Source organism: Pezoporus flaviventris, unplaced genomic scaffold (assembly GCF_033815535.1).
Source record: "Pezoporus flaviventris isolate CSIRO_AGI_PZ_B2104156 unplaced genomic scaffold, CSIRO_AGI_Pfla_v1 ptg000005l, whole genome shotgun sequence".
Lineage (NCBI taxonomy): Eukaryota > Metazoa > Chordata > Aves > Psittaciformes > Psittacidae > Pezoporus > Pezoporus flaviventris.
In genome coordinates this window covers 6,926,600-7,045,872 of record NW_026892553.1, presented here as the reverse complement: position 1 = coordinate 7,045,872, position 119,273 = coordinate 6,926,600, and the positions used below count along the sequence as shown (strand labels likewise).

At 45.1% G+C, this 119,273-nt stretch overlaps 8 protein-coding genes across 29 annotated transcripts; 4 read left to right on the top strand and 4 right to left on the bottom strand.

Annotated features, from left to right (window-relative positions):
* The first annotated feature begins 5,506 nt into the window (after positions 1 to 5,506).
* On the top strand, positions 5,507 to 14,202 carry FUNDC2 (FUN14 domain containing 2). Of its 3 annotated transcripts, XR_009741950.1 has the most exons (6): positions 5,507 to 5,658; positions 6,053 to 6,200; positions 7,454 to 7,529; positions 8,691 to 8,825; positions 13,363 to 13,569; positions 13,605 to 14,202. XR_009741950.1 is itself a non-coding variant. In XM_061445880.1 (5 exons), exons 1-5 carry the CDS (start codon positions 5,640 to 5,642, stop codon positions 13,381 to 13,383), a joined length of 399 nt encoding a protein of 132 aa, XP_061301864.1. In that variant the 5' UTR covers positions 5,507 to 5,639; the 3' UTR covers positions 13,384 to 14,202. The 3 variants fall into 3 exon arrangements, 2 of the variants coding, with proteins under 2 accessions (XP_061301864.1, XP_061301862.1); XM_061445880.1 differs by having other exon boundaries at positions 13,363 to 14,202; XM_061445878.1 differs by lacking the exons at positions 13,363 to 13,569; positions 13,605 to 14,202 and adding an exon at positions 10,120 to 10,304.
* Positions 14,203 to 22,805, bottom strand: CMC4 (C-X9-C motif containing 4). Of its 4 annotated transcripts, XM_061445884.1 has the most exons (4): positions 22,730 to 22,803; positions 22,314 to 22,365; positions 17,239 to 17,306; positions 14,203 to 15,690 (listed from the first exon to the last, which is right to left on the bottom strand). In XM_061445884.1, exons 3-4 carry the CDS (start codon positions 17,294 to 17,296, stop codon positions 15,521 to 15,523), a joined length of 228 nt encoding a protein of 75 aa, XP_061301868.1. In that variant the 5' UTR covers positions 17,297 to 17,306; positions 22,314 to 22,365; positions 22,730 to 22,803; the 3' UTR covers positions 14,203 to 15,520. The 4 variants fall into 4 exon arrangements, with proteins under 4 accessions (XP_061301868.1, XP_061301867.1, XP_061301869.1 ...); XM_061445883.1 differs by lacking the exon at positions 22,314 to 22,365 and having other exon boundaries at positions 22,730 to 22,805; XM_061445885.1 differs by lacking the exon at positions 22,730 to 22,803 and having other exon boundaries at positions 22,194 to 22,333.
* Positions 18,213 to 19,044, bottom strand: MTCP1 (mature T cell proliferation 1). Its single transcript, XM_061445881.1, has 4 exons — positions 18,912 to 19,044; positions 18,640 to 18,810; positions 18,435 to 18,486; positions 18,213 to 18,352 (listed from the first exon to the last, which is right to left on the bottom strand). The coding sequence occupies exons 1-3, from the start codon at positions 19,026 to 19,028 to the stop codon at positions 18,439 to 18,441; spliced, it is 336 nt and encodes a 111-aa protein (XP_061301865.1). The 5' UTR covers positions 19,029 to 19,044; the 3' UTR covers positions 18,213 to 18,352; positions 18,435 to 18,438.
* Positions 22,806 to 23,161: 356 nt separating the features above from the next.
* BRCC3 (BRCA1/BRCA2-containing complex subunit 3) lies at positions 23,162 to 28,679 on the top strand. Its single transcript, XM_061445877.1, has 8 exons — positions 23,162 to 23,294; positions 23,552 to 23,671; positions 24,261 to 24,348; positions 24,972 to 25,060; positions 25,697 to 25,752; positions 26,284 to 26,415; positions 26,983 to 27,026; positions 27,942 to 28,679. The coding sequence occupies exons 1-8, from the start codon at positions 23,190 to 23,192 to the stop codon at positions 28,091 to 28,093; spliced, it is 786 nt and encodes a 261-aa protein (XP_061301861.1). The 5' UTR covers positions 23,162 to 23,189; the 3' UTR covers positions 28,094 to 28,679.
* Positions 28,680 to 36,203: 7,524 nt separating this feature from the next.
* On the bottom strand, positions 36,204 to 45,543 carry ZC4H2 (zinc finger C4H2-type containing). Its single transcript, XM_061445876.1, has 5 exons — positions 45,349 to 45,543; positions 40,935 to 41,106; positions 39,534 to 39,706; positions 38,683 to 38,845; positions 36,204 to 37,590 (listed from the first exon to the last, which is right to left on the bottom strand). Exons 1-5 carry the CDS (start codon positions 45,399 to 45,401, stop codon positions 37,477 to 37,479), a joined length of 675 nt encoding a protein of 224 aa, XP_061301860.1. The 5' UTR covers positions 45,402 to 45,543; the 3' UTR covers positions 36,204 to 37,476.
* Positions 45,544 to 48,507: 2,964 nt separating this feature from the next.
* ZC3H12B (zinc finger CCCH-type containing 12B) lies at positions 48,508 to 78,129 on the top strand. 8 transcript variants are annotated; one of them, XM_061445875.1, is made up of 7 exons: positions 48,508 to 48,865; positions 67,855 to 68,627; positions 70,883 to 71,022; positions 71,741 to 71,975; positions 72,066 to 72,172; positions 72,743 to 72,809; positions 73,472 to 73,672. In XM_061445875.1, the coding sequence occupies exons 2-7, from the start codon at positions 68,017 to 68,019 to the stop codon at positions 73,551 to 73,553; spliced, it is 1,242 nt and encodes a 413-aa protein (XP_061301859.1). In that variant the 5' UTR covers positions 48,508 to 48,865; positions 67,855 to 68,016; the 3' UTR covers positions 73,554 to 73,672. The 8 variants fall into 8 exon arrangements, with proteins under 8 accessions (XP_061301859.1, XP_061301858.1, XP_061301851.1 ...); XM_061445874.1 differs by having other exon boundaries at positions 73,469 to 73,672; XM_061445867.1 differs by having other exon boundaries at positions 72,743 to 78,129.
* Positions 78,130 to 81,301: 3,172 nt separating this feature from the next.
* On the bottom strand, positions 81,302 to 103,919 carry LAS1L (LAS1 like ribosome biogenesis factor). 2 transcript variants are annotated; one of them, XM_061445908.1, is made up of 13 exons: positions 103,702 to 103,919; positions 103,048 to 103,173; positions 102,811 to 102,880; positions 101,645 to 101,726; positions 100,573 to 100,761; positions 98,746 to 98,792; positions 97,019 to 97,128; positions 95,147 to 95,232; positions 94,089 to 94,304; positions 93,355 to 93,490; positions 92,403 to 92,779; positions 90,363 to 90,504; positions 81,302 to 81,710 (listed from the first exon to the last, which is right to left on the bottom strand). In XM_061445908.1, exons 1-13 carry the CDS (start codon positions 103,902 to 103,904, stop codon positions 81,620 to 81,622), a joined length of 1,875 nt encoding a protein of 624 aa, XP_061301892.1. In that variant the 5' UTR covers positions 103,905 to 103,919; the 3' UTR covers positions 81,302 to 81,619. The 2 variants fall into 2 exon arrangements, with proteins under 2 accessions (XP_061301892.1, XP_061301893.1); XM_061445909.1 differs by having other exon boundaries at positions 103,779 to 103,885.
* Positions 103,920 to 106,547: 2,628 nt separating this feature from the next.
* Positions 106,548 to 112,384, top strand: LOC133265392 (potassium voltage-gated channel subfamily C member 3-like). Of its 9 annotated transcripts, none has more exons than XM_061445866.1 (4): positions 106,548 to 106,627; positions 107,617 to 107,663; positions 109,498 to 109,744; positions 110,355 to 112,384. In XM_061445866.1, the coding sequence occupies exons 1-4, from the start codon at positions 106,619 to 106,621 to the stop codon at positions 111,156 to 111,158; spliced, it is 1,107 nt and encodes a 368-aa protein (XP_061301850.1). In that variant the 5' UTR covers positions 106,548 to 106,618; the 3' UTR covers positions 111,159 to 112,384. The 9 variants fall into 9 exon arrangements, with proteins under 9 accessions (XP_061301850.1, XP_061301848.1, XP_061301849.1 ...); XM_061445864.1 differs by lacking the exon at positions 106,548 to 106,627 and adding an exon at positions 108,625 to 108,774 and having other exon boundaries at positions 107,242 to 107,663; XM_061445865.1 differs by lacking the exon at positions 106,548 to 106,627 and adding an exon at positions 108,582 to 108,774 and having other exon boundaries at positions 107,242 to 107,663.
* The last annotated feature ends 6,889 nt before the right edge of the window (positions 112,385 to 119,273 follow it).

The following is a 119,273-nucleotide window of genomic DNA, read 5'->3' as shown; positions in this document are numbered from 1 at the left end:
CACCTCACTGAGGACACCCCCTCTCTTTCCACCCCTCTCCTTACTGCAGCCCCAGGCCCAAGGGAGAAAACCATCCCAGGCAGCTGGGTCTGGCCACGGCACAGCAAGGAGCACGCAGCGGGACTTCCCCTCAGTCCTTGTAAAACCCCAGCCCACTGAGGGGCTGCCCACTCCTTCCTGCAGTCACCGAGGGGCTGACACAGCAGGAACCGGGGCAAAAAGTGCTTCCCCCCCCCCCAGGAGAGGCAAAGAGCCAGTGAGAAACACATTTCCTCCTGCTTGTACCCTGGCTGCTGGCTCTGTGACCAGCCTGGGGCTCCCTTTCTGTGTGAGGAAGATGAGCAACAACCTGTCCTTCATGTTCCAGTAATTATTTTGGGGCAAAACAAGCAGTAGGTCACACGTGGGGGGGATGCCCTGCCTGCTCTGCATCACTTTGTCCTGGTGAGGTGAAGTGAAAGGATATTGTTGAGGGCTGGAGGGGAAAGGTTGTCCGGAGGTCTGGGAGACACATGGGAGATCAGGGATGGGCTTCTGGCACCAGTGTCCTCTGCAGTATGGACGTGACTTTATTCCAGTCATGGTGCCTGGGAATCTCCCTGTGCTGTGAGACCGTGCTCACCCGGAAAGGCTGGAAAAGGTGTCTCTTCCAGAAAGGAGCACATGGGGAAAACGTGGCCAAGCAAACAGTGTGACCATGAAGGGAGCAGTGCGGGGGATGGCAGTTCAGGATGGCCTTGTGGGAGGGTTGGCGTTGGTTGTCAGGAAGGGTGCTCCAGGTCTGGGTGCAGCACAGAGGCTTCTTGCCTGTAACGGTGGCAGGGATGCTCCAGGCACTATGCGGTAACAACATCCGGGGTCACGGAGGGCAGTCAGGCATTCCATTGGGGGCTGCAGTGACAGAAGCCTGGGCACAGTCACAGCTGATGGCTGTGATACTGGTAGGTGCTCGGTTGCTGGGTTTGACCATTTTCAGGTACTGGGAGGCAGCTCCCGGCTCCTAACCCAGAGACATAAGAGATGGGACCCTAATGAGCAGAACCCCCCATATTATTAAGATACTCAAGGCTGTGGGAAGGGAAATTCAATGTGAAACAGAACACTTGGAGGTAACTTGGGCAGGGGGCTCGGCTCTCATCTCTTGCTGCGCACAGTGGGGAGCTTTGTGCAGGCACACGAGAGCCAGGGCAGAGAGAAGCGTGCTGAGAACAACCAGGAATCTGCATGGAGCCCGCTCCCAGCCGGCAGAGCCTGCTAAACTGGAGCCCACGTTCCCAGAGGGATGACACTGCCAGCGCTGGCACTTCCTGGGCTCTGCAAACCCCTGCGGGTGCCACTGCAAAGCATGAGCATCGCCCCACAGAAAGCTGAGCTGTGCCTTTGCGAGACCTATGGAGAGGCACCGGCGTTCCAGCCCTGCCCGCAGCGAGGCGCAGCCTGAGCACACCTGCCTGCTCCCAAACCTCCCCTTGAGACAGCGCCAGGGCACCGTCCTCCCGTGCAAACACGGTGGGGAAGCCGGCACGCACTCCTGCCCCCGACAGCCCCAGAGAACCCTGCTTGGCCAGAGCCAAGGCCCCACGTGCACGCCGACAGCACTGGCTGTTTCCCAGAACTCAGTACGGTGATGGGGCAGATAAAGATGACTCAGAGCAAAGCGAGCCATGTTTAATCTTCTGGGACTTTTTCTGTGTGTATGTGAGAGCAAGTGACTCATGGCAGCTTCTCCGGAATGCAGAGTATCTCAGAAGCAGCAGCCACCCATAGAATCATAGAATCATGAATGGTTTGGATTGGAAAGGACCTTAAGATCATCCAGTTCCAACCCCTGCCATGGGCAGGGACACCTCACACTAAACCATGTCGCCCAAGGCTCTGTCCAACCTGGCCTTGAACACTGCCAGGGATGGAACATATATCACTTCTTTGGGCAACCCACACCAGTGCCTCACCACCCTCACAGTAAAGATCTTCTTGCTTATACCTGAACCTGAACTTCCCCTGGTTCAGTTTAAACCCACCACCCCTTGTCCTGTCACTACAATCCCTGATGAAGAGTCCTTCTCCAGCCTCTTCCCAGCACTTGCATGGGCAGAGAGCACCAAAACTGCCCGTGCTGTGTGGCACTGGCAATCCAAGGGAAACGACCAAGAGCCCATCCCTGCTCTTCCACAGACATGCCCTGGGTAAGTCCCCTCCTCATGGGCTTGCCACGCTTCATCCCTATGCCGCTGGGCACAAACTGCCGGCTGGCTCTGCCCAGGCTGCCAGCCATTCCCACCTGGATGATGCCACGTTCACTCATTGCACCAAATGCCACAGGAAATCCCTGGCACCTCTTAAGCACCTCCCTGCACATGCAAGAGTTGAACAAGAAAATTATGGAGCATCCAGGAATTGTTAATCACTTTCTATATAGCTTTTTTATTTATTCACTTTTATTTATATTCACTTTTTTATACAGGGGAAACTGCTGCAGGGAGCAGCAGGACTTGCCCATGGCCACCTGCAAGGCAGCAGCAAGCCAGGAAGAGAGAATCTGTATGGTCTGAGTAGCCACTAAGTATCACTTCCCATGCTCCAGACTGGCTGCATCCATTCGTGGTTCAAAATCAGTGCTTCACGGCAGGAGGGATGGCTCGAGGGGCAGCCAGGGGCTTACTCCTGCTCTAAGCACAGCGCTGTGGCTGCTCAGCCTGCCTCTTGTTCCCTTAGCCCAGCCGGTAGGAATCCCAGCTGCTGGCAGGAGGGAGCAGAAAGCCCCTTCCTTTGTGGTGGGGGAGAGCTGGCCTGCGCTAAAAGGTCCCTATAGCATCCGGGGGGGAGCGAAGGAGAAGGGCTGTCACCCGCACCCATAGCGGCACGAAGGGCTGGAGCCCGAGTTTGTTTCATTTCCAGAACATGAGAAAAGATTGAGAGAGACAGCAGCAGGGAGAGAAACCCCGCTAAAAATCCCTGTGCTCCTGCTTTGACAGGGCTGAGCTGCACATCATTTCCTTCCTGCAAGCTGCAGCGTGCCCCCAGCCAGCAGCCAGCCGGGGCTGTCCCTGCGTGGCTGCGTGACACCAGCGCAGATGTCCCAGCACGGGAAGGGGAATTCAGACTCTGCTTCTTGCTGTACTAAAAGCAGTGACACGGTGGTGGCCCCAGCAGAGCACAGGGCCACGAGGCTGGCAGCATCGGAGCCGCATCACGCTGATAGCAGCTTGGGAGCATCAGGACGCTGCAGCCTTCCAGGTCCCTGCGCACCCGGGACACATTTCCTATCTGGTGGAGATGGACAGGTATGGTGCCTCTCTGAGGTGCACAGAGGGGCATCGTGGGTCCATTTACAGAGCATTTTGGGGGAGGTCTACAAGCAGGTACTGGCCAGGGGGTATGGTTTTGGTGACTGCGTTATTGCCCAGTACTGCTTGCCCCTGACCACAGGCTGGGAGGCAGTGGTGGTGCCAGGAGGGAGGGGAACCCTTTGAGATGGGGAGTGGCTGCTCTTGCTTGTGTCTCCTGAGCTGAACAGGGCTGCTGGCCAGGAAGGTGCCTTGCAAGAAGCCCCAGTGGTTGTGGGGTGCTGAGGTGGATTGCTGGGCCCCACTGCCGTGCCCACCAGCCCCTGTGCCACCCTATAAAGGCAGAGGCAAGCTGGCCCTGACCCTGCTGCACAGGAGCCCCCAGACCTGCAGCTTTACATCAGCCCAGCTCCTCTCCCACCATGAGAGGAAGCTGCCCTGGGTGATGGCACACGTGTGCTGGCAAAGATGGGACCATATTGCAGATGCTCAGGCCAGCGGATGCCTTTGGGACCATGTGTGTAGGGAACACCCCAGCTAGCACCAAGGAGAAGGCATGAGAGGAGCCCTGCCTGGCCCCAGGGCATGCGGGCAGCCTTTTGCCTGGAGGAAGGAGACAACTTGGGAACATGTGCTGCATGGAGATGGGAACCCACCACATAACGGACATGCAGGAGACCCCAGTGCCACCTGACATTGGTGTTCAATGGGATATTCGAAACAAAACATTGCCACAGGCACCCACTTGCCCCCAGCCACCCCTCCCCATCAGCCATCCCCTCCCCTGCCCCATATCTTCTCTTTACAGGGGAAGCTGCTCTGCTCACTGCCAGCCCTGCCTACAGCCGAGGTGGAGACCTGGCAGAGACATGGTGCTCTTGGCTGCTCAGTAGTCGGTGTAGGATCTGTCTGTCGGTCTCACTAACAGCTACATCTGATTACTGGGTCACCAAAGGGTGACCACACTGCACCTGCAGGAGATGCCCTCTGATCCGCTGGGTATGGGACAACTGGGGCTTTCTGGGAGTGTGGTGGGAGCAGAGGGGAGCCCTGATCTTGAGCAATGCCACGGGGCTTTGGCTGCCCAGGAGAGCAAATGCAAGAGCTTTCCAGTCACCAGAGAGTAAATAAACCCTTGTGGAGTGCAGTCCCCTTCTCCAGGTGGTTATGAGAGCGAAAGCCCTCTGGAGCATCCTGTCTACAGGGTCCCTGGCTCTCAAGGGCTGGATACCTGGATTCTCTCTCCTGCATCCCCATGGTGTCCAGCTGTACCTTGCTGTGCCCTCTGCACCTTAGACCGCCTAGTCCCAAGGCCCAAACTTGCTGTGGGGCAGCAGCCCCCAGGGGATGACTGCGTGCAAGACAGCACGACTCAGCCACTGAGCAATCGCTGCCCCCGTCTCCCCACTTTCCTTTGGGTGCGCACACACTGCTCCAGCCAGCTCCCCTCAGCAGGGCAGCGCAGGAAACACGTGTGATGCTGCCGCAGCTCCGCATCTGTCCCCGCCGGCCTGAGGGGGGTAAGAGGGTGCTGTTGGCAACCAGGATGTTGCAGCCACGCAGGCTGAATGCTGCCGCTGGTTCCCAGAACGCTGTTCCCCCACCTGCGCTCCGGCTCCCACTCGTGCACTGGTTCCCGTTCACCCCACAGGGGGGTCAAGCCAGCTCCTCCTTTGCTTACAACATCCCCAGGAGGATCTCTGCGCTTTTTGCCTGTTGTGTGTCAGGTTTCCGGGCTTTGCTACTCCCTGGGCAGCTGCGTCCCCAAGTGGGAGGAAGGTGCGTTCGGTTCTGCAGGAGCTCGAGTGAGGAGCGGCTCAGACGCGGGAGGGATCGTTGTTCAGGGCAGACAACCGGATGTGTTACTGCCCGGCTGCCCGCATCACCGCCGGGGGTGGCCGGGGCACATCAGGGCAGGGCTCCGTGTCACGTCCAACGTGCCTGAGCCCCCAGCCGCACCACACACGTGCCCCGCTCCTCTGGGTGACCAACACGGGAAAACGAGCCCCGTGTCCGGGGGAGCAAAGCGCCGTGGCAGCTTTTAAGATGCCCTTGGAGCCCGCTCTGTCCCTCCGCTGGGTACCATCGGCTCCCCCGTGCGGCACCAGCACCGTGTAACCCGAACCGGTTCCCTTAGGACCCACGCAGGGCCCCGGGGACCCCCGTGGGCACCCCCGTGGGCAGGCGGTGCCGCTGCGGTAGCGGAGGGGATGGCGCGGCGGGGTTGAATCGAACCGGCGGGCCCCGGTACCGTCCGCGCCGCCGCCGCTACGTCACAGCGGCCTTCCCCCGGTGAACGCGCTTACGCCGCCGTGTGGGGTTACTTGGCCGCGGCGGGCCGTTGGCGGAGGAATGGCGGCGCGGGGCGGAGGTGGGATGGGGATGGGGATGGGGATTGGGATGGGAATGGCGGGGTCCTTCCGTTCCTCTCCCTGTGGCGGTGGGGGTCCCGGCTTCTTCCCCTCCCCGTGCGTGCGGCCGTTTCCGTTGGCTACGCGCGGCGGCCGGTAGCGGGGCCTGGCCGGGGAGCGTCCCGCGGCGGGACAGCGCTCTTCAGCCCGTTCCGCACGGGAATGAACGGGAAGCACAGAGACAGCACGGGGCCAGAGGGGCTCCGGAGCCCTCGGTGGAGGGCGTGGGGCGTCCCAGGGGGATGCCAGACCCTGCGGGGCTATGGGGCTGGGTGTGGGTCCCGTGTCCCGGGGGAGCTGGCGGGGGGCTGTGGGGCTGCAGTGCCGGCACTGAGCCTGTCCGTGTGCCCGCAGGTGCGGAGGACTCCTTCAACGTCCTGGACCTGGCGGAGTACACCAAGAAGCAGCCTTGGTGGCGCAAGATCTTCGCCCCCAGCTCGGGGTCGAGCGCTGAGAAGTACAACGTGGCCACGCAGCTGCTGATCGGAGGGGTGACGGGATGGTGAGAGGTGCTGGGGGCTGCTGTCGCTGCTTGTAGCAGGGCAGGATGCTGGGCTTTTGGGAAGGCGCTGGCAGCTGCAGGGGGTGCATCTGGCAGCCTTTCAGAGAAGACAGGTGTCCAGCATGCTCAGCCCAATGTGCCCTGGCATGGTCTTAAAAGCTGTCTCTAACACGGAGCTGAAGAACTGAGACTATCTCCTAGGGGAGAAAATGGCATCAGGCTTTAATTTTTGAGGTGAGAGAATTCTCTTTAACTCCTGCCATAAAGTGGTGGTGTTAAACTCAGGTAAATATGAGGCTCTTGGAACAAGGATACCTTCTTCCCTGGAGATGGATGTGTTTCAGACATGTGCACTAAACCTCCTGTGGAGGTGGCTTATTATATCTATAGGCATGGTTGATGGGGTTTGTGCCACTTGGAGCAAGTGCTTGTGGCTTGTGGCTCTGTTCACAGCTTCATTCCCACAGCAGCACTATTTGAGTTGCAAACTTGGTGTAATCACAATGCTGTGCTGCTTCTCCTGGCATGGGGCGAGTTTACAAGCGTAGGACAGATCTCTCCCTTGTATCTTCACTAAATGTATGTATTCAGAAATGGGTGAGAGAAGGTTGCTGTATTGTTTTGCAGTGTTGGTAAGGAAACTGTGGTCAAAGTCTGCTTTCAGTGATACAATACATTAGCCCTTTGCTAATGGGGTGTCGCTTGCTTGAGTTCTGGTGGCTTCAGTGATGTCTTTCATGTTGAGAATGTGTAGCCTTGGAGACCAGTACAGCTTTAGACCACTGCCGTCTGCTTGCTTCGGCAGTTTTCTCCTCTGAAAAATGAAAAGCAAGTAGTTGTTTGGGCAACAATCAGCTCACCTTGCAGTCTGCTTCCCATGCTCTGTCGTGGAGCAGCAGCAGATATGCTGCCTGGTTTCCCTTCAGAGATGATGCCAGTTAAAAAAGACAAAGCTAAAATCACCTCTGCCTCTGGTGAAAGCGTGTGTTTCCAATGACTCCTTTGGGGAGTTGACATTGAAGAGAGAAGACTCAAAACTGTAAAAGGCTGAAATGTGACAGTGAGCAGCGAAAAGCTGTAAAGCTGGGTGCAGATCCTTACTCTCTGATTGCACCTGCATTTCTTGTGCTATTCATCAGCTGTCTCTGAGTCCTGGGTAACCACTGCCAAAGGCAGCCTTGCCTGCGGGCAGCGTGCTGGGGAGGGTGTGTTTGTCATCTCATTCTCCTGACTGGAACGTGGTTGATTTGTAGGTGTACTGGATTCGTCTTCCAGAAAGTTGGAAAGCTGGCAGCGACAGCGGTGGGAGGTGGCTTCTTCCTACTTCAGGTGTGTATGAACAGCGAGCCAGGCTTTCTGAGAGCTCTCTGGTGGGGACCAGAGCTCTGCTGTGGGCTGTCTGGTGATCATTACCTGCTGGGACATGTGGGTCCAGTTCCCTGCTCTTCCAGGGGCTCCATGTGGAGCTCTGTGTGACCGTGGATTTCAGGGGTGAGTGTTCCCTGGGGTAGATGCAGCGGCAAAGCAGGATCAGTGTGTGTAAACCTGAGCATTCCCAAAAGGTGCTGTTTGGTTTAGGGGCTGCTGACAAAGGCCAGGCCAAAGGCACACTGGGGCTATTACTGCAGGGGCATCTGAGTGAAGCAGGGAGCAGGTGAACCATGCTGCTGCTGTACTTAGTCCTGTAGTTGGTCTCATGGAGGTAAGAGAAACAGCCCTAGATGTCAAGAGGGGTTTGTCCATATCTGTGATGTGCTCCCTGTCAAACTGGCTACTTGAGTCAGGCCAGCACAAATGGGGCTCTTTGTGAAGCACTAGGGAAGAGAAACAGAGATCTTTCTCTGTCCTCAGTCGTTTCTCCAGGTTTCCAAGAGCCTTTGGCACTGAGGGGAGCTGCTCGATGTGCATATGTAGCTTGTACATGCTGCAGGAGCAGAGCAGCTCTCAGGCCTTGCTCAACAACCTTACTTGTTTGCTTCTCAGGAGCTGTCTCGTGTTGTGACTTGTTCTCCCCGCTCTTCTGGCTCTGCTTGTTCTGTTGGAAGCCAAAAGCTTGCTCTGAGCATGGAGAGTTTCACTGCTGAATCATCCTGCCGAAATAAAATAGAGAGGAGCAGGCTATTAATAGCTGTGTCCACCCACAGAAGCAGGAGAGCTACAGAGAGTCCCGACAATATCCATAGCAGTTGTGAAAGGCAGATGCCAGCATTGCATTAAAGAATAGAGGCTGAAACAGGCTTAACTGCAACGTGTGTCCTGCTGGTAGGGGATTCCTGTGAGCACAGATGTTGCAGGAGAGTCAATACAGCTGCAGGGGTGGGTCCTTTGTCAAGTTTTTAAGCTCGTGTGCTCATCCTCTGAGCCCACTGGAGCAGTGTGTGGTGGGTGGCAATGGGCAGGGAAGGTAGGTGGGTAAGGGGGGCTTCTGTTTAGCCATGGTCACCCAGGGCGTTACTCCAGGAACTTTCTTTCCACCCCTCAAAACTCTAGATTGCAAATCACACGGGATACATCAAAGTGGACTGGAAGCTGGTAGAACGGGACATGAACAAAGCCAAGCAGCAGCTGAAATTTCACAGCAGTGGTAACAAAATGTCTCCAGAAGTGAAAAGCAGAGTGGATGAGGTGAGACAGCTCTCCCAGGGCATGTGCAGATGCTTAGCTGAAGGGACATCAGAAAGCAGGATTGACTCCTGGGCCTTTATGGATCCTCTGTTGTGCAACTGCAAGGGAGGAATGCTTGCATGACAGCAAAACTGGAGAGGTGGCAAAGGCTGTGCATGTTGTCTGCCTGAACTGGTAAAGCCTAGAAGACCAATAGCATCCTGGCTTGTATCAGCAATAGTGTGGCCACCAGGGACAGGGAAGTGATTGTTCACCTGTATTCAGCACTGGTGAGGCCACACCTCGAATCCTGTGTTTGGTTCTGGGCCCCTCACTACAAGAGAGACATTGAGGTGCTGGAGCGGGGCCAGAGAAGGGTACCAGAGCTGGTGCAGGGCCTGGAGCACAAGTGTGATGGGGAATGGGTGAGGGACCTGGGGGGGTCAGTCTGGAGAAGAGAAGGCTCGGGAAGACCTTATTGCTCTCTGCAACTGCCTGAAAGGAGGATGGAGAGAGGTGGGGGTTTGGTCTCTGCTCCCAAGTAACAAGAGATAGGACAGGAGGAAACAGCCTCAAGCAGCACCAGGGAGGTTTAAATTGGGTGTTAGGGAAAATTTCTTCGCTGAAAAGAGTTATGAAGCCCTGGAACAGGCTGCCCAGGGAGGTAGTGGAGTCACCACCCCTAGAAGTGTTTAAAAGAGATGTGGATGTGGCATGTGGCTACATGGCTAAGTTGTGGACTTGACAGCGTAAGGTTTATGGTTGGACCCAGTGATCTTAAAGGTCTCTTCCAACCTAAACAATTCTATGATTCTGTTCTATGATTCTATTTCTGCATGTCTGGGACAGCCAGGGTGGCATCTAGGCATGACAGCAGCTTACCATGTGTCACTTCAAATTGCTTGGGGTTGGGACAGAACATGCTGGGGTTGCGGGAGAGGTGTCTGTTCAGCCCAACAAGAAAAGCTAAGCAGATCTGGCAGCAGGGTGGCCCAGTGTACCCTGGGCTCTGCTGTACACTGCTCTGGCACACAGAGTTAGCAGCCCCTTGTGTCAGACTGACTGCTGGTTGGGAGATAGCCTTGGAGCGTGTAGGCCTGGAGGATGTGAGGATGAGAGCTGCACTGGGACCGGGTCAGTTCAGAAGCTGCACACACAGTGATTAAATTAGGGAGGGGAGGTCACAAGGGGAGTACTCTCCCTGACCCTAGCAGTGGCCTCTCGCTTGGAGAAGAGCCTGAGGGGTGTCTTCTTTTGGGGAGGGTGGGTGACCTGCTGCTGTTGAACACTGTTGGCTCTTCTCTCCCATGCTTAGGTGATCATATTTCTAAAGAAGAATGTTATCGTGACTGGAGGGTTTGCTGGAGGATTCCTGCTTGGAATGGCATCCTAGAAACTGCATTTGACTCTCCATGCCCAGCCTTCCCTGCCCTCCTCTGCTGTTGTTTTCTCTCACTTAGAAGTCAAAGGATATTGTAAACATGTTCAGTTCATTCTGTTTGTAGGTTGCAGCCTCTTTTCTTACACCACTGCCTCTGATTTCCAACCTTTTCCTCTGGGTTATTAAGGTGCTGGGATTTGTCTGAAAGCTCATGACTCCCAGTGTATCATTGCGATTCCTTTCCCCACTAAATACACCCAGCCCAAATTTTCTGATGAGTTGCAGCCTCTTAAACATGTAATGGCAGAGAAACCTCTTAAACGAGCTTCTTCCCAGGTGCTCAGGGCTGTTACATGTACATTTGTCTGCCAGGATATGTGTACACCACCTCCCAGCTGTTCACTGCTGCTTAGCTCGCACTTTTTGTGCCCCAGTACCTGGAAAGCCTGTTCATCCCTCTGCACAGAGATGGTGTGTGCAATCCACACTGTGCTTGGCTCTCCTGGGGTGGATGCTGGAGTGTTGGGACAGGCCTGGCTATGTTCATAAGGAGCAAGTTCATGCTATATGTGGTGCTGGGGGTGCTCCTGCCCTCCCCCTGCCATTGCACTGCACTTAGATAGCCGTTTGGCTGCTTCTCTGCCGTTATTTATACCCTTACTGGAACTGCAGCACTGGCACTGCTGATGGAAACTGAGCAGTGCGGGTGGCTGTCCAGGTCCTTCCCTCATCATGTGTTCTGAAAGTCACCAAGCTTCCTGTTCTGTTAGAGTGTGCTTCTAGAGCGTTAGAGCAAGTGCTTCTCACTTGCTAACTGACTGCTTAGCCTTTGAAATGTGCTGAGGTGCTCTCTTGTGGAGGGCAGGCTTCCAGTCTGCTAGATTTGTTCATATCAGGTTAGCAGCGTGTGCTTCAGCTGTATTGACTTCCTGTAAATCACCCTGGGCCTCGCACTGATGTTTTTAGGTCTGCCATGACCTTCTCTAGCCACTTTGGAGTTGGTGATGCTCTTAGAGCTGTAATCATGTGGGCCAGGATCATAGGCAGGAAATGCATGTATCTTTAGGGTATGTTGTACTGGTCCAGGGTCCCTCTTGCCAGCTCTGCTGGAGTGGTGGCAGGGGAAGACGTGAGTTCAGTCCTTTTCCTGTCTCTGTAGAGCTCAGACTCTATCTCCCCAGTCTCTGCAAGCAACTGAAATGACAAAACTGTTGGGACAACCAGGCTGTACTCTTGTGGGAGAGGCTCATTTCCAAACTTTCTGCTTTGGTTATGGTCTTCCTCCTTTGCGTTTACAATCTCCACCAGAAGAGATGCTTGCTTAATTCCATCCACTGCAGCCCTTTCCCAGATGCAGAGCTTGGCTGGTTTTGGACAGTCTGCCCTAGTGCAGGTGTGTGCACAGCAGAACTCTGACCTACAAGAGAAAATGACAGAAAATAACAGAAAATCCCTTAGAGGTGTCCTGCATTGGCTGGGCTGGGTTGGCATTGCTGCTTGGCAGAGCATGGGGACTTGGGTGACAGCATGATATTGCCCTCCAAGCAGGTACATGTAGGAGTTCTTGCCAAGGATTTCTTCTGTGTGTGAAAGTCATCCATCCTTCAGTAGGAAACATGCCAGAGAACAATGATGTGCATGGGTGATGGGGATGCTGCACCCCATCTCCAGCACTGTGTAATGCCTGTCTGATCATCCGCTGCTGCTCTCAGTATGGCCAGAAACGGACATCTTCCCGCAGAAGCTGCTGGAATGGTGGGTTCTTCCACCAGAGGTGTTGGAACTTGCAGTTCATGTTGACTGGAGTGTCAGTGTAGCAACACATTGACATAGCCGAGGTTTTCTCACCCTCAGGATCTGAAAAAGACTGCAGATAATGAGGAAACTCGACCTGAGCAGTGATTTCAGCCTTTCCAGGTAACTGCCCCCAGTTTATATAGTGGGCATGACGTGCTGTGGTATGGAATACCTCTTTGGTCAGTTTGGGTCAGGTGTCCTGTCTCTGCTTCCTCCTGGCTTCCCCTCCTCCCTGGCAGAGCATGAGGCTCACAAAGTCCTTGGTCAGAGTAAACATCACCGAGCAGCAACTAAAACCATCGGTGTTATCAGCGCTGTTCCCAGGCTGAAAGTCAAAAACACAGCACTGCACCAGCTACTGAGAAGGAGAAAAATGACTGCTACTGCTGAAGCCAGGACAGGTCTTTTGGTCCTGTCCTGCTGTACATGGCCAAGGAGAATGAAGGAACAGCTGGGCTGAAGTCTTTTGAATGATGGTCTTCCTAAAAGCCACCTGGGACTGCAGGACTGATGTGATGCAGCAAAAGTCTTCAGGAAACTGGTGTTTGGGAGGGGAGTGACATGTGATGGTGGTGGTTTTGGTTTGGTGTTTTGTTTCTAGGAACCCTGCAGAATAGATGCATGAATAGATACACTTTTATTGCAGGGTACCTCTTGTTCCTGTAGGAAAACAGTATTGCTGCCCCTCCTCCTGGTGTGCTGCATAACACAACTTCTTGTTGTGAGAGGCACTAATCTCCACGAAGCTTTCTGCAATGGCAAAGCTCAAAGTAAATCATTAACAGAGTGTACCGATGACTTTTAGGCTCAAATAAGTCACTATTTCTGCCCAGCCCCAGGGAAGGGTGTGCTGGGTTCTGCTCCATGAAGTCCCAACTTGCTGCTATGGAGAGAAATTGCCCAGAGAGGGAGCTAAAACGCTGCTGAAAGGGGAAACAGGACAAAACTATATTGAGTTTGATGTGAATGCAGGAAGGGAATGAACAAGGACATTGGGATATGGTATTCTTTCTGCTGTTCTGGTGTGGGGCTTGTGGATGGCACCATTTGATGCTGGGGCCCACACTGGAAGCTTCGATGCTGAATCAGCCTCTTTAGGGATGCATTTTCATTGCTGTAGGTGTCAAGGTGAGGTGTTCCCACCCTTCCCCACCCCTGCTCCTTTTGGTTTTGTTTCAACAACTTCTGGCATCTGTTACAGTATGAGAAGGTTTAAAACACACTAGGCTTTTAAAGTGTTTTTATATATTGTATGTAAATGCTTGTTGAAGTGATATTTTATTAAACAGCTTTACTCTAATAGCTTCTATGTGTGGTCTCTTGACTTCTAGGGAACCAGAGTGGTTTTGTCTTACCCTGCATCTTGCATTTGACTGACAGAAGCAGTTCCAGCCAGGCTAGTAGCATGAGCCCAGGTGTGTACCCCCGTGGCCAGGAAGACCAACAGCATCCTGGCCCATATCAGCGATAGTGTGGCAGCAGGGCCAGGGAAGTGATCACCTCCCTGTACTGAGCACGGTGAACGTAGAGACGTATACAAAGACATGTAGGCATGGCAGTTAGTGACATGGTTTAGTGGTGGATTTGGTGATGAAAGGTCTTTTCCAACCTAAATGATTGAGGCCACCAGCCTTCCCCCCTCTCTGCAAGTGACCATGGGCTGCCTTAATAAACCCCTCTCTTTGATGATCTTGGTACCAATCACCCCTGTTCCAAATAAGTGGATGCTTCTGGGGTGGGAGGTGATTCTACTGCCACCCTGGCTCCTGAGCCTCTCTGCCAAGCAAGTTTGTACCACCTGAGTAGAACTGGGCCTGGAGACAGGGCTTATCAATAGGCATGACAGAAGCCTATATATTTATTTTTTATCATCTGTTGGTAACTTTCTTTCCACTGCTCCTGCTCAGGTAAGACACAATGGAAAAACGAGCAACTCACCCAAGTGTTTGAGGTGCTTCACACATTGTGATCGCTTTCCCCTCCTTTGCAAGAATATTAAAGCCCTTATGTTGTCTTAAGGGTTTGCTTTTTGAGGGGAGGCAGTGGGAGGAAAAGGCCAGCCCTGAATTTTTCCAATCCTGAGCATGAGTTATAAAAATACCAAGCAGCTTCTGTTTAAACATGATGATATCACACTCAGCCCTGGACGGTGAATGGCAGCCAAGCCGCCTGGCTTGCAGCTACCTTGTATTCTCAATAAACAACCAAGCTGAGACCACAGTTTGTTCCAGTCATTTATTTTGTATCATGGTATTTCAGAGCAGTGAATACAGATGGTTGGCTCTTCTAGGCTTCAATACACTCAACTATTGTGCCTAGACTACAGTGGTCTGTTTACTGAAGCTGTATTTCATAAATTGTACTTGATCACAGCACAAAAGTCCTTTACGGCTAGATCTAATGACAGAGTTAGGAGCCTAGTGGGTTCTAAGTCTGGTATTTAGGTGCCTAAGCCCTGTAATGGACATGGCACCCACTGAAGTGCCTGGACTCCTGTTACAGGGGTCAGAGAGACTTAAGCAGCTCTGAAGGGTGATGCAGGAACCTGTCTACTGAGCTCTTCCTACAGGTCACAGGAAATTTTGCTGCACAGGTGAGAGCTTCTGAAAAGCCATCTCTCCCTGGGGTCCAGACACAGCCGGCTTGGGAGTGAGTCTGAAAGTGTTGAAAGCAAGTGCCTACAACTGCTTGTTGAGTAAGCAGCGCCTAAATCAGTTCTTGGATCTAGCCCAGGGCTTTGTGATAGGCCTCTGGGTACCAGCGGGTTGAACGATGCTGGGTTTGTAACATATTGCTTAAAGGTTTTCAACTATAAATTTATAAATTTTATATCAACAGTCAGATCTTTCAAATGAATATTGCTTTTTGTTAAAAAAAACCCTATTCCTGTAGCAATCCCTGAAATAATGTTCCTGTAACATCTTTGTCATGCAAATAGCAGCGTGTAGGCAATTCAAATAGAAAGTAATCAAAAGTCTGTCCAGTGGGAAAGTGAGGCACTTAGGCAAAGTGACTGTAGTCACTCGTGATCTATGCAAGACCTAGGAACAATCCCCAGACCTGATTCCCTTTCTTGAGCTTGAACCACTGGACAGGCACATGTCTGGAACTACTGCACGATGGCAGCAATACCTTTGCTGTGTCAAGATGGGCTTGTTTCATGTGTCATGCTTAAACTCACTCACTTGTCTGAGCTCATTTCCTGTACCTCTCACTCCAGAAGCTAGAATAACTCGGTTCCGGTTCTCCATTTTGAGAGCAAGGATGGAATAGAGTAAGGTAAGCATCCTAAAAACATCAAGTTGACTTTTCACAGACACAGGTGCAATGCAAAGACAATGCAGATGATGTTTTGGTACAGAAACTACAGTCTGTTAAGGAGGCCATCTGTTGGTACTACGGTATACTTTTTGGTGTGCCGGGTGGTGTGTCCTTGGAGCGATCTGGCTTTCCTGAAAGTCTAAAGAAGGCTTGAAAAAAACACACACGAGCTCTGCAGGTGAGTCCCTGCTCCGGCACCTGCTGGAGCTGCATTGTGTTACTGAGGTGATGGGGGAATTCCTTCTGACGTCACCTTTAACTTTTCTCTCTCCCTTTCTTCTTTCTCAAACCCTGAACAACAGATGGATCTGCCCCTGGGGTACTGGGCACAGCACTTCCGCATTTCTCGAATCACAGCTTCACACTTAGACTCCATGTAGTTGTTCACTGGAAAATAAGAAGGAGAAACTAAGTCTGGAGAGGGGAACAGGTTTTGTCCCTGGAGGGGACAAACGCAGCTCAGCCCTTCAGCTGCTGGGCAGCATGTTTCTCTGAAAGCAAGAGCTGTTTAAAAGCATTTAATCATTGTCTCTGCTCTATGCAAATCTCTCTGCTTTCCTCTCTGTGCAACTCAGACAACTCCACAGCATGATAATACATGAGTAACAGCAGCACTGCAAAATGAAAGCTAGAGAAGTGGTGCACACGCACACACTGTGCATGTAGCACGGTCAAAGAGCTTCTTTGCTAACGCTTCACCATTCAGATCAAACCTGTACGCAAACCTACACAGGTGAAACACTTGCAACAACTTCCATGAATGTTATAAAAAGAACACTGTCAGAGATTGGACCAAACCAGGGTCAAACAGTAGCTTTTTAAGTGCAGTCACCATGGGGAGAGAAGCCAGCCTTTCATGGGAGAATGCTCCAAACAATAAAAACAGTAAAAGGCAGCATCTCAACAAATGTCAGGGACATGTAGAGGGGTTTGCTTGAGCCTTTGCTTTGAGCTGAACACAGCTGCAAAACAATCCTGGGAAAGACAGACATCTACCAGTAACTGACTATTGCTTTTCCCTACTTCTCCCAGATGCTTTCCCTCCTATGATCCGCCCCAGCTATATTTTAGCTAACCTGCTTGTAGTCTGTAAATAAAATAAAGGCACAAATGAGTTGCCATGCAACCGGCCTGGCTGATTTTAGCTGTGGCATCACTCACCTCCTGCTTCCTTGTCCCTGGGCTAACACCACGAGTTACTCTCACATGAAGCTCAGAGCACACTGGTCAAGGTCTCTACCAGGTGAGTTAGGAAGAGCTCTTTCCCATATGGCTGAGCTGCCTTGGCACAGAGGAATGTTTTTTCCTACTCGTTCTATAAAGCAAATCCTTTTCTAAGAAGCAGTATTGTCCTCTGCAAGTGACAAGTCTGCTCTTCCTAACTTAGGCTCAAAACCCACATTATCACATAATCTCCCTCCTTATTTAGCTCAGATATAAAAAGTAGCTGTTAAAGGTTTTCAGAAGGAGACCAGCTCATGCCTTGAGGCCAGATCACACACACCAAACCCATTCCTGACAGACATCTGTTTGACCTGCTCTTAAAACACGCCTGCATCTAGAAGCTCTGCAGTCTTCTCATGCAATCCACCCACCATCCTCACTACCCACTCTGTGAAACAGCTCATTATAATGTCTAGCTCTCCACACCTACAGCTCAGTCCCAAGACTACACTTCGGATCTCACTACCAGCATTGATAACACCACTCTGAAATAAGCACAATATTACTGTTACAAATGCGCTCTTGGGTACTAATGGTGCCTCCTTATTTACAATCGAGCACAAGGGAATTTATTAAAGCCAGAGATCACAATTTTGTTTGCTTTGCATCCAGGTGATGCTAATGTGCTTTCTATCTTCTCAAGGTGAAAGGAGAACAGGATTAAGTTAAAAGAATTAAGTTCCACCAAAGAGACAAAATGACACTTGGTACCTTGCAAGCATTTCTGTATTTCACAGGCTTGTTTCTGGCAGGGATCCTTCTGGGGCATGTTCAGAGAACTAAAAGGATAGGAAAATGTTACTGTAGAAACAACATGCTTTTCAGGGGGCAGGGGAGCAAGACACAGTCTCAAAGCCAAGACTTTAAAGGGCTCCTAATTTCCCTCTCTGTCAAGGTGCAGAAAACACCTACTGCTGCTTGCAGATGCCTGCCAACATACACAAGAATTCTCTGTGTCTGGCTAAAGGATGATAATGTGGACAATGAATACAGGAAGTTTTATGTCACTAGGCTTGGAGGCCTTTTTCTGGCCAAAACGTGTCCTTTCCCACTTGGATGCACAAAGATTCCAGCAAAGATTCAAATTAACACTTCTGTGCCTCTAGACCTTATACTATACCACGTATTGTGTAAAAGCCCTCTCTGTGAGCTCTACACAGCCAAGGACTCAGCGTTAGTCACATATGTATAGGCATTTGAAAAAACAACCAAACAGAATGACTTGTGTAGGTCCCATAAAGACAACAAGGAGGGCTTTTTCTGATGTCGCTCCAGGACAAAGCCTCCTGGAAATCCCTCCCTCCCAAAACACCCCAAACAACACCACGGACGGGAGGACAGCTCCATCCTGTTCAAACCCCCAGGAAGCAGGGGTCAGACACAGCTGTAACTGTTATGTTCTGTTAAGAGATCAAAGGACAAGCAGAAACTGGTGGCGCTACTATAGTAGTTGGATGGGAGACCTCTACAGGAAAGCACCGCTGTTACTGGAAGCGATCACAGGACTTCAGCCCAGCACTAGGGAGGTGCTGCCTTTCCAATTTCTGACCATTCACCAGCCCACAGCACTTTCCAACGTCGCTAGGGCATTATTTCCAGCATCCTGGCCAAACTCCACTTAGGGCAATTACATTCTGCCTACCTAGAACTCCCCCTGACGTTTCACTTGGACACAATACTCCTCTTCACTGCCTGTCCTAAACTCTTGTGTGATGCTGCTGTGTGTTGTTAAACTGCTTCCACCTCAGAGGTGGCTGCATTTCAGTGGTGAGAGAATCATTTATTGTACAAAATATACAACGACATCTTCCTAGAGCCACTGCTCCTGAAAGACAAAAATTCATATTAAAGAATGGCTGGGGATAAACAAGAGCACAGTACAAAGCAGGGATAACGTCTACACATACCAGATTAATCACCAGGCACGAGTTTAAGCAGCAGTTCTTCAACACCACCAAGCTGTAAGCGACAAGGAAAAGTTCAATACGTCTACAGTTACTGTGGCTGCGCTAACGGACTTCAACAAATTAACAGTCCTTTGCCGTCCCTCAAGGATCTCAAACGACTTCACAAACAGGCATGACTATGGCCTATTGTTGCCACCATCCTTACCATGAGATGGTGCTCTATCTCCCAAACGCGAGAGTTACTATCCCTGTACTGCTCACCCTGGGACAGCTGCCACATATGAGGCAGCCGGGATGGGGGGAGCTGGCTGGGTCGCAGCGCCTCACCCAGGGGAACCTGAACTCTTTGGATCCGAGCCCTCAGCATACCTTCCTCCTGGGGGAAAGTAACAAAAAGAGCAGGCAGTTACCGGCAATGCAGTAGAGGCACCTGCAACAGCAAAGCTACAATCACTGGGAAGCTCAAAGGACACTTGCCTCTTCCGCAGCCACAAGCCACGTTTTGCGGTGCTCATCGCAGTAAACACCTACTCGTCGCACCCACAGTCGGACAGGAGGAGTGCCAGCATGCCCTCCTGCTGCCATGCCCTCCATCACGTCAGGATGCTCCCGTTAGGTGGATGGCATCATCCCGCAGGATGCACACATGGTCTCTTTAGCTCGGAATACATTCACGGAGAAAGCTCTCAGACCTGAAAGGCACCTCTGGGTGGCGTCTGACTTATGGTGTGAGATGCTATGAGCTGAAATGTCCCTAAGCATCAGCCTGGGAAACTGAGGTGGTGCCTAAGTGAACAGAAATGGCATGACAAGTCGTACTCTGGGACATGCGTGCTGTATGGTGTTTGTAAGGCATTCTGGGGCAAAAGGTGCTATTGGTAGAGAGTTAAACCCTGTGAATATTGGCTTTGCTTATTCCACTAACAGTCATGTTAACAGTCTTTGTGTAAAACAGAGAGGGGGCAAAGGAAAAAAGTGATTTACACAGGAGTTCCGTGGCTTAATGATGGTCTAAATCCAAAAGCAAAACTTGTGACAAGAGGTGGAATTAGTTTAACAAGAACGAAGATCACTCTGGAGACAAAGCATGAAACTCCGTATGCACGACTCTCATATTTGGAACTTGCAGAGCTGTCATTGTGACGGGTCCTTCGTCTCATCTCTCAAGACGATGGCAGCATTGTTCATTCACACACAAGCTTCTTGTGAACAGCTCTTGGGACTTTGCGTAGTTCAGCTTTTAGATGGTTACAGAGAGCCACCAGTACCAGCAGGGGCAAAGGAATTTTGGACATTGAGGTGGTTCTTCCTACCGGAATTTTTGTGTAACAGCAAGTTTATCTGTATACCAGTTAGATCAAGCTGAGCCATTAGCAAATGAAGGTCAGGGGAAATGGTTCTCTCTTTGAACCCTAGAAGAGGTAATCAAAATGGTACAGACAGTCTTCATTCTTTATCTAGGTTTAAAGTAGAACAGAATTAAGCTGTAATACACATAACATCCTCCTGCTACGAAGCAGATGCAGTATTCCTATCCCAGTGAAACACAGTGGTCTTCTGAAAACTTGTAAAGTTACAAGGCACATTTCAGACAGGAGCAAGAAAATCTGGGTACAAAATAAAGTAGGGAAAGTCAGGGAGAGAGAAAGAAAACCATTATACATTGGGCTATCAATATAACAGGAAACATGCTTCCACGCTGCCTTCTACATCTTACACCAGAACTTCTCTACCTTTTTGAATCAAAGGATCACTCGGCCTTTTGGAAATCAAAACACCAACCACAGATCAGGCCGAGCAGCACTGTCACAGTGTTTTAATCTCTAAGAAAGGAAACTTTGGATGTTCTTTTATTATTTCTTTTTCTCCTGTTCTGTTTCCTTGTTTGATGTGTGCGAATATGTATGTGTGTTATAAAAAGCACCACTGCTCTGAAGACCACCCGGTGACAGGGGACAGCCATTCCAAGCAATGGCCCAGCAGCTGGATCCCTAGCATTTAGAGGAATGTGACAGCAAACCGAAAAGCCCTGCAAGGCCCTCAGGAATAACCCATGAGGGTTAAAGGGACATTTCTGTACGTCCTTTTCATTCTGCTTTACCCTGAGCCACTTTATGAATTTAATCTCATGCGTGGAAATGACTTTGCCCAACAGTGAAATGCAGCAATCGCTGCTCATTTTCAGTCAGCTGAATGTAATCACCCAGGTTGGAATTCGGCCAGGATACTCTCCTACTCTGCAGTCAACTGCCAAAAGCTCCATCATGACCAAAAACGCTGAAGAACTTGCTTTCATTCCATTCAAAGCTGGAATTCCTACAGCTCATGGTCCCAGAACCAGAAGACTCACGACTGACTTCAGTACTGGAAAAACATGACTCAGTAAGCAAACACTGTTTCCTACAGTAAATAAACTCTCCTGGAAGGTCTCCTGTCCAAATACTAACCTGGTTCAGTGCTGCTGAACTACAGGTTGGAGGGCTGAAGCACAACATGTACGTTTACGTTTACTGCGTATGAACGTGGAGGATAGATACAGGACGGACAGAACAAGGTGTAACACAGGGACACTGCAGAATGGGCAGTGGTTAACGTGTTTTCACCGTTTGCCCAACTAATCTGTCCCAAACTTCCCCTGAACTCCCAAGCTCTGAGTTCACTTGCCAAAAGTTCAAAGGCTCGCTCCAGCCTTTCTTTTCCACAGTCTCTAAGACTGTTAGGAAGGTGCCATACATAAAATCCTGAGGTCGGGCAGAACCATCAGTTGGGTCTGAAGTGAGACAGGTCTGTCTGCAGCACTCAAACATACAACACAAACAGGAGATTTTAAAGAACATGCTCTCAGACACTTGCACCTGAAACTTTAAGCAGGCAAAGGCAGATAAAGTGCTTATTTTGGCAGATTTTATCATAAAGCAATAAAGAAAGCCAGAAGGACGACCTGGCTGAAAGGAGGAGTAAACTTACTTCTATTTAACACACGTTGTAAAACCTGTTTCTTACACTGCTTGCTTCACAATCTATTTTTAAAAACACTGTATCCAACAAAACCCCAAGCAGATGAATTCTGCAGGATTGCAGCGTCATCCTTTGACACAAAAAAGTGCATTAACATAATTGCAGACGTCTGAGCTGTTTCAGATATTGAATGGGGAAGGTTTAAAGCCAAATCCCCATGGACAGGGAGAAGACTTGCAGGTATGCTGTCCATCTCAGCATCAGGCCTTATAAGTTCAATGCTGTTCTGGGTCCTGGGTGGATTTCCAAGCCATACAACCTATGAATAAGTGTGGAAATGGCCGGGAAGAGGACTGCAGCTTGTGGTGAAGACAATTTATTTACTTTTAAATTGGGTACATTAAAATACTTTACGAAAACAGTGAAATAAATTGCTCAGCCCATGCCCAGGGCTGGAGGTCAGCATGCTGAACACGATGCACCCCTCATTGCCTTCTGTTTTAAAAGGGGACTGGGTCAGATCGCTAGAAGAGTTCAGATGCCATTTAGGCACCAAGGGAAAGAAGCGATGCTGAGCCTCTGTGTATCAGGCACAGTGTTGTGCTAGCACAGCTTCTGGACCAAGGCCGCCCAGTCTGGCCTTCTGGTGGAGTGTGAAGCTGCCTGCACACCTCTGAGGGTGCAGCCTTTAGGGAGCTAAAAGGAAGCTGAGCTTCCCTGATGAACGCAGCCTGCGTCTTGCAACAAGCAAGACGAGGGATTGGATGAGCTGTCTGCTGGTGTAAGAGCACGTTGACTCACTCTAAAGCTTCTTCTTGGGGGTTTGGACTCTACTCTGCCTGGAGCACTCGCCCCGAGCAAGCAGCCCTGTGACTCCGCTCTCCGCTCTGCCCAACCTACTGAGGGGTAGCAGATGCTCACCGACCAGCCAGGGCTGTCCAGCAGCGCGGGGAGGGAAGGTCTGTGGTGGGATCTAAAGAAACAGGGAGACAAAAAGAGATGGACACAGCATGGGGGGAGCCCCAGAGAAGGGAGGGGAGGGAGAGCAGAGGGGTGCGGGAGCTGGGCCTGGTGACGGGCTGGCCGATGGGGAGCGGGGGGGGAAGGCAGGGTGGGGAGCGGTGCGGGACCGGTGCGGCCGTGGCGGGGAGGAGGCGGGGAGGGCCGGAGAGGTCCGGCCGCCGCGGCGGGAAGAGTGCGCAGCACGTCTCCATAGCAACCTCCTCCCACCCGGGCCGGGCCTGTGGGGCTCAGCGGCCGCCCCACGGCATGAGACGGCACCGGGCGGAGCGGGAGCCGCCGGGCCGGGCCCCGCGGGCCGCCCGCCCGTGACCTACCTGCAGCCCCGCGCCAGGTGACAGCCAGCGCCGTGTGCACCGAGCAAAGCCTTCCCCCGCCCTCCCCCTGTGACCCGCAGCCTCCCCGCGGCTGCTCGCAGGCCCCAGTGGCCGCCGCGCAGCAGAGCCCCGCCCCACCCCGAGCCGCGCCGGCCCCCCTCCGCCCCTCCGCCCCGCCGCCCGCCCCGCACCGCCCCGTCTCGATCCGCCCCGCCGCGGGCAGCGGCTGCAGCGCGGAACCTCGCGGCTGCCGCTCGCGTGGGCGACACGGCGCTTCCGGTGCGCGGCACCGCTCGCACCTCCGGAAGCCGGCGGGCGCTTTTACCCCTCTGATTGGCTGGAAGGGTCGGAGAGCCCCATTGCGATTGGTCCCGATGCCGAGTGAGGGCGGGGGGAGTTGGGCTCGGCCCCGGCTACTTCCGGGGTGGTAGAGGAAGACGGGGGGGTGGCTGGTGTTAAGATGGCGGTGCAGGCCGTGTACCTGGAGGCTGACGCCTTCTTGGTGTGCTTGAACCATGCGCTGAGCACCGAGAAGGAGGAGGTCATGGGGCTCTGCATCGGCGAGGTACCGGCGGCGCGATGGGAGCGGCCGCGAGGGGGGGGAGACGGGCGGGACACAGCAGGACCGTGCTGCGGGGCCTCGGCCTCCCGTCTCCTGCCGCTATGAAAACCAAAGTAGAGTCAGGCGGGCTTCCCGTTTGCGTCCCTGGCTGTGCTCTAGTGTGTACCGGTGCTCTGCTGGCGGCCGGGAATCGGGCTTTGCCTTAGGGGTGGTTATTGCCGTCGAAGAGCAATGATCTGTTTTCCCTCCTGTGCCGGCAGGTTGACACCAGCCGCATCGTGCACATCCACTCCGTGATCATCCTGCGCCGCTCGGATAAGAGAAAAGACCGTGTAGAAATATCACCAGAGCAGCTTTCAGCTGCCTCTACTGAAGCGGAGATATCCTTTTGTAGAGACAGCAGCAGACTGGCCACTGACGTGGTTACATCAGGACTCATTTTGCGTGCTGTGACTTGTTCTAGTTGGCTTGAAATTAATTGCTGCTTCCCTCCTGCAGCTGTTCTCTGGAGTCTTCATTGGTTCCAGTGTTTGCAGTGTACTTGTGTTGTAACTGGTTTTTGTAATATCTGTATTTGGGCACAAGTGAAACCAAAGTATGTTTTCGGGAGGGTAGCTGTTCAGTAGGAGACTTAGTAGATAATGAAAGGTTAACAAGTCTCTGTTTCCAAGCATGATGTATTGGAGAGCCTTTTCCCTACGTCCATTCAAGGGCACTGTTTTAGACAGGTTGCTGCTGTGTTACTGCCATGTGCCAACAAAATGCAGTTTGCTTCTGCAGCAGTGGCACCCTGCCAGTGCTGGGGAAGGAGCTTCCATCAGCTTCTTGCTGCGTATCTTGTCACTCCTCCATAAAGGCATGTGGAATTCTGTTGGCTGATGAGAAGCTCTTTTAAAGCTCCCCTCCTTTTCCATGTGCAAAAAGCTTCCATTTGCTCTACTGGTTGCCAAAGCACCTTGACTCACACACAGGTTGGCTGAAATGACGGGACGTCCCATGAGAGTTGTGGGCTGGTATCACTCTCATCCTCACATTACTGTCTGGCCATCACATGTTGGTGAGAGCAGTTTTGTTCTAGGTTCTGTATGAAAACTCACAGCAATAGCTAATAGTATGGCTCAGTTTACTGCTTTTTGTCAGCTCTTCACATCCCAGCTATCAAAGGTTGGTTTCTCAAGCATCCTCCGGTAGGACAAGATTGTCACGGTGGGATTCAGGAGCCTCGGCCACTATAGCCCCATTCCTGAGGCAGGAGCACTCAGTTACAGCTCAGCTATACTGGTACTACTGTTTTTCCAGACGTAGGGTATAGGGAATAGCAAAAAAGGCTGTGGGAATCCCAGTGCTGCTGTGCTGGTTTTTGACATCTGTATTAATACAGAAAAGAACTTTTTAAAAAGAAATGCATGAGTATCTGTTGGACATTATGGCTATAGGGTGATCTGTGGCACCAGGCTGATGCTAATTTCTTGTTCTGTAACTCATCCTGTATTTATAAGATTTGCTATTAATTGTATTTTAAATTTGAACAATTTTATCTTTTAATTTAGTCACCTGGAGTAAAATAAAGCTTGTGACATTTGTAACCAAATTCCAGGTCACCTTTCAAAAGGTGCAGATCTTTTTCCACTCCTTCACGTGAGCAGTGCAGATTTCATTCTCTTATTTCTTTGTCTGCAGATGTGCGCACACAAGCCATGTATCAGATGATGGACCAAGGTTTTGTAGGGCTTATCTTTTCCTGCTTCATTGAGGACAAAAACACAAAGGTAGGCAACTTAAAAATGACAGTAAACCCTCCAGGTGCTCATGAGAAACAGGGCAGAGCTGAAATCCTTGCATGCAGGCTTCAAGAAGGGCAGAGCTTTGCTTGGAGCATAGTCAAAGTGTGGCTCAAATGGTGACGTTTGGATCATAATCCCAATGACAAAAGAGGGAGTTAGTAATTACTCTCTGCTGATCCACAGCCTGGTTTTCCAGCCAGCAAAGCTGGGCTGCCACCAGGTTTCTGGGACTGCATCAGATGGCTGCAGTGTGTGTGTGTGATGAAATGTGTGAGTGCCCTTCAGCTGTTTAGTCCAGCAGATACAGCTTATTGCAGCTCTGTGCCTTTGGCCTCCTTAGGAGATGCTGCTGTAGTGTGAGATAAGCTGACAGCGCTGTGTCTTGTCTCAGTTTTCCAGGGAGCTATTATTTAAGCTTTTCTTCATAGTTAATGGGTCTGTCAGTATCTGCTTGTAAACAGTTCCAGCACAGAAATCAGAGTGAAAAGCATGTCCCTTTGCAACCTGGTACAATGTTATTAGAAAGCACATCCTGCTTCCGGAAGGATTGTGTGGGTTTAGATGATTATTTTTGTTTTACTCTTTTACTTTTGGAATCTGACTTCCTGCCATCTCTCTTAGACAGGCAGGATTCTCTACACCTGTTTCCAGTCCATTCAGGCCCAAAAGAGCTCCGAGTGAGTACAGCAGAAGAATATTATGTCCAGCATCAGGTTGTATTTAATCTTGTCTCAAATGGCTCCTATCATGAGGAGCAAATACCATATAGAGATGCCTGAACGAGATCTCCCTACTTCTGCTAATGCAGGCTGAAGAGAGACCTGATTAATTTAGCTTGGATAATTTAGAAGTATTAAGATTTGTGTAGGACACTGTAGTCTGGGTACGAATTTGTGCTGTAAGCAGCTGTGTAGATCTACCTTTTTACTTTCAACTCTAGAGGTCGCAGCTTCAAGCTTGTGTAGAGTGGTGCAGAGTCCCTGCCAACCTCACATATGCTGTGCATCATATTGGCAATACTGGCTATTTAGTTGCTTTAGCATTTTATCATTACAGTTTCAGACAAATATGTGGCTGTAAAATGCTTCCGTTTGCCTGTCAACTCAGGCATGTGTTCCCAAACATGCAGCAGTGTTATGCATTGCACAAACTGTTGCAGGTTTGTAGAAGAGGAACTTTGAAGTTTATTGTGTCTCATGCCCTTTTAGATATGAAAGGATCGAAATTCCTATTCATGTTGTCCCCCATGAAACCATTGGGAAGGTGTGTCTGGAATCAGCTGTAGAGCTGCCCAAGATCCTTTGCCAAGAAGAACAAGATGCTTACAGAAGAATTCACAGGTAATAAGACTGGGGCTGCACCCCTCTCCAAGACTGTCTTTGCTAACACATGGAACTCTTTCTGTACTTCAAAGCACCATAACCTTAGTAGGGGTGTAGAAAATAAGAAGTCTTAGCAGCTTGTGCCTTTATAGGAGAACTGGTTGAATACCTTTGCATTGAGGAGTTCAAGGTCCCTCAACCTTGCACACCAGAGCTAAGTGTAACTGCTCCTTTGCTGCAACGAAAAGAGATAGAGCATGTGTGAGCTAATGGTGGCCCTTTAGCGATATGTCTGTGTGTGACAGTAGTTAGTGTTTAACCAGCGTAAGTTCTGAGAAGAAGCGTGAAAAATTAGATTTAAAGTATCAGCTTCTTTTCTTCTGCCTCTGGTGCTCAGCACTGATGTTTCTGTGCTACAGGCTCTTTTGTTATCCTTGTGAATGTACAGGGCTTCCACACATGAAGGGGTTTAGATGTATCTGCAGTGTCAGTGACTTGTAGGTAGCTGGTTCTATAATCTGGGTTTGCCTAATAGGCAATCCACTGCTGTCTTGTCACTGACCTCATTCTGTTCATTTCTGTCAGCCTCACCCATCTAGACTCCGTAACCAAGATTCATAATGGCTCAGGTAAGAATTCCTTTTTTGCATGCAATAATCCAGGATGCTGCTCCCAGAGTCCAGGCAGCAGTCTTGAAACAGGGGCTGGTTTGGCTCTTAACTTTGGGGAACAGTAGACCCCAGCTGTGTAACAGCCCCCCCCCCCCCCCTTTGCCATAAAAGGCACTTTTAAAACTATAACACAAACTTTTGTCTTTTTCTTTGCCATACAGTTTATTTCCAGTCACAAACACTGTGAAACCCAGAGAATTCCTCGAGATTGTTGTCTTCTTACATAAAGTCTAGTGAAGGAACAGAATTCTAACAAAACACTTTAGAGGAAAACATCAAGGGCTGTAGAATAACCTAATCCTGGGCTTTATGAATGCTGTTGTGTCCTTCGACCTTTATACAGTTGGTTAAAATTGCAATAGACTTTGGTTTGTTTGGGGAGTTTTGGGTTGGTTTGGGTTTTTTTCTGTTAGAACAGCAAGGGGCTTTTGGATTTGGTGAGTGTTGGAGTAGTGTCTGGCTGATGGGTATGTATGATTGTATCTCCTGGCGTATGCATGTAACATACAGGAAATGCCATCTTTGCTTTTGCCCCCGAGATAAGGTGAATCCTAATTCGCACTTCTGTTCCAAGATAAATACCCCGTTGTCCATTTTCACCTGTTCAATACCTGAGGCATTCTTTGCTTCTGGATTTAGAAAATAATTAGCATCAGTGGTGATACATATTTTTATAGATTTCTGTCTAAAAGTCAGATTGAAATAGCTTGTTTCTCTGTTTAGCAAGCTGCTGATTCTGACCTTCCTGTGGGGATGTCTGGTTGCCTTGGCCAGCATGTTGGAGTGTTTTCTTGGCTCTCTAATGCTCTTGGCTTTGGGGTTGTTGTAGCCTTCTGTGTTTGCACTGGCATGATCTCTTTTTGCTCTTTCCAGTGTTCACAAAGAACCTCTGCAGCCAGATGTCAGCCATCAGTGGGCCACTGCTTCAGTGGCTGGAGGACAGACTAGAGCAGAATAAACAGCGGGTGCAGGATCTGCAGCAGGAGAAGGAGCAGCTCCTGGAGGAACTCGCTGCTTTAGAATGAAAGAGAAAATGCAGCCCCTTCAGAAAAGAGACATGAGAGAAACTCTACAAGACCTACATCTGGCTGAAGGGTGGCCCGACATTGCCTTACAGAGAAGATGCTAGCTATGCCTCTTCTTGCCCCAGGCAGCAAAGAGCACTTCTACAGGATAAGGGTTATCTGCCCCACCTTGATGGAAAGCAGTGGTATCTCTCCAGGTGATGCACGATGCAGTGCAATCACAGCTCAGTAGTGCGGTTGGGCAGCACCTGAAGGTACATCAGTTCTGGAGAGCACACACCTAGGGAACATGCTGTTTCTCCCTCCCCTGTGTTTTGACAGAAGTCTTGTTGCTTTACATGTATTCCAGGAGCCTAGAACAGGAGGGTTAGAGAGGAACAATATGTCCCTGCAGTCATAGCTGATGCTGCCAACTTCTGCCTTCTTTTAGTAGCTTCAGTTGACTGTGATCTAGTAACAGATTACTGGTTATCCACCCAGGCAGGTAGGAGGTGGGAGGGAAGCTTGGGAGGAAACCTGGAAGAACTTTGACAGTAGTATCTGTGTTCAGCATACTTGAAACCAAATAAAGAATTCCAAAGCCAGAGCTTTTTGGAGTAGAAATGAAGTGGATGCTACAAAGAGCCAGTGCCTGCATTTTTCGGACATGGTCTGTATTTTCTTACTTCATGTAATGCTGTTGATGCTCATCACTGAGGTTCTTTATGAAATGGACTGTTCCTGCTGGATCAGTGGGAGGAGTGTGGCTCCTTCCAGAGGGAAAGAAGATACCCGAGAGCTGTGCGAGCTTGTCATTCTTGCACACTAAAAGTAATTGCTGAAGTTTCATTAGATTGAAGCAGAACAAAGTACCTGTTGCTGAACTAAGCCTTCAAGCGTTCTTGCTGTTGCATTTCAGAGTGTCCCCCATCACGTACACAGTCATCTGCCTTCTGTTATGTGAAGTCTGTCTCATGTGAATGAAAGAGCCAACAGCACAGTTAAAACTTTTTTTTCAGGTCCTTGGTTCTAATCTAATCTGTGCTCAAGTAGATGAAAATTAGCTCAGTGGAGGTTGTGACAGTGCTGACAACTCAGGAGCTTGACTGTTGCTTTGGGAGAATGAAACATGGGAGAAAGAGGCATTCCTTTTCCAGGGAATAGCCAGTATTGATTAGCAACTGCAAAATGCTGTCAGACCTGGAACCCCTCAGCCAACTTGGTTTTGTCAGACTTCATGTTTCAGTATTTCTGCATTGATTCTGGAAAACCTTCGAACAGTAGAAGTTCTTCCAGGTAAAATGCTCACTACTTTTAACAAAAAGTGCTGTGAATAGTATTTTTCTTAAGTTTTTAACTGTCCTTATCTCAACCCACAAATTTTCTCATTTTTACCCTTATGGTTCTTGCCCCCATCCTGCTAGGGTGAAGGCATGAGCAACTGGCTGCATGGGACTTAGCTCCTGACTAGAGTTAACCCACAGCGAGTGTGGAAGCCGCTGTAATGCTGCCCATCTCTGCAGTGGGTTATTGGCAGAAATGCTGTGTTTCAGCTGCTGACTGCAAACCAGAATCTCTTGTATCAAGTTTCAGAATTACAATCTGATTTATAATACTGCTTTGACATAAATTTTAAGCAAGGATATAGTGGTGCAACTATGCAACGTTGAATGCCAGTAACTGATACACCAGAGCAGTTGTGCTGCATCTTTCTGATAATGCGTCTTTCTCACATCACCAGTTTTAGTAAAAAATAGAGAAGTCCACAATTTGTGTACTTAAATAGGCAGTAAGCAAGATAAATGTGGCTGAATTCTATTTGGCTTCTATCTTATGTCTTGAATGCATGCTTTTCTTACAGTCTCACTTTAGACCGTCTGACCAGAATGCTCCAGGGTCCATCCAACTTGGCCTTGAACACTGCCAGGGGTGGGGCAGCCACAGCTTCTCTGGGCATCCTGTGCCAGCGCCTCAGTATCCTCACAGGGAAGAATTTTTTCCTAATATCTAAACCTTCCCCTCTGTCAGCTTAAAGCCATTTCCGTTGTCCTGTCCTTACATCCCTTGTCCAAAGCCCCTCTCCAGGTTTCCTGCAGCCCCTTTAGGCACTGGAGCTGCTCTAAGGTCTCCCCTTCAGGAGCCTTCTCTTCTCCAGGCTGACCCAGCTCAGCTCTCTCAGCCTGGCTCCAGAGCAGAGCTCCTCCAGCCCTCGCAGCATTTCCCTGGCCTCTTCTGGACCTGCTCAAGCAGCTCCACCTCCCTCTCGTGCTGAGGCCCCAGAGCTGGATGCTGACTTTAAAAGTCGGGTGTCCCAAGCACCATACATAGCACGCATTTGTTTCCCACTCTTTGACCAAGCTTATCTAAGCCCTTCAGTTATTTTCTTTCGGAGGCGGGGCTATCTGTCTACTCTTGTTTTAAAACGCATATTCTAGCCCCGCGGGTGATTCATGTATTTCCTTCGGCACCCGTCACCGAACACCTTTGTGCCTGCATGAAGCAGGCCCCTGGCTTTACAGGAACCGCTTCAACTTGCAGCTCTTTCCCCAGCCCGCGTTTGGCAGCTCACCGCAGCGTTATGCCGGCAGCGCGGTGCTCGCAGCGGGCCCGCTCGGTCGGTGGGAGCGCGGGAAAGCAGAGGTGCGTGACGTAACCCGTGACGTCCTTCACCCGCGACGTGCTGGGCCCGCCCCGCGCGCGAGGCTGAGGCGGCCGGGATGGGTCCTGTGGCCGTGAGGCCGCTCCTCAGCTGCCGCCTCAGCCCAGCGGGTGCCCCAGGGCCCGGTGCGTCGGGGGTGGGCCCCGCGGGGAGGCACGGAGCGTGTGGGGTGGCGGGTGCGGGCCGGGCCGGGCTGTGGGGAGGGTCAGGGGGCATACGGTGGAGGGGATGGGGCAGCCACAGCTTCTCTGGGCACCCTGTGCCTGCGCCCCACATCCCTCACAGGGAGCAACTTCTGCCTCATGTCTGAGGTAAATCTTCCTCTCTTTCACTTTCAATCCGATCTCCCGTGCCCCGTCACTCTCAGTTACCAACTTTAGATACTGAAGTGGTGTAAAACCGGGAGGAACTATGGATGTCTGTCTCTCTGGCCCAGCGGATCATGGAGTATGTGTAAAGCTTTAAAATAAACCCCAAGTAAACACACAAAACCCCAAGAACAACAGAACATGCAGTTAACCTAAAGCAAACTACTCGGGCCTGAGTAACAATTCCGTAACTTTGTGCAATGAGACGTTATTCCATCACAGTTAATGGTTTGGAAAAGGGCTCTCAAAGTACGGTAACCTAATCGGTCTCAATGCCCTTTCTGCTTTGTTTTGCAGGGTAATCCTGCAGAGGACACTTGAAGAGAAGCAGGTGGATGCAGCAATACAGTAGTTCATTTCAGTCACATCCAAGTATAGGAGACATATCAAAAAGGTAATAGGTTTATAATAGCAGGAAATCAGTGCTATCAGTCTTGTAGGCAGTTAAGCATTGAAAGCGCTGTGGGTTAAGTGTTTCTATGTGAAAGTTTGAGAGGGAGCACTGACCAAAGCACCAGAAGCTGTTTGGAGCTGTGGCAGAACCAAGTTTGCTCAAACTTTTTATTATTATCTTACAAAGATTAATGAAAACAAACCAAAGAACGATGACATTTGTCTGAAAAATGGAGACTAAGTGAGACCCTCTTTAGATAAATTAGGGGGGAAAAAAGCTGGAAATGAGGATGCAGAGGGCAGTAGTTTTCCAGGAAAATGGACACAGAAATATGCAGGTTTTGTCCATTACTCAGGAGTTCAACGCAGATGACTGTACTTGTGTCTGACTGAATTAAACAAGGCTTATCTCACCAATGAGATTATGTATTTGATGATGTTGATGTTAAGTGAAATTACACTTGAAGCTTAAACCACTGGAAATGCAACTTCAGTCTGCTTGATCAGAACAGCAGACTGTCAGAGCTGAGATGCTGCAGACCTCTTGGAGAGAAACTCACATCTACCTACTTGCATGTGATGTCTTTACTGTGATAGAAGCTTGTGTGCATCAGGAACAGAAAAAAAAACAACCTTATAAAGGTGTATTTCCATTCAGAAAATAAGTCTTTAAAGTAACTGGCAATACCAGAGGTCATTTCTCAGGACTGGAGTTACCATGCTGTAGGTTACCTCCTTTGCTGACAGTGTACATCATGTGTGGGCTTTCCTGACAGAACTGGGTTAGGGAGTGCTCCCATAAGCTCCTCAGTCACCAGTTTGTTGAGAGAAGCTACTTCCAGCACACATTAGAAGAAGATAGAATCTCCTAATGGCAAAGCAGGACTCTTTGCAAAACACCTATCCCTACCTTGAATGAGAAAGGGCATCATGGCTCTTGCTGCTTTCAGTTTAACTTTAGAAAGCAAAACAAAACGTGAGGTTCCTCACTAGTACAGAACTGTGAAAAATCCATCTGGGGTTTGCCCTCTTGGGAATCTAGCACCTGACAGAAGGTGTTGGATATGAGTCTCTAAACTGAAACCTGCCTGAGCAAGACTTGTTCCCACCTAAGAGTGGTTTGTTTTGGGTTAGTTTAAATTGGCTGGGAACTAGCTCAAGCTGAAGCACTGTGAATCAGTCACAGACAGACAGAAATGCCCACTCAGAGCTTTCAGTGGTTGAAAGGGGATGTGATTTCCTTGTTATTTTTTCTGGGTCTGTTTGAGTTTCACAACTGGACACCTCCAAGTGCAAATAACGTGTTTCTATGCACGCAAACGATTCAGTTCCAGTGTGACTAGTCAGTGGCAGCAGAGGATGGGTTTGTTCCAGAAGTACCTGGTTTGGGGAATTAAGATGCTGTTTATGACTCTTACACAGATGCAGAAATCTTGCAGCTTAAGTGCAGCGTGATTTGTGTTCCTGAAGTGTGCCTGAGAAGTTTGGCTGGGTTCAAACTTGTCTTGCTGTCTCCTTTTCTATTTTGAAAAGCTCACTAGAAGGGATATTTATTTCCCCATAAAGTTTCTACAAAGATGTAACAGAATTGTGGCAATTGCATCCTGTTAAAGAAAAAGCTGGGGTTTACTTTTAGGGATATGGCTGCTTATCAGCAGCACAAACAAATAACAGGTGTGAAAATACTCTGCAGGAAGAAAGCATGACATGAAACAAACATTTATTAAAAAGGACTGTACAGACAACTTAACCAGGTAGCCACTGCTACCCCTCCTGGGCACAGGAGTGAAATATTTAAAACACAGAAGTCAGTGAAAACAACAGATATTGCTAAAATACCTAAATGCTAAAATGAAAACCTATGTCAGAGGAATGAGAAAGCTGTAAAATAAAGGAAAGCACTTTTATTCATTTAAAGTGCTAGTAATGTCTTCATTTCTTGAATAGTCTGCTACTAGAGGAACACATCAATGGCTATTCTTTCTTTCAAAAGTAGGTTCTGTTAACTTGAAGCCACTGACAGGTTCATTCACTCAGTGTCCTCTTTAGAAAGCTAAAGCTGAATTCAGGCAATGCAAGTATTAAAATCTGGTTTACATTTTCCCTATAGTTAATGGGGTCCTTGGCACTAAAGTTTGAACAACTGATCTACCCCAGCCTGGGTATGAAAATGTCTATAGCAAAGCCTTTAGATGCAGTAGAGTGTTGGCATTCTTTTAGCATGGGGTAGGGAAAGAGGCTTGTGATTTTTTTTTTGCCATTTGGTTGCAAAAAAAACAAAACTTTGAGTCCTTTGAGGCAAGTAAGGAACCAGGAAAAGACCCTGGAGACCATCTGTAACAAAAGAATTCACTGATTTTGTTGCCACTTGAATACCCATTGAAAAGGGAATGACAAAGCCCAGGTTAAACCAGCCTTTAGTAATGAAAAAGTCTTGTAAGTGAGAAGGTTCTCTTTCTGGGTATTAGGATAATTTAACCTAAATAAGAATGAATGTAAGCCAAGTGAAGAAGTATCTTCAAAGAACCTTAGGTACAAATGAAGAGGCCACTGTTGCTCCATAAGCAAAACTGTGGAGTGTTGGTAAGAACTGTACCTCAGACAGCTTCCTCCTCTGACTGCAAAACAAGAAATCACTGTTTCACAATTATCCTCTAGTCTCTTGAGAAAGGTGCCTGGGAGAAAAGGGCTTGGGACTGTCATGAGAAGAGCTCTTCAGTGAAACTTCCTTAATCTCTGAGAGAAAATGAGAATACTGGTTCCCTATGAAAGATGCTGCTTCCCTCCCTTCCCCTACCCCCAGAATCCCTTCATACATAGTAGTGATTTTGTGTCCTTGAAATAGTTAGAATCATAGAATATCCTGAGTTGTAAGGGACACATAAGGAACATCAAGTCCAACTCCTGCTCCTTAAATGATTAGCTAACACTAAACCATATGACTAAGAGCATTGTCCAGATGCCCCTTGAACTGTGACAGGTCAGTGCCAGGACCACTTCATAGAATCATAGAATAGTTTGGGTTGGAAAGGACCTTAAGATCATCTATTTCCAACCCCCCTGCCATGGGCAGGGACACCTCACACTAAACCATGTCACCCAAGGCTTTGTCCAACCTGGTCTTGAACACTGCCTGGGATGGAGCATTCACAACCTCCCTGGGCAACCCATTCCAGTGCCTCACCACCCTCACAGGAAAGAACTTCTTCCTTATATCCAATCTAAATTTCCCCTGTTTTTTAACCCGTTACCCCTTGTCCTATTGCTACAGTCCCTAATGAAAGAGTCCCTCCCCAGCATCCCTATAGGCCCCCTTCAGATACTGGAAGGCTGCTCTGAGGTCTCCACGCAGCCTTCTCTTCTCCAGGCTGAACAGCCTCAACTTTCTGTTCCAGTGACTGACCACCAGCAGTTCCTCGTAAGTCTTGCCCTCAAGACCCTTCACCATCTTGCTTTCCTTCCTCTGGACACACTCTAATAGCTTCCTGTTCTTCTTACACTAAGGTGTGCAAAACTGCCCAGTACTTGAGGCTGCACCAGTGCAGTGCAGAGAGGGACAATCATCTCCTTCAACCAACTCAATGCACCCCAGAATATGGTTGACCCTTTTGGCTGCCAGGGCACACTGTTGCCTCATATTCAGTTACTCATGCTCAGCAACACAGGCTATTCATACGGCAGAACTTGCTAAAGGATGTGAAAACAGATTTGCAAACACAAGAACATGGTTGATACAAACAGTCATGTCATAGTCATAGGTTTTTCTTTTCCTTTAAAAAAAAGCAAACCTTGTTAAACACGAGGGCACAAGAGATTAGTTTACAAAAGTAAAAATACAAAATCGCCATACTAAAGTAGCAAATGGTGCATCCTTCAGTTCAGAGCTCTAGAGATCTCTCAAGAAAGAAAGAACCTGGCAAAGTAACAGTGAAGTGAGAGCCGCTGCAACTAATCCTATCTATTTCAGAACTGTAAGTTCAAGTCTCTACACATCTATCCTCTATTCACACAACTTCACTGCAGACCATTCATCCATTTTCCACTGTCACCACTTCTTGACAATGAAGTGGTCAATACCATAAAGTTTATGTACAACTATTGAAGTATGCTGCTCTCATGCATTCACTCTGGGTGAGTCCATATGCTGTCCTTTAAGTCTCTGTGCATTTTCCCTGAAACTCATCAGGAATTGCTTGAAACAGGGCACACAGCATGTGGCTGCTGTGACATTTAAAAGCAGAATCTAGTATTTGCGTAGGAAACATGTATAAGGATAGTTAGCACACTGCTGCCACTTGGAGCATGAGATCAGACTATCTTCCATTATTGCTATCTCAGAGACTGAATTCCAGTAATTCAGCCAGTAGAATTTGCTCTTCGCATATTTTCAGGGGCACATGGTCATATTCTGCCTCTGATGTTGACAGGTGTTTACTGGCTATACATGAAACAGTAAAATGAGAGAGCACCACCTGAACTTGGCATGAATTATAGGACTATATTCAATAAAAAAACTCATGTATTGTGGCAGAGTTAGGAAATTAATGGCAACATATGTAATTTGCCCAGTAAAACTGGTTTATCTGGGTTTGTAGAGATTTGGATTTGGCAGAGTTCTGACAGGAGACTTGCAGCTTCCCTGTTCTTCAGGCGAAGTCCTCAATATAACCATTCAAGAAGAATGTAAACAGGCAGTCCATGCCTCCTGAAGTCAGTGAAAAGAATATTTAATGCTTGAGATCAATTTGGACAACAAAGGTGGTGACAAAACTGGGATTAGAAATGAGTGAATTTTAAGCCCTGGCTCTGTAGCTGGGCCACTGCCACCCTCCCCATTGAAGGAACTGATGATACATGAGGTGAAACAAAAGGAAGACATGGATACAGGGAGTGGTCTAGAGGACCCTTTAGTCAGGGTTCTTTTGGCACATGTACTGAGCAAGAAAAAAAACTGGGCTGAAATAAAGCTTACTTGAAAATGCCCTATTCAAAGACACAAAAGTAGTAAGCTTTGGTTGAGGGAGGACAATGGCACCAAAGCCAGGCAGTTGACATTGTTCCTGGTGCATGTTACTGAGCTTCCCTGTGCTCCAGTGGAGGACATGTCTGCCAAGGGAGATTTTGGCTGTGGAAACTAGGAATAGAAGATGTGAGAATGGCTGATGTTGCAGTCTGTGTACGTATCTCATACATGTTTCCTAGAGAAGCACAAGGAGCTGGTTGGCCATAGAGCCTGGAAGGACCACTAATACAGTTCAGTTGATCCTTGTTCTTAAGTCAATCGGTCTTCTGACTGCTGAAAGTAATACCATATTAAGATGTTAAAGCATCACAAATTACATCATTCTTAGAATTTCATACACAGCCAGCAACTTGGTCCCACTTCCAAATTTTAAGTCAAGTTGGAGGGAATGGTACAATCAAATTCCAAGAAATCGAAACTGACGCGTGCTCTTAATGCACTGATTTCCTTTATAACCAATTTCTATTTCCCCCTGAACATTTCCTGTATAAAAAGAGCTCTACTGGATGCCCAAACCTATGCAGTCTTACTAGCTTGGAAAACAACTTGTTCTTTAGTGAAACAAACAGTTATTTGCACTTTGAATAGTCTCAATCTTGTAGTAACATTTGCTTTTAAAAAGAGAACATAAAAGCATCTGTGGTCATCACATCTGGCCAATAGGAACAGCCTTGCAGTTGGGATACTTGCATAAGAATTCGACTTCATTTAGGAGTCCAAAGATGGAATGGTTGAAATGTTAAACCGTAGCACCAGTAATACTTAACTTTCCTAAAACCAAATCCTAAGGACCGGAAGGAAATTAAGACAGAACAGGGACATTGTGCTTACACTGCATTAAATAGAAAACAAGGGGTCGGTCATACGTGAGACTGCACGTCAGTAAAGTCTGGCCACATCTGCAGTTCTGCTGGAAGGGTTCTGGAATGGGTCATGCGTTTGCTTGTCAGTCTTCTGGGTTTCATTCATCCTGTTTCCTCTTGGGCTTTTTGGGATTCCGAGAGCGGCTCTTCGCTTTGCAGAGGGGACAGATGGGTGCGTTCCGATGAATTTGTTGGTGACACGATAAACACGCCTGAAATGCGACATTGCAGCTCTTGTTATACAAACGTTCAAGTGGTGGTACCCAGATTATTCAGTATCACATTCCAAGTTACGGAACACACAGAAATAACTAAGGCCTCTTGCCTTCAAAGGCAAACCAGTGCTACATTCTATACAGTGCAAGTCTTTGGATTGTACAGTAACTTTAGACCAACTAAAACACTGTTTTAGTTTGTATTTTATTGACTTGAAACTGCAGCTCAGCAGATGCGTGGTTCAGGTATGTATCAGTCACTTTAACATTGAATTCTATTTTGTGTTAAAAGTGTCATAAAGATGTTTACAACTGTGCCAACTGTGGTGTCACAGAATTCAAGGCAGGAGTGAGTGATTAGATGAATTACACATATTTAATACAAGATGTAGAACTCTGCCCTTTTGCTCCATACTAAGCCCTTTAACTTCCATCAGCATATTACTTTCAGAAAGGCTTTCTGATGGTGTGAGTCCAGACACTAAATACAGAACTATGGAGTGTACCTATGTCAGTTTGCCTCCTTAGTCAGTGAATCTTTGGAACTTGGGTGGGATGAATATCCCTGTGGAATTACTGAGCTCTTTTTACTGCCTGCAGGAGCTGAGTAAAATTGTCACGTAAGTGCCTGTGGTTGGGTTAAATTAACTGATGCTGACTTGAAGATCCCAAGAGGTGCAGAAACAATCACCTTTTCTGGTAATCTGTACCATCAGTAAGTACTCTCCTTCATAAAATGTGTGTTGCTCTAATATGAACCTCTTTGGAATTAACTCCCAGCTATCAGTTGTTCTTTTGCCCAGCCCTTTTTTCTGTCGTGCCTGTCTCCCACATGAAACAAGAGGAGTCAGAATTGACCACATCCTTGCTGATGGAGACTCTTAGGTCATAAAGGAGTCAAATAATACAGAGCCTTGTCCTTAACCCTTCATGACTGGTGCTACTACTTAATGTCTACTGGGGTTGATTTTTGATTTGGACCACTGCAGGAGAAACCAGAATCAGGACACGTCATTTTTCCTTTTCACAAATTGGTAACTTTATAAACATAAGATATAAGTGAAACCCCGGCACATTCCCTGTCCTGACCTTCATTGGAGGTGGCTGTTGTCTGAAAGTTGCTGTCTGTCTGGTATCTTGTTTCCTGGCCACTTGCAGCTGCTGGGCAGCCGCTGCAGCTGCAGCCAGAGACTCTGGGATGGGAGGCTCCTGTGGTTCTGTCTGCCATTCTGCCTTCTGCTTTTCAAAGTAGCTAGACAAAAAAAAAACCAAATGAAAAATATACCCACCTTCTGGAGTATTTCATTAGTTTGTAAAGGATATTTTCTGTAAAATACAATGGATCATGTTTCCCTATCATCTTCCTCCACTACAGACAAATTGCCTACACTTAGATACCACTTGGACTAGTTCATAAATAGAACTGATGGTATTTTCCTCTGTATTTGTACACTTCAGCCAGATTCCAGATTTTCAGCTTCTAAGGTATGGTGATGTACACCTGGATATAAATCTAACAGGATGGCGATTAGACAACATACATATTTAATCTTTGACAGATTTAGATGCACCTCTGCCAAACTTAGTCTTTATATTTTATTCTGTTAAAAGGAATAACTTTTATATGCAATATATTAAGACATTCTTTGTAGTATCAAGGTGCTTGGAATGGAAAACAGCATTTCTTCAGAAATGCAAAGGATACCTTGAAAACTGTATCTGTGAAAATGATGCCAAGTGTGCTGGGTGTTAAGAGAAATGGCACTTTCTTAAAACATCCCTTGCATTTAAAACTGATCTGGAAAACAAAGGACACTGTTCTCTGAATAGTACCTAATTCTGACATCCTCCCCCATCTACTAACACAAGTTAAATGACAAAATAACCAGTAGAATCAAGAGAAGATCTAAAGCCAGATAATGTTTGCTTTGGACACTTACTCAAGGGACAGTTTCTCTTCCTCCTCACATAGATCTGGCAGCCTCTGCAATCCCAGAGTCATCCGCAAAGCATCTACGTGCTCCTTGAGGGGTTTGTACTCCTCATGCAGGCGACGAGTAGATTCCAGGAGCTTGTTGAGGTCGTTCTCAGACTGCTTGATAGTATTCTCCATCTGAAACAGGAGCATGGTTTTAAAGAATCCTTCCTTTACCAGCTCTCTTAGCAAGAGACTGCACCAGAAAGAACAGATTTTTCTCACTCAATTTGGAAGAAACTGGAGACAATGCAGTAGTAAAACAAAAAGTAAAGATATCAGGAGGATGAAAACTGGGCTAGGAAGAAGCAATTCAAAGTGACATGTGAGATGCATTTTCATTTAAAAAAGGTGCACTCAACCTATATGTCCTTCTGATCAACATTAAAAACAGGTAGGCTGCAGGCAAGTCAGCAAGTGAGGAGCTATGGAAAACTCTCAGGGGACATTAAAAAGAAATTAGAATAATTTTCTGTATTTCTCAGATACCTGAATGCCAATGGGTAGAAGCTAACAAACAAGCTAAGGAAAGGTTTCTGTTTCTCCTACTGCAGTAAAGCAGAGAAAAAGACAATGTGACAAGAAAAGAGGGGGGAACGAAACAGAGACTGAGGTTGTGCAGCTGGGATGGGGAACAGGCTGTTCAAGCGATAAATAAATGCAGTCTGCACATCCAGTATGTATCTTGTACTTGCTTACAATGTGAGAGCTTTTTTCATCTGGTGCTAAGCTTGGATACCTTCAGAGCAAGAAACCACTGTAGAGCCATGTGAGTGCCCTAACATGACATAAAACCTGCTGGTCATTTAGCCCCTCTAATTGGCCAGTCTTACTTGTTTATAAACTGGATTTCTCTTATTTGTATTCATTCCCTTCAGGCTGCTGCTTAATGTTTGGTGGTTCCGCTCAGTGATGCAGGTCAGTTCTCACTAAGAATTTAATGAATATCTATTTTACCAAAATCTCTTTTTCTTCCAAACCCCTCCAATTGAAGTCCCACCTAGCTGCCAAAGGTTCTCTATTCTGAGGTGCTAAATAAGGAAAGACTAAGAGAATAACAGTTTTCTATGGACCTGCCAGAGTGATGTTACTGTGCCTACTGGTAAAGCTGTAGCTGCAGTGGACTTGGTTATCTATCCTCTTGGTGCACATGCTAATATGCCACCATTACAAAATAGCCTGCCCAACTCAGACAGGGGAAAAAACAATTATCCTGAGCTAAATAGACTTTGCCCGCTCTGTAGGATCCCAGGATGAGGCTGTGGAGTCCAGATTATTGAGTCAGTGATGTGCACAATTCCATGACCTGTGGAGTGATTCATCTACAACTCTTAGTCAGGTTGTCCACAGCTGGACTGTCGCATACCACATTAATATCAGCATGGATCAGCCGCAGCTCCTCCACGTGGGCCATCTTCTCTTGCAGCAGCAGGTCCATTTCCTGCTTGTATTCTTTCAGGTGCCTCTCCTCAGACTCCAGGGCTTCAAATTCTGCTTTCAGTCGCGCCTTTATTTTTTCCATCTGCAAAGTCTTATTCCTGGATCCCAGTGACAGGTAAAAATACAGAGAGACAACAGTTAAGTCACTGCAATGTATTTTTGTGAGGTGCTACTTTATATGTGAATAGATGGGAGAAGGTAACAGCAGTAATAGACAAGGGCGAGACTAATCATCTTTGAGAAAAGATGAGGTGTTACAAGAACTGAATTCTCATCCCAGCACTTTCTGCTGAGCTTTTCAGTGCTATTAGAATTCTTGCATCAAGTTCTGAAATTAACAGAATGTTGTCAGGCTTTAACAGGTGCTGTACTTTCAGAGAATTGGTACCAATAGGAGTTCTACTGCATCAATTATCTCAGATTAAACCGAAACAGAGAGATCCAGAAAATCTGGGAGGTTTAGCACAGGATTCTGAGAAATGCAAAATGAATTGGGTGTGATTGGAGGTGATTACAATGTCACTTACACTGACTAAAGCTATGTGGAAGGTAATTTGAACTGCTAAAATACTAGCTTCAATGTCAGTTTAAAGAAAATTCTAGAGCAGTTACGTATCAGAGTAGTGAAAACTCAAATGACACTGGCCATCAATATCCCACCTGCAAGCAGCTCTGCATTCTCTTGGTTCTTTGCCAAGATTTAGTACCTGTCACATTTGTAAATGTTTCTGCCCATATCCTGCAATCCTGATTATCTTTTTCATTTGTGCAAATCCCTGATTCCATAGCACAAAGGTTGAGATGCAGCCCTTATCTCTCTCTTCAAAGCTAGTAATTAAGGAGTGTGAGTTTCAGTCATCAGACAGTTTAAGCAGGAGTGTGATTCCATGCTCATCCAAGCTGTTGAAAAGAACAAACTGTTCTTGTTCCTGCGATGTAGTTAATGAAGAGGCCTTATTTTTCTTGTATGGAAGTTAGAATATGATACTGGGTAACCAATGTGTCAACAACACTTCAGTGTTTCTAACAGGGGGCTGCAATGTCACATTTCAGGCATGTAATCAAGAGTTCCAGGACTCTTTGCTTTACTTTGTGTGAAACAAGCAAGCATATAGCATTCCTTTTTAGTTGCCTAGCACAAATAGATCCATATTGATTTCCAAGTGCACTACTGAATAACACAGTAGACTTCCTACAGGCATGATGGAAGAGGGAGGTGGGGAAGAAGAGGTTTCCACTCATATTTAAATAGCCTATTCCATCCCAATGTAACATGGGGTAAGTTTGATTCAATTTCATTGTAAGCAGTAAAGCTGACTATAGAATGCAGTCTGTAGATTATAGGAAACTGCCTATCAGATTAGCAATGAAATCCTAGCACAGGGATTTCACCCTTATCCTAGAACTAGGCGTGTAACTTCCATTCCCGCTAGGCCCCGACTTGCTCCCATAGAAGCAAGCAACACAGGTCTGAGGTTTTTAATGGAAGCAGAAGGCACTGTTTCTAGAAAGGGGATTCCTAAACCTCTGTGGGGCATCTGTTCCTGTTACAAACTGTTTTCATACCCAGTCCCCAATGGCTCCTTCTGAAACTGCTTTATATCATACTTGCTCTGAAAAATCCTTATCTCACCATTATAGTAAAAACCAGCTGATGGAATAGTAAGTCAGTTAGTAAAAGTTTTATGAAGGGAGTGCAGAAGAAGCCTGGAAAGTAGATGGAATACAAGTCTGTAGCTGCAACATTGTAATCTTTAATGTCATTGGCAGTGTTCTGTCATGTACTAGACAATGGCATATACTAGCCTGATTGTAAATATAGGACATAAACCAGTAAAAGAGATCCTCTCTACCTTCCATTTCAAATGTAGCAATATCCCACTAAGAAGAACCATCCAGCCACCTACACTTGTTTTCCTCATGTCTCATTGTTCCCATTTATTTAAAACATTTATTTAGTAATGGAAACTTTGATTACTGAAATTGGAAATATTTGTCCCCAGTTTCCTCCCTGTTTCTCGTCTCTGTATTTGTGGCATGAATTCACCTAAGAGAGTGCAAATCAATCAGTTTCCTCACTGTTATGAGTCACTGTCTGCCACGTTCTGCCAGATTGCTCCCCAACAAATGAGTTGCAGGGGTTTATTTCAGTCCAAATGATTAACTTTTGATACTAGGAAAGAAAAAGGAGTTACAACTCCTCCTGTTAGCACAAGGCAATATCCAGTTATGTTTTAAAACAGAAACTCTGATTTCTAGACTGCTAATGAATTCTGCCCTCGTATTCTTTTCCCTTCTGTTTAAGTTCTTACACTGCATCGGTGAGAGTAGTCCCTAAGTGCATCCCAGCAGGGCATTAAGCAGTGAAATGAGCATCTGCCATCGGTAAGTTCACTCTCATTCTTTACCTCCTCCCAGTCAGAACACTGAGGGCCAGTCTTTAGGTATTGGCTTAATTTTATGACTGGGGTTATTTCTGTGGGACTACTCAATGCATATAAATAAGCACGTGCAGATATGTTTGGATTGTGGGCACATACAAATGCTTACTGACAGCAGTACTGCATTGACTACAAATGTATGTATGTATAGATGTAGATATGGATATAGATACAGGTCTTCAAAATCAGATTCCAGAATGCCTTCAAAAACCCTGCTGAGCTGCCTTTAATAAGTGATAAGAGATCAACTACAGGAAGGGGTAATTTCTCTGATTTTGATTGTGAGGGCTTTTTCCCTTTCTGCCTGTAGGATAATCATGGAATGCAGATGAAAATGAAGCCTGCTAAATCTATCAAAGGCGTGCCTGTAAATAAGAAACTCTCCCGTTCATTTTGAGGTAAATGCTTCATTGAATGCAAGCTCCTTTTGAAGAATTTGGGGATGAAAAAATAGATTTATTTGATCAGATTTTGTTAAAGGCAACTCAAACTTGACATCAGTGTCGCAAGAATTGACTTTTTGACTATTTGTTTTTAACTTTAAAATATATTCTAGAAACTTTCATTGTACACCAAAGCTGGGAACGTCCCTTTTACAGTACCTCATGCTACAAACCAACAGCAGAAACGTCTTAGTTGCAGTTTATGTATCACGTTTGAATATATTACCAGAAAACTGAATGCACCATAGATTTCCAAACACAGGACACCACTCTCTCTGAAAAGATAATTTCATGAGATATTTATGTGAACTGTTACAATAATTGGACCACAAACTGCAGTAGCCCATACGCAGATCTGTATTTTAAATCAGAGCCTGCCTAACAGTTGAGTACGAACTCATTGTGCTTGCTCTGCCAGGCATGTGTTGTCCCAGCTCTTTCTAAATAGCTTTGAGATGTTAGACACACAAATGTTTTTCCTTGATCTTTATTCCCCTTTGTGGTATGCCGTGAGGAAGGCTGAGGCCCATACCCTGCTGCCTAATTCACCTCTTCGGTGGGTAAAATGTGCTGCTTAGGGATGCTGCTACCAGCCAGCAGTCTCTGCGCCCACCTGCACACGCTGCCAGTGGCACAGCCTCTCTCCCCCATAGCCCCTCGCTAGCTGCCATGTCCCAAAACACTCCTCATGTGGGGTGACCCACAGCCTGCACGCCCTGCACCTCCCGGCTGCATCCAAACCCGCTGCCCTCACTTCCTTTGTAACGTGTTTTGGCTCCTGGATGTGTAGATGCTTGCCGAACACAGGCAGCTCAGGCCTTACCCCGAGCACCAGTGCCCTGAGCCCTACCTAAAGCTAAGCCACAGGCCGGGCCGTGCATCGGGCCCCTCTTTGAACGCACCGTGCGAGAGCCACCACCAGCCCCATGCCCCCCGCAGGCCACGGCCCCAGCGCAACGCTGAACCGGTGTCCGTCGCCCTCCCGCTCCCGACACCGGCCGCTCTCGGTCCTCGGCTTTCGGTGCCGTGCTCTGCTTTTCGTGCCATCCCCTTCCTTTCCCCTCCCTTTTCCAGGGAGTGCGTGGGGCAGAACAATCGATTTATGCCAGGGCGCCTCTGGGACAAGAAATGATAATTCAAACGGCTTTGGAAAGCACATCGCGGCCCGACACCACTCCCCCGGCTGCGCGGGGTGCTGCGTCCTTCCCACCCTACACTCCTCCTGTTAGCACTCGGGTCCAGTGCTCTGGGAACGCACGGCCGCTGCCGCCCTTTCCCAGCAGCAGAGGCTCCTTCCCTACTTAGGTAAATGTATGCTCAGCTCCTACCACGAAGCCCAGCGGTGCTTTTCTTTCCCTCGGTAGCACAATAGCTACTTTCAGATCGATGCAACTCCTCTGCTCCCCCGAGGAAAAAGCTGCTTCATCTAAACTGATGCGGCACAAAGCAGACATACCTGATCTCCTTGATGCTCTCGAGTTTGCACATAATCTCTTGCTCATCTGCCATGCTCTTCACTCCCGATTTAAACCTCCCGTGAAATGTACAAAATGCCGGGTGGGGGGGGTGGGGGGGGTGGGGGGAGAAAGAAAAAACATACAATAGACACAATGTAGTCACCCCCTCCTGGCATATGGGCTCTGAGCCTGTGCGGTGGGTTCTAGTGGGAGCTCTGGGACTTGGAGTCCAGCCGCCTACTGCTGCCGAGGCAGATAGGCAGCAGAAAGACTACAGCACCCACAATGCAGAGCAGAGCTTTCCTGCCCTTCTTCCTGCAACTACACTTTAAATCAGTTTGTCACACCTCCTCGTTATGTCAGAGGTGGTTGGGACTACAAAAATTGGTTTTAAACTGACAGAAGGGAGATGAGGCATTAGGGAGAAATTCTCCCTTGTGAGGGTGCTGAGGTGCTGGCACAGGGTGCCCAGAGAAGCTGTGGCTGCCCCATCCCTGGCAGTGTCCAGGCCAGGTTGGACAGGGCTTGGAGAAACTTGCACTAGTGGAAGGTGTCCCTGCCCGTGGCAGGAGGTTGGAACTGAATGAGCTTTAAGGTCCTTTCCAACCCAAACCATTCCATGATATGATTCTATGATAGCAGGAGGTTTCCTCCTGAAATCTGTGCAAAGTTTTGCATTTCATTAAAATGGTTGACTATGATTCAATATGATGAGACTGTTGAATGAGTTCACAATTTTGATTAAAAATGACACAAAGGCATGCTGTAGCCATTATTACTACAGCTCAGTTTGCTACTAGGTGCTCTGAGTAATGTGGCTGTGTCTGGAGTTCAGAAAAGATGTATTTTGTTCTTTAGGTTTTCCTTTATTTCTGATACTATACAAAGCACTTGTAACTATGGAAAAGAAAGCCAGAACACAAATAGAACTGCTGGATTGAGGAAAGTGGCCACTTGGTCTTTCTGTTATTTTCCTTTGGTCTCTGTAATGTGCTAAGCACTGTGGTTTAATTTATGAAGATAACAGTTATATCTCAGAAGATCTCTTCCAGGATCTGCCCTAAGGCACCTAAATCCATGGTCCTTCACCTGTATGCTCAGTAAAACCCTGGGGTTTACCAGCTCTGATGGTCATGCTGGGCTGAAGGGCCAGCACATTAAAATGGAAGTTAAGCTCAAGGTCTAGGCAGTCAGTAAGGACACTGGATTCTGCAAATGCAGACTTCTGTGTGTTACAAATGTACAACCAGCAGTTCCATAGTCATAGTGGCTATAGCAGACCACTCATCAGTGGGTAATGGGAGGCTGATGAAAACAGAATTCTGGAATGTGTTTATTCTGGAATGTAACAGAGATGTTATCTGGAAGGCACTGGAAATACTTTAACTGCTACTCAGCACTGATCAAACTTGCTGGGGTCATGTTAAAAATGGACAGAATGCAGAGGAGAGCAATGGTGAATGTTTTGGGGAATGTGACAGACACTGAATGCAAGACAGCGTGGACATACTTGCATGGCATGTGGTAGATCTGCTTGAGTTGGGCTTATGGTCATAGAACTGAGTATCTTGAACCAGTTGCATCTGCAGTTGCAGACTAAAGGGCAAGTGGTGCCCCTCGTGTGAATATCTGTGCCTGGGAAGCTGGCAAACTGGAGTGTGAGGTAATAAGCAGCCAGTGTGAGCTGTTGGGGTGGAGGAACTGAGGCAGCAAATGTCTTATCAGTTGGAATTTTGTTTTCCTACACAAATGACATTGAGTGATCAATGTCCTGTAATGCAGATCAGCCCCTGCGCCAGGCAGTGAGGAGCTGGAACTCCCCAGAGATGCAGTTCGTCCTGCTTTCACTCAGTGGAAACAAATGATCCGGGAAATCAGGTCAGTCATAAAAACTTTCAGCACTCAAGGATGACATCAGGGCCAGTGCATTTGCAGCTTTCTGCTCATTTTCCCCTGATAATAACAGCCTTACTCATCTTCAAAAATGCTTTCAATTCCTAGTGAAGTAAATGGGAATTTGGAACGAATGCAGGCTCCAGTATCAGACCCTCATTTATTTAAAAAATTGGATGATTTAGTAGCAGAAAATATTAGTTTTCATTAAGCATGGATTGGCAGGTTTGTTCCCCCCCTTCCCCCCTTTGGTTTAGCTGTGTTCTCCAATCCACTCTTTACTATTCTCTTGCTCTCTGTGGCAATCTGTTTTCTAGTGCTCTTCTCCCTGTGCTGCCTTTGAAGTACTGTGAATCTTCTTTGCTGTTTGTATCCTCTCAACTCTCCCTGGTTTTGGCAATGTAGCATCCTTTTGTCTCCCCATGATTGGAGAATACAGTCCTTTATTGCTGCTTCTGCTATTGCTGCTGAATTTCTCAGTGTTTTATCAGTGTAACTTTCAGCCAACAAAGCGATAGGACAAGAAGAAACAGCCTCAAGCTGTGCCAGGGGAGGTTTATCGGACATTAGGAACAATTTCTTCACCGAGAGGGTGATCAGGTATGGAACAGGCTGCTCAGGGCAGTGCTGGGGTCTCCGTCCCTGCAAGTGTTCACACACTGTGTAGATGAGGCCCTCAGTGCCATGGCAGTGGTGGCCTTGGCGGTGCTGGGGTAAAGGTTTGACCTGATGATCTTAAACATGTTTTCCAACTTGGTTGATTCTGTGTACTGCTGGATGAGGTACAAGTTGCCATGAGCAGAATGGGCAGCGATGCTGTCAGATGTAATCATCCAGAAACGGATGAGTCAAAATGGTGCATCCCAAGATGTGAAAGTTCCTTTACATTCCTGATTTTTTACAATGAAAACGGATTCTTTCTCTATGCTATTGTGGTTTTGTGCCTTCAACCTCTACTCAAGTCACACTTGCAAGGTTTTTTCCTACAACTGGACCACCCCAGTTGCACTGGCTCACTGCATATTTTCAGGGAAAGCTGACACCGGTTCCAGGAAGCTTTGGGAGCGCAGTTACCAGCAGCACTGAAATCGATAGGGGATCTGCAGAGCATCTGCTCCGCACAACGTTGTGCAAAGCCGAACGCATTCGCAGGGTGTTTGTGTTACTCCTTCACTACGTGCAGTGTGTAAGAGCACCGGGGATGGGGGGGACGGGACGCGCGGCCGCCGCGCTGCGCGTGCGCCGCCGCCTCGGGAGCGCGCAGGGCGCCGCGAGCAGCCCGGCGCCTGCAGCAGCGGGGGCTGCGCGCGGTTGCTAGGCAACGGCGCCCGGGCAGCGGCGCTGGCCCGGCTGAGGCGCAGGCAGCGATGAGGTGGAGGCAGCGGCCCCCGGGCTGCCGCCGCTGACTGAGCCGCCCTCCCCCATCCCGTCCCGTCCCGCCCTGGCTCTTGCTCCTCCGCCCCGCTGCTCTCCCCTCGCTCCGGCCTGCACTTCCCCCTCCATGCGGCGGGAGCGGCCGGAGTGGGGCCCGTGCCGCGGCCGCGCCGAGCCGCGCCGTCCCTCGCTTCTCCGCCGCCATATCCCGCAGGGAGCCGCGGGCGGTGTCTGCAGCGACAGCAGCGGGTGAGGCCCCGGCTGGGAAGGGTGGGAGGGAAAGGGTAGGTGGTGAGGGAGGGCGGGGGGCGATGGGGGAGCCCCCTCCTCCTCCTCCTCCCCGGCGGCACGGCTGAGGCGCTGTGCGTGCTGCGGGAGGCCGCCAGCGCGCCCCCTGCCGCTCCGCCGGGCGCTCTCCGGGCCTGGCCGCAGTCGAAGCGCGGCCTCCTGCCGTCGCCCGGCCCCTCGCTGAGCCGCCGCCGCCGCCGCCTCTCCCGGCCCCGGGGGTGCCCCGGCTTCCCTGCGCGCACGGGGAGGGGCGGCTGCTCGGCCTGGTGGCCACTTGCCCGCGGCGTGGCCTCTGTCCTTGGCGCTCTGAGGCCCGCCCTGCCTGGGTGAGAGGGCACCGGGGCCTTCGCGGGGACCTGCCTGCGGGAGCTGGCTGCGGTGGCTGCACGGTTGAGGTGGTCTAGCCGGCTGGGTACGGAGCGGGGAATTCGGCTGGTTTCATTTAGCAGCTGTGAGTGCCAAGGAGCGGTTGCGAAAGCTGCGTTAGCACGCTGTCTGAGAAGGTGTGCGGTGTCAGCATGAGAAGGGTAGCAAGGTATTAACGAAAGGTGGTGAAATAAGGCAGTTGTGGAGGGTACTGATGGTCGCTGCTTGTATCCTTCCGTTTTGCCTTACAGTGCAAAAGTGACCGAGGAACTGGTCACTGACTGCAGTATACATGAGGTTGAGATACTTTTTTTAATCAGTTATTTTTAAAATGCTATTTTTCACAGCTGTCTGCTTTTCAAATTGTCATTTCAGCCTTTGGGGTATGTATTTCAGAAGAGCTGTGTGTTTCCTGTGCAAGTTAGCAAACAGTAAAATCAAATTGGTAGCTATATTGTGTCGTCTTGATCTAAATTAAATTGGGTTTATTGAGATACATGTGATACTTTACCTTTTTTCATCTTGGAATGTGTTTCCGTGATCAGCATCTATTGTCATAAATGTGAAGCAGGAATAGAAAGAGAATTAAAACGCTGGTCATTTATGAATTCCTGTTACGCCTGTCAGTAGTTCTGAGTGCCTGTGAGTGTGCAGCATTCCACATCCATCTGATTTCTTATGCTTGGTATATTTGTTTATTGAAATGGATGTAATATCAGGTAGTCATTTTTGTATACGAGGTATCCTTTGCTGGTGAGAGAGATCTTTTGATTGTCAGGTGTTATAAATGGACCGCGGTATGTAGAACTGAAAGGTGTGTTTCACAAGTGTAGCTAACGTCACTTATAAAATTATCTTTGCTTTTTGCTGGGAAAATGGGTTAGTGGGCATGTCAAGGTCATCCTCAAATTTAGAGCAGTTTGACTGCTGTTGGAATATGTCTTGTCTTCTTCACTGTCATGTTTTCCATCTGTCGATCTTGTGGCTGTTGACGTTTTCTGGACTTGTGATCCATTTGTTTTCTAAAATGTGATCTAGTGCTCAGCAAGTTTATTAGAAGCCATCTGTAAAGCTTCCTGAGACAATTGCATGGGAGTGACCTCTTTAAGATGTATTTAAAAAAGGAAAATCCAGCGGCATTCAAACTCGCTATTCAGAAAGAATGGAAGCAAAAAGTGTTAAGAGGGTGAAGAGATGCCAATGGAATTTTATATACAGATGAACTAGTAGGAAGGTAAATTCTTACTGTCAGCTGCTGGGGATGAGGTAAGTTCTGGCTTTCTGTTGCTTAGTCCTTATGGATGCCTTTTCCAGTGCAAATTACTCCATTGTAGACATATACTGGTTTTGACTTTCCTACAGTTTGCAACTGATTTTGTTAGACACTTACAATTCTACTATAGATCTGTGAATAGTAGAAAGAAACCAAATTGCTTCTGTCACTCTCACTCTGTTACTGTTTATTTCAAGAGCATTGGAGCTTTTGGGAATAGGGAAGGCAGTGGATGAGTTCAGGATGGAAGTAAGGTTTCGAAAGGTGAAGAAATGTAATTTATCAACTCAGAAGAAGCTTCCAGATGTTGCCACATTGTAAATTAGTTTGATATATTGATTTGTCTATCTCAAAATGTAAATATATATATATATGGCTATAGTGCTATCTAGACCTCACACATCCCTAAGAATACTATCCTCTTTTGATCATGGAATCTGCAAGACATAAAAGGCCTTGAAAAGCCATGTGTACATGGCTGGACAAATATATATTTATATATATTATATATAGAAACTTACATTTTTGGTGAGTTCATTGTAAAAGGGTTGTTGTTTTTTTTTTTTTTTCCCTAGGCATTATAGATGAAAAGCATGTTTGAATAAAAATACTGGTATTTAAAAACTATTTACATTTGTTACTATTTGTTTTTTATTTCCTGTGATTTGTCCCCTTTTGTTTATAAGCTGTAGTGGATACAATATATTCATGCTAACATGGATGATTCATCTGGAAGTCAGAATACCACAACCACTTTCTGAAGCCATGATATGTAGCATTGTGTTTGATGCATTTCAAATGTAGGAACCATTTGAAAGTGCAGAGCTAAGCAGTAGAGCACCTCCTGAAATGGTCTTACTGTTCTGAGATGAACAATTTACTAATGAGATTGGCCATAAGGAGAACTCTTCATCAGCAATTTTGTTTCAAATCTGTACGTTCTTTCTGTATTGAAAGCAGAGTGTTTTAAAGGTAGCTGTTGTATTTCATTTTCTTACATGAGTTATTTTTGACATTGTTTGGTAGCAAAGCAAGTTGAATCACCATGTCAAAATAAAACCCAGGCTTTGCATGGCTTGTGGTGTGCCTCTTCTACAGTTTCATTAGGATCTCATGGTGCAGTGTAACTAAAGCCTTTTACAAGTCCTGCCATAGGCCAAGGTGCTTGTTGGTTCCATAATTGAAATAGAAGAGTTCTTTTTCCACATGCAGTCCACTGGAAAGAGTTGCCTCATCACGATTAGTGTCTGTACTGATTATGGAAGTCTACTTCTATTCCAGTTGTCTGGAGAGGAGTGCTGTAACTGATTATTAACCTTAGGCTAAAGCCAAGTTTAGACTATTAATTATTGTTAGTAGGGACATCCACAAGAAATTTAACATACACGCTCATGTAATGAGCCCACAGACACCTCAGCCAGATCACATAAAGTCAAAGCTAAACTAAACCCCACAAGAGATTACCCTCTGTACTCCCCCTCCCCCTTTTTAAGATAAAACACTAATTTCAGACTCTTTGCCAAGTCTTTTCTGATTTCTAGATTGTCCAGATTTAAAAAACTAATAAAAACCACCCCCTAAACCAAAAGAACCCACCACACAAAACCCCCTCTCTCGGGCCTAATCCATACATGGATCTCTCTTTAGAAGGAGAGAGATGCAGTTGCTGGAGTGTAGGGATTTGCAGCTTTCATTTTTGAAAGCAAAGCAGTAGGCTTTTTCTCTTGTCTTCTTGAAGATGAGTTTCCAGCTTCTTCACCTTGGAAATGTGTAGTGTTATCATGCTAAGAATGAAAGAATCTTAGAATAAAAGAATAATCAGTTTGGATTGGACTCCAGGAGTTCATCCAGTGCAACACTGTGCTCAGAGCAGACCTAATTAGCGATAGGCTGACTTTGGTTCTGCAGAGCGAAGTAACAGGTGTGAAAATCTAATCACAAGATGCCTTTGAGCTTCTCTTGCTGCTTGCCACAAAGGTGCTGTTTGATACTTCCCAAGCGAGGTGTCTCTCTGCTTGTCACTTTTTTAGCAGCTTGTGAAGTGGTTGTTTCAGTTTATCAGAAGGCATCTGTCTTACCAACTGAGGACATCCTGCCTCTTGGTGGTGGCAGAGCATGTGAGGGTCCACCCAGTGTATTGAGACCTTTTCAAACATGAATACCCTTCGTTTTTCAGGTTTCTCAAAGATTGCTTCTGAATGAGATTTTTGGCTTAAAGGAACATTTGGTTTAGTCTATCAAAGTAGTATTCTAAATATTCAATTGCAAAATTAGAATGAGTGTAAATTGATAAGATGCATCACATCTTTGCTTAGCTGCAAACACAACTCTTTTTTTTTTTCCTTCCCAGAGCATTAATGAGTCATTTAGATCTGCAGAGTAGGTTGTACCAAATGGCCTTCTATCAGAATGTGCATTAGGAGAACCGGTGCACTACTTTGGTTTCAGATCTGAACACATGATCTCAGTCTATAAGGAACTGCTAACAAGTGATCTTTTTATGTAATGTTGTCAGCTGAAGTGTAAATGTTGCCTTGATAGGGACAGCAGACTTTGAGTAGCAATAATGCCAGCTGAAACTGCTTAAGATTATTAGAGAAGATTGGTGGAAAGAACTACTGTATTACTGTGAGAGCACCTTCTTTTGAATGCATGTTTACTGTCTACTTTTTTCTCCTCTCCCTCTCCCTCTGCTTCTCTCTTTTATTTTCTGGGCTTAGGAAGTACAGTTGAGCACCTGATGTGACAGAAATATTCCATTTCCTTCCCTTCAGAAGTCTGGCCTCTTCTTTGTACTTGTTTGCTCAGCACTACCTGTTAGGTGAAGCAATCTGTTAACTGCAGAGGCAAATCATAGACATAAAGAGACAGCTGAAATGCCACTTCCTGTGTTTATAATTCCAACTGTGTCCATTCTGTCCCTTAGAATTTGTACTTATGAATGTTGCAAATGAATTAAGTTTGAGGTAAGATGCTCAGATTCTGTACTACCTTTGTGTTTCTCTTCAGTTTGCACTTGATTTGAAGTTGACTACTTCACAAGCCATTTCAAGCCCTCTATTTATGACGTGCTAGACATACCATGCCTTTATGTATAGTCTAATACTGATAGCAGTGATTATCTGAAGTATTTACTGAAATACATTTAAAATACCTCAAACATGGAGGTGATATTGGAGCTTATTGGTACAAGTTTTCGGTTTAGCAAAACTCCACAATGTGTTAAGAACAAGATGAAGATGCATATCCTCTTACCAGGGCTTCTGTTCTAGGATATTGTTATTCTAGTATATGTTTTTAATTGAATGTTGTAGTCATCACAGAATCCCAAGGGTTGGAAGGGACCTCAAAAGATCATCTAGTCCAACCCCCCTGCAACCTAACCACACCCTTTCTAATGCACCCTAGGATGCCATTGGCCTTCTTGGCCACAGGGGCACATTGCTGGCTCATGGTCATCCTCCTATCCACCAGGACCCCCAGGTCCCTTTCCCCTTCACTACTGTCCAGCAGGTCAGCCCCCAACCTGTACTGGTACATGGGGTTGTTCTTCCCCAGATGCAGGACTCTACACTTGCCCTTGTTGAATTTCATCAAGTTCCTCTCCGCCCAACTCTCCAGCCTGTCCAGGTCTCGCTGAATAGCAACACAGCCCTCTGGCGTGTCAGCCACTCCTCCCAGTTTAGTATCATCAGCGAACTTGCTGAGGGTACACTCAGTTCCCTCATCCAGGTCGTTGATGAAAATATTAAACAGCGCTGGTCCCAGCACCGACCCCTGAGGGACTCCACTAGTCACAGACCTCTAGCTAGATTCTGCCCCATTAACCACAAATCTCTGCCTTCTTCCTTCCAACCAGTTCTTGATCCACCTCACTACCTGATCATCAAGCCCACACTTCCTTAGCTTATCTATGAGGATGCTGTGATGCTGTGGGAGACAGTATCAAATGCCTTACTGAAATCAAGAAAAACCACATTTTCACCAGAGCAAGGGATTCATCACATCTTTGCAGAGCAAAGAATACATTGTTTTATTTAATGTTCCAAATCTGCTTTGACTTTAGTGTTTAATAGGTTTTATTTGGATCTTCAGAAGTGGCCATGGTTTCTGGAACTTCCAGCTAATCAAAATGCTTTTATTCATTTCCCTGTTGTCTGTTAACAGGTTCATGTTGTTTTTTTTTTTTCTGGCATTTTCTGAAATGGTCTCTAAATTAATTTCTGAATCCTCCAGGAAAGGTTAGCCATGGAAAAGCACCACAGATGTTCAGTCAACTTGTCAGCCAGTGTTTGTGTGTTGATACTACAGTTTGAGGAGAGTTAGAAAAATGAGGTTCTGAGCATCTTCTTGGAGGTCTTATTTCTGAGGGAGCAAAGTACTTTTCTGTTTAGTGTCTTACTTGTTGTGGGCAGATTGAGCACAATAGCACAGTAAGTCAATCTCATTTCCACTAAGCTGAACAACGGAGATTCAGTTGAGGTCAACCAAGAACGTATCTGTAACTCTGTGACCTGCTGGGACTCTCTGGCAGATCTGGGAAGATTTTTGGGTTTGTTTTTTAAGTCTCGGTCACTGGATTTGTAGTATTTAATCTGATTTTGCTCAAATAAAAAAAGACCATTAAAAGGCAGAGCTGTGCTCTTTAACTGTCAGTCTTGGAAATAAGTAGTGGCTTTTTGATGTAATTCAGCTGAATGTCTTGTAATTGCTGAATGACACCGTGGCTCTCTGATGTCTTGGTCCCTGGTCCAGCCAAACACCAACCACTTGAAATGGAAAGTGAGAAACTGCGGTCCTTAGGGGGTAGCAGCACAATTACTTTTTGCTCAGCAATGCTTGAATAATATATTTTTTCTACCGTAAGGGTTCATTCTTGCCTTTGTGTTGCAAGATGTTCTTCCCCTTTGCACAGGGGCAGTTATTTTTTGGAGATGCACTGGAAACCTGATCAGTGTTTAAAAACAAGCATTTTGCCCCTAACTCCCCCTTCAAAAACTCCCCACCCAGTTCTTTTCCAGCTGGCATACATGAGCCCGTCAGCCTCTTCATAATGTAGGAAGTCATGGACAAGTAAGTCCCTGGCTTAGGGGTTTTGGCTAAGATTCTGTGGCAAAATTGCATGAATATAGGTGTGCTACCTGCAGAGAGTCTCATCAGATTTGAAAATGAATGATCTGCCAGCTCAGTGGCTTACCTTGTATCATTGCCCTGAATTGCCATAGCTTTCACAGAGCAGGCATCCTTTGTTTTAAACTGAGTCAGTTGTGGGAAAGGGATTTCAGGGACAGTGGGCAAGAAGTTGGTGAGGAAGAACAAGTGTGTGACTTAAGCTGTAGCAGCATTTGGAAGAACTTTACTTTTCTAAATTGGTCTGTGAAATGTATCAAGTGACACATTGAAAGATTCACAAGGTATGTGTATATATATATGGGCATATCTATCTCTGTGTGTATGGTAGGGTTTTCTTCTTAACACTGCTCTGCGTAGACCGGACACATGTAGGCACGAAAAGATTCAGAAGATCAGAAAGGTAAAGCTTAGTGGTATTTCTAAAGTTCTTGCTAGTTCTATATATTCTGGTGTGTGGATTCCTCAAATTCAGTCCTCTGCACAGCCGAACCTCTTCTGCCATTACAAGTGTCCCCTAAGCATTTTAGTAAGAAAGAATATCCCCTTCAGGGTTGGATGGTGGTGATGGTTACATTCATCTGAAGTGGTGAATCAACAATGAAGATCTTCCCTTGCTCTTCGCCTCCGTAGCAGAAGTGTGCTAAGTCACATTCCTTACTCTTCTACTGCAAAGGTGGTTAAAGGAGGGAGACAGATGCAGAAACAGGAATGACAATTCTGTTTTTCTTTTATAATACTGCACCTGAATTGACTCAGAAAGGAGGCAGCTTCTAAGTAAAAGTTATGATAGTCATAACCAGCAGGCTGGTTTTCAATTGTGGCTTCAATATTAATTTTAAGGACAAGGTATTACCAGCCAGCACTTTAGACTTACTCTATACCAGTGTTGTATTTCAGAGAAATACAATAAGTAGAAAAAGTAAAATCTTTTTCTTGATGTTGTTCTGAGTTTGGCTTGATAGAAGACTCCACAATATCAGGCCTTCGATTAGTGTAAACTTGAGGTTTCTCTGTTCATCAAAATGACAGTGTTGAAACTTCCCATTAGGATGTTGAGACTGACATTGCATAGTGAGGTAAGAAAAAAAAACATTAAACTGAGTCAGAATGCTGTCATTTATATGGCTTTAGTTATCAAGGGATTAAAAACTCTGATGTGCCATTTTAATGCTTCTGTTAAAAGTGCTGTGTGACTTAGTGCATGCTCTGGGAATACCGATTATACATGTCTCTAAAAGTATAAAGGAGCTGCAGATCTGTGCTTGGGTCTTTGGTTTAGGCCATCTCTACTACAACAGAGATGCGTTGGTTTAATTTATAGATTCAAAAGTACAAAAAATATTTGAACATGTGTTCATTTTAAGTTAAAATAAGAATATTCCTTTTAAATAGGAAGATTCTTTGCTCCTCTGACCTGCCTTTATCTTGGCTAAAGCCTGATACACTCGTTTTCCTTCACCGGCTGGCTTGTATGTATTTGGAACTTTTTATGGAAGCTGTATCAGAGGATGCTGTACATCTGGCAATGGTTTGATGTTTATATGAGTGTTGTTTGCTAAGTACAAAAGCTCTTAGAACAATCTTAATGAAACTATTTACAGTTTGAAAGGGAAAAAAGGGGCAGAGTTCTTTATTCCCGGTCCTGCTGGGTAAATTCAGAGTGCTTGGTCATATCATCTTGTTGACACGATGGAGAGATGCACTTGAAATTGTGACTACAGATTATAAAGGTTGTATTTTTGCAAAAGTATCACATTTGGAGTTGCTTTAATTTCAAAATGGCCAACTTAAATAGAATTGTCTACAAAGCCCATTTTCTCCTGTATTCAGATGGTCCTGCAACACCTGACACTGTCAATGCAAATGAAATATAGAGCTACCACATGTGTCATGCTAGCATGTAATTCATTCTAAGGATTAGAAACCAAATGGTGAAAGTGATTAATACCTGTTGAATTACCACATATGTATTATTATGGTATACATGTATAAACTGTAATGGATTCCTGTTATCTCTGTCTAAAGTCATGATAAATATGGAAATCAAGTGGTTCGAGGTATATAAACACAGAGGCAAAACGCTACAAATCACCAGCCCTTTTTATTGAGGACAAAAGATAATTGCACATCACGTCACGCAGCGCAGCTCTGCTCTTTGAATCCATTCTGAAATACCCAAATGTTAATTTTGGAATATTTTCTGCTTTTCTTCAGTTGTGAATCTGTCCCAGCAGATGTGTGTGACCTGAGTGTATAATTAGAATGAGAAAAGCTACCATTTTTATTTGTGACTCATAGGCTTTGTCAGCTTTAAGAGCTTCTTTCCCAGTAGATAAAATAGCTTACTAGCCCAGAAAATATTCAAAGCAGCAAGCAGGAGTGTGTAATCTCTTCACTGCTCCTAAAATGAGAATACAGTGAGAAGGCTGTGGCTTCAGTGCCATGAAAACACCGATTTTCAGTTGTGTTACTTTCTTCATGAGTAGAAATGTTTCAAAGTAAAGGGCTAAGCCAAAGAAGGCCCAGTGTCATCGGTGCACCTTGAGATGCTCTTTGTCTGTGTGCTCTGACATAACTCCTGCCTGCTAAATTCTGCTTTGTCACATTCCTGAAGACTTTTGCAGTTCATTTCGGGGTTTTGGGGGGGTTGTGTGTGTGTGCTGCAGGCCCAAGTGGTGATGTCTTTAAAATGGAAATCAATTGTATGTTGGAGTTTTTAAAGGGCATGGAAACGTGCTCAGAGAACGAATGCATCTTTAGTGTAACCACTAGTCTGTGCTGTAGCACACTGCAGTGTTGGAGTTCTGTTGGATGTAGTATCTCTGAATACTGAATCATTTTTCAAAAGACTTCTCTTTCTCTTGGTCGCTGCTCGTATTGTTTCCATGGTTTTAGTCTCTTAATTTACTGTAATCAGTATGTGTGTTACCAGGAAGGTGTCAGCTTTTGTGTTCGTAGGCTTATACACTGTCTACACTGAAATCACATGGCGTAGCTGTTGTAGATCTGTAGTATGCCAGCCTTACCTGTTTGATTGTGAAGATGATAGAATGGGTTTCATTCATTCATGTATTGTAGAACAAGTAACCCAGTATCATGCGAGGTTTACACGGTACACGGTTGCTCTTAGTGCCTGAGCTGGCTATGTGAAAGTGATTTTGGCTGGGTGTCTTTGTGTACTTCACTCAGCTGCTGCTGATGTAGAAGTAGCCACAGTAGTCAAAGACTTGGCTGTTGTTTAGAATAGCCTTCTTCCAGAAAGATGCCTCTTCCTGTATAACAGGAAAGAATCTATACAAAGGAACATGCTACTAATAAGTTAGTGGAATGAAGAGATGTAAGATAGTAAGACATTAAGATTCACACTGAAGACAAGGAGGGAATAACTTGATTTTTATAATAAAAAACTATGCCACCTTTTTTTTAAATTCTTGTTAAGATGTTTATTTGACAGTTTAAGAAATACCAAAGGAGAAATCTGCACTATTTATTCCTCACTCTGCATATGGAACTCCCCCAAATGTTACTATTTCATGTATCAGTGTTCAGTTAGATAACAGTCCTCCCCCTCCTTAAAATACGTACTATGGGATCACTGTCATATGTATTTATTATCCAGGTGAGAGACATTTGAGAAAATAGTTGTGGTTTGGTTGATGTTTTCCCTTTTTAGTTTTGTGGTTTAGCATCTGCAATGAATGGCAGAACACAAATAAAGCTGCTTGACAGTTGGTGAAAAGTGATTAAAAGAGTTAGTTAATGAAATATTTTTAATGTAAAAGTTGTTCCTCGTAACAGATGGGTGCACTGTAGAATTGCCCCTTTGAAGGGTATGGCTCAGAGCACACTGAGGTGGTGGAAGGGGAGTGTCATAAGGGACCGAAACAAGTTCTTCAGTCTGTTCTCTCACCCTGTCTTCTCTGACTGTGTTGGGCCATCTGGAAGGAACTGGCTTTGAATAGAGTATTTCTAGCACCAGCTCTTTCATAGTCATTATCATTTGAATAGTAATTGTTAAGTAATTCCCAAATATTTTTCATTGCCATTAAAGCATTTTTTCATTGAGCAGACATTTTCCTTCAGTTTTAATACCAGCAAAATTAAATAGATGCTTTCAGTTTGGTCCTTTATGAACAAAATACAGCTGATTTTGCCTCACACATTTCTCTGAATCACATTATCAATTCTACTAGTCAGTCGTGACTGTGCCGAAAGAGGTGTTCAGTAAGAAAACTTGGTTGCTTAGCAATGAACATCGTGAGAATTAAAATTTAAAGCCCCGGTATGTGTATTTCTGAGTTATAAGATCTTCACATCAGAAATTGGTAGTGGTTTTCTTTTCACTCCGTATGTGTGTGTTCATATTCGTGTGTCTTTGGAGAGAATGTAACTCATACTAAACAAACTGCAGTTTGAGCCACACGGTGTTATTGTTTCTGATCTGTGAGATGAGCTTTTATTCCAGCTTTGAGAAGATTTTGAGGCACACTCACTTCTCATTTCACAATTATCAGTAAAATCGAGTGTTACTAAAATGATTTATGTTTTTAATGGTCTGGTTTTGCTTGTAAGTGGATTTCTTTGTTTCTTCCCTCCTGTGATAACTCCTTAACTCATCTGTACCAACCAAAGAAGTGGAATAACAAGACAAAGCAGTTGAAAATGATCCACAAGGATAGGTTTGTAAACTGATTGTTAGTGCTCTTTTCCAGTTACTTTTTTTTCTGTGCCCATAAGAGCAAAGTGAGCATAAAGGCAATGAGATAATAGTGAATTCTCAATGAATCACCTATTGTTTCCAGAAATAGAGCTCAAGATATCATTATCCTAAGACTGCCTGAAAGCTGTCAATTTATTCTACATGATGCATGAATTGCTTGCACTAGATTAAATGTAGTCCATAGCTCGCTCCTGTACTATTCAGTCTGATACTGCCCTGATAAAGGTATACTGTGTTTGCAGGCTAACTTCGTATGCAGAGGTGAGATTGTCACTTTGTCTCTTCACTTTATTCTCCTCCTCATCCTTCTGTAAAGGGTGCCAGAGTCTCATCAGGTTTTTTTCAGGCTTTATTCTATACCATGTGACTGTGGAGTTAATTCAAATGGCTTGATCTGTTTGCTTGCTTCACAGATTTCTCATCTACAGATCTTATCTCCTTTTGCTTGAACTTCTGGCTAACTAAGAATTTTAGTTCACCCTGAATATTCAGCTTTTAGTTCCAGAAGGATGCCTCTTCCTGTCTTACAGGGAAGGATCTATACAGAGGAGCATGCTGATGATTGATAAGTTAGTGAAATGAAGAGACATAAGATACTAAGGCATTAAAATGCACGCTGAAGCCATGAAAACTGCTGAAATGCTGCTTTCATTTCTCCTGGATATGTGGGTCCAAAATCTGGGAATCATCCCAGACTTGGCTTCTTCTTAGCCTTACGCAGTCAGACTCTCTGAGGTTTCTCAATGTTATGGCCTGGGAGATGGCTGAGATTGAGTCTTCTGTTTCTATTAATCCACCAAAGCATTTATCCAGTCTTTCACTTCATACTGAGATCCTTTCCTAACAGGTTATTTTGATGTGTGTGTTTCCACACATGCATATTAAACACAATTTCTTTTCACTTGTCCCTTTAAGATCTCTCAATAAAACCCTTCAGTGTGCTTAGAAGACTTCTAAAAGGTGTTTCAGTGGACTGAAACAATACAGAAATATTTTGTCTGGTCTTGTTGATATTCCAGTTATCACTTGTTTAATTCCGATGTCATCATCTAAGTATTGTATTTGCTCCTGGGCAGGGACTGTATAGTTAGAATAGAATAGGAACCGATTGAGGTGTTTAGGTGCAGTTGTACTAGCACTGCTTGATAACGTAAATCAGAAATTCTTCATTATTGTCAGTATTCTGCAAGATGATGTGATTGAACTTCTGAGAAGTGGAAAAAAAAACTCTGCCATTGCAGATTTGAAGTTTTTTAGACTGAATGCCAGTGAGTCGAGTGCACCCCTATATTGCTGCAGAGGGGAAGTTTTCTCAGGGATGTGATACCAGTTGTGACTGTTTTTACATGAATCAAAGAATCACGAGCTTTGTCACCTAAAGTGGGAAGGAGGAAGATTCATAGCCAGGAGTTGTTTTCATATGGATATGGAACATGTGAACTGTGAAGTTCTTTTCTTTAAAAATGATGGTTTTGCATATACTTTCTTTTACACTGTGTGTATGCAGATGATGCATATTGCACACAAGGTATCACTCTAAAGTTCTGTTATCTTTACTCCATCTTATTGTAGAAAAATTCAGTGGTGACTTGTCTGATTAAAAAAATCGTGTGGGACCTGATGGTGGTGTTAGAAAAGAAGTTGAATATTTCTGCCTTTAGCTATTTCCTTTACAAAACATGGAAGTTTGCAGGTTTAAGTGCACCACGTGTGCTTTGTACAGTTACTAGTAACAAAGATAGGCTGGAGTGAGGCAACTGAGGAGTTGGCTATCAAAGGCACAGCATGTCCAGGCCAACAGCAGAGAGCAGGGCTGATGGGCACAGCTTTGGCCAGCAGTGAGTCCATCTTGGAGCCTGCTGAGTTGGCTTTATTCAACATGGGGGCAACTCCTGGTCTCTTCTCACAGAAGCCACCCCTGCAGCCCCCCTGGTACCAAACTCTTGCCACGTAACCCCAATATGTATGTATGTATCTATATAGGCATATATTTCCCACTAACAGACCTTCATCTTCACCAGCCAGAGAGGGGAGCAAGATGAGGCCATTGGTACTGCTTGTGTTTGTGTGGGTGCTGATTGCTGCTATCTGTGTGGCTGGCCATGTGTGTGTTGGATACGTGTGTGTAACCTGGGATTACTTGCTCACCTTGCTAATGGCTGGAACTGGGGGATGCAGCTGCTTGGGGTTTCCTGAACAGAAACCATAGCTATTTGTTACAGCATATGGCATGTATTTGACAAGGGATATTTATGACTCTATGAGCAGCATGGAAAGCAGGAAACAGTATATATAGACTGAACTGTTCAGGGCTGCGAAGAAAGGAGGGAGATACCACAGTGCTGGTTTTGTAGCTGAAGGCAGTGTCACAGGTCTGATTTCCAATCTGGAGGGTGTGAGGAAGGGTTGTTGTTATTTCTCGCTGTTAGATATTTTGTTTTGGTGCTCCTGACCCAGGAACGGGGAGAAATCCTACAATATCCCAAGGCGGTGAATGCAGTGGCACAGTTAAGCTGCACAGATGGAGTGACTGGCTGAGGGTGAAGAGGCTTTGGTGAAGCTGACTTGACTCCTAGGAGCTCTCTGGACAGGAGTGTGCAGGGCTGTAGAGATGGGCTCTGAACACTGCCTGTGCCTCATTTTCTGTCAACACAGCAGTTGATTCTAAAACAGGTTATCAAACTATTGACAAAACCTCTTTGGCTTTGTGTGCTGCTGGGTGTTTAAAGAAATGGGGAAAAACTACTTACTTTCCCATGAGTTACAGTGTTAGGTACAGACAGGACCTTTTGGTTTTTAGCACTTCCCTCACAAGCTCACAGATGGATCTGAAGAGGAACTTCTTACAAACCACTGTGTTTTGGTTTGTAACTAACTTGAAGATAACTAGAGATTTATTTCTTTTTTTAGCAGATTTTTAATTCCCATCTCATGTATTTGAGAGCTAATGGTGAACACGATGTCACAGACCAAATATTTTCCACTGCTAAGCAAGAGAGGGATGAGACAGCTAAAATTTCCCGCTTAGTGGCTTTCAACCAAAGCCTGACATGAACGAAGGAAAAGGCAAGAAACTCCCAAGATGAGTCACAGAAGTGGGTGTTTCCACAGAATGAGATTTCAGGACAGAGCCACCGATCTAGCACTAGTGAACAAAGAATAGTAAACCCAGCTCAGGACTGGCAGAGAGGAGTCCTACATACACAGCACTGCTTCCTACCATGGATTGTAGCTGAGCTGCTTTCTTCCTGTGACAGACGTGAGTATGCAGTGGCAGTGAAAGAAATTGTTCCTAGAATTATACTTTGTTTATATTTAAATTGGTTTTTGAATTCAGGATTATTGAGATGTGACTCTGATCTTTAACTGCCTGCTTAAAATAAGATCTTACTTTCAGGGAAGGGTAGATGAAGTTTAGGATGAATTGCTTGTATGATGTTAAATAGAAGACTAGAGCTGTGTATGTGGAATTGGGACAATGCAACAGAACGGTGAAATCAGTTTATATGCAGATAAAATACATTATTATGGAGCTAAGAAAGAGGGGGGGAAATGATGAGCAAAACATGTATAGTTGTCATTAACAACAAGAAGAGGTTGAAAAATCTAAATGTGGGAGTGATAGTGACAGTTTTACCCAGATTATTACTGTAAAAATAATCATAGTCTCTCTGAGTGAGAACAGTTGATTTAATTTCCAGTTGGGAAGGAACATATTTTGCTTGTAGTTTAAATTAACATTGAAGTGTTTATAAGAGAACATAAGCCTGGTAAAAGTGAGTCTTATTGCAGGTATTGTAAAGTGTTCCTTAGTTGCAGTGTTTTGTAAGCTGGGGTGCACTGTGTTGATAACCTGCATTTTTAATCTTCTTTTAGAATAATTCTTTATATCCTTTGTTTTAGTTTTGGCAATACAGGGTTATATGTGAGACTGAATGAAAACCCAGTCCAGATTAAGCCAATTGATAAATACACCTATTTTGGCAAGTACTTGGGTTGTAAATATACTGCTTTTACTACTATGTGAGAGAAAATCACCTGAAATGAAAACAGAGTACTGCAACAATAATGGTATCTAAGTATTTAGAGGGATACTCTTTGAATGCTTAATACTAAAGACCAGGAAATATCCAGCTGAAACCTAATTGATCAACATTGGAATTTCCGTTCAAGTGCAAGGAAACTGTGGGTTTATTCCATATTTCACTAAGGACTTAGAATATGGTTCTTCATTAAAAAAAAAGTGTTGGTTGACTCAAAACTTGGCCTTTTAGAGTTTTTTTAATATATGTGCTTAGCGTTTTCTTTAAAGAGCTTGATTTCCTAAGGACACCAGCAGCCCTCTCTGCATGCGTGTGCGTGTCTGCATGTATGTGCATCACAAAAAGAGCATGGACCAGTGAGAGTCACTGCATTTGGGATTGCTTGGAGTGATTTTGAGACCATTAATAGTTACTGGTCAAGCTGGCCACCTTTGCTATGTACTTCTTGTTTCCTTAAGAACCACCCAGTTGTAGCTGGAAATCCTGCTGCTCATCAGGAGTAATTTTCACTCACACTGTGCTTCACATGACATGAGAACTAGGACTAGATTTTAGAATATTCTGGGTTTTTTTTGTTCTAAACCTTTTTTTTTTCCCCACTGTACAATTACGGATGGGAGTAATTCACTCTCGGCCACTCTTAAGGAGTCACAAGTAAATCAATCAGAATATGGAAGATCTTTATCCCCAAAGCAAACAAAGCACGCAAATAAATCAGAATGGAATCTAAGGTATTTACCTAAAATTGCTCATCTGTAAACATACATATTCTTAAAATACCTACCTTTAATTGGTAGGTACTTTCCAGTGTCACTGGAAACACTGTGTTGAAGTTCATTGTATTCTGGATGTATATCTACCATCTCCACCAGTGTGTACATTCATAACAGCCAGATGAGATGTGTACCTAAAGAATATAAATTAGAGTGCAGTCTTACAGAATGTTACCATTTGGCCTGTTTCAGGTCATTATAGATTTCCTTACATTTATGTATTACTGTGTAAATGTTGCACAGATTAATAATCTTTGCTTCACTTTGGGACAGTTTTGGGTTTAGTTGGTTGGTTGGTGGATTTTTTGGAGGGGTGTTTATACTCTTACGAATCCCTCATAGGCAACAGAAAACCACCATTTAATGCAGGGAAATGGTCAAGGAAGAAGACTCTCAGAGATGAGTGGTATATTAAGGGCTGTGGTTTTCAGCATCTTATTGTCTGAAAACTAAAGGATGGGAAACCTCAGAATGAATAATCTTTGACTTATAAACACACTGGTGGTTTGTTCAGTTTTCTTTTGTGGCTTATAATGCTTTGGAAAATCTCTTAACTGTTTGTTCAGAAGAAAAAAAAAATCAGTTTTTCATTTTGAAGATACTTTGAATATTTGAGATTTTGGGTTTATGTTAATTATATGTATTTTACATCACTAATATTCATTAATATATGGATGCATTTCAGCATTTCCATTATTATTCGCTTAATTTCAGTATCTGTTTAGCTTTGTTTTGCGGAAAAAAAATTAAAGTTGTATTTAAGGAGGAAAAAGCCAATCAATGATAAGATTACCAATGTCAGAGTTGCTTTTCTTCCCCCTACACTAGACCCAACTTTCCCCTCCGGACAGATTCTGATACTTGTTTCTAGTCCCTGGCTTGGTATTTGCTGTACATCAAGGGAGTTGCACTGCTGTACATTAAGGGAATAGGTCTCTTATTTGCTGTTTTGGTAGGTCACAGTAATTAGATAAAAGCCATTGTGGTCTGCTGGGGAGACAGGAGTCAGGCTTTTATAAAGCTTTTGAATACAGTGTACTTGATAATGTTCTGTGTATAAATAATTCATGTACTTGCTTGAGTGCTTGTGCTCTTGAGGAAAATTTTGTCTTCTTTTAATGCTTGCTTATAGCCTGAAGGAGTGGAAGACGTGAGAAGAGAGTCAAAAGGCACATGGAAGAGATACAGATTTATTCTTAGTTACATGAGTGACCAGTAACCCCAAACAATGTGTTATACTTTCAGTTCTTTTGACTTCTTTTTGTGTGCATGAGGAGCTTATTAGGAAAGGACATCTTCGCTCAATCTCTGTTCCAGTGCCAAAGTTGTGCCTGGTTTGTGTCATAAAAATTCTCATAGGAATCCTGGGAAAGAGCTTTTCATGCATCCACAGCTCACATCTCCAGCTGTTGTCAGACCACAGAGTCACTGGCTATACTGTTAAAAGCAAAGGTATATTGGAAAACTGGTGTCAATACCAGGTCTTTCTTCTGTGGTTACTATTTAAATCCAGTATCATGCTTGCCATGCCTCTTTGGAAGACATCTTTGCTGACAGGAGCCTCTGCAGTAAGTGTAGCTTTACAACTGAGCTCTTTCAGAAGTTTGGTACCTTTTCATTTTTCTGCCTTTCAGTCTTTCTTCTCTGTGCCTGTTGTTACATCTAAAAGAGCTGACTTGAACAGAAACAAGCTTTATCAAAATGAGACAGTGCATTCAAAGGGATGGTTTCTGCAAGACTATTCCATCATTCTCTTTTGTTACTCACAAGTGGGACTTGCAGCTTTCTCAAAGTAGACCTCTAGCTGATTGCTTCAGTAATCAAGGTTCTCCACTTACATGCAGTTATATCTAGTCTTACTTTACCATTTCCTCTAAAACTGCTGTGGGTGCAATTCCTCTTAAAAACTGTTTTTCCAGGGCTCCATGACATCAGTTCAGCCCTTCCCAGGTCACTTGAATCTTCTCGTTTGTCAAACCTCTCGCTAGAATTCCCTGAACAATATTTCTTCTGGTATAACACAAAAATAATGAGTGTCTGTCCTGACTTTCTGACAGAATGCAGAAATATCCATCCATGATTTTGGAATTTTCAGTGAGTAGGTACAGTAAACAGCACATGATGATCGACATGTAGAGCCTTTGTGCATCTCTTCAGTGACCTGGACAGTCTAGCAGCCAGCTTGTAATAAACTGAAGTTGTTTCTGACAGTAACCCCGTCCTGAAAGAGGCTGAAATGGTTTGTGTTGTATCTTATGCACCCTGGAACTTCACACAGTTGTTCCTCTAGTAGACAGGCTGTTCTGCAATACAAGGCTGGAAAGAGGTTTCTGCTGAAAGTAGTGGGTCACTCTTTTCTGCTTTATTACCTTTAAATATTACTGAGTTACTCCAGTAATTCCAGATGTAGTGTGTGGGAAGTGTCATTTTTGTACATAGAGTAACAAGGGGAAGAAAAGAGTTTAATTTGTGATTAAAGAGACAACATAATTATATGCTTTATTCTGATCAGTGTGTTACCCAGTAATGTGAATGACTGGGGGCCTCTGCTGCCTTGTAATCCAGGTCATTGTAGTTGAGGATTTCCCAGAATCCTCAGAATTAGGCAGAAGCTAATATTTTTGTTCTTTTCCTTTTTTAAGGACCTTCATGTTGGTGTTGTTTATGCCAGAACACAGTAAGCAAGGCACATTAACTCCAGCCTCGTGTCCACCTTTAATTGGCCAACACAATGCAATTGAATATAAATTCCAGGTGGCTTTGGAAATGAAAGAGAACTGAGCTCTGGCTGGAAGCTGAACGTGATGACGGCCTGGTCTATGGTGGGGAAGCTGAAAATGGAGAAGAGGCACTCCAGAGGAGACAGAAATGTGGAACAAGATGCTGGGGAATGCAGTGCTGAATCTGAGGAATGGACGAGCTCAGAAAGTGAACCTGAGCAACCGTACTTCAGAAGCAGCTGTAGCAATACTCAGTGGAGAGAAAAGGAGGTTTCCACTAAACCACATCGGCCACTCTGTCGCTCCCCTTGCTTGGATCGCCCAAGTTTTTCACAGAGCAGTATCACACAAGACTTGAAGCTAGATGAATGCAAAACAAATTTGGACAAGGAATACCAAGCTAAAATGGATTTTGCTTTAAAGCTTGGGTACGCAGGAGATCAGATCCAGGCTGTACTGAATAAACTGGGAGCAGATGCGCTCATCAATGATGTTCTGGCAGAGCTTGTGAGACTTGGCAACAAAAGTGAATCAGAGGGACAAAGCAGTGCCAGCAGTACCGCCAGTACTCTGGTGCCAAGAGGCCCTTGCCCAAAGGAAATAGCAAGCCCTGAACTGTCACTTGAAGATGAAGTTGTGGATAACAGCGATAACTTGAGGCCAATTGTCATTGATGGAAGCAATGTGGCTATGAGGTAGGTCTCCCTGTCACAACATTTGAGAAGAATAAATCACTAAAATATGTATGAGAAAAGTCAGTATTGATGGCAAAGTCATTTTAAGTCATGTAGTATATTTACACTGATAATCCATCCTTTTTATCAACTCTTTAGTCCAGGGTTTTAATTACGTTGTTACACCTTTATGTGCACCTTTATTCCAATTCCCTTCACCCCCTTTTCGGACCAAGTTCTCCTCTCAAACCTTTTTGTTCTACCAATCCAGCTGTAGTGTGCTTCGGTGTGCATGGTTTAATCTTTTTGAAGTCCTTGAGTATTTATTTAGTGTCCAAAGGCAACCTATTAGGGGAGGAAAACTTGGTTCTTTGTAAAATGCCATGCCATGTATGCTGATGATACACAGTTGACTTCAGGGTATTTTTGCTCCTGCTGATTAAGCCTGCTCAGAATGCAAAGCAGTTCAGCTGTGTCAGTACAGGGATATATGCATGATCTAATTGTGCTGACTCACACAGCTGTGGCACTTGTAATTTCAGACTTGTGCACATGTGTATTTTGGTCAACCCTTAATTCAAGAGGTATTTGTCCCATGCCGCTTCCAAGCATGTCTGTAGAGTTCAGCCATTTGTTTATCACTGAGAAAGGATGATTTTCTATGAGAGAGTTCTTTAAACACTCTCTTTGGTGATCAGCGATACCAAGATTTCTTGCAGTAGTGTTTGCACACGAGATTTCCTTTAGTATCAGCTTTCTGCTCTGAATTTGTCATCTGAATTATCTTCTATTATCTTTTTTTTAATGTATTAAGAAAGTTCAGATTTAATACATTTCTTAATACTTTGAGTGAATTAAGTACTCTCAAATTTGAAATATATTACCCCCCCCCCCCCAAAATCCTATAAGAATATTTTATATACAGGATTTTTCAGTGCCAAGTTGTGCTACATTTATCCAGAAGATGTTTCTGTAAGGCAGCATCACCAATACTGCACTTAACATTTTCTCTGGGCCTGTTGACTTTGCAGTCTCTGCAGTGCTTGAGCTCCTCCTGAGCCTAATGTGGCAGGAGCTGGAGAGAAGTGTTTGTACCCTTACTATTGCAGAGCTTCAGTCTGATGCCTGATTTATGGAATCATAGAATATCTCAAGTTGGAAGGAAGCCATAGGGTTATCGAGCCCAACTCATAACAAGATGCAGAAGCATTTGAAAATCAAAAAAGATATTAAATTCTGCAAGGTCTGAAATGTACAAAAATCTGAAGAAAAATGCTTTAGAAACACTGTGGCTTCTGTATTCATTATTTACATTGCAAGAATCTGGACTAGGCTGGTGACCCATAGTGATGCAGCTAGTATTACATCTGTCTGCCTTTGGTCTGTTTCAGCGTTACTTTATATAACACTGAGGCCAGAAGAGCACACATCTTGCTATGGGCCAGTCGTCTGTGATGTTGCTCTATAGTAATAATGCAATTAAAATTCTGAAAGATAATCCATAGGATAATGATAAAAATACAGATTTCTTAACGATGAAGCATCTGCTCTACAGAGTGAGAACTGCAAAAGTTACACACTTCTCATGCTTAAAAATACTGCAGTTACTGATGATGCAAATGGAGACTGAATATGATTCATAGATAATACTGTCCTTAGTTCCTATCAAAACTCTAATACTTGTTATTTCATTTGCAGAAACTTCTTAGGCCATTTACAAAATTCAAGCCCTGTGTTTGAATTGTGCTCTGTGTTTCAGAAAACAGATTTTTGATGGGCTCAAACAACTTTTGAGTTCTTTCTTTCCCTTAAAAAGTCCTAACAAAAAATACAGAGCCTTTACTATTAAGGAAACATCTTATTTTGATCCCGATGTTTAAAAGCACCTGTGACCCATGGTAGCCAGCTTTGTCAGTTCATTCCTTTTTTGTTACTGATAACTTTCTATGGTAGTATTTAAGGCAAGCTCAGTTTGTTGGGGAAAGTGGTATTTTTCATTGAATAAGTGAAAATTCTTCAAGTTTGGTTTGGTTTTGCTTTTGAGATAGTGAAATTATCCATTTCTAGAGTTTAAAGTAGCAGGGCTGCTGTAATTTGATGGCTGAATATCTCTGGGCAGTTCTTTTTCCAGTTCTTTAAGCTGGTTGAATACAAAGGTTTAGCTCTCTTTACAGTCTTCATTTCCCGTATACCCTTGTATCTCAGGTAACAGCAAACCCCCAAACCAAATCTACCTTTTGTCCTTACTATTTCTAAAACTTTTGCATGCTCTTCAGCCATGGGAATAAAGAAGGCTTTTCCTGTCGGGGGATTCAACTAGCTGTGGATTGGTTTCTGGAGAAAGGGCATAAAGATATCACTGTGTTTGTACCTGCATGGAGGAAAGAACAGTCTCGACCTGATGCACCAATTACAGGTAATAGATCAAGGTTTTCTTTGACCCCTTGGTTAAGAAAAAAAAAGTATTGCATTAAGACATAACCATGTTCTGTTTGTGATGGGTACTGGGCCAATGGGTACCGGTGATGGGGATACACACTGAGCTGTGGATGTGATGTTGCGCTCAACTATTCATTTGAAAACACAACAGTTTCACTGGTGAGGAAACAGGCATTTAAGTGTCTGCATTTGTAACCAGTGCTGGTTTTTTGTAGCATTACTGGATCATTTCAACACTTTTGAGAAGTAGTCACAATTTTCCCATTAGCAAAACCATTGTTAAACATATAGGAACAGATTCTTAGTTGCTGGGTGAGTATATAAGTAATATCAGGCCATTCTTGAACACTGAAAAGGCAGCATGTGTTTTGACCCATAGAAAGTACTTAAAATGTACTCTAGGCTAACAAGATGGCTACTATCATACAGTAATAACCGAGTTCTTGATGTGTTCAGGAAGATTAAGTAAAGGTTGTTTACAGAGGAGTGGCGTGGTTCTGAAGATTAAATATTGAATATTTAGCCAGTGCTTTCAAATATAACTTCACACCTAGGTATTTCTTAATGACAGTGGGGGCTGGGTATGAACATAATAACAAAATACATTGTGAGAAAAGAGGGAGGAAGTTTCACATTTCAGAGGCTGCATTTCTTGAAAACATTTTTGAAGTTGCTCAACTTGAATTATGTTACAGAGCAAGAAATCCTACGTAAATTGGAGAAAGAGAAAATTCTTGTTTTCACCCCATCTCGAAGAGTTCAGGGAAGAAGAGTGGTTTGTTATGATGACCGATTCATAGTGAAGCTTGCTTTCGACTCGGATGGTATCATCGTATCCAATGACAACTATCGGGATCTTCAGAATGAAAAACCAGAATGGAAGAAGTTCATAGAGGAGCGGCTGCTGATGTATTCTTTTGTGAACGACAAGTAAGGGGTTTTTCTACAGAAGTAAGGGAATTTGCAAGTTCAGAATCCTCAGTAGAAACTGAAATTCACATTTCATTTCTTTCCCCTTAGGTTTATGCCTCCTGATGATCCTTTAGGACGCCATGGTCCAAGCCTTGAAAATTTCTTAAGGAAAAGGCCAGTTATTCCTGAGCATAAGAAACAACCGTGTCCTTACGGTAAGTGCCCAAGTCAGGTTGATTTGTTGTATTCAAAGGTAGGTGAAGCAAGCAATTAATTAGCATCTTGTCATACTGGAACAATAAAAAAAGTGCCATTTTTAATGTTGCCATCCAAGTACTATATCCATTTTTACACCCTTCATACACATATGAGTAAAACCAGTGTAGCAGAAAATGAAGGATTACCAGATATGCCTTGTGGATAATGCAGCTTTTTGCCATTTTCTTCTGGTTTATATGCAAGAAAGAGATTCAGAACTGTACAAATTGTGTTAGAGCTGGTTTGTTTTATATAGCATGGAGTATTGATGTCAGTATTGAAATCGTGAGCCAGGAGGAAGGAAAAGTAATGTGTCTTTCCCTTGATGCAGTGATATACATGGATACAGGCAGCAGAACCTGTGATTGCCTGGATATATTATATATATATATATATAATTATTCCTTAGGGGGTTAATGTAGAAATATTAGTACTGAGAAGTGGTGAAAGATATAAAGAAAAAAGATAGCAGCTGGTGATACTGATTGGGTTTTGGTTTATTTAACTTGAACCCACTTTTCTTTCAGGTAAAAAGTGCACCTATGGGCACAAATGTAAATATTACCACCCAGAACGGGCAAACCAGCCTCAAAGGTCAGTAGCGGATGAGCTTCGAATAAGTGCCAAATTATCTGCTGTGAAAACTATGAGTGAGGGAGCCTTGGCCAAATGTGGCACAGGGCCATCCAGCTCCAAAGGAGAAATCAGTTCTGAAGTGAAACGCATTGCCCCAAAACGTCAGTCAGATCCAAGCATTAGATCAGTAGCTGTGGAGCCTGAGGAAAAGTTATCAATAGCCCGGAAGTCTGAGGCCAGCTCTGTCCCGTCTCTGGTTTCTGCATTAAGTGTACCAACGCTCCCTCCACCAAAAAGCCATGCAGCTGGTGCATTAAATACTCGCTCTGCAAGCAGCCCGGTGCCAGGTTCCTCACAGTTCATGCATCAGAAATCCTCACTGGAACATATGTCCAGTGTGCAATATCCTCCTATACTAGTCACCAATAGCCATGGCACCTCAGTTAGCTATACTGACCAGTATCCCAAATATGAATCATTGGGGGACCATGGCTATTATTCCTTACTCAGTGATTTCTCCAACTTGAGCATAAGTAGTATCCGTAACACAGATTATTACGGGGCTGATATGGACCAGGGGATGTATTCTAGAAACTCAAGCCCCTGTCCTGACAGTTGCTTAAGCCATACAAGTAATGATTCTTATTCCTCTTACAATGACTTGTATCTGGGTGTAGCAGATGCCAGTTCAGAAGACAATGTGAAGATCCACAGACTGCCATCGCAAAATCGTCTTCAGCCTTTTTCCCATGGTTACCATGAAGCCTTAAGTAGAGCTCAGAGTTACGGAAGTGAAGAGCCTAAGCAATCCCTTCGCAAACAGTCAGTTTCCCACTTAGGCCTCCATGCCCAGCATCCAGTTGTTGGAGCACGGTCCAGTTGTCCAGGAGAATACCCTGTGCCTCAAAACATTCATCCATCAACTGCACAACCAAGCCGTGCCTTGGTCATGACAAGAATGGACAGTATTTCTGACTCACGGCTTTATGAAAGTAACCCTACGAGGCAGAGACGACCACCTCTCTGTCGAGAGCAGCATGCTAGCTGGGATCCATTACCGTGTGCATCAGACTCTTACACTTACCACTCCTATCCACTGAGTAACAACCTCATGCAGCCATGTTACGAACCTGTAATGGTAAGAAGCATGCCTGAGAAGATGGAGCAGCTCTGGAGGAATCCCTGGATTGGGATATGTGGGGAACCACGGGAACCTCATATCATTCCAGAACATCAGTATCAAACATACAAGAACCTCTGCAATATTTTCCCTCCAAGCATTGTCCTTTCTGTGATGGAAAAGAATCCCCACATGACAGATGCACAACAGCTGGCAGCTATGATTGTTGCCAAATTAAGAACAGGGCGTTAAAGCATTACAGCCTCTTTTGGATAGATGAAACTACGCAGCATTAGGACCTGGAGGAGAACGTAAATGAAGAAGGAAGGGGCCAATCTGTTGTAAATATTTTCTACTAAGATAGTATAAAATTCTGTACACAGTAGCAATCATATATATGCTGAGGCACTATATAAGAGTTTGATTGTATTGTAAATTTTAAGGTTTTAAATATAGGGATTTTTAATAGTATTTTATAGGAAATGCATACCTTGCTGCATGGATAGCTCATTAAGAACTACAATGTCACGTTCAGTGTCTCAAAGCTGTTACTACAAAATTATTGTTAGCAATTATATTGCATGTATTCGTGTACACTTTCAATTTACTTATAAATACCTAATCGGCCTTTAAAAGTAAGCTCTGTACACACCCAGATGACTTCTAGGGTTTCAGCTTTGCCATCTGACACTGCCCACTGGCATAGGAAATATTGAAGGAAAAGTAAACTTGACGGAAATTAAAATCCTCACTTTGTAAAAGGAAAAACTGATTCCAGCTTTTGGCACTTCAATTTCAAAACTGTTCCCCAGGAGTTTCAGTGTCTATCACAGCGTCCAGTACGTTGGCTCCATCCGACAGAAGCCACGTTAGGACCAAACCCCTTAAGGGGTGTGAAGGTGTGAGTGCCATTCAGGACATTAAAACAAGGTTAACTGTAGCTTCTCTCTTCAGAATCGCCTCCCAGCTCTGCACTAAGCAGCTGCTGCCCCCAGGGACCAGCCAAGCTGAAAGCAAATGGCCAGGTTTGTGTAAGTTGGATTGCTCCACCTGAAGCAGCAGACGCTGGATGTTTAACATGGAAGTCCATCAGTAACTACAGCCCTTCCTCTGGGGGCAAGGATGGTGGCTGAGAGAGCCTAACCTTCACGATGGCTGTACATCAACTTGAGAAGGGGCTGGAGGGGGGGAAGGCTGCTTCTTGAAAAGAGATGCTCCAGTTTGGGTTTATGGCAAAGCTGGGCCTGGTTTTTTGCTCTTCAGATCCACGCAAAGGTGTGCATTTGCCTCATGAAGGCTTTTAGAGTTCCTGTTTCAACAGGTGAGATAATTTTGTGTGGCATTGTTTGCGCAACTGGTATCTTGCTCAGGGTGGGAACCTTTGTAGCTAAATGTCTCCAAAAGAGGCGTTTATTGTTTTTTAAGCTGCACTGACTGGACGCCCTTTTTTGAATCCATTGTATATTTCAGCATTTGGAACCATTACTAACTCGACACGGCTCGAGCTAGGACTTGTTGACTTCTACTGTAGTTTTTTTCATGAAAGTTGAGAAAGGCCTGGTTTATGGCCTTTTGTTTCTTCATGAGAAGGTGTGACACTGCCTAAATGTTTCTTACTGTGAAACACACGGAACGTGAGGCTGCAGTCAGGGTTGTTTCTGGTGTTTTGATAATGGCTTGCATGCTGCTTCCTAGTTACCTGTCTGAGGAACAAAGTTCTATCATTTCTTCTACTTGTGTTACTGTAAGGGTTAGTTTGATTCAACATCTCTTGTGGGCTCTTTATCACGTGCAAAATATGTTCCTGTCATACTGAAAACCCCAAATAACAACAAGCCACAATTACAGGTGCAACTGCAGTTGACATTTGATAACCGTATCACTTCACACAGGATAAACATCCTTGTGTTGGTACAGGTGACAGACACAATGGCCACTTCATGTATCTAAACTCAGTTATCCTGAAGGTGAGTCTGTGTTCACACTCGGTGTTTGCAAATTACTTTTAGTTGGTTATTGTCTGTTAAAGGGGAAAAAGGAAAATCTTCAGACATTTAAAACAGTTGGAGGAAAGATCTAACTCTGGACAAGTTTTCAAACCAATTTCTTATGAACCTGCATCTTCTAGTTTTGATTTGCGATTAATTCCTATTCTCTTCTCTTGCATGGTATAAAGCAGCTGAGAGCAATGCCTCAAATAACCAGAAATGACCTTTTGTTTGTTGATACAAATTGTATCTCTTTTTCTTGATTGTATAAAAACTGTGTATAAAAAGAAAATAATAATCTCTAGATTAACTTCAGTATTACATTTTCACCACAACGCGTGTGACACCGTGTGTCACAGGGAAGTAGCCCATGAGTAATTATGGATCTTTTTTATTTCAAATGGGCACTTGTAGTTTATAGACAAACAAGGACAACTTTTCAGAACCAGGTTATTATGTGCACAGATACTGTGTGTACACCTCAAAGCATTACATAGTTATCTTTAGTCTATTTATTAAGCAGATACCTTCTTGCACTAAACTTTATGTAAAAATGTTACTGTTAACTCATCTGCATGTGTTTAAAATGTGACAATGATTGCTAGAGACCCTGCTTTATTCTGAACCCATTAATTTATAACTTCTTTAGGTATACAATGAAGTTTATTGTGCACTCATGTTTTCCATCTTGCATGGAATTAAATATTTGTATGTAGAAAACGGTTTGTTCCCTTTCTCTCCACTTATAAGCTATTTTAAGAGAGCTTTAGGAAGTGTTTTTGATGTTTTCTGATGTGGAAAACTGAGCAGAAATTTCCATTAGAAGTGTTGGCTGGTTCATGGAGATACTCATTGCTGTAGGACTGTCTGGTCATTTTAATTCTCACTAACTTCTGTCTTACTGATAAAGTAAGTCCTTTCTAAACACTGGGCATGCTATGCCAATACAACCCCGGCACACTATTTCCCTAAGGCAAACTGCCTTTCCCTAGGAAGCTGTTGGCATGTGCCCTGCACAGAGCTACGCAGTGGGCAGCGCAGCCTTATGGAACTAGTTTGCAAGTTTTCTGCTCCGTCAGTCCTCCTCAGAGGTGGAACCCCCTTTGTCTGTGACGTGCTCTTTCCTAGTTGACTGCTTGAAGTGGTTGACATGCCATCCCCATCCGGTCTCAGCTATGTTTACAAGCCAATTCAAAACACTGACACATTCGCTCATCTTCAGCGCATAAGCTTAGATTTCTTCTTACATGGAAGAGTTGATCTTATTAACACCTGATCATAACTGTCTATATTGTAAATATAAGACTTTGTATAAATGCTCTTTTTGAGAGCATGGTATTTAAATGTTTTTAAAACTGTAAGAGAACAGTTCTAGAAACTCTATTTTAATAAAATCCATGAAATTACAGTTCTAGATGAAGGGAAGAAAAGGGGGAAGGTAAAATCCTGGCCTACTGCAATCAGCAGTTGTTAAGCAGTAGACTTGATCAGTGCTTTCCTGGGGGCCAGAGCATTCCCTGGGAGTTCTGATTTAAGGATCTCTCATCTTTAGCCATCTTACTTTCATATAATTTGTCACTTAGAAGTGTCTAACCTTACGTTCATAAACCATGGGATGTCAGTCTGAGTTACTGAATGTTCTTTTTTGTAAGGATGACATGTCAGTAATATATTAACTTGTACTTAGATGACTTCACTACTGTTCGTCCTGTTGTGGTCGTATTGAGCTGCAGTAGTTGGCTTTCTTCATCTGTAGAATTAAACATTCCTGTTTAATGGTTGTAAACTTTTATAAATCTCTTTGGGTTTTTTTGGTTGACCCAAATATAATGTAAGTCTTAATGACAAAACGAGTGAAAATGGATGTGAAACCAGTACGTGGTATTCGTAAACCTCGGTAGTAGTAAGCGTGCACTGCTCTAGCTGCTGCTGCATGTACCCCATTCACTAGCATGAGTCTGTTTAGCTTCTGTATAAACGCTCAAACTGTGAATTTAACAGCAGAAGGTGTGGGTATGGTTGCTGAGAACAAGCAGAAGGAGCCTCATTACAAAACCAAAACCAAACCCAAACCATCGCTGTAGGTGAGTTCCCCCGTACGTGCTTGTTCTGCCAGTCTGCCTGAAGGGGCGAGTTTTGGCGCTGTGAGGTTCTGAATGATCAGGTCAGAACACGCAAAGAATCTGCCCAAATAATTCAGTTCCAGAACCGTTGGTGACCTGTGCCTGTGCTGCACCCACACCCCCCAGGCAGGAACATTTCAAGGGGCTCATTCTGACTACGGTCATTGTTAAAGCTCCGTGCTGCAGGGAGGGAACTCATCGTGTCTGTGAGACTTTGCTCCGCAGAGCTGAAGTATTACTTTAAGCTTGACTTGCCCTAAGTTTACCTGAAGTATTAGTACTCCAGGACTCGTCACTGTGATTTCTACAGTGAGTGTTCAGCTTTAATACTCCTCTTACATCCCCGTAGCTTGTCTGTGCGACAGAGCCTTTATTAACTGTCTCTCTTGCAGTATTTCAACTGGAAAAGTACAAGTGCGCTGTCACTTCAGTTATTCTCATGCCAGGGTTTGGTTATTGAAGAGCCATTATACAACACCTATGATTTTGGTCTGTGGTATTTAACATTTGTAATGTATTAGAAATAAGAAACTCAACAAAATCTCAGCTATTCCCTGTTCCCCTCCGCTCTGTGTACCAAGTTTGCACAATTATTTAGTAACATGAAACCTGTTATACTTTATATATCTATATATTTAAACTTGCTTATTTAATAAAACCGAGAGCCATTGGATTATTTGTTTCTAGCTTTTTATTTTGTCACCCTCTTTAGAGGGGAGCCCCAAAAGCTGCTCTGGCCAAATTGTTTCTCAGTAGTTTTAGCAGATTTACTCGAAAATAGCCAGATTCTGAAATCACTCCTAATGCTCAGACCTTCCATCTGCTGCCACCCGTGAAGGAACAGGGCAAAAGTGTTACTCTTCTTTAAAAAGCAGAAGAAAAAGTACTCTTGGAGTCCTGCTGTGTTGTCACAGTAACGTCCTGTATCAACCTCTGTAATACATTTCTTTTGCTATTTAAACACTTCTTCATTTCCCTTACTCTGGGGGACCCCATCCAGTTTCGTTTATTACCATTGCTTGGACTCCAGGTGCTTTAAGTTGTTGGGTGGGGGGAAGGAAGTAAACCTAACAGAAGGAATATGACACACAAAGTTCATCTCCATCTGGGTTTGCCTGAACTTCTCACCCTTACCATGTTCGCTCTCACAATGGCCAGGAACAGGTTCGGAGACAGCACAAACCCAAACAGAACCAATAAAAAACCCGTATCACAAAGGTGCTTTTTCCTAATCTCAGGCCCTTTGTACTCAAATTCACCATTCCTGAACAGAAATACGGACTAGATTCTAGGGGATATTCTTACTGTTCCAGGTTTCCCCCCAGACACCGTAACCCCTGGGTAGAGCTGAAGTCCTTGTCAGAGCAGCTGCCTTTGGGAATGAGGAAACAGAAGAGTGAACGCTTGGAACAGCCAGGAACAAATGCCCAGAAGGTTCCACTACTTCCAGTTCCTTCCACTGAAAAGAAACTCGGAAAGTCCAAAAGCCAAAAGCGGGGTCACAGGCCACAAAAGCAGCAGACCCAGGCCTTGACTTCCTCAGCAATTCCCGTTTGTGTGATTTATTCCATATAGCCCCAGTTTCTATCTCCAATCCCTTCCTCCCTTTAGAGATACCTTTTCCAGACAGTAAAAATCTGTCTGGAGAGACCGATTTACCGGGAGAAAGCAGCCTCCAGAAGTGCTGCCCAATGCAAGGGAAAAATGAAGTCATTTGGGAGCACACCAGCACCGCCTTTCCTACCACCGCTCCGAACGCGCTTCTAGCAAAGAAAGCGTTTGTGCTGAAAACAAACGTTACCAAGTAAACTTCTACCAAGGGGGGAAAAATGCTACGTAGCACAGTGTTTGCCAGCGTCACCCTTTCCTGAGGGAGCTGTTGTGTTTGCACTGACAGACCTCAGAGTACCAAACAGGGTAACCTAGACAGAACAGACTAGTTCAACCATTAACACCTTTACTGTGCAGCCAAGGTAATATCTACAGTGTGCTGCTCTCAGAGCCCTGACAGTTCAGTCTGTTCCCATTTCCCTCTTGCTGGTGTTAAAAGAGGGAAAAAAACACCCAACTATTATCACCTCCCTTCTCAGAGAAGCGTGCCAGTCCTCCCCTTAACTTCCTTACGAGAGAGAGCTAACACAAGAGCTCCCTTTGGCCTGAGAGCAGGTCTGGCTATGAAATTACTTGCCAAATACAGCAAGAAGAAATCCTCTTCACTCAAAATGTCCTAAATAAGCATGAGGAACTGCTGGGTAAAAGGAGAAATCTCCCAAAATACAAGAAAGGGAGGGGAATTACACAAAAAAATTGCTCCTGAGACAAAGTTTGGTTTCTTTAGCATCAGCACTGCTTGCTTTTAGCCAAGGAAATGTACCGGGTACCTTTCACTTCGCACAACTCTCGGCTGTCTGGCAAAGCAACCGCAGTAGAACAGGATGACACAAAGTCAGAACACAGAAATAATCCATTACAGACATTTAACTATGCCTTTACTTGAGAACCAGCCCCAAGTATCCGTGAAGCTGCTGCTCTAAACTTGAATTTCCACCCTACCCAGTGTCCTGCTGCAGCTGTGTCCCCCTCTGCATATTTCTTTCTGCAGAACACCACATAATGGCAGTAGTTGCTCTAAGGAACTAAGAGGATTCCCCATCACAGCTTGCACTGGCATGTTCCTATTTAGCCTGTAAATACTGCAGCCTATTAGACTGGCGCAGAGAAAGGCTCGGGCACCCTCCAGCTCCAACAAACTCCTACTGAGGACTCCTGCAATAAATACATGCTTAAAACTCCAGTTTTTTTGGACAGGTAATTACAGATGCCTCCAGGTTTCCAAGCCCTTGAATACAGGTAAAGAAAAACCAGCTGGAAGTCCTCTTTCTGACCAACTTCCCAACACAGCACTTGAGCCCATCCCTGCAGTGCTCACGGCAGCTCTCAGCAAAGACCACAGGATTAGGTACCAGCCTTGACAAAATCGCGACCAGAAAATAACATCAAGCAGAAAACTCTCATTAAAGAGGCAGGAGAGGCCTCAAGACTGTCACTGGGGCAAAAGGGTGAGGAAAACGCAATACTCAGAGATACTTCAGCACTCCAGTGCATCCTAGACCTGATCCCCGCAGCTTCATGAGACATCCTGGCTAGATGAAAGCTGGAGCACCATGCAAACTCATACAGGACAGTATCAGCATCACTGAACGAGGAAGGGCTCAACAGTGTGGCTAATGAGGCCACTGCAGAATACCTGAGTGGAAAAGGAAAACCAGGATCCAGCAGGAAGCTTTGCCTTCAGGTGGCTGCATTTATTAACCGTGAAAAACATTAGGGACCACTGAGGGATTCTGAAGAACTCTGACTGTATCTGGCAAACATCAACTAGAGCTAATGGTTCAGGACACTGGTTAAGCAAGACAATGGTTACCACACATGGAACTTAAAACACCTCCTTCAGAAGATACTGTTTTTACACGGTAAATATCAGTAAATCTTCACCAAAAAGCCCATCTTGGAGTGGCCGTTTCCCCATCAGCATCACCAGTCCTCCCGTGCCACTTGTCTTGTGCAATCCTGGAAGCCACGGAGCACGCTGCTGTCTCAGAAAAGCTGAAGGCCACTTTTGATTTTATGGAAGTCACTCTGGGTCCATAACAATCCTCCTGTCACAGGAACGTTCGGTTCTGCAGAGCTGCGAGAGGAACAGAAATAAAGCACGTGAGCGCTGAGCCGATTTATAAGCTCACGTCACTGGGGTTTGATGGCACTTGAAACTTACTGACAACTTTCATTTCCAAAAGGAAACATCAGTTCTTGTTTTAGCTCTGAACGTCTGCCTGCTGGAACGGCCTTAGTTTTTAACTGGTTTGGTGAAGAGAGGCAACAGCCCCAAGGTGCCAAAGGTACCAAACTGCAGCAATAACCACGCAGCAGCTCGCATCTGACCCTTCATCTGTCCTCTGCAGCTGGCACACGAGCTCACCAGAAGTGCTAACCCAGCGAGTGGTCCGTGTGAAGAGTGTCACAAGCACTGCAGCGCCAGCACACCCTGCACGTGGCAACTTGCCATTCCTATGGCTTTACAGAGGAGCCACAGGAACAGACTGGAAAGGCAGCTGTTTGGTGACACCACAGCACGCTGTGTAATGTGTAATGTCTAATTCTGGAAGGCATCTCACTCAGACAGGCGTAAAATCCCTTTTCCCTGCAGAAGTGACCCAGTCAGGGCTGAGCCCCAGGAGATCCCCCAGCACAGCACACAGAGGAGCAGCGAGATTTGACAGGGCTCCCAGGCATCAGGCACTGTCAAACACTAGGCTCAAAGGACAGCTGGAGAACACAGGTAAACTTATCCCTCTCCAAAGTCTCACGGTGCAAAGGAACTTCAATCACTGCCATGCTGTTGAGTAGGTCAGGGAAGGGTTTGCTTTATCGTTTTGATTCATTTTATGAGAATGATGAAGGTGAAAACTAAACTTTATCAATAAACCAAATCTTTAAAGGATCCACTTGAAACCTGGTGAAGGAGAAAAAGGGAAAACCTGGCTGCCTTGTGCATGTCTTTCCACTTCTCTATTCCTTATGCCTAAGGAAAACTGATGCACTCCCAGCTGCAACCTACCATCCTCCAGGGTTAGAATCCATTCCCTGCCTACTCACCGTCTTCACCCTTCAGTACATGTTAGCCATCCCTCTCACCTATCCGCTTCTGCATCTCATCCTTAGGACAACAATATCCAGTCATTATCCATGACCTTTAAATGATGAGTCCCATTTCTGAAATGTCACATGGATGCAATCCCCACAGCAAGTGCATGGCAGCAGCTCCACCCTCAGGAAACTCCAAGTGGTCATTACCTGCCAAGTCTGCTCCTGTCGGCAGGTAAAACTGACACTGGGAGGAAAGAGAAAGCACATGTCGGGGCTTATCACTGAACCCAAACCTCTGCTTGAGGATCACAGCATCTATTCAAAGCATCAGAGGCTGGCACAGCAAACTCTGACAACACACACAGAGCATACACTAAAGAACACTAAAAGCCATCTTCTGGGACCAGGGAGGAAGGAACTGAAAGCTTTCCCGAAGTACCCCAAGCATCACAGGAACCTATGTTAAAACAAAGCCAAAACCTCTGAAAGCAGTACATTTGTGCCACAAATACATGCAGCACAGAAGCCAACAAGGCATGAACAGGAGGGCTGGTATTGAGCCATGGCAGGGGTTGGAACTGGATGATCTTAAGATCCTTTCTACCCCTAACCATTCTGTGATTGTATAATTCTATGACTGAAGCAAAGCCTCAGCTTCTTTTGAGGCACCTCCTGGACACCAAAGTCTTGGAACTTGCATGAGAATCGCGTTAAGAGCAGTTACAGATCTTGTCACTGGTATTATTTCAAATGAGGCTGTGTCAGAGATGACAGCAGCTAGTTCTGGGTAAAGCAAATTTCAAGACAATTTACAAATTCCTAGAAGCAATTCATTATAGACCTCTATGGCAATTTCACCGCTGAGTATGTGCTGCAGTTGTTCCATATTAACATACAAAGGCACGCAGCAATCTATGAGAAAGACTGTTGTCAAGACAATATGAAAACATGCCAGCTCACAGTGAGTAGAAATCCCTGTGACCTTCACTGTTTCCAGTTCCCAGGATGCTACTTTTCCAGCTCCCTTATGCTATGCTTGTTTTAGCTGCTACCATTTTCCACCCAAGCAGCGGCTGAACTTTGGGGTTAGCAAAACGATTCCTCATGCACCTGCTTTGTGTATTGCTTTGGTTTTCTCTGCAGTAGGAGTTCAAGAAGTACAAGTAATTCTGTGCTACACAGAACAGGCAACACGCTCCGTGCAGGTCTGCAATGCAGCAGTTAGTGGGGACTCAGCTTCTGTAACATAAGCACGAGGCACTGCACTGCAGCACAAAGCAGCTCTCACACTATTTCTTCAGGAAGTCAGCAGCATCGTGTTCATCACCTTCCCTCTTCTTTTATTTCATGGTGTATGAAGAGAACACTGAAGGTAGGAAGTGAACAATACCCACAGCCTTAACTGTGAGACATTAACTGGTGGCTCCAGCTTCCCCCCTGTTTTTAAAGCAAGGTTTCTAACTAGGTTGTGTAATTGCTGTCACTGACGCTGGCTCCACAGCAGCATCAGTATAAGCCTCTCTGCAAAGCATCACCACAGAAATCCAATCCTTGCCCCCAGGACAGGCATTGCAGAAAAGGTTTCATTCTCTCCAGGGCACTCTACAATTGTGCACTATAAAAATGAAATGGCAGCTTCCCCCTAACCATAAAACTGCAAACAATCAATCTACACCACCCACTCTGTCATTAATTCCTTAATGTCACCACATCTTTTTTTCATGTCCCTGCAAGCACCAAGTAACTGTTACCTACAGAGAAAAGCACCAAAGAAACTGGAGAAAACAGGTCCTTCCAAGCTATTCATTTGCAGATACCAAGAGGAGTGTTTTGGCACATGTGAGCAAGAATTTATAATGCAAAGTAGGTTTTGTCTCTTCCAGGAACAGAGGAGCTGCTGATGCCAAACGTTTCTGTTCTGGTTACCAGCAGCTTATTCTCCAAGTCAAGATAGGGACTGGAGTCAAGTGTGTAGGCAAGTACTATAGCAGAGAGTGCACTGCTTCCTGAAGATAACCCGTGTCATTCCAAGGTTCTTGCCTCTGCTGAGTATCTTTAGCAAAATTTCCCATAACAGTTACACAAGGATGGTACAGAGCAGAAATTCCTTGAAAGCTATATACTGCAGCTAAGCCTGGAGCCTTCCTGGGAAACCTTCAGCTGGCTGACAAGACAGGGAGGGTTTACCCTATAGCAACTTATTTGCTCTTCTTCGCTGTACAGCCAGGCTGCCCTGTCTCCCATAGCCATGTCTGTTCTGTCTGACCTGCTGCTGCTCTTCAGATGTACAGAAGCAAGGATTGCTTATTTCTGATTTGTTGCAAGCAATGGAATCCTAAACAAGGCCTAGAAAGTAAAACCTAGAGAACGTTACTTGAAGGATGGATAACTTACGGTTCACTGTTAGAATACCATTGAACAGTGCATTCCAAAGAACAGTTTATGACTAAGTAAAAATCTGACTTTCCAATGCTTTTTACAGTGTGGAGGGGAGAAAAATGCCCCTCACATGTTTGCCATGGGGAAGAGGCCTTTTAAACAACCAGCCATGCATACTTCCTAACTGTTAACATTCAGGGAGAAGGGAGGATGAGCCCAGGAGATCTCCCAGAGTGTGCATCATGCTGTTACGGCCCAGACTGAGCTGCACATCAGTTCTAGCACGTAAAAGCATCTGCACTAGCTGAGATCAAAGGTCTGAGTTGCCTGTCCCCAGCTATGTTCAAAAGCAGATGCATGAGCAAGCACACAAGCACAGAACAGTGTTCCCAATTACCCTCCCACCTGCCAGCAGCTTGTGAATCACAAACTTGCTGAGCTAAAGGTCAGCCTTGTGTTCAGATGCACTTGTTGACATGTGGGTGTTCGTTTTGTGCTTGGTTTATTTTCTTGAGACCCTTTAAGTACGTGGCTACACAGACTATTCAGGCAAGGATCTCAAAGTACCTGCACAGACATCCTAACTCCCAGAACCACAGTTCCAGCCTCCATGTTGATGTCACTGATGCTTTGCGCTTGAAGCATAAGGAAAGCAAGTTTTGGAACACCAGAAATCTTGCCCACTTTAAGGGATTTGCAAAAATACTAACACGTTTTACCTCCCAAAACTCTTTCCTATTATCCTTTATGCCCTCTAAATCCAAAGAATCAGATCCCATTGATTCTGAAGTCACAAGAGGGGATATTAAGTCAGGGGCAGACTGGAAGCTTCACCAAGTCACCATTTAACTGTAACACTCAGTTACTGCTTGCCAGTGCTGTAAAACTGCTGAGATTTGAACTGCTTTGCACAACTCACTGCAACAAGTAAGTATCACAAACACAACTGCACGTGTCTGCGTTTGATAAGGAGGAGAAAGGAACAAAACACTGAAGGAGCAGCAGGACCAGTGCACCCACTGGTTGCTGCTTCATGGTTCTGCTTTCCAGTTGTTAGGAACTACGATGGAACACAGAGGACTTTTTCATCTTGGAACACCAGCAAAACACGTTGGAAACACTATCTAGAAAACATCTTCAGGTCAGCTGCCAGAATCCACAGCTGAGCCTTTCTTGTAAGAGGTAAGCAAGCACAACTTGTAGCAGTGGTAGGAAAAAAAGATAAGAGTGGGAATTAGATGAAAGCAGTCAAAACCAAAGTAAAAGCAATGAGAACACAGTTAATTACCTTGCTAATGAAAAGCAATAGAAACTGCAAGGGGCTCTGCCAGCTGCAGGAGCAGCCAGCAGTATACTGATGGCACAGACTTCTGAGGAATTTGGGATATAGGAGAATGTTGTCATGGTGATAAATCTCAATTCTTCCCCTTCCCTGTGAGAGTACAGAAGCATATTGCCACTGCTGGCACTTGTACTCAGCAAAACAAACAGCCACCTCCTCACTCTCACCCCACAGAGGCTGGAAGCTGCAGCAGAACCACCACTGCTATAGGGAGGGAAAAGGAGACAAAGCAGCTGTGGCTGGGAGTCAACAGAAGAACAACCAGATCATCCCCTCAACCACCTGCAACCGGAGGATTAGAGGCAATAGAAACCAACACAGATTACCAATGATCCCAAACTGCTGCTGCTACCAGAATGTGTGGAATAAAAGCAGGAAGGATAAAACATAGGTAAGCACATCAGGTGCAAAAACTGGGCAGCACCACAGCAATAGGGTCTGCTTGTTATTTGCACTCTGTAAATACTCACATTCCTCAGGAATCCAGAAACAAGAAAGCCTGGTGGCTTTTATCCCCTCTTCTGGGGGTCTTTTGCACTACCCCTCCTCTATTGAGCTGAGCCTATCAAATACATGCAATTTGGCAGGGACAGTTTGTATAGTCTCACCTAGGCTCCCTTTTCCATGGAAGGTTGGATGAGATGACCTTCTGAGGTCCTTTCCAGCCTGGGCTATTCTATGGTAGCCCATTACTTGGAATGGAGCAGCGATGCACATGAGAACAGTTACATTCCATGGTAATTCAACACAATTTTCTGTTCTTAATTCTAGTCTAAATTTTATCTAACAGATGTTTCCAAAGCCAAAGTCAAGCTGAAAGTAATCACATTTAAATACTAGCAGTGACTTCACTGCTGACACTAGCAAAGATCTTGATATCAATAGCAGATTTACAAAATACCTAATTTATTAGTAATTTTAGTGGATTTTTTATTAACAAATTAATTGAGTAATAGTGCTGTGGATATTCAGACAGCAGATTTTAGTACAGCCAACTTCTATCTCCTTTAACATCTACATCAGTGGTAGGTTATAAAGTTTCTATGTAGAGGAATTCCTTTGCTTGTAGAGCCGAACCTGGAGTGATGAGGTGATTTTTAACCCCTGCTAGTCTAAAACCCACTTCAAGAAATACACTGGGATTTCAGAACACCTGAAGCCTACAACACAAGTCAGAAAGGGCACACGCTACAGCTGGTTTCAAGGAGCAGCTTACAAACAAGCCCGAGCAGTGAATCACACTACTCCACATGCACTCATTACAGCCCCCGTAATGATGATTCCAGCTATCGTGCTCAGAAAAAATGAACTGAGCCAAGGAGGATCAGATTAAGAAAACTCCCACCAGCTCCTGTCAGAGCCTGGCCAGAAGCCAGGGGTACTGATTACTGCAGACAATTAGAGTTCTGCTGCAGCTCCTTATTCTTATCAGTGATCTCACCCACCTGAACATCAAGTCAAACTGCTTTCTGTTTGAAGTCTCTGAGATAAGTATTCTGTCTCCTGTGACTACAGTGAGCGTGCCAGGGCTCTGCAGATCAGAAGCAGGTATGTAAATTCCAGGATCTGCCTTATTCCCAACATGGAACATGTTGCAAGAACCATGATTCACGACTGGCTGACACCAACGGGCTCTTTGGCTGAATCAAAAGGGGGGGTTTGCATCTAGTATAGTTTTCCTCTTCTTTCTGGGAGGATAAACTATCAGAAGATGAATGGTGAGCTGCTCTCTTCACAGTCTGAGAGGAAATTCCTGCAGCACTCAAAGCATAGGTCCTACCAGTGATTAACATCATTCAGGAGAACTCAAAAACTTGTTTACCTTCTTGATATTAAGAGACCAGTTTTGGTCCTGCCTCTTGTGAAAGTGTTGGGACCAAGGACCTCATTAAATGTTTGGACCATCACAAGGAGCAGCAGTAAAGGACAGTTTCCTTCTGATTACCCAGCAGTCTCTGAGATGCTGATTTTACATTTTGATTGGATGAATCAAGCACAAACAACACCATCTCAGCAGGCCTGAACTGACCAAAGAGCAGACTGGTCCTGGGGAGGATGCCCAAGAGGATGGAGAAGAATGGAAACCTTGTCTGTTGGAAGGTTTGAAACTGGAATCTGAAGACAACTCTGAATATGTGAAAATATGAGTGTGTACTGGAGCTCTTCCCAATGCAGCATCCCAGGCTGCATGACTGTCACTGTTACTCACATTTTCTGGAAGGTACTAGATTTGGCCCATCAACTACAGAGAAAGAATCACTGATAAGTCACCCTCTCGAGTGTTTAAGAAAACAACTGCCATTCACTTATACTCTGAAGTGTTCCTTGGATTAAAATACATATAAGCCCATCTCCTGTTGTGTACGTGATGATACTCATTTGACAGCTTACACCATTCGAGTTTGACTTCAAAGGGTGAAATAGCCCTATTAAAATGTCTTCAGTGGGATGGTTTAACTGGACAAGCTTCATTTAGCAGCAGCGGTGACCTAACTAAAGCTTTATAGAATGCTACTGTTATTTCCATGACAATCTGTGTTTCTTCACTGAGGCGAGAGCTGCAGCTGAAATTACTACCTGCAGCTTTGAAAAGGTCACTGGGCAATGCCAACATAGTGTGGCTGAGGATCAGAGCCCCAGTGAACAGAAACAGCTTTCAAGCCTGCTGAGGCTGTGCTAGTAACTTCCAAGCTGCTAAACAGCAGTTTCTCATAATCCCTGCAATGGTTTATTTTAAAGAGAATAGGAGTGAAGATGGGAACATTATAAGGCTTCCTCAAAGGATATCATGGAAAGCACGTTTCTGATTGCCAATTATGCCACTGCACTTAACTTTCAGATAGTGCAAAAGACCCAAGGAGGGCAAAACAAAAACACATTCCCTGAAAGGAATGAGAACAGCAGCAATTGCAAATAGCAGTTCTCAGACTTGGCGACATGAAAAGATGGAGACAAATGCACAGAGGTAACTGTTGTGTACATTCTTTCAGCTTTGAAGGATGCCTGTGAGGGCTTCCTGAAGTAACTTCCTATGATACTGGTGAGTTGCCACAGCAAACCAGGTAACAGTAACTTCTGTCTGTGCCCATCAACAATGCAAGCATACTGTCAGTGCAGTATGCAGTATAAGCAAGCAGGAAGAGTTTCCCGTTGTGATGGGAGATGGTGAGAAGGGAATTTATCTATGCTATTCATCCCAGGATGAATAACTGGGACTGCAGTGACACAGACCTTACTCAGGATGCACATTACAGTCCCCATTTCAAGCATACATAGAAGAGACATGTTTGCATTCACTGATGTGAAACTCTCAGATATTTACCACCCCAGTTACGTACAACCAATTCCTCCCTCAGGTGTTACAAAAGCAATCTGCAGTCAACCACTTTCTGTGGCTGTCTTCTCACCTTTAGGCATTCCAATTAATGCACCTCAAGAGTGCTTCAGCAAACCACTGTGCGTTTTACAATGACTCCTCCTTCCTACACAAGATTAGCTAGTGTGGGAAAACTGACACTGGGAGAGCCTAAATGACTTCCAAGGCTCCTAGCCCTGATGGCTTTAAAGTTATTCTTCCCAGTGTATCACCAGGCACACTTTGCACCAGCTCAGTAGCTTGCTTTAAAAATCCTCCACTTCCACGCTGGTACTTCTAGGGGATCAGCAGACTGTATCTTACTGTCAGACTAGCATCAGACAACACTGACAGCTGTCAGCAGTCTCAAGAGCAGACTGTTATGCTGTTACACAAGCACTGCACAGGGCCTTCCAAACACACACATTTCTTGCAAAGCCCATGAGCAGTGCAGTTAGTAGATACCAGAGACAGCAGCAGATATCTGGGTCAAACTATTTGGTCAAGCAGAAGTAAAAAGGAAATCTCATCCTTACTTTTTCATGTTACATAGTACAAGGCAGAGACAAATGTATTTCATGGTTCAGGGGCAAAGTCCCGCCCACACTATTACTCACTTTGTATTGGGAGACTTCCACTCATCTCTCACTGGCTGGTCAAGCAGGGACATCATGGAATAATTATCCAACATGAGACCATCAGGGTCATCTGTCTGACCTGGGAGTTTCCCAAGAGGAAAGTCTTGCCATCGAACTTCATCTGGATAAAAACAGAACATGAACAGGAAGTCTGAGCTCCCCAGAGATACTTTCAAAGAACAAGGTCCCCCTAAGTCCACAGATGCTGTCTCATGCAACCAACCTGGCCACTCAGCAAAAAGGAACAATCTCAGGTACCCAGCAAAAACTCTAGTTCATAAGAACATGACAACATCTTGGGAATTCTGCTCTTTGTTTTTACAAGCACCTATTGCTGTTTTCTCTCCATGACTTCACATTTGTTAAATCCATCTTCCAATGGGGGCCTGCAAGTGCACAGTGGGAAGCCATCCACCACAACGGATAAACATCAGTGAGTTCCATTGTGGTGCCAAAATTTCAACAGGGAAATCCCCCATTAAATTTAATTCTTATTTCACAATGAACTAAATAAAAGATACAGATGATTCTGTGTCACTGTTGTGACAACAGCATCTCTTAAGCCTGTGTGCTTTCTTGATATCAGAACATTTAGTACTTAATGCTTACCAGCAGCTCAGAAGACCAGCAGACAGAAGCCTTCACAAGTGAGGCCACTCCACTCCAGAGAAACAGCAATAATTACACAGAGTATTTGAGATCCCTACTAAATATGTACAATTTGCCCACTTCCTTCTTTTTGCCTGAAACTGGTTTGTTTTGGGTACCAGATATCTACTCAAAAACCTCAAGCACTGCCCTAAAGAACGAGCAAATTTCTCCTTTTATAGCATTCTTGGGCATTTAATAGAACAAGAATAGAACTTAATAGAACACCACCTAGGATAGTGCTTTCTAAGTATTATAATTTCACAATTTAAAAGGGCAGAAATAGCATTGGGTAGCATCCAATGCAGCTGTAAGGCAAATTACCATTATATCTACATTTAATAGGCAAAGTCCTCTCTCTGGGGAACAACCTAGCTCATCAACCACATGTTGGCATGGGTTTGTACATACCTACTGACTGCAGTTCCAAACTGTTTAGGGATCTGTTTAGCCACACAAATGTTATTCAAACAGAAATTAAGTTTACCCACAACCAACCACAAAAACAGAATCTTCCCAAAACCCGGGTGGTTCAGGATACAATGCATGTTCCTTCAGTGAAAGCTGTGCTTCATCTGAACCAAAGTCACTGAAGCAGAGGACAATTTTGCTTCTGTTCTCAAAAGTCCAGCTCTATAATGCTGCTCACAGCAGCAAAGGGGGTACAAGAGTTCACTGACTCCTAATGGCTGTTTTTCTTCTTCCTTTAAATACCACTTTGCCTCCAACTCCTCTCCACCAACTTTCACTTCCTTCTTCAAATCCCTCCATAAATCACTCATCCAAAAATCTTCTTAGCTACAGAACCCTTCACCACAAAGGGAAAGTACAGCTACCAAAATAATGCTAACAAAACACTGGACATACTGTTTATTCCTCCTAAAAGCTTCCCTTGCCCCTTTTTTTGCTTGCCACCATGTTGTAACTGCAGTTTTCCTGCAGCATGGAACTTACAAACATATAACTGGTGCTTTCCAGCACAGCCAAACTGTGCTTTTAAATACCCCTCCAACAGGGGTATTTGAAATACCTGACAACAGGATTCCAAGAAACATCCAGATGTTTTTGCCATTCACAGCTGCACACACGCTGCTCCATCAGTTGGATACACTGGCATTTTTAACAGTTTAGAAAAGCCTGATAAAGAATGTAATGAGGAAGCAACAACCTGCTCCTGGAAACAGCGCTCACAGTATTTCACAAGTTTGAAAGCTGACTCCTGCACATAAACCACAGGTTTCAGTGGTCTGGCATTCTGATGATTTTGAAGCACGCTTCAATTCTGGCCAGGCCCAGAGGGCTGAGCTACTTTTGCATGTTGATTAGTATCTGCCAGTGACAAAGACTAGGTCTTACAAAGTCATTTCTTACCTGCAGTGATCTGCCAAGCAGACCCTTGCAGTGCTGCCCTTTTCTCAGCAATAGCCACCATGTTACCAGAATGAGCAAGTCCTTCCAAAGGATTTGTTTCAGTCACCATGTCTTCTTCCTCTTCCACCTCCTCTACACTGTTGTCTCTCTCCAGCACATCATCTTGTTTCTCTGTAGTCTGACCTGGATTTTTAACCTGATTTTCTTGCCTGGTCTTCCACTGTAAGCTCTCTATAGTGTAAATTGGCTGTTCACTGCCGTCTGAAGAGAGGCCTGGGCTGGACAAAGGCCCACCTCCTTCTGTGTAAATGGAAGCGAGGTAGAGAAGGTTCTTCCGTGAAGAACGTGGCAAGCGAGGTCTCATGATTGTGAGGATCCTAGAAAGGAAAAGAGCAATGTAAAAGCCTTAAAAGAAGATTCCAGATGAAAATCTATCAAGCTGAGCAGGCTTTTAAGTGTGAGTGTCCTCCAGGCCAGCTTATTCGATACATCTCCTTTAAGAGGCAAAAGCTGACTATTCCCTGGTGGGTAGATGCTGGAATACTCATTCTTTGTGATAAAAATTAAGGACTTGGGATACCTCTAACTGAATTCCTGCTTTGCTGTTTTCATGTGGAATAGTTACCACCTGTGCTAAATTTGTATCACCTGTATATGCAGCCACATCTCTGCTACCAAGGCACTTTCTTCTGACCAGGCTGCTTCTGTTAATACCCCCCAGGTAATCTCCACTTTCACTTCGAAAGTGCAGTCCTTCTAAATCCTCCTCCTTCTTCTCTTGGTAGAATCAATGAGGAGATAAGCAGCAACAAACAGGGCTTCATATGCACCTACCACAATTTCTCCTAGATGCAAAGGGAGGGAAGGGAACACAGCTGTAACTCGGCATATCTCAAGGGAGGTGGCCAAAGATGTTACAAAGCACTGTTTGCTGTCACAGGGTCAAACTTACAGCTGAAGAAGGTGTGGGGTTGCCCAGCAGGGAGCTTCCAAGCAATTGTCAGTCAGTCTTATCCACTGCAAAGGAACTTTATGAAGGAACAGCTCCTTCACCGCCACCTGTTTGTTACAGTGCTGCCTTTTCTTCCCTTCAGAAAAGATAAAGAAAACAACAAGGTGCTCAAAACTCATTAGAAATATGTCCTTCACCCTTTGCATTGTTACTGAAACACTCATCCGCAAACAAGCTGGCATTCCAATCCAGCTCCAAGATGTACTGACCAAATACATCAAGGTTGTTACAAGTGACTTGCCAATGCATGGACAGCTAGGTTAGCTCCACAAGACATGACCACAGTGAGGTGCAGACATTCCCAACCCAGCTCTGTGCATGCCATCCCAGACAGGAAAGCCATAAGATGCGTTTATAAAATATTGTACTAGTATCTGGAAAACACAAGTATCTGGGCCTGATCCTTCATGGGAGAGATTGGCTTTTCCTGTCTTGAGGAGGCTGCAGCAAAGCTGCCACTAACAATTCCAATTTTTGGCTCAGAAATACATGACATACATAAGCTGCTGGTTGAAAAGTGTAAGGAATGCAAGAAAAAAAGCTCTACGTTCACATAACAAACTGTAATAACTGGGTTATTACACTTCCCAGCTAAAGGTCACACCACTCTCCTAGTTTTCACAATAGTAGAGAACAGACTCTTACATATACATAGACATTCCAGGCGTACTCACCAGCGTTTACTTTGGCAATGCCAGTCAGCATCTCAGATATCCAACTGATTAAGAACTGAGGCCGGAGTTCTGAAGAGTCAGAACATTCCTTCAGCTCCATAAACATTTTCTCTATCAGGATCTGTGTAAAACTTCGGGAAAGGAGGCCCGTCAGCAAAGGCTGCCAAAAGCAGTAAAACGTCTGAGGAACTTTGAACTGCCATAACTCCTTATTGGCTGCAATAAGAAGCAAAAATAAACCACAGGTGTAACACTCGTACCAAACTAAAGTAGCTTGCTCCGAGATCGCTGGCTCCAGGGTATTTCTTGGGATCCTCACTGAACCTGATGCTATCATTTTCTTATGCCAGGGAAGTAAAATAAGCATCAAATTGATAACACAACAGCTCAGTGAAAGCAGAAACTACAAGGCCTGATCTAATCACATTATAAGGCACAGGAAAATCAATCTGAAACTGGGAAGGAATTAGCAAAACAGGTAACTTCACACATAGCGAAAAACTATTCTGTCTAATGGTATGCAAAGAGAAGGCACATTGAGCAAAGAAACACAGAATCAAAAAGTTCCTATATTTTTACTGCTGTAATATAGTCACAGCAATTTGAAGATCTTCCTTGGAAAGCTCTTTGGATGGTATTTCCACGAGGTGCCGGAGCAATAGACACGTTATTAACTTTCATTCCTAAGCATCTAATTCTCTTGCAGAAAACCCATGAACTTCACACGTGGGCAAAAAAAGAGAAAAATCAGATTTGCTTCAAAACTTCAGCGTAGAAAAACTTGTGGGAATTCAGGAAATCAGTAACTACTGCAGATAAGGGCAGAGATGAAAGCGTCAAAAGATGTTGTAGCCCAGCAGCATTCATTCTTCCATGGCAAGAGATTTATGGCATGACCATAGCAGGGTCTGGAGAACAGTTCAAAAGATTCTTAAGGACCCAGATATAGGAAAAATATGCAGAGAACTGCAGATTTCAACATAATGAGGAAAGCAAAAGAACACACTTGGACATAACACCAGCTATTCACCTTTTACTTTTGGTGCCAAGACACTAACCTTCATATTTGATATTTAGCATCTTCAGACAATCCATCTTTGGGATGAGAAAGCCATCACTGATAAGAGCTTCAGCCACTGTCTCCCTAGAGCAATCAGAGCGTCTTATTAATGCCACTTACTCCTTTACATATCAAAACACCACTTGCACCAGTTCTGAAACAAGTTTGAGAGCTTCTCTTTCTGTGCAAAGATCCAGCACTAAAATAAATACTCCTCAGAATGAAAATCAAGGTGGCCGTTTTCAAATGCTGAATAAATTCCACAGAAACAACCACTTTTGGTATCAGACTCACTGGATTTGGAATGGTAGTACCCATGTCAAACATGGCACATTTTGGTATGGAATGGATGAGAAAATTTGTCTTCTCCAGTAAGGGTCAGTTCCAAACCTAAACATCCAAGCATGACTTGGATCTAAACTCTGGAATTGTGGAACCAGCACTTACTGGAAAATAACACACACACAGAGATCTATAAATAAGAACATTCTTGCCAAAAGTCCCTCTGAACAATGAGGGGTGTTAAATGCAGTTGCACCAGGGAGTTAAATGCAACTGCAAAATCTCTCTGCAGTAGCATCACTACTGAAGGGTTTGGTTCTCTGCTAGTTTTGCAAGCTGTGAGTTGTGAAACAGTCCCCCATCCCTGGCTGCTGCAAGTGGGGGATTTCCCTGCACATCAGAGCAGCTATTTTCATGAAGTCACCTGATCATTAGGAGTCACTCAGGAAACCATGAAACAGCCAACAGAAACAAATCCCACAAGGCAAAAAAAATACAGTCTTCTAGTCATAGAAACCAGCTTCCTCTCTTCTTTAAAGCCTGTGCTTAAAGGAACATTCCCTTCCCCACATACCTGCCCTCCAGCCAGTACAGTGTCAAAGCCAGCACAGTAACAAATGTTTAATCAACAACCCATCCCACTCACTTGCTGTCCATTCTAATAGTTTTGGCACTGTTGAGATAGTGAATTTAGCCTAATTCAGTGATTCTTCTAAGAATCACTCATGAAATATATGTAGTCTGATGTGCTTAAGATAGACCCTTGAGATTATTTAAAGGGAAAAACATTAGCATGGTTTTGTGCTAGCAGGAAAAAACAAGCATTGCAGAGCCCTGGAACTGGATGGGTATTCCAAGTGTTTGTATTCTCAAATATGCCACCCATTCCAAGGGTTTCAAAAACAAAGCTGCCCCAACTCCTTCTACCACACAGCTGATGTGAGGTGCAAATACCTATTTATACATAAAAGCAGCTGCACTTGGTCCATCTGTGTTCTGATAATGGCTAACAGAGGATGCCTAGGGAGACAGTATCAGAATCAAAGGTAGATGCAATGGCTTGCTTCCACTAGTACCTTCCAACCATCTAGCAACATACAGTTTAAGTAATGTAGAAGTCGCATGTTTACCAGCATTTGTCTCTCATTACAGAATCTTTATGCCTTCTTGCTCATTACTCCATGCTCAGCAATTAATGGGTAACGCCACTAAGGTGCAAGTCTCTTCCTCAGGGTTTTCTTCTGGCACAACATCTGATAACATCTTAAACTGATCAGCAGCTTGCATGGCATATATATATTTATATTCAAAATATCAGGAGTTATAGCTCGTATCTGTAACGTGGTATTCTCTCCCCTCTGCAGAGTTACACTGATTACATTTCTCAGAGTGGGAGAGGATCTTCACGTAAATTTATATAGTAGTAATAATGTCTCAACACACTGGGTCATAGAGGCCCTCGTAGTAATAGGAGTATAGAAAGCAGAGAAGAGGCCCAGTATTGTCTTACAATTTTGAAGAAATCTAAAGGTCTACAGGCCCAGCTCTGCACTGTACCTTTCACCTCAGTTCCTTATCAGAAACACACCTGTTCTCTTGCATCAGGTCTTTGATCTGAGCCAAAATCCAGTCCACTTCTGAAGAGGTATCAGACCACTGTTCTCGATTCTTTGAGACAGACTGTGCAGTTTGCATAACCTGAGGGAAGGAAAAAAATCCATGTATTAACAGAAAATATGCTCCAGTGACAAACAGAAAGGCATTGCTATGAAGACAAGATGCACATGTCTTATGTACTTCACCAACAGCGCTTCAAAAAACTCACAGAAGTTCCCCTTCCTAGGGGTACGTTAAAAACTTAGTATGAGCCATGTTGTACTTGGAAAAGTCCTGAACTAAAAAGGCAGCAGCACCAAAGAGTCACAGTCATGGCATCTTCATTCTGGTTCTAAACCTTGCTCTCCCTGACTTCAGCATAAACCAGGACAGACTCATTTTGAATCATTAACTCCCCATGTGGGGTGGAGATGAGATTGCCTACTCAGGACAAGGTTTTGTCACTCATATTATGCATACAGTAGATGAAAATGTCAAGTCAACACAGCCATCCAGGCAACCTGTCACCAACTGACAGCACCTGATGAGTAGGAGCAATACACAGAACGGACTACCAGGTTGTACCAAGAATGGAAGAGTACTGGAGGATAATAATCCCCTGAAAGTTAGTGATTTCTTGGTTTGATATATACCTGATCTGAGTCTATCCAGCAAGGTGAGACATGCTTCTACTACATTCTCCTACTTAAGCTCACAAGCTACCCAACTGGCAGCTCTACCACCACCTCCTTCTACAAAATATTGGCATGAAGCATGTAACATCACAAACAACTATCCAGCAGATTCTTTCTGGAAGACAATAGCTACTGAGAGAAAAGAAGAAATTATTTTTCCTGCCAGGCAGGAATGTAATGTAAAACGAGACTGGAAAACCAAGGTGTCATTTTCAGGACTGTGATTTGCTCTTTCAACCTATACATGCAAAGCTACAACTGCATGCAGAAGATACTTTAGATAACAAATCAAGTATTAACACATGACCTAAAGCAACTAAAGAACCTCTAGCCTACCGATACAATCAGCCACTGGGCCATGCAAAAATACATGATGGATGATGGAAAACAGAGGCTAATAACTTCTGAATGACAGGTCTTCATTTCCAGAGACACCAAGATGAACAGGAACAACCAGAGTACTATCTGGACAAAATCTGAGATTTCCAACAGCCATATATCTTTTATAAACATAAATGAAGTGTTTGCATTAGAAACCATCATAGCTCAAACTGCTTGTTCTCTGCAGCAAAGCTTTAATTTAGCAAGCCACGTGTGACAATACTAGGAGAGAACAAGGAATTAACCAATCCTCCCTCCAGCAGCAGTCATGACTCCCCTATGGGCCATGCACTGGACAGCAGCACTACCTTTAGGTGCGAGTACACAACCTGGCAAGCATTGGTAGCACTGCGGTCACTGGTGTACTGCCACCCCATAGCACTAATACAAATACCACTGCTGCATCACTGATGCTCCTGGACAGATTCTGACCATGGGAAGATGCAGCAAGGAGAAAAAAGTTATCCCTGCAGTTACATGAAATAAAACTCCTAGCACAGTGACTTAGTTGTGCTGCACTCCGGTATTTCATGAGGCCTGGCCAAGAGGATCAGTTCTTCAGGCTGGGCAAGAATGAAGAGACTTATAGCCCTGAGTAGGAAACAAGAAGAGCCGAAAGTGCTGATGATGTGACTTTACGTACCCGAAACTGCTCATTCTTGTAGGATAGCAGCACATCTCTGACTTTTTCTAGAAATAAACATAAATACATAGTTTAAACAGAGAATGGATCAATACAGGAACTCTGTATCTGAGAAAGCTGCTCAGTTCTGAATGTACACTCAAGGACAAAAGTCAGTCAAATGAAGTCATAAATTCTGATTCAGACAACACTCTGAAGACTCCTACAGCTTTCAGACCTTTCCAGCAACATAAATTTTATCAAGTGGGGTTGAACCAGGAGTCCAGGATTTTATCACTAACAGTGGCCAAAGAGAGAAAAGTTAAGTAAGTCCAAAGAGCCTCCCCCCCCCCAGTCCCTAAATAGATCATTTTAGGAAGAACTTATTCCCATAAGCAGTTCACGTTCTGATGTATACGTGTATTCCATACACTTGCATTTTAAACCTATTGCAACAGCACTGTGGCTATTCACAAACCAACCACACCTCTACTGAACTTCAATAAAGTTTAATTTACCACCTACATGAAATGTCCTTTCTCCACCTGAGGACCACTTTTACCGTACCTGAAATAGCACCATCTTTCAAAATACTTCACCATTCAGGTGTCACTGTCACCTGCTCTCAGAATGCCCACCACCCCATATCAGCTAGATGCATTTGAACTGTACGATTGATACACCACTGCCATTCCATTACTCTGGAATAAAACAAAGAATATATTGTATTATTCTGTTGCTCTCTTTTGGCAACTGCAGCGGGGTGTTCCTTTTTTGTTAGGGTAGCCAGGGAGAGAATGGAATAGCACATGCTTGGATCTCATCCAAAATGAAGTTAGACAGCAGCTCAGACATACACTCTGACAAGAAAAGTGGCAAGTGCTGCTGCATTCCAAAGTTCAGTACTGCCTCCAGGCTTGGATTGTTCTCAAAGTGCACAACAAATCAGCTGATATTTTTTGAATCACAGCTACTGTATCTAGTATGAGTCTGTTATAAAGGAATCTAGAAAGGACTTGCAATAAACCCATAGATCCTAAAGCCAGAAAGATCATTACAGTCCCCTAGTGTGACCTTCCAGGGAGCAACAAGGGTCACTTCAGCACTTCTGCACACTCTCTGGACCTTGGATCGGTCTGCTGTTATCTGTTGGGCAAGTTACTACCATAAGCATGTCATATTTTGTTATTTGAGATAATGTCTGACACCTCACATGGCTCAAACTTGCAGACCAGTCATTCAAACTAGAAATCCACTTTGAGAAAAGCTCCTTATCTTAGGTTCAAAGACTTATGGTGATAGGAAAGCAGCCACTGAAAAAAATTATCAAGGTTTTCCCACTGTTTTACACTTTGTATCTTGGATTAAGTCCAGGTTAAGTTACCTGTGCTGTTTTTTAATCCTACTGGCAACTAGGGATTTTTCTGTCCACATTTTGAAACTGGCTGAACTGCTTTTATTCTGCTCTTGCTCAGCTTATGAATCTACAGAGTTTTGAGAGCTAAAAAAGTACCACAGCCTTCTTTGTCCGTAGTGGCCTCAGTACCAAAACTATGGCTGTCAAGGCACTACACCTGATTTTTACAATGCTTGGTCCTAAACCATCCCAGTGAACTGCTGCTACCGATCAAGATACTGCATATTCAACCGACGATGTTACGCTACAAATTCAGTGAGCTAATAACAAAAGTCAGTCACCCCAAAAATCCACCACGGTGCAAAAAGGAATCCCAACACCTAAGCTGAAGGTATGCATTGCCAGGACTAGAAGATGACACTTCTAAACCAATTTTTGTAGCACAGGGCATACCTAATCCTTGTATCTGTCACTGTTCTAGGAGCACCTACCATGGAATTCCTTGTGTTTCTGACAGGCATTGTGCTGTGGGGCTTGAATCTCCCATTCATCATTGTCCAACTCTGCATTTTCTTCCACTTCTTCCTGCTCATCTTCATCCTCACTTTCATCACACAAGTTATTGCCCAGCTGACGGCTCCAATAGGTCTTTCGCAGCCAGTCCAGTACAACATCACAACCTAAGGGAGAACAGGAAAGATTCTCTTCTCAGTGAGGTTTTCTCTGGTACTGAAAAAAAGTGGAACCACCAAACCAACAACCAGTCAAAAAACCAACAGTATCACAGGCCTGGTAACACCCATCATCATTTTGGCAACAAAAATGACTGGACACTGTTACAGTGCTGCACCTTGCTCCAACTAGGCCAAATTTCAGCCCAGTGGTGGTGCTGTGATGAGAAAATAAGTCAATTATTTAATATCACTATGACCAACACAATAACAGTTACATTAATTTTTGTGCGGAGATGACACTATGCATTCATTAGATAGAATGGAAAGAAAGTCTTTTATCCCATCACTGTTTCACCACCCAACTCAATCAAGGACCCTGTTGAAAGTTATTTAACTGCCTCCTCAGTGCTTAACTTGAAGTTCCTGGGAATCGCTTCAAGTGCCATGAGCTGGTCACTCCTTCAGTCTTGCAGCACCTACTGCATTTCTGCCTAAGTGGGATGTTTAGAGAATCTCAGGTATCTCTACACCATCAAGAAAAACATTCACCTCTTTTCCTGAGACCAACTTCTTGTGCTATAAAGCAAGAGGGACGAACTACTGTTTCCAGTATTTTTTTCAGGGGAAGGAGAAAGTCTGTGGACAATTGCCTGTGATGCATCACAGCCTGGAGCCACCGGACACAGCTCAGCGACCTCCACAGGGCTGCAGGAAATCCTCCCAGTGTCTCACACTACAAGTTTCCCTGCCAGGATGAGCACACTGCCTGCTCTGCAGTGTCCCAGAATGGAGGGAAGCATGCACCCCTCAGGACCTGTGGCATTGGCATTGCTGCCCTGAGCCCCTCTCAGGCCAAGCCCTCCTGATGCCACCCACCAGCAGTGCTCACCCTTGCGGCACAGAGCCAAACGGGGCAGCTTCCCATGGGTCAGCTCGTGACGAAGATCCACAACCCAGATAGGGATATCCACCTGGAAGAACAGCCACTGGTGTTACCCCACAGCTCCCACTGCATCATGCCACAACAATACACAGCTGCAGGGAATCTGAGTGGGAACAGCCTCATCCAGGCCACTCCTACACCACAGTCCCCTAACCTCCCACTTCAAGAATGGGCTGGGATTGCCTCCTCTGGCCTAGAGTCCCCACAAACTAGGATTTTACAGATTAAGTTCTTCAACATTACTTGCAATAACAGATGTGTTTTTAGACAGAGTTGCTATGTATAATTTAAGGGGATACTGAGAAGCAGTTTAATTCATTTAAACTGGATGAGTTTGCATAGCAAAGATACAAATCATATCACATATAATACACAAATCATACACACTCTAGCTTGTGCAGTTTTTTACAGCTTTCCTAAGGACAACTAACTTTATGCAAGACCTCTATTTTTCAGACTGATCAATTTCAAATGATGAGAAACAGCACCTTCCTTGAAAAAGGTCCTCTTATTTTTCTTAAAAACCCAGATAAAAACCCCCAAACCACCATATCATTCTCACACAGGGGCCCCAGACAAGGCTGCGTAAACAGGAGTCTCAAATACTGTCAGTTCTTCACTTTCAAAACTTGCTGTTCAGACCCAGATGTGGTGCTCAGTGCAGATGGCAATAATAGGACTCAAGCTGGTCCTGCTACTACAGTTATAGCTCGAACCTTCCCTTCTCCACAAAGAGGCCGAGCTCACCTCAAGCGAGGCACAGATGAAAATGTCTGCAAAGGTGATTAAGTGCTTTTTATGTATAGCATTGCTTGTCGAAGACTAGAATTCATACATAAATGCGCGGCGCATATGTTAAATGGGACTACCTACACGAAAATCAAAGACTTTTTGATCACACATGACTTAAAATGCTTTGATGATCATCAACTTGTTGCTCCTAATCTGACCTAATTACATCAAGCCCCTTCCAAACTTTGCAGTTGGAAAGAACTGGCACCTATATCCCTTATTTTGTCTACGAAAGAATGATGCCCCCCAACTCCCTCCACCAGATGCATAAGCTCTGTGTATAAGCATAAGTTATCAAGTTACTCTTAATAAATATTTACCTCTTTCGCTAATTGCCTAAGAGGAATGTTGACCATTTTCTGTTTCCTTTCTGTGATCAAGTTGACAAACCTGCAAGCAGGTTACAGAAATGATAAATGATTACCAAGAGCTGCAGAGAAACTTGGAACCCCTGAGAAAAATCCCCCACATGCTGCGGTCCCGGAGATGCAAAGTGAAATTAGACTGGTGAATAATGCTATCTGCCCAGGTCTCTCACAGCACACTGGTCTGCCTACCTTACCAGAGCCAGCCCATAAGAGAGGATGAGCTCATGCGACTTCAACCTGCCAGATGAGTCCAGGACCTTACAACGGATCAGTTCAGCGGTGCAATCCACTGCAAGAGGCATTTTGGGACCATACCTAGATAGAAAGGAAACACAGGTGAGCAGTCTCACAAGAATACATCCCCCCTGCAAAAAAAGGGTAACTTTTGGGCTACGCTTTGTGCTCTATGCTAGCTAACACCCTGAGAAACAATATGCAAAAAGTCAGGAGAGGCTCTTCCCAGATGGTTTTTATTTACAACAGCGATCACATCACTACACCTAGGCACATGTAAAATGAGTACTCACGGATACACTAAGCACTCTCACAATACAAGATGCCGTATCTAGACTGCTCTTGCCTATGGATGCAGCAGAGGCAACACAGACTGAGGTGATCTGGGGGCCCTGCACCGCTCACGGCAGCACTGCCTCGGGAAACCCGCCTGTGAAGCTGCGAGCACCCACGGCTCCTACTCCCCCCGCTGCTTCTGCAGGAACCACACGCTCGAAGCACCGGCAACCGGCCGGGTCCGGAGCACCCTATGAACCCGACACAGAGAGCGGCGGGAGCAGGCCGGAGGAGGCCCCGCAGCGCTCCGTGCCCGCGGTGCGCGGCCCGTACCGACTCTTCCAGGCCGAGACCCGGTCCAGCGCCTCCTGCTGCAGCCGGCTGTCCCCGCAGTACAGCCCCACCATCACCTGGTCCCACTCCGCCCTGCCCCTCCACGCTACCACAGTCCGCAGCGGCCTGAGCCGCTTGCGGGCCGGGGATCGGGACCAGCCTCGCCGCCCGCGGCGCCACGACTCCCCCGCGCTGCCCGCCATGAACCCGGCTTCCCCCTGCGCACCGCCCCGCGCCTGCGCACTGCTCCCGGGGCCGCTTCCGGGGCGGGGAGAGCGCACAGGAGGCCGGGGCTTGCCCTGTGAGAACCAGGGGCTGCGATGGAGGAGTTCCAAAGCTCATCCAGTTCCAACCTCCTGCCATGGGTAGGGATGCCTTCTACTAGAGCACGTTGCACGGGGCCTGGAGCAGGCTGGTCCCCCCCATTGATACACTCTTTTGGGCCACGGCCAAAAGAGGTTGCAAAACAGGCAAGCTCTCCCCTGATGTAGCTGGAGACAGTGGAGGGGCAGTGAGATGTGTTGTGAGGCGAGTGAGGACAGCCGTGTGAAGAAGAGGGGCCAGAGGACTTCAGGGCAGGGTGGTGAACTTGGTGGGATGCATAACATGGCCCCAGTGGCGAGACGTGAAGGGATAACATGGGGCTTCACACTGGATCTGTACGAGCTATCTGAACTCAGTGCCTTTGGAGCAACCTGGCCCCCTCCAGTGATAAACTGTTTTGGGCCACTCTTTTATACTCTTTTAGGCCCATGCCAGGCACCATCATGGGCCTGAAGGGAGAGGGAAGAGGCAGCTCCCCTGACTAAAACAGCACGCATTGTATGGATGCTTTCAGTGTCCCTGACCTTCCAACCATGGAATGAAACTTAACTTTTTTTTTTCCAATTTCAGTTGTCTTTTGCAGTAGGCTGTGTCAGGCTATAGGTCACCTTATTTTTGGAGGATTTTAAACTTCTATTTTCACTGATTTGTTGAATCCCAGGAATACACTTGTGTTAGAAGTCAGAGGGGAGGCAGAGCTGAAAAATGGGATGTGAAAACAACACTGGAGGTGGGAATCTACAAAACCTACTTACACTGGTATTCCTAGCAGAAAAGCTAAGTGTGTAGGCTCTGGTGCTACCTCCTGCACCTAGGGAGTAGCTTGGTCTTTCCCCAAGGCTGTCAGGACTTCAGGATAGCTTAAGCTTCCTTATCCAACACTCTGAAGCAAGGTTTTGTTTGCAAAACCATTAATCGTTGTCGTGGGTTAAGCCCAGCCATAACTCAGAACCACGCAGCCGCTCGCTCCCTCTCCCCTTTCCTCCCACTGCTCCCGGAGGGATGGGGAGGAGAATCAAAAGAATGTAACTCCCACGGGTTGAGATAAGAGCAGTCCAGTATCTCAGGTATAACACAAACCACTGCTGCTGCCACTAGTAATAATAATGATAAGGGAAATAACGAGGGAAGTGAATACAACCGCTCACTACCCACCAACTGATATCCAGCCCGACCCGAGCAGTGCTCTCACCCTTCCAGGTAACTGCCCCCAGTTTATATAGTGGGCATGACGTGCTGTGGTATGGAATACCTCTTTGGTCAGTTTGGGTCAGGTGTCCTGTCTCTGCTTCCTCTCAGTTTCCCCTCCTCCCTGGCAGAGCATGAGGCTCACAAAGTCCTTGGTCAGAGTAAACCTCACTGAGCAGCAACTAAAACCATCGGTGTTATCAGCGCTGAGGACAATCATCCTCACCGGCTTTCTATGAATGTTCTCTGAAGAAATATTTATTCTGGAAAGATAAAGGTCGTCTTATATTCTAGTACAAATGCAGTTAACACACACACACACACACACACACACACACACACACACACACACACATCATTTAGACTAACATGAGTATGCATGAGTGCATAGTTGAGACCACATGCATCTGAACATGAGGGAATGGGAAAAAATGATAGAACAACTGCCCTGTATGAAATATTTATTCTATTGAATACCAGAGATTATGGGAAAGAAATGCTGAATGAGTTCTGTTAAATGAGTTCTGTTAAATCACTGTCTTTGACAGATGCCTCAGTTTAATACAGCTTCAGCCTCCTCCCCCAGAAAAAAAGTCTACCTTGTTCTTGGGTGTTAAGCGTGTGCCAAACTGAAACAAGAGTTTCATTACTCAAAAGCAGTGTAAGGTTGAGGGAACAGATTTAACATTCGTTGCCAAACTCCCGCAGCGCCTCATGCAGTTAAAGTGAATTCTCAGAAGATAGTAGGCAGGGAGAAAACTTGGAACAGGGCCCTGTGCTCTGGAAATGGAGTTGCACTTTTCATCTGCTTAAAAAATGTTCTGAAAGGACAAGCTGTTTACTGCAATCAAAGGGCCTTATTCAGAGCATAGGAACACCATGTGTCATTTTGCTTGCCAGATTATTTCTGGGTTTCAGAAATCAACTGCAGTGCAAAGGTCATAAAAGGCAAATGCTGCCAGTGCTGTGGAACAGATAGGATGCATCCAACTTGATCAGATCACCTGCTTCCAGACCCTCAGAGACAGATCAGAAATTAAATGAAAAGGATAATTTTTCATTTCTATTCTCTGTGGAGAGCGAGAAGGTTGTGAAGAGTTTGGTGCCTGTTACAGAGATGGAAGGGAGCAAGGACTGAACCAGCGTAGATTTCACATGCTTCATGTGCTTTCAGAGCCCAGACCTAAGGGCAATTATGCTTGTCCTGATGCTCTTATGATATCTGGCTATAAGGTTGCTCAGTAGAGAATTGGGAGGTAATGGGCAAAGGTGGCTTGTTGCCTGAAATGTGCCACACAGGATGGGCAGTAATTTGCTGTTCTAGTTTCTGCAGCCTTGCTGTGGTGTTGGCTGAGAGGGGGCCAGGATTATCTTGTGGTGTCCCTGTAGTACTTTGGGAATCTGGATGGTTAAGGTGAGTGGAGTTACTTGCACCTGCAGGCGAAGTGTCAATGAGGAGTGAAGAACCGGACTGCTTTCTAGGTAAAAAGGCTAAATGGAAAACCTACTTTTTAAAAGAAAAGAGGTTTTGGTGTGTCAGGGTTACATAGGTGGTGGATTAAAATTAACAACCCAGCAGGTGAACTGTGATACTGCTTCCTCTGAAGAGACATGAATCTGTTTTTCATTTGTTTAACTGAAAAGGAGGCCCTCAGAGACTTCCTGAATAGTCTTGCTCTTTCTGGGAATAAGGAAATTCCTTTTCCTATTTTCTTTCCAAAGAGTTTGAAGTAAGCAGAGGTGATACTTAGAACCAGCCTTGGAATGTCAGCCAAGAGGAAATTTCACACACAGCATGCCTTTCTTGACTGGGATTATTAACCATGTGCCAGCCCTTTTACTGGAGTAATCAATCACAAAAAATGCATTTAAAAATCAGTGGGTACAAAAGCTTACGCTTTGGGTCATGCAGAAATGAAGTAAAAGCCCTTCAAACTGGAAAAAGGAGAGTGTGACAAGAAGATGGGTCTGGTGTTTTGGGGGTTTTATTTGTTTGTTCCTATTGTTTTCTGTATTAATTTTAATTTAAACTTGAATAAGGCATGGCCAAGAGCAATGCTCTGTCTGCCTTTCTGTGGCTTGAAAGTTAAATCTCTAATTGGTTCTAAGACATTTGAGCTGCACCTATTTCCCAGGCAGTGTGGCCCTTTGAGACTTAGTGAAGCAGTGGGTGACAGCATAGTCAGAGCATATCTGGCCTGGCAGTTGTGGCCTCCTTGTTCAAGTGTTATTCCTTGGAGTGGGGAGAGCAAGTGCTGATAGGGCAGAGAACAAGGGAGAGGGGCCTCTGCTTCTTTTCAGTGCTATTGGCTGGTTTTGTTTTCTGGCATCTATGAGACTTGAGCTTTGGAGACTAGCCATCGAACATCCTGTTTTCACTGAATTTGTCTCTGTTCTTCGCAGTCTCTTCTCCTTTCTTCTGGTTACAGAGTTGCTGCAATAGCACCAAGGTAAGAATAAGAAATGGCACTTCTTGGCTCATTTTTCACATGGGGATTGTTACGTTTGAGCAAGAGGTATCTGGCGTTCTCAGCAGATGAAGGAAAGTTCAGCTGGGATCTCAAAAATCACTGTGCTCTTTACAGTCAGGCAACAGAGACCAATATTGTAACTCCAGATTTGCTGAGTGCTGAATTAATCTAACCTGCTTGGAATCACACTGTGTGGATCCCTGTGCAGAAACTGCTAAGCAATGCCTGCACACTTTTAGCCCCAATCCTGCTCTGATTGAAGCCAATGGAAGTTTTAGGGTGAAGCTGCAAGAAGCCTCACATATGTTGGGATTGGCAAGGATAGCAGATGGGCAGTAATTCTCTTGTGCTGTGAGTGTGTGACCAAGCTGCATCTTCCAGCCTTTTGATAAAGTTGAATAAGGTACTGGATGAAGTTTTTTACTTCTAGAGTCCCCCCTGGTGCCGGGCTTGTTTCCCTGCTGATCCTGCATGGGAAGACTTGTTGCAGAAGTGATCTGTAACTCCCATGATCAGCACTTCCTGCAAAAAAAGAGAGAAGGGACAACTGGAATTTCTGTGTACATGGCCTCAGCACACTTAGCAGCTATTTCCGGGTAAGAGAGTCTAAGCAGGTAAGATACACAGGCTTGCTCAGTTAAGAGAAAGGCAAGAACTAGAAATGCAGGGCATAAGAGAAAGCTGAATGGAAACGTGTAAGAATGGAGGATGAGAAATGGAGAGGTATAGACAATCAGAAGTGGATACCTGTGGGTGAAAGGCAGCCCTAGACACTTCCATAAGAACATGCTGCTCCTATTCTGTACCTCTCCTCTGTGCTCCTTGGGTTGCAGAGATCCTTGGTTTCTCTCCCTTCTTACAATAACATTCATGAAGCAGGGCTCGAGTTTCTCTCAGGTATGTTGGATTTTGAATGAGTGAAACAGGGGATGTATTACAGGAAATAAGCAACATGAACATGCTTTCCCATGTCAGAGGCCTTGGCAGCAGGTTCTGGTGCTATTCTGAGATGTCAGCAAGCCCTGAAAGAGGTAGCAGTATGCTGTTCTGCATTTCTATCTAGTCCAGGAATCCTGCATAGAGATTCCAGGTAAGGAGCAGCTTCCTGAAGAGGGAAAGTTTATTTGGCTTTGTGTAGGGATGACTTAAGGAAAAACCTTCACCTCAAATGAGTTTATTGCAAGATTGTCTACAGTATATGAACCAAATGTGGTTAAACAGACTCTGGAGTGTGCGCTCTGTCCCCGTGGGGAAAAGCTGGGAGGGAGAGCAGTGCAAACCAGATGTCTGTCATTTAGTTTGATACCTTTCCTGGAAGGAGCTCAGATGATATGGACATGGAGCAGGGTCTGGGAGGAGGCACTGAACTTGATGGGAAATGGCAGAGTGCCTTCCTCCCTGTAGGAGATGCAGGTTTCAGGTACAAAATATGCTTTAAAAGCACTGGAATGAGGTACCCTGGAAAACCTGCCAAAGCTTGCTTTACTTCTTTTAATTTGTGTTCTTCTCTTTTTGACTGAAGATAAACAAGAGCCTATGAGGACTTGTGCCTCCCTCCTCCCTCACAGATGGAAGGCTCCAAGGAAAAAATCATTCTGAATATTGGGGGAGTCAGATACGAGACATACAGCAGCACCCTTCAGACCTTCCCAGGGACAAAGCTGTGCAGCCTCACAGAACCCCATGCCTCAAGCATCTACGACTATGATCCCACCACCAAAGAGTTCTTTTTTGATAGGAGCGCTGAGATCTTCAGCTACGTGTTGAACTATTATAGGACTAAACATTTCCACTGTCCTATTGACACCTGTAGGTCAGTCTTGGAAGAAGAGCTGGCTTTCTGGGAAATCAATGAGGCACAGCTAGCATCCTGCTGCTGGCTGAAGCTGAATAACAGAGAGGTGCAGCCAGAAGAGTTTAACATTTTGGATGAAAATGAGCAGACTGATGACCAGTGCCTCATAGTCCAGACAGAAAGAAGGGATCTGAGCTGGCGAACCAGATGGCAGCCAAAGATTTGGTCTATGTTTGAAAAACCCTTTTCCTCTTTCAGTGCTAAGGTAATACTACATGTGGTGATGGACACAGTGTGTGTCCTTTGGGATTGCCGGCATGGGTCCATAAAAAATGCTAATGGGTTCACAGCTTTGATAAATATGCTTTGAGTCCCAGATTGAAAAAGGAAAATAAAGTTCTCTCTTCTCATTAACAGACACCTCCTTCTTCTTCTCTCCTCCTCCCTGCTCTCTGTACAAAATGCATGCCCAGTGCCTCTTTAAAATGTCAGGCATGTAGAGCAACAAACGCAAGTCAGAGACTGCAGAGGGTGTTTTCTGTGCTGCTGGTGTTTCTGGAGCCAACATTTTGTGCTGCAGAGACCCCCAGTGTGAGTCTGTCTGCATTACTCCAGGTGTTGGGTATTTCCCTTCCTTACAAACTCTGATATATGAGTTCAGGTGGTTTTTTTCTTTGGCTTCAGTCTTCTCTACTATTTTTCCAATCTGGAGGGAGAAAATGCACTCCCTGTGAGCAAAACCGTGGTGATTTGAGAAAGATGAGTCTGGGATTGTACAGTGCCTGTGGAAGTGATCCTGGGGTTGTGGTGGGGCAGTGAGGTTATAGGATACTTTGTTGACCTAACTGCATGTGTGCCCTTTCCTCCCTCTGCAGTGCTTGGCTTTTGTTTCTCTGCTGTTCATCGTTGGAATTGTCATCGTATTCTGTGAGGAGACCAAGGCACAGTTTGAGTTCTTTACTGCTAACTTCACCTCAGTTGGCTATTCTGAGGTCTCCCACAATGACCATGAACCCTATTACCACCAGGCTGCCTACTTGCTTCATCTGGAGCTTTTCTGTGTCCTCTGGTTTACTTTTGAGTTCTCTGTGCGATTTTGTTTCTGCCCAGACAAGAAGTTGTTCTTCCAAAATCCCCTCAATGTGGTTGACTTCCTCTCCCTCTTCCCAGTTTACATTGAACTCTTCGTGGCTGGGCAGATTCAGAGAGTGCCAAGCCTAGGGCTTTGGTTGGGCTTCGTTCGAGTTATCTATCTCCTCAAACTCCTGAAGATATCCAAGCTGATAGAAACGCCACTGATCCTCAGGGTTCTGTGCTACACCCTCAAGTCTATCCTCAGAGAGATTTGCATCCTGCTGATGATTTTGGCGTTTGAGACCCTCTTCTTTGGCTCTCTCTTTTTCTATGGGGAGTTGCTGGGTAGCCATCCCTCCTACACGGGGGAGCTGCACTTCACTGACATTCTTGTTTGCTTCTGGTGGGCTTTGATCACACTCACTACAGTTGGCTATGGAGATATTATCCCTCTCACCACAGCTGGCCAAGTGACGGCAGCCTTGGCAGCAGTATTTGGCATGTTAACTATTATCATCCCAATACCCATTTTCCTGGTGAAGTTTAAAACTTATTATGACATTGCTATCTTCAAACAGAAGCTGAAAAGAAACAAGAAACTTTAACACTTCAGAAGCTCTGTTCCCCTTTTGCCTTTAGCAGTAAACCTTCAGCATGGTTTATTCCCTTTGGTGGACAATGGAGTGACAATAGTTCATACTGCATTTACTTGCTGCCTTAGCATATCTCAAACTATTGGAGAGGCCTAACATTGGAGTGCTTGGTACACAACTGATCAGACCTGTCAAATCCCATAAGTCTTTCCCACATTGTACCTCATGCCGTGCTCTTACATGTCACAGTTTCTCTCTCTCATCTAGCTGTTCAGGGACACACCTGTGATCATAGAATTATAACAGTTAGGGTTGGAATGGACCTTAAGATCATGTAGTTCCACCCTCCCTGCTGCTACATTATAGCAGCATTGTATGATTCCATAGCCTGAATGTGCACCACATAGCCCAGTTCCATGACCTGGGGCCACAGCATATTCTCTCAGCTGCCATACAACCCGTGGTACTAGCTGTGTCCTCCATCGACAGACCATAGTCTCATTCTGCATGCTGGGAAAGAAGATCTGAGCACAGCCCTGCTCTGACAGCGAGGAGGAAGCACTTCCAAGTTGTATTTTTTAGCAGTGTTCTATTTCCTCACTTTACCAAGCCAAGCCAGTACACCTGACCTGCCTGCGCTCACACATGGGTGGAAGGAAGGCTGCAGGCTGCTCTGTGGTCCTTAGAGCCAGCACTGTTTGATAACCTGCTCTGTGGGCTCACAGGAATTGCTGTGGCATTCGAGTAGCATCAAGGGAGCCCTCTGACAGCAAATCCTTCCTGGCTCTGCTGAAGTCAATGGCAAGCTTTCCTTGGCCTCAGTGAGATTAAAATTTCATTGGACACTTCCATTGGATCAACACATTCCAACAATTCTGGGTTTTTACGTAAAAATGTGACTATTACCCAAAATACCTATGGTTTTTGCTCTTCAAAAGGAAGAATGGAATCTACACTACTCAATACAGATCTAATGTCATTTACTTTCTTAAAGCATAGATATAAGGAATATTTATCTTTTAACTGGATAGTCTTACTTGTTACCTTTGTTTGGTTTTGAAATAACAAACATTGTTGAGGTATGAGAACAAACCACATCCCACTGTTTCTATAGCAGGATGATGTGCTAAGGTTATTTTGTTTAGTAAGTAAAAATTGCTGTATCCAATAACATTTCTGTATTGAAATTTCATTAAGGTTGTATTTTAACTGCAATTTTGATTAAGTTTTGTCTGTCACTAGGGTTTTTCTGTTCAGGATAGCATTTTAAGGATGTTTTACTTTTATTGAAATACCAGAAGGTAACTTCCCTCTATTCCAATGCAGCTACAATGAATTTAGGTTTTGTCTAAAGAGCAAGAAAAAATGCTGCAAACATTTCAGGCACAAGGCACATGAGAAGCTGGAGACAGCCTGGCAGTAGAAGACAGGTCTAGGTGTTCTCCTGCACCCACCTTGGGTATGTAGACAATGCAGGGGGCAAACAGGGTAAAGCCATGAATGCTGGTGCATGGGAGTTTTTCTTCATTATATTAAAGTGATGCTATGTTTTCTGTGGATGTATATAGTATTATTGAAAATTCATATTAGTTGCAACAGCTTAACAGAGATTTACCAGGTCTGTCCTCAAATTTTCCCCAGTACAGGAAAGGTCCACGATAGAATCATAGGCCATGACCCTATTTTAAGAATCCAAGTTAAAGCTGCTGGAATAGTTACATCTTGCTGGCTGCAGTTAGGAGGTGTTCAGAATGTTGCAGTACTTATTGCTGTGTTTAACCAGCTCTGCTGGTATACACCCATTTTTCAGCAGATGCTTCACAGGAGACAGATCTGCAATTGAGAGCAGCCTTCACTGCTGCCCCCAGAAGAGGGTGCTCTCTAAATGCACATGGCAGTCCCATTTCTGTGCAGGAAGCACGATGTGAACATCAGAACAGGGTATTACACTGCTCTCTGTAGTGTGACCCCATTTAGACCTAAATGTACGCTTGCTGAGCCCTACTGTGCTGGAGCAGCTGGATGAAGAGGTCATGCTCCCAGGTGAAGGTAAGCACAAGAAAGAAATAAGCCCTAATGCACAAGCTCATCTGCCACCAGCTCAGTGCAGCAAACTTAGCCTTTGGTGAGGAGTCCCGAAGCTAGAAATCACAGACTCATAGAATATCTCAAGTCTGAATGGCCCATAAGGATCACCAAGTCCAACCGCCTGCTCCTCACAGGACTACCTGAAACTAAATCATATGACAAAGGGCACTTTTGATTTCTTTCATGAAAATATCACTAAAAAGAACTCATTTCTGCAAAACAGTTTAGGATTTTCCAGCATAAAATTTTCTTGTGCTTGCTGACCAGTGCTGCTAACTTGTGCTGACCTCTGAATCGCATGGAATAGACACAGATCTCCTCCTTTCATGTTCCCAGTGCTCCCCAGTGTGGAAGGATGAGGAGTTGCTTGTCACTGGGAAACACCAACACAGCTTCACACAGTGCAAAAGTGATGGGGAAAAAAGACCTGTTCTTGGTAATATGGCCTTGCCAAAGCGTTTGAAAGTCCCTTCCCCTCTCTAATTCATGCTTCTTGCTCTCTTGTGGAGCCTCTTAGCTCCTCTTCCCAAGCACTGTGAGCAGCTGTGCTTTGTGAGTGATAAGGGAAAATCATTGCTGCCTGCTGGTGTAATCCACCATAAGAGCAGTTTATGGGACAATTCCTGATGACTCCAGCACAGCCCAACGAAGGAAAGTACAGAGGCTTATCCATGGTTATGACATGCAGCGTTGGCCCTGCTGTGGAGCTGAGTAACTGTAGCCCTATATCAGCTTTCAATCTCTTGCAGTGCTTCAATGGGAGTAGAGAGGCAGGTCTCAGGGCACAGGTGACCTAAGGGTAGATAAGAGCAATGGCATGGGGATGGATTGTGTTGGACTCCCAGACATGGGTTTTAGGGAGGTGGTTTCCTTAACCAGACATGCTATGCGCTTTGTGCTTAAAAGACACTATCTTTCTAGGTTGCTCTGTTCACCCCCCGTGTTTGTTTTCTTGTCCTGTTCCAAAACTCTTTGAATGAAATAGGTATTAACTCCCACTTGCTTCCCAGGTCATGACAGCCCAAAGGCAGTTCAAAATTCACTATTCCTGTCCCTTTCTTCTGAGTCTGTTTTCTTAATAGTGCCTACACTTCATGGGCTGAATTTCCAGTGATTTTAGCAATGTTAGCTCCACAGCATCCCCCAATACTCCAAAGCATGTGCTTGCAGTTGTGCTCGTTGCGGTTCTGACAACTCTGTTCTCCCTGTGCTTTGAGTGTGGTAGTTATTGGACCCAACCTGCTCAAGGCTGGGATGAAGAAGCCATAAGCCCCTTGCAAGAAATCTCTTGGTCAGGTGTTTCATTATGGGAATTGCCAAACCCCATCCACTGTTTCTCTCTTCTCCTACAAAGGCTCATGGATGCTGTCCATGGAAGTGATAGGATGTCAGACATATTTTACCCAGGAAATGAATGAGAGGGGTCACTGACACAGATCAGGTCACTTTCAGAGGAACAAGCCATGTGCTCAGCTACCTGAGTTCTGGCAGCACCATGACTGGTGACAGCTCCTTGTGCCAGTGAGGGCGGTGACTTTCCTGGGCCCTCAGGGTATGGAAAGTTTAGGGTCTGGTGCAGCACACTCCCACAGCCGGCATCTGCACAGGGCATCTCCACAGCCTGTCTGTATGCAGGGTGACTCAGCAGCAAAGGGAAGTTCAGTTACAGTTGGTGAAGTCAGCGTCTGGTGAAGCCCCAGGCTCTGACTCACAAAAAGCAAATGCCTTTGACATATGCGGGAAATGAATGGAAGTTCCAAAATCTGGATGCTCCTTGGGACTCAGGAACAAGCACCCAAAAGAGATACACTGGCTCTCAGATAGTCATGCTATTAAACGTTTGCTCACTGAAGTACTAGTGCCCCTTCCAGGTATTTCTGCCTTTCTGTGTTTCTGTGCAATTGTAGCACTGCTTTCCTGGACAGGCTTAGGTTTAATGTTGGTTTTTACTTGTCTGAAAAGGTTTTTATTCAGGTCCCACAAAGTTTGCAAAGAAGTGATGGAAAATTCTTAGTGATTGAATGATGAGAGTGTGTGTGTGTATGGGAGGGCCTGTCCACTTGCTGTGGGCGGGCAGCTTGTAACCACTCTGATGCTACCACATCTTGAACTGACCGATTTTCAGCTTAAAGGTTGTGCCTGGAAAAAACAGCTGCTTGTGGAAGGGCTAAATGCTTCCTACCTAACACTGAGCATCCTTCTTTCAGCCTATCCCTGCCTGCAGAGGAGCAGTAGAGGAAAACTTGTGAGGAGTGACTCCCATAATTCCCCACCTTACTTGGAGCCACCCTTCCTTCTGGCTGCCAAACTGCAGAAGGCATTCTCCAGCGAGGCCACCTTTGTCACTATTTCAGAAGGAGGCATGGATGATGTAGTGAGGTTGACTTCAGTCTACTGTTTGCATGGGTTTCTTTGAAACAAATCTCCATCCCACCATTTATTTGGGAGCAAAACATGAAGTGAGTATCCCTCCCTCACCCCAGCCTTGCATGGAGTTACCCTCTGTGTTAGCAGCATTAAGAATCATATCCATATCTATTCAGATGGATGTTGGCAGCCAGTATGGTTCTGTACTGTAGCTCATGTTGTAGTTTTAGGCTATTGCTTTTATTGCTGTTAAAAGCCTTGTGACAGAGTGCACAAGTCTCTCACATCGCTGCCTTGGAGGTATATTTAATAATAATAATTAGGGTGCATGGGACTCTTGATCTTTAAACTGCTCCCTCAAGCTCAGCTAATTAGTCTACACCATTTACCAGCGGGTAAACCCTTCCAATTTGTCTTTGGGATTATTAAAGAGAAGAAAGCCTCAACCCCTCATTCAGCAAAGCATTTAAGACTGTGCTTCATTTTAAGCATGTCTGGGAGTGAAGTATGTGTTTAAGTGGGCTTATGATCACAGCTACCTGCTAGGGGCAAAATCTTCCTGTTTATTCTGGACCAGGATATACCCATGCTGGAAGATGAGTGTGTGAGCTTTACTGGGATGGTCTTTCCCTAACAGCCCTGATCAGCTGCCTTGGGTAATAACACTGAGGACATAGCACTGACAGCTTCAATGCAGTTTGTGTCAGCTTGTCACTGGCCACAGATATGTATCTGAGTAACTTAGAACGTGAAGTCACATCTTCATGGTTCCTGTTCCTTCTGCTAACTACTGCAAATGGCACTTTGCACACACAAATACAGGGTCTAAGTGCCTCTGTACTTTTTTCTGCTATTGAACTTTATGAGCTGGGGATCTGCAATTTCTAAATGCACTGAACAGAGCCATGGTGCTCTGAGAAAGACTTCCTGCATCCTACTGGTTTTGCGGAGTGACTGACAGACGTTTTGCTCTTCCATTTGGGAGATTTCTTGCCATGATTTAAAGCTGGCAGTGTTGCTGATGGTGCACGAATGGAGAGAAATAGACAACGGAAATAAAATCATTTTGTTTCTTACTCTCTTCCTTCCTACCCTAGTTATGTCTGGACTTGGCAGGATGAGACAAGAAAGGAGCGGGCAATTGCAGCAGAAAAGGGAAGGCCACAGTTACATCAGCCAAGCCTCCAATACTTCCATCAGCTGAGACAAGCGTGGCCTCATTCTCTGCCTTTGTTTCAGCTGTGCCTGAGGCCTGGTTGACACTTGAGGTCTCAGCAAGGATAAACAAACACACCGCTTTATTATCCAGCATTTTTTCAGCTCCAAGTATGTATCATTTGGCTGAGGATGATTTACACCAAGGCAGAGATGGTGAGTGCTTTCACTGGCCAGGGGATGGGAGATGGACACTTGTCTTCTGGACACTTCCTTATATCTTCCTCTTTCTTCCCTCCAGTATTAGCAAGCTGGAAAGCACAGAATATCTAACACTTCATGCTGTGCATCCCTGGTCTAAGCAGTGCATAAAATCCAGCCCAACCCCAGAAACTTCACTCCCCTCTGACTGAAACCTGATGCTGGCCTCAAATTGTGGCACGGTCTCTGGGTGAAGTTCACTTCCATCCTTCCTCTGCCACAAGCCCTGAAAGTGTGGACCTCCTTCGGGTCCATCAGCCTATGCTATATGTTTTCATCTGTTCTGGTGTGGCAGGGAAGTTTAGAAGTAAAACTGCTGGGGAGATCTGTGACTCAGCTGTGCTAGGGAAGGGAGAGTTTCTTTTTCATGTCAGCAGCTTGGAGAGGTACATCCTCCAGTGCCTCAGCAGGCCAAGCATCTGGGCTGCTGTCCTAACCCAGTGTGTGCAGAGCCGGTGGAGGGGATGGTGTTGTGTGAGTGCTACGAGGGGAAGGGAAATCATCCTTTTAGAATCATCCTTTTCTGTCTCCCTCCCCCACTTCCCTTCTTCCTTCAGTGCTGTCACCTTGTAGTATTTTAATCGGAGGAAGCAGATATATCAAGGAAGTCAATGGCAGGGGCGAGGTGGGCGGGGGGGGGGGGGGGGGGGAGGAAAAGGAGGAAAATCACATCACAGCCCAGTCTGCCAGTGTAAACACTTGATGATTTCCTGTTATTGTAGCCTAAAATGTACCATGACATCATTGCGGGCCTCCCAGAATCACCCAGAAGGAGGAAAAGCCAGCATTCCCAGCCCGCCCCCAGTGTGAATCCAGGGGATTCAGAACCCTATAAGGCAGTGAAGCTTTGCAAGCAGCAAAGATAGAGTTTCGAAAGCTTTCTTGTTCTTGGCAGCGTGGAAATTTCACAAACAGGAAAAACTACTTTTACTTTTCCTAAAGGGGAACCGTTTATGCCTCGTGAAATACGGATGCCTTGAACCATGGTTACTTTAGAAGCAGAGCTGAAACACGCTTATGTGGGGGCAAGCACAGAGGAGCCCCTCCCCAAAATCATGTCAGTCCATCGTTCCCAGGCATCCACTTTTTCATAGCACCCACTTTTATTCCAAATCACTCTACAAACAAGGTAGTTCAGTCAAAAGCTGTGGATTATATAGAACAATACAGAATTAGTTGATAATTTTGAAGGTGAAGCTAGCCCTCAATACAGCAGAGATTGCCAGTGAAGTGTTTGGTTTCCTGAGCCTGGATATATGAACTGTACTGGAATTTGACCCAACAGGTCAGATTTGTGTCTGTTACAGTTAATCCTGAATCACTGCACTCATTCTGCAGCCCCCTAAGGAAGAACAGATTCACATTCACAGAGATGGGCTCTCATGACTTCTGTGAGGGATGATAAGTGGGCTGATTCCACACCACACCCTTCAGCTACAGTCTCTTTGGGCAGCCTTCCAGGTAGACACAGAAGGGTATCTGCAGAGTTTGTTTTTTCCTAAGCAAGGTAACAAACTTTATAAATACATAAATACATCCATACAGTGCTGTGTTTGTAATCGTTTGTACCCATACCCTCCCCTGCACACCTGCCAACTGCTTGGCAAACATCAGTAATTACAGTGTGGCTTTTTGTTCTTGCAACAGGAGACATTAGTGTTTTCATGTTATATGTAAGGCAACTGAAGCACTGAGATTAAATGAACCGCTGCCTTACAGAATAGGATGTACTATCTTAAAGTGGGTTTAAACCAATCCCATATCTCCATATAGTTTCAGGAAATTTGATTTGTTTTGCAATTAATGAGATTTGAAAAATCCAAAATAGATCATGGGGAACAACCCGCTTTGATATTCCAGGAAGTCCAACTGAGAGCAGTAACAACAAAGCATAGACATCACTGTTATTTTTTGTCCAGTAAACTGCAAGACTATTCTGTTTCTTTTGAATGTTAATCCCAAATGTAATCCCAAACTTTATTTACTAGTATCATTCTTCTCTAGTTGTTCCCTTTGATCTACTTTTGAATAGGAGAACCAAGCCATTAAATTCTTCACCGGGCTGAGCTCTTTGCAAAGCTAGATATACGAGATGATTATCACTCACTAAGTAGTTTGCTCCTCGCTTCCAGTGCTGCACAGTGCAGCCCTGGGAACTGAACTGAAATTAATGCACAACTATTCATGCATGCAATGAACTCAAGGGCTGGGTTCTGGTGACAGCATCAGGAACCTGCATATTTATGCCAGGCTCTG

Coding starts and splice junctions, on each gene's coding strand:
- FUNDC2 (XM_061445878.1), top strand. Junction 6,201..7,453: donor ATCGGAGGGGTGACGGGATG/GTGAGAGGTGCT, acceptor GTTGATTTGTAG/GTGTACTGGATTCGTCTTCC. Junction 7,530..8,690: donor GTGGCTTCTTCCTACTTCAG/GTGTGTATGAAC, acceptor TCAAAACTCTAG/ATTGCAAATCACACGGGATA.
- CMC4 (XM_061445883.1), bottom strand. CDS start 17,296: ATGCCCCAGAAGGATCCCTGCCAGAAACAAGCCTGTGAAATACAGAAA. Junction 15,691..17,238: donor AATACAGAAATGCTTGCAAG/GTACCAAGTGTC, acceptor CTTATTTTCCAG/TGAACAACTACATGGAGTCT.
- MTCP1 (XM_061445881.1), bottom strand. CDS start 19,028: ATGGAGGGCATGGCAGCAGGAGGGCATGCTGGCACTCCTCCTGTCCGA. Junction 18,811..18,911: donor GGCTTGTGGCTGCGGAAGAG/GCAAGTGTCCTT, acceptor ACTTTCCCCCAG/GAGGAAGGTATGCTGAGGGC. Junction 18,487..18,639: donor AGATAGAGCACCATCTCATG/GTAAGGATGGTG, acceptor TGTCGCTTACAG/CTTGGTGGTGTTGAAGAACT.
- BRCC3 (XM_061445877.1), top strand. CDS start 23,190: ATGGCGGTGCAGGCCGTGTACCTGGAGGCTGACGCCTTCTTGGTGTGC. Junction 23,295..23,551: donor TGGGGCTCTGCATCGGCGAG/GTACCGGCGGCG, acceptor CTGTGCCGGCAG/GTTGACACCAGCCGCATCGT. Junction 24,349..24,971: donor TGTCTGGCCATCACATGTTG/GTGAGAGCAGTT, acceptor CTTTGTCTGCAG/ATGTGCGCACACAAGCCATG.
- ZC4H2 (XM_061445876.1), bottom strand. CDS start 45,401: ATGGCAGATGAGCAAGAGATTATGTGCAAACTCGAGAGCATCAAGGAG. Junction 39,707..40,934: donor TCCATGCTGATATTAATGTG/GTATGCGACAGT, acceptor CTCCTGTTTCAG/ATGGAGAATACTATCAAGCA. Junction 38,846..39,533: donor GAAGAGAAACTGTCCCTTGA/GTAAGTGTCCAA, acceptor TTTTTTGTCTAG/CTACTTTGAAAAGCAGAAGG.
- ZC3H12B (XM_061445867.1), top strand. CDS start 68,017: ATGACGGCCTGGTCTATGGTGGGGAAGCTGAAAATGGAGAAGAGGCAC. Junction 68,628..70,882: donor GGAAGCAATGTGGCTATGAG/GTAGGTCTCCCT, acceptor CATGCTCTTCAG/CCATGGGAATAAAGAAGGCT. Junction 71,976..72,065: donor TATTCTTTTGTGAACGACAA/GTAAGGGGTTTT, acceptor CTTTCCCCTTAG/GTTTATGCCTCCTGATGATC.
- LAS1L (XM_061445908.1), bottom strand. CDS start 103,904: ATGGCGGGCAGCGCGGGGGAGTCGTGGCGCCGCGGGCGGCGAGGCTGG. Junction 93,491..94,088: donor CATTGCCAAAGTAAACGCTG/GTGAGTACGCCT, acceptor TCTTTTCTGAAG/GGAAGAAAAGGCAGCACTGT. Junction 81,711..90,362: donor TGGAAGTCTCCCAATACAAA/GTGAGTAATAGT, acceptor TTCCTCTCGCAG/CTCTGCAGAACCGAACGTTC.
- LOC133265392 (XM_061445863.1), top strand. CDS start 109,253: ATGGAAGGCTCCAAGGAAAAAATCATTCTGAATATTGGGGGAGTCAGA. Junction 109,745..110,354: donor TTTCCTCTTTCAGTGCTAAG/GTAATACTACAT, acceptor CTCCCTCTGCAG/TGCTTGGCTTTTGTTTCTCT.